Here is a 144,179-nt window from a genome sequence, read left to right as displayed (position 1 = left end):
ACATTGTTCTGCATTCTGTCCATCAACTGTTGTTTTTGCATTTGTCATCCCGAGTGGGATGGGTATGCTCAGACGTGAGTCCCATGCTCTCCAAACCACTGGAGACAAGGTATCCTGGCTGAAGATGGCTGATAGTCAGAAACCGGTCCTAGGGTGCTTGATTCCGGTCCAGGAAAGACATGGCTTGGCAGTTGGGCGAGACTGTTCCCATGAGGCACAGGGTCAAGGCTGATTTGCACATGGCCATGTCTGAACTGGGGTGGTGTGGAGTGCAAAAAAACGATAGATTTAGGCCCAGATCTCTGTACAGGGGTGAATGTATGACATTGTTCTGCATTCTGTGGATCAACTAATGTTTTTGCATTTGTCACCCCGAATGGGACGGGTATGCTCAGACGTGAGTCCCATGCTCTCCACACCACTGGAGTCAAGCTATCCTGGCTGAAGACGGCTGATAGCCAGAAACCAGGCCTAGGATGCTTTATTCCGGGCCAGGTAAAGACATGGCATGGCAGTTCGGGCTGGACTGTTCCCATGAGGCATAAGGTCAAGGCTGATTTGCATATGGCCATGTCTGAACTGGGGTGGTGTGGAGTGCAAAAAAAGGAATGATTTAGGCCCAGAGCTCTGTACTGGGGTGAATGTATGACATTGTTCTGCATTCTGTCCATCAACTGTTGTTTTTGCATTTGTCACCCCGAGTGGGATGGGTATGCTCAGACGTGAGTCCCATGCTCTCCACACCACTGGAGTCAAGCTATCCTGGCTGAAGACGGCTGATAGCCAGAAACCAGTCTTAGGATGCTTGATTCCGGTCAAGGAAAGACATGGCTTGGCAGTTCGGGCTGGACTGTTCCCATGAGGCACGGGGTCAAAGCTGATTTTCATATGGCCATGTCTGAACTGGGGTGGTGTGGAGTGCAAAAAACAATGGATTTAGGACCAGATCTCTGTACTGGGGTGAATGTATGACATTGTTCTGCATTCTGTGGATCAACTAATGTTTTTGCATTTGTCACCCCGAATGGGACGGGTATGCTCAGACGTGAGTCCCATGCTCTCCACACAACTGGAGTCAAGCTATCCTGGCTGAAGACGGCTGATAGCCAGAAACCAGGCCTAGGATGCTTTATTCCGGGCCAGGTAAAGACATGGCAGGGCAGTTCGGGCTGGACTGTTCCCATGAGGCATAGGGTCAAGGCTGATTTGCATATAGCCATGTCTGAACTGTGGTGGTGTGGAGTGCAAAAAAAGGAATGATTTAGGCCCAGAGCTCTGTACTGGGGTGAATGTATGACATTGTTCTGCATTCTGTCCATCAACTGTTGTTTTTGCATTTGTCACCCCGAGTGGGATGGGTATGCTCAGACGTGAGTCCCATGCTCTCCACACCACTGGAGTCAAGCTATCCTGGCTGGAGACGGCTGATAGCCAGAAACCAGTCTTAGGATGCTTGATTCCGGTCCAGGAAAGACATGGCTTGGCAGTTCGGGCTGGACTGTTCCCATGAGGCACGGGGTCAAAGCTGATTTTCATATGGCCAAGTCTGAACTGGGGTGGTGTGGAGTGCAAAAAAACACTGGATTTAGGACCAGATCTCTGTACTGGGGTGAATGTATGACATTGTTTTGCATTCTGTCCATGAACTGTTGTTTTTGCATTTGTCACCCCGAGTGGGATGGGTATGCTCAGACGTGAGTCCCATGCTCTCCACACCACTGGAGACAAGGTATCCTGGCTGAAGACGGCTGATAGTCAGAAACCGGTCCTAGGGTGCTTGATTCCGGTCCAGGAAAGACATGGCTTGGCAGTTGGGCGAGACTGTTCCCATGAGGCACAGGGTCAAGGCTGATTTGCATATGGCCATGTCTGAACTGGGGTGGTTTGGAGTGCAAAAAAACGGTGAATTTAGGCCCAGATCTCTGTACTGGGGTGAATGTATAACATTGCTCTGCATTCTGTCCATCAACTGTTGTTTTTGCATTTGTCACCCCGAGTGGAATGGGTATGCTCAGACGTGAGTCCCATGCTCTCCACACCACTGGAGTCAAGCTATCCTGGCTGAAGACGGCTGATAGCCAGAAACCGGTCCTCGGAAGCTTGATTCCGGTCCAGGACAGACATGGCTTGGCAGTCCGGGCTGGACTGTTCCCATGAAGCACAGGGTGAAGGCTGATTTGCATATGGCCATGTCTGAACTGGGGGGGGTGGAGTGCAAAAAAACGTTGGATTTAGGCCCAGATCTCTGTACTGGGGTGAATGTATGACATTGTTCTGCATTCTGTCCATCAACTGTTGTTTTTGAATTTGTCAGCCCGATTGGGGTGGGTATGCTCAGACGTGGGTCCCATGCTCGCCACACCACTGGAGTTAAGCTATCCTGGCTGAAGACGGCTGATAGCCAGAAACCGGTCCTAGGATGCTTGATTCTGGTCCAGGAAAGACATGGCTTGGCAGTTCGGGCTGGACTGTTCCCATGAGGCACAGGGTCAAGGCTGATTGGCATATGGCCATGTCTGAACTGGGGTGGTGTTGAGTGCAAAAAAACGATGGATTCAGGCCCAGATCTCTGTACTGGGGTGAATGTATGACATTGTTCTGCATTCTGTCCATCAACTGTTGTTTTTGCATTTGTCACCCCGAGTGGAATGGGTATGCTCAGACGTGAGTCCCATGCTCTCCACACCACTGGAGACAAGCTATCCTGGCTGTGAGGTTCCGTGACGGTTCCGTGACGACTTGAACCCGTGTTTTTAAGTTTGTCGGAAATACCTAATATTGGTATCAGTGAACCGCAAATGATCCATTTAGTATATCCTAGTGTTTTCGCTACGCTACGAGCAAGAGCACTCCTTCCATTGACATATTTCTGATATACCCACGGCATCCATCTTAGATCATGACCGCCATTTTGTGTTTCCTTGCCCTCACATATGCAATAGCCTCTGATCACTTCATTCACTCCACTTTGATTAAGGACACGTAGCCTTAGCCGGAGATTCACCTCTTACATGACACGTGCACCTTAAACCAGATCACGCTGTAGCTGCATGACTCGACAAAGGCTGCCTCCTCTGCCCGAGGCCAGTCCTGCCAAACTGGTTTTCGTATCCATTGTACCTGATCATGATTAGGCGGCCGAAGTCGGTAGCCTTGCCCATTTACAACCCACAAACATCCCTTATCCCACTTTTCTATCTTCCACACCTGGCTCTGTTTCTTTCTTTCTGAATCTTTATTAGGGGGAGGTAACGAACTTTACGATGAGGCGGTCCGGGTCCTGAATGCAATATTGACAGGGAATTGTGACAAACTAGTGGGAACCCCTCTCTTCGCAATGTTTGGCCTCAGATATTATCGACGGTTCCTGTGTAACGTCAAATATTTATTGTTTTAGACACAAAGGTTTTGGGAATGTATTACATGTAAAGAATTTGCCCCTAGCATAAAAAACCGTATATAAGGAGCAACCCACTTTGTACAAATCGAACAGGCTCCTAGTCTCTGCCCGTGTGTAGATTCTGTGACTTCTGTGTCCCTGCAGTAATAAACCTTTGGTCTTTGACGCCACCATCGAGAAGCCCGTGTTTCTGTTCATTTGTGCACCAAGGCAGGTGGAACTCCGGGGTCTTCGGGTGTTGTACCCTGACACCTCTGGACGGAACCAAAAAGTCCAGAACTCCAATTGGCGCCCAACGTGGGGCGACGTCATTCGGTACCGGTCCAAAAGCCTGAAGAGTTCGAGAAGCTTCGTGTGAAGATTCCTGAGGGAGGCGCCCCACTTCATCGATCCCGGCATATCGCAAAAGTGGCCCGAAGTTCTCTTCCACGAGGGTTTCCCGTTCAGGACGGCTGCAGTGGGCCGTTGCCTTGACCGTCGCCCTGTCTTGGACCCGAAGTGGTGCAGTCCTTAGTACGGCGAAACGTGACGGGTTTCTCCTTGGTGACGTCTTCAGTGACTCAGTTAAGTATTTAGTGATAGCTAGCTGGTTACTCTTTGTGAGGATTGTTAAAAATCCTTGATCGGTTCTTGGTTTGGTTTGGTTTTGTTAGATTATCACTGGTTGTTCTAGTTACGATAATCTATTTGGTTTAGTTTTGGGTATCGATACATCAGTTCGTTTTGGTAGGCCTAAGTTCTTGGTTCGAGTGCACATATTTGTTCCAGGTTTTGTTTGTTTTTGTGTTCCGGACTGAAAATGGTAAGTCGGAAAATGTTGTCTTGTTTTAGTTGCAACAGTGACTCACGATTAGAGGACTCTTGTCTGGTTCCTCCGATTGGGACTCCCCTATATGATTTATATTGTAAGTATGGCGTGGGTCCTATAACTTATAATGAGATATGGGTCCGCTATTGTAAGAAGGATGGTGTCCTTAGTTGGCCACTGCATGGTAGTTTTGAGCAAGAGATTCTCGATAACTTAGAAGCGAAATTGTTCAAGAAGAAAGCCCGGCCGGCAATGTTTGATTCCTTCCGTTATTGGCGGAAGGAATCCAAACAGAGAGAAATGAGAAGGTTGAAGAAAGAGCAGAAAGAACAAGAAGAGTTAACTCTAGAGCAAGCGACTAAACAGTTGCAGGCTAACGAGTGTGAGAAGGTCATAGATGTAGCCATTAGAGAGCATAACTTAGCGATTGACAAGTGCTATCCTGCCTTGCCATCGAAAATGGCTAAGATACTGGAGGACTCCGAAAACGATCCTCTGCTATCTTATCTGTTACGGTCACCTCCACCGTATGCACAAGGTGCTACGACTCCACTCGTCCCGAATGTTCAATTGCCGGTTGCTGGACAACCTGGTGCTCCTGCTCCTATCCCTCAGAATCAAGTTCCTGTACTTCCTGTGATGAATGTAAATGTTCCTACAGCTCCTCCTCTTCCTACACTGCCAACCCCTATACCTACCTCTGTACCTACTGCTCCAGAAATTATTTTTCTCGATACTCCTACTGCTTCCTCATCTATTCCTACCTCTACTGCAGTTTCTATGTCTGCGAGTGTACTAACTCCACTTTCTGTTCGTCGAAGAATCACTGATTCGGTTACTAATATGCTGTCTCCTATATATAAAACTTTGATTAAGACTCCTACTCCTGACTCTGTACAGAGACGGAGTCAGCTTCCGAGTACTGAGGAACGGGGAGTTTTAGATTCCACGGCTCTCAGATGGATTTCGAAGGGTAGAAGATATAGTACACGAGATGTGCTAGACACATTTATGCAGTGGGGAGAACCAACGCAACGATACGTCTTTGATGAGATGTGCTCGTTGTTACGTGAAGAGATAGAAGAAGACGATGTCGAATCAGATTTGGAAGATTTAATTAGGGTTCAAAAGGAGTTTGCTGCTGGAATGATAGTGGGTGAGAAAATAAAACAAGCGATGGAACTCATTTTAAGTTTTAGGAATGATCCATCTCTTCGTTCGCCGAGAGATTTAGAGAAAGGTAAAATGAAGCTAAGTCGCCAATATCCTATGAGGGAGGTTCCTCCAATTTGGCGCGAAGCTGTGCAAGCTGACGCACCGAATGGTGTTGTAGCTGCTCCAGCACAGTTCCAACGAGTGTGGATACACATTCCATGGAAGCGAGCAGAAGTATTAGCAGTGAAACAGGCCTTGCCAGATCCGCGTAAGAATCCAGCCGGATATTACAAGGAATTAACACAGACAGTTGAGGCTTGTATAATGAACTTAGCCGACATTGATATGTTATTTGGTAATGTAGTTCCGCAACCAGTGTGGGCTAAAATTCGTAGAGAAGATCATCAGGCTGCTTTAGGTGGTGATTGGGCAGCTATCACTGCAGCAGATAATCAACAAATAGGTGGTGCGAAACCCGAACCTTTGATTGCTAATCTGCCAGGTAGAATAATTGATCTAATGAAGACTCTGATGCCAGCATTGCGTGTTAATTGGGACAAGTTGTCAGCATGTAGGCAAAAGAAAGACGAAAGTGTCTCGGACTTCTTCACGAGGTTCGAAGAGACTTTTGTGGATCATAGTGGTCAGGACATGAGTACAGAAGGAGGGCAGAGATTGTTTGTAGATAAATTTGTGCATAATTTGTTTCCTGAATTATGCAATAAATTAAAAGACTCAGAGAGTGCGTGGGCTGTATCTACGACAGCGCAAATACTTGCGACTGCGCAGTACTACGAAAATAGAGATAAAGAGGAGAAGGAAAAATCAGAAAAGAAAACAAAAGATTTAAAAACTAAAGTTCTTTTGCAGCAGGCGTATCCGCCTCGCGCGAATCAGACTAATACGCAGCAAAACTCATACCAAAGGGCAGATTATAGTACATCAAGACCTCAATATCAATGGAATCAATGCGCGTACTGCAAGAAAGAGGGTCACTATAAAAATGAATGTCCGATCTTAGCGCAAAATAATGCAGCAGCAGCTCAAAGAGGTCGTGGTGGTTTTGTGCAGAATTCTAGAGGACGAGGACGAGGTGCTATGCCTCCCCAAACGAATGATCGTCCCTCGAATCACTTTGATCAGAGAAATGGACAATCTGTCCAGCAAAATAGATCTCAGCAATATCTTGTTGAAGATTATTGTGAAGTAGATGAGGGTTTTCAACAAAATGTGTACTAGGACAGCCATGGACAGAGAGAGGGAGTAGTATCAGTTCCAGTGGATCAGAGTGGGCCTTATGTCGCAGTAGCAACATCAGGTGTAGTCGAACCGTTTCTGTTGGATACTGGTGCCGCAAAAAGTTCTATCATTCATGCGAAACTCCCTGGCGCACCTTTGTCTGGCTCAACAAATGTTTCCGTAGGTTTTTCAGGCGCCCCTGTTTACAACCCGATATCTGGTCCTTTGTCTATTTCTGTTGGACCGTGCCAATTGAAAGCACCCCTGATTTTGACGACAGGTTGTAATGAAAATCTGCTTGGTTTAGATTTGTTAAAACGACTATATGCGACATTGTACTGTTCTCCGGAAGGAGTACAGCTTACATTGGGTAAAAATATCACCTCTCCGATGTACTTGTCAATGGACGCACTCCCGCCGGAGCTACGTTCACTCCCTGATTCTCTTTGGGCGACTGGTCCTAATGATGTAGGTCTCCTAGAAATTCCACCGTATGTAGTAACTTTGAAAGCAAATGTTAAATTTCCAAGAATTCCCCAGTATAAAATATCGAGTGAAGGTGAGCGTGCACTATTGTTGATTGTGCAAGACTTGATTAAGAAGGGTGTAGTTGAAGAAACTAGAGGAAATGTCTATAACAGTCCTGTATTACCGATTCTGAAGCGAACTGACCCTACAAAACCTCCAGTTTATAGGTTTGTCATAGACCTTAGAGAAGTTAATAAGATTGTAATTCCGCAGTTTCCTGTAGTACCAGACATTACTGCCTTGTTAACATTGATTCCTGCTACAGCTACATGGTTCTCAGTTATTGACCTAAAGAATGCTTTCTTTAGCATTCCGATAGCCGAAGAAAGTAGGGATATTTTCGGCTTCTGTTTAGGAGGTCGAAGTTTCAGATTTAAACGCGCTCCACAAGGCTATTGTGAAAGTCCATCCATTTATAGTCAAGCTTTAAAAAGCCAGTTAGATTCTTTTGTCCTTCCTCCAGGTTCTGCTTTAGTACAGTACGTAGACGATCTTTTAGTGGCTGCAAATGACAAGGAAACTTGCAAAGCAGCTACAATTTCCCTATTGCATCATTTGTCTAATTTGAATCATAAGGTGTCTCCTTCCAAGATGCAATACTGCTGCCAAGAAGTGACCTACCTAGGTCATCTCTTGTCAAAGGAGGGAAGGAAGTTGACCCCAGAAAGAATAAAAGCAATTACGCAGATGAGTGTTCCGCACACACAGAGAGAGGTACGTGCCTTCCTAGGTATTACCTCTTACTGTAGGCAGTGGATCCCAAATTTTTCTCTTTTAGCAAAACCATTGGTAGCTTTGACTGGGAAAAATGTTCCGAGTCCGGTGCCATGGTCTGATGAATGTCAAGAGAGTTTTACTGAATTACGAAAAGCATTGTGTTCAGCTCCTGTATTGGGTACACCTGATTACAGCAAGCCATTCACGCTCTACGTTCACGAAAGAGAAGGTTGCGCGTTGAGTGTTCTGACACAGAAATTTGGTGATAAACAACGCCCTTGTGCGTATTTTTCATCAACATTAGATCCGGTAGCCAGAGCGTTACCTAGTTGTTTGAGGGCTACAGCGGCAGCTGCGGCTTCCATTCGACAATCTGCTGGTTTGGTGATGAATAATATGCTAGTGGTCATGGTTCCTCATGCAGTGGATACACTCATGAACCGAACGAAGACACAACACCTTACTAGTGCGAGATTATCTGGTTACGAGCTGACATTATTAGCGAGTCATATTCAGATCAAAAGATGCAATGTATTGAATCCAGCAACATTGTTGCCGACTGATCAAGAGTCGAGTGATTCTGAGCCACATGACTGTTATTTCAAAACGGAGGAAGAGACAAAAGGACGTATCGATTTAAAAGATACTCCCCTATCCAACCCAGATGGTACGCTATATGTGGACGGGTCATGTTTTAAATTGGAGAATGGTGATGTGACTGCTGCCTACGCGGTAACGACTTTGAAGACGATTGTGGAGACTGCAAGAGTGAGTCAGAATTCTGCCCAAGCTGCAGAATTAATAGCTCTAACGAGAGCGTGTGTTTTAGCTAAGGGAAAGAGAGTGAATGTGTTTACAGATAGTCAGTACGCATTTGGCGTGGCCCATAGTTTTGGCCGGTTGTGGAGAGAAAGAGGTTTCATTACGTCCCATGGGACTAAGATCCAACATGGTCAGCTAGTTAACGACTTGTTGGAATCTCTAACCTTGCCGACTGAAGTTGCGATTGTGAAGTGCAGTGCTCATAAAGCAATCACGGATGATGTTGGTCATGGGAATGCCTTTGCTGATGAAACTGCTAAACAGACAGCTAGAGACACGATGAGTAGAATGTACGTTGCTACGTCCGCAAGATGGATTGCTGAGTCTGGAATGTGTGAGGACACTATGGAAAGTGTGAAAGAGATTCAGAAAGAAGCGACTGAGGAAGAGAAACGTGTATGGAGAGAAAGTACGGGCAAGTTGGACTCGAATGGATGTTGGATTGATTTGACAGAACAGCAGCGTTGGATGTTGCCTGATGCGTATGTGCTTGCAGTAGTGACGATGGCGCATGGAGCAGCGCATATAAGTTCTAAAGGGATATGTAAGATGTTGGCTCCGGTCTGGAAGAATGAGGGAATCAGTAAGTGTGCAGAGAGAGTGGTGAAAAATTGCATGGTGTGCTTGATGCATAATCCTGGCAAGGGAACTCCAACTCCAGCTGGTCATTTCGCTCCTCCTTCCTGCCCCTTTGAAGTGATTCAGTTAGACTTCATTCACATGGAACGCTGCAACAATTTAAAGTACGTCCTGGTGGTAGTTTGTGCTTTTTCCAGGTGGATAGAAGCATACCCACTAAAAGACAACACTGCCTTATCAACTGCTAAAATTCTTCTCAAGGAATTTTTCCCTAGGTATGGAATGCCACGGATTGTATGGTCAGATAACGGAAGTGAGTTTATAGGGAAAGTTATGCAGAGTGTGTGTGCTGGTCTAGGATTGAAACAAAAATTCCATAGTGCAAACCATCCCCAATCTGCTGGTTTAGTCGAGGGTTACAATGGCACTCTGAAGCTTAAGATAGCCAAAATACAAGCATCCACAGGTTTAGCCTGGCCAGACGCACTTCCTTTGGCCTTGTTATCAACGAGAGCAACAGTGCATTCTAGAATAGGGCTTTCTCCATATGAGATTGTGTTTGGCCGCCCGGCAAATATCTGGGGTGTGCCAAGGCCTAAACAATTTTGCTCCATTGAATATCCTATGTTGATAGACTACCTTTACGACTTGACTGCTAAATTAAGTCTTATTCATCAACAGGTCTTCGATGCCTTGCCAAAACCTCCGGAGAGTCCAGGGCATCAGCTGAAACCCGGCGACCACGTGGTGGTCAGAAACTTCGCGAGGACAAAGAATCTTCAGCCTCGCTACATCGGCCCCTTCCAGGTCCTACTGGCTACGAGGACAGCCGTACGTGTCGCTGGCCGTAAGCACTGGATTCACGCTTCTCACGTAAAGCGTGTTCCTTTGCCGCTGCCTTACGACGACTGGGTGAAGAAGGGAATTGGTGCCTCCGAATCTGAAATCACTCCGAAGTTTATCCCTTTCAGCGATGCCGATTTGATTACTGACACTTTGAAACTTGACTCTCCTCCTGAAAAGACTCCTTTGAACACTGAACATTTGTCTCCAGCATCAGAAGAAACTTTGCTATCTGCGAACTTAAACTCTGCAACAGCTGCTAGTGATACACTATTTTCCGATCAGACAGTACCAGCGAAGAAGAAATACAACCTTAGAAGCCATAAAAAGGACAAATAAAGCAGGCAACTGCATATTGTGATTTTGATATATTGAACCTTTTGCCTTCAGCCAGGAAGTTTGCTATTGTTTATTGTTTTTAAAATTGCCTTGCCGTCTGGGTAGCCGTAGGGTCGTGGCTGTGTGCCTAGTTTGAATTTGCAGGGGTCTGACACAAGGTCGATCTTTCTGTTGGTTCTGGGAACTCCCAGGGCTGATAGAGGCATTTTCATCTACGTACACATCATCAGTGGTCGCGAGCGGATTGTAGAAGATGGAGCTTCCTGCGCTGCAACGAAAGAATGTGATTTACGTTCGCAGAAACAGACTTAATAGAATTCTTCACAGCAAATGTTTCTTGATGCAATGTGCCGTTACATTTTCGATTGTTTTAGCAACATTGGTGGGTGGAATCGTCTTTAGCATAAATTTGATTTTTGTGCCAGTTTCTACAGTACCTCCCCTTGATCCTGCTATTTCTACTGTTTCTTCTATACACTCTTTTCACTCGTTTCCGGAACATGAGCAAGCCAGACGCTCAGAATTCACCAACAACACTTTTGTACAGCTCTTGCACCAACACCAACTGGTAGTTAACACTACAGACTGCTGGGTATGTGGCTTGATACCTCACACTATGGATAAAGGTATTCCGTATTTGGTTTTGCCTTACAGCTATAATGGATCATTTCAGGCCTTCCAAACCATCTTTGCTTATGCCCTTGAAACTTATCCTCCACGTCCACCACGTTCCACTAAATATAACTCTGCTAACAAAGCTTTAGTCCAGGGAATTATTGACATGGTCAAGGACGTCAATAATACTCCATCATACCCTAGAGACGAATTGCGAGTATATTTAAGTTGGAATACTTCAGAGTATCGCCTTAGTTTAGGAGAAAGCAAGCGTAAAAGCTCAACTCCAATCTGGGTCGTACCTCACCGAGGTCAGGTCTGTTTGCAAGGTAATGGGAGAAATCCGAGAGCTCAGCTAGGGAGGAGTGAGTGCGTAGAGACTTATGTGTTTCCGGCTAACTCTTCCCCTGCTTTTCTTACTGCTAGGGGTACCTATTTCATTTGTCGAGACAGAGCTTATACATGGTTGCCTGCCGACTTCTCAGGATCATGTTATATTGCTCGATTATTGCCTCCGACATACACTGCTTCACCTGATTACCACCGAACAAGAGTAGCGAGAGGTGTCTTCAGCAAGGAAGATACCGCTGGTCAGGAAGCTGGAGACTTCTTCAAAGGCTTCCTTCCGTTCTGGGGACCTATGGCCAATAGTAGAAACATACGTCAGCTAACACGGGTAGTTGAATCTACTATTACTGAAACTGCTGGTGCCCTTAGCAATCTGACAGCTGAGCTTCAGGCGGATAGGCTCATGACGTTGCAGAACCGTATGGTTCTAGACGTTATACTTGCAGATCGAGGTGGGGTATGCAGAATGATCCAATCGAGCTGCTGTGTCTTTATTCCTAATAATGCTCCAACAGTCTATGAGGCGATCTCTAAGTTGCACAAGATTTCAGACTCCATACATGTAGACAAGGGAAACTGGTCCTTCATGGAGTGGTTTTGGACTCTGATCTCAGCGTGGGGATGGAAGGTTCTAATGGTCATTGGTGTCATCCTAGTATTCCTATTCTCATGTTGTCTGATTATCCAGTGTGGTCCTGCTCTGTGTAGTCTTTGTGCTGCGACTTGTCTCAGAAAACCACCTGCGTTTGGAGAAAAGACACGAGAAAGGATGATGATACAGCAACATGTCACTGACCTGATGAGCATAGAACTAGATTCTGACATAGACTGAGTAATTGCCTATGTAAGGGCAAAAGGAGGGTCTGAGGTTCCGTGACGGTTCCGTGACGACTTGAACCCGTGTTTTTAAGTTTGTCGGAAATACCTAATATTGGTATCAGTGAACCGCAAATGATCCATTTAGTATATCCTAGTGTTTTCGCTACGCTACGAGCAAGAGCACTCCTTCCATTGACATATTTCTGATATACCCACGGCATCCATCTTAGATCATGACCGCCATTTTGTGTTTCCTTGCCCTCACATATGCAATAGCCTCTGATCACTTCATTCACTCCACTTTGATTAAGGACACGTAGCCTTAGCCGGAGATTCACCTCTTACATGACACGTGCACCTTAAACCAGATCACGCTGTAGCTGCATGACTCGACAAAGGCTGCCTCCTCTGCCCGAGGCCAGTCCTGCCAAACTGGTTTTCGTATCCATTGTACCTGATCATGATTAGGCGGCCGAAGTCGGTAGCCTTGCCCATTTACAACCCACAAACATCCCTTATCCCACTTTTCTATCTTCCACACCTGGCTCTGTTTCTTTCTTTCTGAATCTTTATTAGGGGGAGGTAACGAACTTTACGATGAGGCGGTCCGGGTCCTGAATGCAATATTGACAGGGAATTGTGACAAACTAGTGGGAACCCCTCTCTTCGCAATGTTTGGCCTCAGATATTATCGACGGTTCCTGTGTAACGTCAAATATTTATTGTTTTAGACACAAAGGTTTTGGGAATGTATTACATGTAAAGAATTTGCCCCTAGCATAAAAAACCGTATATAAGGAGCAACCCACTTTGTACAAATCGAACAGGCTCCTAGTCTCTGCCCGTGTGTAGATTCTGTGACTTCTGTGTCCCTGCAGTAATAAACCTTTGGTCTTTGACGCCACCATCGAGAAGCCCGTGTTTCTGTTCATTTGTGCACCAAGGCAGGTGGAACTCCGGGGTCTTCGGGTGTTGTACCCTGACACCTCTGGACGGAACCAAAAAGTCCAGAACTCCAGCTGAAGACGGCTGATAGCCAGAAACCGGTCCTAGGGTGCGTGACTCTGGTCCAGGAAAAACATGGCTTGGCAGTTCGGGCGAGACTGTTCCCATGAGGCACAGGGTCAAGGCTGATTTGCATATGGCCATGTCTGAACTGGGGTGGTGTGGAGTGCAAAAAAACGATGGATTTAGGCTCTGATCTCTGTACTGGGGTGAATGTATGACATTGTTCTGCATTCTGACCATCAACTGTTGTTTTTGCATTTGTCACCTCAAGTGGGATAGGTATGCTCAGACGTGAGTCCCATGCTCTCCACACCACTGGAGTCAAGCTATCCTTTCTGAAGACGGCTGATAGCCAGAAACCGGTCCTAGAATGCTTGATTCTGGTCCAGGAAAGACATGGCTTGGCAGATCGGGCTGGACTGTTCCCATGCGGCACAGGGTCAAGGCTGATTTGCATGTGGCCATGTCTGAACTGGGGTGGTGTGGAGTGTAAAAAAACAATGGATTTAGGCCCAGATCTCTGTACTGGGGTGAATGTATGACAATTTTCTGCATACTGTCCATCAACTGTTGTTTTTGCATTCGTCACCCCGAGTGGGATGGGTATGCTCAGGCGTGAGTCCCATGCTCTCCACACCACTGGAGTCAAGCTATCCTGGCTGAAGATGGCTGATAGCCAGAAACTGGTCCTAGGATGCTTGATTCCGGTCCAGGAAAGACATGGCTTGGCAGTTCGGGCTGCACTGTTCCCATAAGTCACAGGGTCATGGCTGATTTGAATATGGCCATGTCTGAGCTGAGGTGGTGTGGAGTGCAAAAAAACAATGGATTTAGTCCCAGATCTCTGTACTGGGGTGAATGGATGACATTGTTCGGCATTCTGTCCATCAGCTGTTGTTTTGGCATTTGTCACCCCGAGTGGGATGGGTATGCTCAGACGTGAGTCCCATGCTATCCACACCACTGGAGTCAAGCTATACTGGCTGAAGACGGCTGACAGACAGAAACAGGTCCTAGGATGCTTGATTCCGGTCCAGGCAAAGACATTGCTTGGCAGTTCGGGCTGGACTGTTCCCATGAGGCACGGGGTCAAGGCTGATTTGCATATGGCCATGTCTGAACTGGGGTGGTGTGGAGTGCAAAAAAAACGATGGATTTAGGCACAGATATCTGTACTGGGGTGAATGTATGACATTGTTCTGCATTCTGTCCATCAACTGTTGTTTTTGCATTAGTCACCTTGAGTGGAATGGGTATGCTCAGACGTGAGTCCCATGCTCTCCACACCACTGGAGACAAGCTATCCTGGCTGAAGACGGCAGATAGCCAGAAACCGGTCCTAGGGTGCTTGATTCCGGTCCAGCAAAGACATGGCTTGGCAGTTCGGGCGAGACTGTTCCCATGAGGCACAGGGTCAAAGCTGATTTTCATATGACCATGTCTGAACTGGGGTGGTGTGGAGTGCAAAAAAACGATGGATTTAGGCCCAGATCTCTGTACTTGGGTGAATGTATGACATTGTTCTGGATTCTGTCCATCAACTGTTGTTTTTTTATTTGTCACCCCGAGTGGGATGGGTATGCTCAGATGTGAGTCCCATGCTCTCCACACCACAGGAGTCAAGCTATCCTGGCTGAAGACGGCTGATAGCCAGAAACCGGTCCTAGGATGCTTGATTCCGGTCCAGGAAAGACATGGCTTGGCAGTTCATGCTGGACTGTTGCCATAAGTCACAGGGTCGAGGCTGATTTGTATATGTCCATGTCTGAACTTGGGTGGTGTTGAGTGCAAAAAAACGATGGATTTAGGCCCAGATCTCTGTATTTGGGTGAATGTATGACATTGTTCTGCATTCTCTTCATCAACTGTTGTTTTTGCATTTGTCACCCCAAGTGGAATGGGTATGCTCAGACGTGAGTGCCATGCTCTCCACACCACTGGAGTCAAGCTATCCTGGCTGAAGACGGCTGATAGCCAGAAACCAGTCCTAGGATGCTTGATTCCGGTCCAGGAAAGACATGGCTTGGCAGTTCGGGCTGGACTGTTCCCATGAGGCACAGGGTCAAGGCTGATTTGCATATGGCCATGTCTGAACTGGGGTGGTTTGGAGTGCAAAGAAACAATGAATTTAGGCCCAGATCTCTGTACTGAGGTGAATGTATAACATTGTTCTGCATTCTGTCCATCAACTGTTGTTTTTGCATTTGTCACCCCAAGTGGAATGGGTATGCTCAGACGTGAGTCCCATGCTCTCCACACCACTGGAGTCAAGCTATCCTGGCTGAAAACAGCTGATAGCCAGAAACCGGTCCTAGGGTGCTTGATACCGATCCAGGAAAGACATGGCTTGGCAGTTCGGGCTGGACTGTTCCCATGAGGCACAGGGTCAACACTGATTTGCATATGCCCATGTCTGAGCTGAGGTGGTGTGGAGTGCAAAAAAACATGGATTTAAGCCCAGATCCTGGGGTGAATGTATGACATTGTTGTGCATTCTGTCCATCAACTGTTGTTTTTGAATTTGTCAGCCCGATTGGGGTGGGTATGCTCAGACGTGGGTCCCATGCTCGCCACACCACTGGAGTTAAGCTATCCTGGCTGAAGACGGCTGATAGCCAGAAACCGGTCCTAGGATGCTTGATTCCGGTCCAGGAAAGACATGGCTTGGCAGTTCGGGCTGGACTGTTCCCATGAGGCACAGGGTCAAGGCTGATTGGCATATGGCCATGTCTGAACTGGGGTGGTGTTGAGTGCAAAAAAACGATGGATTCAGGCCCAGATCTCTGTACTGGGGTGAATGTATGACATTGTTCTGCATTCTGTCCATCAACTGTTGTTTTTGCATTTGTCACCCCGAGTGGAATGGGTATGCTCAGACGTGAGTCCCATGCTCTCCACACCACTGGAGACAAGCTATCCTGGCTGAAGACGGCTGATAGCCAGAAACCGGTCCTAGGGTGCGTGACTCTGGTCCAGGAAAGACATGGCTTGGCAGTTCGGGCGAGACTGTTCCCATGAGGCACAGGGTCAAGGCTGATTTGCATATGGCCATGTCTGAACTGGGGTGGTGTGGAGTGCAAAAAAACGATGGATTTAGGCTCTGATCTCTGTACTGGGGTGAATGTATGACATTGTTCTGCATTCTGACCATCAACTGTTGTTTTTGCATTTGTCACCTCAAGTGGGATAGGTATGCTCAGACGTGAGTCCCATGCTCTCCACACCACTGGAGTCAAGCTATCCTTTCTGAAGACGGCTGATAGCCAGAAACCGGTCCTAGAATGCTTGATTCTGGTCCAGGAAAGACATGGCTTGGCAGATCGGGCTGGACTGTTCCCATGCGGCACAGGGTCAAGGCTGATTTGCATATGGCCATGTCTGAACTGGGGTGGTGTGGAGTGTAAAAAAACAATGGATTTAGGCCCAGATCTCTGTACTGGGGTGAAGGTATGACAATTTTCTGCATACTGTCCATCAACTGTTGTTTTTGCATTCGTCACCCCGAGTGGGATGGGTATGCTCAGGCGTGAGTCCCATGCTCTCCACACCACTGGAGTCAAGCTATCCTGGCTGAAGATGGCTGATAGCCAGAAACTGGTCCTAGGATGCTTGATTCCGGTCCAGGAAAGACATGGCTTGGCAGTTCGGGCTGCACTGTTCCCATAAGTCACAGGGTCATGGCTGATTTGAATATGGCCATGTCTGAGCTGAGGTGGTGTGGAGTGCAAAAAAACAATGGATTTAGTCCCAGATCTCTGTACTGGGGTGAATGGATGACATTGTTCGGCATTCTGTCCATCAGCTGTTGTTTTGGCATTTGTCACCCCGAGTGGGATGGGTATGCTCAGACGTGAGTCCCATGCTATCCACACCACTGGAGTCAAGCTATACTGGCTGAAGACGGCTGACAGACAGAAACAGGTCCTAGGATGCTTGATTCCGGTCCAGGCAAAGACATTGCTTGGCAGTTCGGGCTGGACTGTTCCCATGAGGCACGGGGTCAAGGCTGATTTGCATATGGCCATGTCTGAACTGGGGTGGTGTGGAGTGCAAAAAAAACGATGGATTTAGGCACAGATATCTGTACTGGGGTGAATGTATGACATTGTTCTGCATTCTGTCCATCAACTGTTGTTTTTGCATTAGTCACCTTGAGTGGAATGGGTATGCTCAGACGTGAGTCCCATGCTCTCCACACCACTGGAGACAAGCTATCCTGGCTGAAGACGGCAGATAGCCAGAAACCGGTCCTAGGGTGCTTGATTCCGGTCCAGCAAAGACATGGCTTGGCAGTTCGGGCGAGACTGTTCCCATGAGGCACAGGGTCAAAGCTGATTTTCATATGACCATGTCTGAACTGGGGTGGTGTGGAGTGCAAAAAAACGATGGATTTAGGCCCAGATCTCTGTACTTGGGTGAATGTATGACATTGTTCTGGATTCTGTCCATCAACTGTTGTTTTTTTATTTGTCACCCCGAGTGGGATGGGTATGCTCAGATGTGAGTCCCATGCTCTCCACACCACAGGAGTCAAGCTATCCTGGCTGAAGACGGCTGATAGCCAGAAACCGGTCCTAGGATGCTTGATTCCGGTCCAGGAAAGACATGGCTTGGCAGTTCATGCTGGACTGTTGCCATAAGTCACAGGGTCGAGGCTGATTTGTATATGTCCATGTCTGAACTTGGGTGGTGTTGAGTGCAAAAAAACGATGGATTTAGGCCCAGATCTCTGTATTTGGGTGAATGTATGACATTGTTCTGCATTCTCTTCATCAACTGTTGTTTTTGCATTTGTCACCCCAAGTGGAATGGGTATGCTCAGACGTGAGTGCCATGCTCTCCACACCACTGGAGTCAAGCTATCCTGGCTGAAGACGGCTGATAGCCAGAAACCAGTCCTAGGATGCTTGATTCCGGTCCAGGAAAGACATGGCTTGGCAGTTCGGGCTGGACTGTTCCCATGAGGCACAGGGTCAAGGCTGATTTGCATATGGCCATGTCTGAACTGGGGTGGTTTGGAGTGCAAAGAAACAATGAATTTAGGCCCAGATCTCTGTACTGAGGTGAATGTATAACATTGTTCTGCATTCTGTCCATCAACTGTTGTTTTTGCATTTGTCACCCCAAGTGGAATGGGTATGCTCAGACGTGAGTCCCATGCTCTCCACACCACTGGAGTCAAGCTATCCTGGCTGAAAACAGCTGATAGCCAGAAACCGGTCCTAGGGTGCTTGATACCGATCCAGGAAAGACATGGCTTGGCAGTTCGGGCTGGACTGTTCCCATGAGGCACAGGGTCAACACTGATTTGCATATGCCCATGTCTGAGCTGAGGTGGTGTGGAGTGCAAAAAACAATGGATTTAAGCCCAGATCCTGGGGTGAATGTATGACATTGTTGTGCATTCTGTCCATCAACTGTTGTTTTTGAATTTGTCAGCCCGATTGGGGTGGGTATGCTCAGACGTGGGTCCCATGCTCGCCACACCACTGGAGTTAAGCTATCCTGGCTGAAGACGGCTGATAGCCAGAAACCGGTCCTAGGATGCTTGATTCCGGTCCAGGAAAGACATGGCTTGGCAGTTCGGGCTGGACTGTTCCCATGAGGCACAGGGTCAAGGCTGATTGGCATATGGCCATGTCTGAACTGGGGTGGTGTTGAGTGCAAAAAAACGATGGATTCAGGCCCAGATCTCTGTACTGGGGTGAATGTATGACATTGTTCTGCATTCTGTCCATCAACTGTTGTTTTTGCATTTGTCACCCCGAGTGGAATGGGTATGCTCAGACGTGAGTCCCATGCTCTCCACACCACTGGAGACAAGCTATCCTGGCTGAAGACGGCTGATAGCCAGAAACCGGTCCTAGGGTGCGTGACTCTGGTCCAGGAAAGACATGGCTTGGCAGTTCGGGCGAGACTGTTCCCATGAGGCACAGGGTCAAGGCTGATTTGCATATGGCCATGTCTGAACTGGGGTGGTGTGGAGTGCAAAAAAACGATGGATTTAGGCTCTGATCTCTGTACTGGGGTGAATGTATGACATTGTTCTGCATTCTGACCATCAACTGTTGTTTTTGCATTTGTCACCTCAAGTGGGATAGGTATGCTCAGACGTGAGTCCCATGCTCTCCACACCACTGGAGTCAAGCTATCCTTTCTGAAGACGGCTGATAGCCAGAAACCGGTCCTAGAATGCTTGATTCTGGTCCAGGAAAGACATGGCTTGGCAGATCGGGCTGGACTGTTCCCATGCGGCACAGGGTCAAGGCTGATTTGCATATGGCCATGTCTGAACTGGGGTGGTGTGGAGTGTAAAAAAACAATGGATTTAGGCCCAGATCTCTGTACTGGGGTGAAGGTATGACAATTTTCTGCATACTGTCCATCAACTGTTGTTTTTGCATTCGTCACCCCGAGTGGGATGGGTATGCTCAGGCGTGAGTCCCATGCTCTCCACACCACTGGAGTCAAGCTATCCTGGCTGAAGATGGCTGATAGCCAGAAACTGGTCCTAGGATGCTTGATTCCGGTCCAGGAAAGACATGGCTTGGCAGTTCGGGCTGCACTGTTCCCATAAGTCACAGGGTCATGGCTGATTTGAATATGGCCATGTCTGAGCTGAGGTGGTGTGGAGTGCAAAAAAACAATGGATTTAGTCCCAGATCTCTGTACTGGGGTGAATGGATGACATTGTTCGGCATTCTGTCCATCAGCTGTTGTTTTGGCATTTGTCACCCCGAGTGGGATGGGTATGCTCAGACGTGAGTCCCATGCTATCCACACCACTGGAGTCAAGCTATACTGGCTGAAGACGGCTGACAGACAGAAACAGGTCCTAGGATGCTTGATTCCGGTCCAGGCAAAGACATTGCTTGGCAGTTCGGGCTGGACTGTTCCCATGAGGCACGGGGTCAAGGCTGATTTGCATATGGCCATGTCTGAACTGGGGTGGTGTGGAGTGCAAAAAAAACGATGGATTTAGGCACAGATATCTGTACTGGGGTGAATGTATGACATTGTTCTGCATTCTGTCCATCAACTGTTGTTTTTGCATTAGTCACCTTGAGTGGAATGGGTATGCTCAGACGTGAGTCCCATGCTCTCCACACCACTGGAGACAAGCTATCCTGGCTGAAGACGGCAGATAGCCAGAAACCGGTCCTAGGGTGCTTGATTCCGGTCCAGCAAAGACATGGCTTGGCAGTTCGGGCGAGACTGTTCCCATGAGGCACAGGGTCAAAGCTGATTTTCATATGACCATGTCTGAACTGGGGTGGTGTGGAGTGCAAAAAAACGATGGATTTAGGCCCAGATCTCTGTACTTGGGTGAATGTATGACATTGTTCTGGATTCTGTCCATCAACTGTTGTTTTTTTATTTGTCACCCCGAGTGGGATGGGTATGCTCAAATGTGAGTCCCATGCTCTCCACACCACAGGAGTCAAGCTATCCTGGCTGAAGACGGCTGATAGCCAGAAACCGGTCCTAGGATGCTTGATTCCGGTCCAGGAAAGACATGGCTTGGCAGTTCATGCTGGACTGTTGCCATAAGTCACAGGGTCGAGGCTGATTTGTATATGTCCATGTCTGAACTTGGGTGGTGTTGAGTGCAAAAAAACGATGGATTTAGGCCCAGATCTCTGTATTTGGGTGAATGTATGACATTGTTCTGCATTCTCTTCATCAACTGTTGTTTTTGCATTTGTCACCCCAAGTGGAATGGGTATGCTCAGACGTGAGTGCCATGCTCTCCACACCACTGGAGTCAAGCTATCCTGGCTGAAGACGGCTGATAGCCACAAACCAGTCCTAGGATGCTTGATTCCGGTCCAGGAAAGACATGGCTTGGCAGTTCGGGCTGGACTGTTCCCATGAGGCACAGGGTCAAGGCTGATTTGCATATGGCCATGTCTGAACTGGGGTGGTTTGGAGTGCAAAGAAACAATGAATTTAGGCCCAGATCTCTGTACTGAGGTGAATGTATAACATTGTTCTGCATTCTGTCCATCAACTGTTGTTTTTGCATTTGTCACCCCAAGTGGAATGGGTATGCTCAGACGTGAGTCCCATGCTCTCCACACCACTGGAGTCAAGCTATCCTGGCTGAAGACAGCTGATAGCCAGAAACCGGTCCTAGGGTGCTTGATACCGATCCAGGAAAGACATGGCTTGGCAGTTCGGGCTGGACTGTTCCCATGAGGCACAGGGTCAACACTGATTTGCATATGCCCATGTCTGAGCTGAGGTGGTGTGGAGTGCAAAAAACAATGGATTTAAGCCCAGATCTCTGTACTGGGGTGAATGTATGACATTGTTGTGCATTCTGTTTATCAACTGTTGTTTTTGAATTTGTCACCGCGAGTGGGATGGGTATGCTCAGACGTGAGTCCCATGCTCTCCACACCACTGGAGTCAAGCTATCCTGCGTGAAGACGGCTGATAGCCAGAAACCGGTCCTGGGATGCTTGATTCCGGTCCAGGAAAGACATGGCTTGGCAGTTCGGGCTGGACTGTGTCCATGAGGCACAGGGTTGAGGCTTATTTGCATATGTTCATGTCTGAACTTAGGTGGTGTTGAGTGCAAAAAAGCGATGGATTTAGGCCCAGTTCTCAGTATTTGGGTGAATTTATGACATTGTTCTGCATTCTCTCCATCAACTGTTGTTTTTGCATTTGTCACTCCCAGTGGGATAGGTATGCTCAGACGTGAGTCCCATGCTCTCCACACCACCGGAGTCAAGCTATCCTGGCTGAAGACGGCTGATAGCCAGAAACCGGTCCTAGGATGCTTGATTCCGGTCCAGGAAAGACATGGCTTGGCAGTTCGGGCTGGACTGTTCCCATGAGGCACAGGGCCAAGGCTGATTTGCATATGGCCATGTCTGAACTGGGGTGGTTTGGAGTGCAAAAAAACGATGGATTTGGGCCCAGATCTCTGTACTGGGGTGAATGTATGACATTGTTCTGCATTCTGTCCAACAACTGTTGTTTTTGCATTTGTCATGCCAAGTGGAATGGGTATGGTCAGACGTGAGTCCCATGCTCTCCACACCACTGGAGACAAGCTATCCTGGCTGAAGACAGCTGATAGCCAGAAACCGGTCCTAGGGTTCTTGATGCCGGTCCAGGAAAGACATGGCTTGGCAGTTCGGGTGAGACTGTTCCCATGAGGCACAGGGTCAAGGCTGATTTGCATATGACCATGTCTGAACTGGGGTGGTGTGGAGTGCAAAAAAACGATGGAGTTATGCCCAGATCTCTGTACTGGGGTGAATGTATGACATTGTTCTGCATTCTGTCTATCAACTGTTGTTTTTGCATTTGTCATGCCGAGTGGAATGGGTATGGTCAGACGTGAGTCCCATGCTCTCCACACCACTGGAGTCAAGCTATCCTGGCTGAAGATGGCTGATAGCCAGAAACCGGTCCTTGGATGCTTGATTCCGGTCCAGGAGAGACATGGCTTGGCAGTTCGGTCTGCACTGTTCCCATGAGTCACAGGGTCAGGGCTGATTTGCATATGGCCATGTCTGAGCTGAGGTGGTGTGGAGTGCAAAAAAACAAAGGATTTAGGCCCAGATCTCTGTACTAGGGTGAATGTATGACATTGTTCTGCATTCTGTCCATCAACTGTTGATTTTGCATTTGTCACCCCGAGTGGGATGGGTATGCTCAGACGTGAGTCCCATGCTCTCCACACCACTGGAGCCAAGCTATCCTGGCTGAAGATAGCTGATAGTCAGAAACTGGTCCTAGGATCCTTTATTCGGTCCAGGAAAGACATGGCTTGGCGGTTCGGGCTGGACTGTTCCCATGAGGCACAGGGTCAAGGCTGATTTGCATATTGCCATGTCTGAACTGGGGTGGTGTGGGGTGCAAAAAAACAATGGACTTAGGCCCAGATCTCTGTACTGGGGTGAATGTATGACATTGTTCTGCATTCTGTCCATCAACTGTTGTTTTTGCACTTGTTACCCCGAGTGGGATGGGTATGCTCAGAGTGAGTCCCATGCTCTCCACACCACTGGAGTCAAACTATCCTGGCTGAAGAGGGCTGATAGCCAGAAACCGGTCCTAGGATGCTTGATTCCGGTCCAGGGAAGACATGGCTTGGCAGTTCAGGCTGGACTGTTCCCATGAGGCAAAGGGTCAAGGCTGATTTGCATATGGTCAATGTCTGAACTGGGGTGGTTTGGAGTGCAAAAAAACGATGGATTTGGGCCCAGATCTAGGTACTGGGGTGAATGTATGACATTGTTCTGCATTCTGTCCATCAACTGTTGTTTTTGCATTAGTCATGCCGAGTGGAAAGGGTATGTCAGGCGTGAGTCCCATGCTCTCCACCCACTGGAGACAAGCTATCCTGGCTGAAGACGGCTGATAGCCAGAAACCGGTCCTAGGGTTCTTGATTCCGGTCAAGGAAAGACATAGCTTGGCAGTTCGGTGAGACTGTTCCCATGAGGCACAGAGTCAAGGCTGATTTGCATATGACCATGTCTGAACTGGGGTGGTGTGGAGTGCAAAAAAACGATGGATTTAGGCCCAGATCTCTGTACTGGGGTGAATGTATGAAATTTGTCTGCATTCTGTCCATCAACTGTTGTTTTTGCATTTGTCACCCCGAGTGGTATAGGTATGCTCAGACGTGATTCCCATTCTCTCCACACCACTGGAGTCAAGCTATCCTGGCTGAAGATGGCTGATAGCCAGAAACCGGTCCTTGGATGCTTGATTCCGGTCCGGGAAAGACATGGCTTGGCAGTTCGGTCTGCACTGTTCCCATGAGTCACAGGGTCAGGGCTGATTTGCATATGGCCATGTCTGAGCTGAGGTGGTGTGGAGTGCAAAAAAACAAAGGATTTAGGCCCAGATCTCTGTACTGGGGTGAATGTCTGACATTGTTCTGCATTCTGTCCATCAACTGTTGTTTTTGCATTTGTTACCCCGAGTGGGATGGGTATGCTCAGAGTGAGTCCCATGCTCTGCACACCACTGGAGTCAAACTATCCTGGCTAAAGACGGCTGATAGCCAGAAACCGGTCCTAGGATGCTTGATTCCGGTCCAGGAAAGACATGGCTTGGCAGTTCAGGCTGGACTGTTCCCATGAGGCAAAGGGTCAAGGCTGATTTGCATATGGCCATGTCTGAACTGGGGTGGTGTGGGGTGCAAAAAAACAATGGATTTAGGCCCAGATCTCTGTACTGGGGTGAATGTATGACATTGTTCTGCATTCTGTCCATCAACTGTTGTTTTTGTATTTGTTACCCCGAGTGGGATGGGTATGCTCAGAGTGAGTCCCATGCTCTGCACACCACTGGAGTCAAACTATCCTGGCTAAAGACGGCTGATAGCCAGAAACCGGTCCTAGGATGCTTGATTCCGGTCCAGGAAAGACATGGCTTGGCAGTTCAGGCTGGACTGTTCCCATGAGGCAAAGGGTCAAGGCTGATTTGCATATGGCCATGTCTGAACTGGGGTGGTGTGGAGTGCAAAAATAAAACGATGGATTTAGGCCCAGATATCTGTACTGGGGTGAATGTATGACATTGTTCTGCATTCTGTCCTTTAACTGTTGTTTTTGCATGAATTTAACCCTGGCACTTCCCTGCAGCCAGTCGAGAGTTTTCTTGGATAGGTAGACACAAGTTGATAATGCTACATTAGTCGAGTCCTTCTGTTCTTAATCTTTTGACTACTGTGGACCCACACTGCATCATGATTGTAAACCAGGGACCACAGCCCAAGCAATTGGTATGCTTCGAACCTCATAACAATACACAAAAATACAGCAAAAAGGACATGAAACAAATTCACAAATTATGATTTTTTTATATTCAGTTTACAAAGGAAAAAATATGCAAGAACGAAAATTTCCATTTTCATGGACAGGTTTGATCATTTCAAAATGTGTTTTTACTTCTAACAAACAATGCGATATCATGTTGAATCCACCACAAATAAACACTGAAACAGGACAGCTAAGCAATATGTTCGACTCTAACATGTCACTTTGCATTGTTTGTTCATAGTGCCTAGTCTCTTTTTATCTACACACTCCACATGTTTGGTGTATCATTCTGTCTCCGATGAAGTGCATGGATTGCAGTGTGCGAGGGACTATTTTACATCTCAGAGGTACACTGAATAAAGACACAATTTTTTATTTTGTTCTTTTCACTGCAGCCTGCTTTAAAATAAAGGGTAAGAACTAAATGCAAGGTAAGTCAAATCTATTTTCTATGCTGGTACTAGTTATTTTGCAGCCTAAATCTAAATATGTACTGCGATTCACCCTAAAGGTGACGAGTTTCCGAACATTTGTGGGCACTATTGCGAAACAATTTTCGAAGACCTATTAGTGAGCAAGTATGCAGCATACCTCACCAATGCAGCACTTGTGTTTTACTCGGCATATTAGTACTGAACTGGACTCCCATAGTCACCCTCAGCTAAATAGCTAATCAGTGAGCATAGCATTCTGGAGCTCGTTTCCTGCTGTGTGGCAAGCGAGAAATAGGGCAAGTGAAAAATAGGGCACAAAACTGGGGTTTGCCCTCTGCGCCCCTTACAGACTGAGCAGAATTATAGCTTATTTGCATGTTTTGTCTCTGTTATTTTCTCGAAACTCTACCTGATGGAAGGCAGGATACCACTAACACTTTGTAAAAAATTGGCTGCAAAAAAATGAAAGTTTTTCACACATTTTTCCCATTCGACACACTATCATGTTCGTGACCAAAAACAGGCTCAATACTCTCTTTTGCAAACCTTAAGACCACCTGACATTATTGGCAGACTATTCCATTGATACAAATCCCTTTATAAGTACACATTTTAAAACGATTATTCAGTTGACTGGATTTGAACTTCTGTATGAAGGTATTTGAAAATCTAAATATCAATTACGTTTTCAAGTCGACCTGAGAATGGATCATTGATGTTTGTCGCTGAAAAAAGCACAATGATGACTGCAAAAGAAGTAACGGTAAATGTCACACCTATGCTATTCATATCAAGGCAATAAATAGCAGTTCGATGCAAATTAACGGCACCTGGGCAGTTCATGATTTTCCATCCTTGATCCTGCAGAAGGAATTACTAGCAAGGTGTCTTGTGGGAAAAAAAAAGCGCAGGCCTCCTCATTTTGTGCGGCCAGGGCAGCAGGGCTGTCCGAATGATAGGGGGAGGGTTGGGGATGCAGGGGTGTCGTTCTTCCACAGGGCACTGCTTTTTCAGGGCCCCGCTCCTACCCTGCCCTGTTTGTTAATGATGATGCAGCTAGCACATCTGCCCCATTGGATAGAGCCAGGCGCCGGAGCTACCGCACTTTCTCTTTCAATGGAGCATAGTTTTATCATGTAAACAGGAGCTGGTGACGTTTGGGGATCCTGCGTCACATTTCTGAACCGAGCACCGCACTGACATTTGACATACCCGCACAACATTGCTATCCTTTTAAACCTTAGTAAGCAATTCATTCAGCTCTGCTAAGCAGCGGTGACATTGCCGTGGCCCTTAGGTTCATCTTGTGTAATCAATGCAGTGATAGCGTGATCTTGTTTTAACCTTAAACGGCTGGGGTGGGCTCTCACTGCAGTGCTTGTTCATATGGACTTTTAGCAATATCTGGGTTAAATTATTTACCAGAAAACGATGCAATATAATGTGCAATCAAATGTAAACATATTATATGTATAAGATGCTTTAATGCTTAATACTGACCTTCACAACATTTGCATGGAATGACAAACCGAATATTATATTATAACACGTAGCAGCTACACGCAGTAATAGCACACTCGCCTACCACATTCCTTGCATTTCTAAATAAAAAAAAAAGACAGTTCTATTCTTAATGCCTGTTAATTCCCTAAAACGCATAACCAAGACACACGAAGAAAAATGATTGGTATTAGGGTTTGCACAAAGACCGATGTTCAAAGATCCTCTTAATCCCATAAGAAGGAATGAGTGTTTTGCCTGTCTTCTAAAGCAATTTAGTCCCTGCGTGTTTTTTTTTTTTATATCAGAGGCGTCTACTTATCCAACGCAGAATGATCCCGTGGGTTCCACCGTGCCCTGCTTCGCCAACAGATGGATTAATCCAAAGTACTTCCTTGTAATGCACATTTCAGAGAGCAAAGCCAGAAAGAGTGATTTGTTTTTAACGCCCCCTGGGGCCCTAAGTGCCTCCGCTGCACTTACCATAAATGCGTCTGAAAACTTTTGATCTGGTTTGCAGAGCTTTCAAGTTTTTTTTTTTTTTACTTTTTAATTGCTTGGTTTAAAAAAAATATTTTCTACCAAAGAATCAAAGTGGGGTTTAATTGCTGAAATCCCCACTGTCCTTTCTTTTAATAAACGGAAGCGATATAAAAAATGGGGCTTATCTGCCTAGTGATTTGATGTAATGTGTTCTGCATACCAATGTTCTTTTCTATCTTCGTCACCGTGCAGCACAAAATCATTTTTCAAGCTTTCCTCATGGCTATCTGCTGCCGTATTCACCTTCACGGGTAGGCACACATATGATCTTTCCTTGGATCATATGCAATGTTAACAATCACAAGATGATATATAATTCAATAAAACGCTGGAAAGTCTGTGATTTTGCTCTCTGGGGGAGCACATGCAATTTGGGATAGCAGCTGGTGGCCCCAAGCACTAGGCCCCGCCTCAGAACCCAAGCATGTTGCAAAAAACGTGGGCATTATTTTTGATGATGCCCTATCTATGCAGGATCAGGTATGCAGGCTGTGCGTAAAAAGTTTTGCTACATTGAAGATTTTCAGGAGACTTTTCCCTGGATCCCCTAGAATTGCAGGAAAACGGTGACAGGCTGGACTATGGAAATGCACTTTATGTTGGCATGGCCGAATACCTTTTTTCCTGACTCCAGGTAGTCCAGGTAGTCCAGAACGCCGCTGCTAAACTGAAACTGATCTGAAATAAAAACAGATACAGCTCAGCTTCTTACTGCGTGAAGGAGCTACACTGGTTACCGGTGTGCCAGAGAGCCAAATGTAAGCTCCTTTGTTACGCAAACAGAACTCTACATAAAAGAGAGGCCCACACATTCTGCAAGATAGAATGGATTTTCACGTCCCATCATGCAACGTGAGATCGAGCCATCAGGCCCTTGCAACTGTCAAACGTACAACCAAGGTCAGGATGGGTGACCCATCCTTCTCCAAGGCAGCTGTGGTCCTCTGGAACAACCTCCCACTTGATTTACGCCTGACAGATGACTATCTGCTTTTTAGAAAGACGCTACAAATGTTCCTGTTCCCCAGATACTGCCCCCCTCTTCAGTAACCCAGATTGACCCACATCTCTACTCATGGCATTGCATTTGGTACTAGCGATGTGATGTCCTTTGGGATGAATGCTGCGCTCTACAAATACCTTAAAATACAAATACAAATATGAATGATGACTTTCTGATGGGGAAAGGAAATTATTAATTATATCATCTATGCGTGGGTATAAGGCCCCTTAGGCTTAAAGGGAAGGTTTTAACAGTAAGTAAAATCTCATTCTTGCTGAGAGGCACGTGATGATTTTTTTAAATAATTTTTTTTTTTAAAGCAGTACTGGTTTCTTTGGTTCCCTGTTTTATTCATAAGACTGACCATTTTGTGATCCTCGGCGAATAGTGATTTCGTTAATCGCTTTAACAATGTAATGGCAGGTTTAGTGGAGCTACATATTTATAGAAACATCACACTTCGGAAATAACTACTCTATCTTGCATAAGAAGTTAAGGTTTGACGGGTGAGAATTAACACGAGTAAAGGGGGGCGGGCAGAGATTGTAGGATTTTTTTCCTGGAGTATGCTTTTCAATTTATCAGAAAGGATGGTCAGGAAATGTCTTATGGCAAATACCTCTTAGTTAAAGCATTCAACAGAGAGAAAATATTCATCTTACATTAATGTTATTTTTTTTCAACAAAAATAGGGTTTGGGAGGAAGCTATGGGAAAGTTAGAAATGTTCCAGAGAGTGAATCTTTGATGGACTTGGAATATATTATGATCTGTCATCTCAAGATCAACAGGCTGGTAGTGGAAGGAATGAGTTGAAACACAGCATGGATGGGTGTGTTCACTTTGAGCAATCAAAGAAAAAATCCAACTGATTTATTGAAAAAGTGAATTATTAGTTGGGGTGGATGGTAGTCCACCACAAGTAATATTATCATCATTTTGGAAGGTCAAGTTAAATGTTACTGTAATTTAAACCAGCGCTCATCCCCTGGTAGCTATGGCAAAAAACAATTGTGTGAGGCATTCAGAAAAACTGTTACAAATGCAGAAATGGAACACAATAAAAATCCCACTCCAATTTATAAAAATGGAGAATAATTCAATAAACAAAATTACACAAAAATGACATAAATCCAACAAGGTGAACCAGATATTTGAATTTTAGAAAATTCAAGTAAAAATAGAGCAAAGAAGCATTGCAGGTCAACTTATCGCAGCAGACCGGGACCTAGTTGCGATTTCAAACCAACTACGAAGGAGCCATGTTGGATACACCAACAAGGTTTGACCCAGTCAAGTTTGCTTTTTACATTGTGACATAGGGGCATATTTACTAACCCTCACCATCACCACAGAGTCACTTTTTTGACTCTCCGATGGCTGCATGCCCTGCATCATATTTACAAAGTGGCTTTAAGCCATGAATGCTTCTTAACAGCACTTTCTGAATATGCTACCCTTTCACGCAGGTATCTGTGTGAAAGGGGCATGCAATGGGTATTGCTATGGGTATTTAACCCCAACACCAATTGCTTTTTGCCGCTGCTCCAGATTTACAAGGAGGTGTAAATCTAAGGCAGCAACAAAAACTAACGCCATACAAGAGCAGGCGTTAGAATGATGTGTAAGGAGAAATGCTCTTATTTCTCCTCATTTTTGCTCTTCTATGTGTGCTGCATTGACCACGCACATAGAAACAGCAAAAATCCATCAATTATTGCTAATGTGCAGGATACTGTTAATGATTGTTTATTAATATTATTGTTACTATTAGAAGCATTTCTAGAGTGCATAGCTACCCTAAGGCATCCCAGTGCTAAGAGCGGCAATAGATTGTTCACAGCATATTATTGGATGGGATTTTTGAAAAAATAGGTTTTAAGAAGCTTTTAAAAGGCCAGAAGGTTGGATTCTAGGTGATTGGATTGTTAATGTACAGGAAGGTGTCCCATCCTGCACATAAACACTCATTAAATAATGTTGATTTGCTACTTCTAATTGTCCTGCACAATGCAACATACATAGAAGTAACAAAAAACCATTGTGCAGGAAGGGACACCTTCCAGTACATCAACAATCATTCCCTACAAACCAGGCACCCTTGCACCGTTGTTGGAGCTAGGCAGCTAAATTTAGTGCAAACGCTAGGGAAAACACAGGGGTGCACCATATTGTAGTTAATATGGCGCATCCTTGCGTTTTGAAAATGTCAGAGAGTGGCGCTGCCAAATTTAGCGCAGCTCTGCGTTTTGACATTTTCTGGTAAATATACCCTGTAGTCTCAAAATGAAAGTCATTTCGCAAAGCAAGGCAGCTGACTGTATCTGTGGATGGCTACACAGTGGTGGAAAGGCATTGGGCAAGGTCTTGGTGAATGTGCTGGTTTTGGTGGGAAAAGCTCAAAGTGCGAAAATTCGAATTTCATGCCCAGGGAAGTCCTCTAGCTGGTTGGATGCTTTTGGTGTCTTCGCTTGGTCAACATTTTTACTTTAAGACTTAGGGGCCCATTAGGATGTCGTGCAGATTGCCCCCGCCAGGCTGGCCGTAGCCACCGCCGGCCTGGCGGGGGCAATCCGCCTGACATCCACTCCTGAATTCCCCCCCACCATATTAGAATGGCGGGGGACCACTGCGGACGGAAAGACCGTCCGCCGCTTTTCCGCCCCGGTCGCCTTGCGGCCGGGGCTGAAAAGGATTAATATGAGAGAACATTCTGGACATTTTGCAGGACCGCCTACTGCCCTTAAAACACCATTAGTTTTAATCAGTAAGAACCACTCTATGTTCCTAACTTTGATTCCCCACGTGTATCTGTGTAGTTAGGTAAAGTGATGCGAACTTTATTCCAGACCGAGTGTACGACTGCTTACACCAATACCGTCCCGAAACTACTGCATGAAATAGTAGCGGTAAGAACCACTCCTTGTTTCGAACTTTGATTCTTCAAGGCGCATCTGTCCAGTTAGATGACATGATGTTTATCTTATTCCAGACCGAGTGTTAAAACTGTATGACTGTTTACATCAATACCGGTCCCGAAACGACCACATAAAATAGTAGTGGTAAGACACGCTTCGCTGGTGTGGATATATATGAAATCGTAAAGATTCCTCCTATCACGTTTAATATTTTGGCCATGTATTTCAATCCTCAGGCCGTGTCACCACATATCGCTTTGAGTAATAGCATCGGGAAATAGAAGATATGAGGAACACAGGACTTGGTAAGAGAGTACCGCAATAAATCTTTCTCATCCCCTGCTATGGAGCATCGCCCCTGGCTAACGCTTACTTTAATGTTAAACCTCTGCAGGTAAAAACGTTTACCGAGTTCGTCCTTCGTACGTCAAAGAACACTGTACAGATGGTGAGTATACTATTATGTACAAACATCGTTGATGTTTGTCAACTTTATACTAAACCCTGACGTAATGGAGTCTCATAATGCGTATCTTTCAGGCCACTCGACTGTCGTCGTAACCCCCTCCTTGTATTTTCAAACGCGAAACCATTGATGTTATCGCAGGTAAGCTTACATCTTTTCCCGTTTTTCTATAACGCAACCCAGCATGTAATTAAACATCTCATGCAGAATTATAATAAAAGATACCCTTTCTTTTTAGGCTCAAAATTAGTCCTTCGAGGCTCCCTTTCCACCAGTTTGGGTACATACCAAGGAACGCCCTATGCTCCTAGTAACTCGGGTAAGCTGATTGCGGAGGCTGGTGTAGTAGTCCAATGTAGTGTTCTTGCTGTGTCTTTTGGTTTTATTTATTTTTTCCAAACACTTCCTCTCTAACATTGCTTTTTGTATATTTTTAATTTTTTCTCACAGATATGTCGAGGCCATGAGGAGAATCCCTCATGAATGATATGGGATTCGAAACGCATATGACTGTGGCTTAGTAGTCTCTCCAATGTGTGTGAATATTTCTGTACGAGTGTGTTGATTCGTTTGACTGTAATATGCCTGAGTTTTTGAATGGATGTTTTTAAGTGATGAAAGTGTGGTGTGTCCTATACATTTTTCAATGAACCTTGTTTACTATGTAATGAATTAAGAAATGAGTGTTTTGTATTAACATTGAAATAAACTGCTATTAAATAGCGATTCCCATTCTTGAATTGCTTTTCTTGATTTGGACGACCAGTTGTGATTTGAATTATTGATATCAGTATTGGCACCTTGTTCTTGTTATTTGATAAATGCATTTATAGCATTGTGGCGGGCGGTGCAGAGAGCACCGCCCATCACAATGCTATAAATGCAGGGTGTGCCCGCCACTGTGGCAGGCACATCCTAATACCCCCACGGGACCCCCGCCCTATTGGCAGGCGGTCCCGAATCCCGACAGGATGGCGGGCGGACAAAGTCCGCCCATCATCCTAATGAGCCCCTTAGTGTTTTTTTCAGAGCTCAGAATCCTGCAGTGGGGAAAGGCTGTAAGTTGTGTCCGACGAGGGATCCAAGCGGCCTGATAACTTCCTGCTGAAATGGAATTGCTGGCATTGGGGATGCTCTGAACAGTAAAAACATGTATCTTCAGCCTAGTGAGTTTGCACCTTGGCAGGTTGGGTTGTCATGTTTTTCTCCGTCCTCAAGAGGTCTTGAAGTCCAAAGATTTTGTAAATAATAAAATTTCAGAGATGATTGGAGAAATCAAGGTAGACACAGCAAAGGAGCTCAGGACATTAGGAATAGAATTTGGGGATCAAGATGCACTCCAGCAGAGGTCACCATCAGGGTCCAGATCAGACCCAATTGATAATGGCCACATCTTGTAGCTTGTTGTGTTCCAGTAGCCACAAAAAAGGCCACCCAACTGACGCGAGGAGTCCCCTTCATGTCCTAGGTGCAAGTGGGATCTAATTCAGCTTTTCAGTTCTCGTCTCTGATCTCAGACAGCCTGTGCAGTCCCTCATCTGTTTTTCTACAGGTTCAGAGTGCTCTCAAGAAAGTGTCTTGGGTGCCAAATTTATGTCTGCCACTAATGTGTAGGTGGGATGACTCCTGACACATTCCTAACTGATGTGGTTAAGTTCCCAGGGGTAACCCCACCCACTTCCGAAGAAGTACCAGTGTAACCTACTGCAAACAATCCAGCAGAGCCACAATTTCACTAAATCCATGATGGAGAAACCATTCGCATTTGTACATAGTGTCTGTGCCCACCCAGAGGTGTGGTATGGGTAATAGACAGCCTCACATCTGTTGCCATTTGAAACTAAATCTTGAAGCAGCTTTCAGCCCACTGGGTTTGGTGCCGATCTGACTGGGAGGACAAAGAAAGTCCCTGTTTAGATTGCATCTGAAACCTGCTTTTGAAAGGAGAGGCCTTTTTAAAGTGAACGAAGCTCTTGTACATAGCCCAATTGGTCTTTCTGCCAGGGGAACAAAAACACCAACCCACACCCAGGTCCTTTTCTTTGCTCTGGGAGCAATTTTCCCACGTCATCAATGCTATTAACCAATGGGGTGACATTTGGTGGGCTGATGCACATTAGTCTCCAGGAGCTGCAAGCTGTGAAGAGGTACATTTATAAAACTCCCTTTTCTGTAATATTTATAAAAAATCCGAATTCATCACTAAATTGGGTTCTTAATAAATTTCAATCAATCAATCAATATATACTTTATTCGGCATAAAATACAATACCATAAAAGTACAATTTAAAAAACAGACAAATGTCACAGTATCAGAGGCCGAGCTAAAAAATACATATGCAAACTGATTCCTGATAAAGCCCCTTCTCCTGTAACATTCTTGTGCAGGTCCTTAATAAGTAATCCTGGGTTCAAAAGGATCGACGCAAGTTGATAAGGGGATAACACATGTAAAAACAACCTCTTAAAAAGATACATAATTAAATAATCCCTTATATAAGGAAATACCCTCCCCTGCCGATTTCATTGCTGTAGCCTTTAACATGCCAAAACTACAACCCTATATATTCACCCCTCTCCTCTTGTGTTTCTAAGTCTCAGTGCCGACCCTAAAAAATGTACGGTACAACAAAGTGTTAAAACCTCTGTGGACAGCTTCAGAATCAGTAGGGCCACCTTACCCTGTTCAAAACCAGCATTTTTTAGATGTTTTTTAAAATAGCTTCCAAGGGCGCACATAGTAGGGACACAGTAAAACAAAGTGAAGGGTATCCTGCAGAGACCGGTGGTCGCAGCCGCACAGGCCCTTCAACTCTGTAGATGTTGTGTAGCCTGCCGGCACCGCTAAACTGTGATGTACTAGGTTTAGCCTGAAGCTTGTCATTAAAAATCTGTCATGGGCATTGTGGATAAAAGACAAACAAGGCTCAATGCCCAGGCAGGTTTTGGTCAAAAGGTGTGCTCTCACTGAGGGGTTGATCAACTCCCTATCTTCCCTATGGGAGGCCAGGAACTTCTGGAATTTCACCATAACCTAAGCCTTATCCTGGTATGACCGTTTTGTGGGATGGATAAAATAGTCTACGCAGCCCATGTCTATCAAAGATTCCCTGGCATACTTCAGCCATGGGATGTTACTGCCCCGGTCACGGGCCATACAATCCATTATAATCTGCTTGGTTAATGTGGCCTCAGGGTATGTCCAGATTTTAATCCAGCATATAATAGGTTTTATTTCCAACCTGTCTGTGATGTAACTGACACCCAATTCCTCATGGAGAATATGGGACGAAGTACTTTGCAGGACTTTCAACAGCCGCCGCAGATATTTATTCTCTTCGATTTGGAGATGATGCGAGTCAATAAAACCCAAAACTTCATTACCGTAAAGTGTTTTGGCACAGCACATCGAATTGTACAGTCTCAAAATTTGTTCCGGTGACCAGCGACCCAACCTGCGCGTAAAATTCATAATTGCACCGGAGCAGATAACCAAAGTATGGCATTTCTCATCTAACAGGGCTTTAAAACTAAGAAGGGTATCAAATAGTATCCCCAGATATGAGAACATCTGTACTTTTTCCAGGCAGTGTGAGCCAAATATGTATTTATATTTCCTTTTTGGGGTTTTTACCACCTCCATGATATATGATTTTGAGAGGTTTGCAGACAGGTCTAAACTCTCCATAAAATGGACAAAGCTGTCTATCAGGCATTGTAACCCTCAAGGGGTCCGCACGAGAAGCACTGCTTCATCAGCATAAAGCAGAACGGGGATCCCTCTTGTTCCTATCCTTGGTGAGTCCACCCCGAGAGCGTCTAGCGCCTGCTCCAGGCCGTTTATATACAGGATGAATATGAACAAGGCCAGGATGCAACCCTGTCTCACCCCCCGTGAGCAAGGAAATTGATCAGTATTACTCCCCACCTCATTATATCTAACTTGGGCGAAAGTGTTCCGATGTAATGCTCTTAGTATGTTTACTAGACCAGGGTCCACTCCAAGAGCCCCCATGAGTTCTCATAGTTTCTTACGGTTCACCCGATTAAAAGCTGTCGTCAAGTCCCTGAAAGCCAAGTACACAGTCTCATCACCGGCAATAGTGTACTTGGCTACCAGTAGATATAAGTTGAAAAATTGGTCGGCAGTTGATCGTCCTGACCTAAACCCATACCGCATATTGGTAATTATGTGGTGTGGTGTTCCCCGCCCAGTCTAATAGTCGGTTGAGGATAACCCTGCTTAAGACTTTAACAGTCACATCAATGAGAGAAATGGGACGATAACACAGTGGGCTGTCCCTATTTCCCTTTTTAAAGATGGGGACAATTGTAGCTGTGGACCATGATGCAGGCATACCCAATTCCACTGCAGCATTGATCACCCTAGTCAATATGGGCGCCCAGAGTTCTACCTGGCACAGGAAAAGGTCCGGGGGGAACCCCATCGGGCCCTGGAGCCTTTTTCCTTGTCAGACCCACGATACCCATCTTTATCTCGGTGCAGTCTCATACCCTTCCTCAACTACTGATGTATCCTCTGTCATGCCATGATTGTATAGACCGTTGAAGTGCCCATACCAGGATTCTGGCAGGATGTGATTTGCTACCCTTGGTTTATTAGCATCTTGAAAGCAGGGGTCATTAATAACCTTCCAAAAAGCGGTTGTGTTCTTAAACTCGACTGATTTCCTCAAATTCTCCCATGCCTGCTGTTGCAGGGAGGTTTCACGTTGCTTTACTGCCTGTTTGTAGAGAGCCCTACATGTGGACACCCTTATCTTGTCCTTAGGGACAGCTTCAAGTGCTAACTTCAGCTCCTTCAGGGCGCAGGAGCAATGAAGGTCAAACCACCTATGATCCTCGTTTCCCTTTTGTTAAATTTACTCCTAAGTAAACCATCAATATGCTGGGTGACACCCTCAAAGGCTTTGACCAGTTCTGCCCCATCTACTGTTGGGTTTAAGTACTTCCACACATACTGATCTTTGTCCGTCATCAAGGCTCTATCAATGGCTTCACCATCCACCTGAGACACGGTCTCATCACTGGCAATAGTGTACTTGGCTACCAGTAGACCAAGGCCTCCTGCCTTGGTCAGTGGCATTTATCTTGCCGCTCTCCCCCAGATGGGCTAAGTGCTTGTTTAAATTTGGGCCCCTAATTGACATGAACAAAGGATTGTGATCACTAAAAATACATAAATGTATCTCAAAACTTAAAACCCATCCTCCCTTACATTAGTCAGGTCCATGGTGTGTGTGAGGGAATGAGTGCCTAACACCTTATTTAACTCCTTTCCCTCCCTTGTGTGCGCTAGGTGTGGACCCTCTTCAAGTGGGCATGAAGACCAATCCCCCCTTCTAAATTTCACATTTGGGCACCAGTGGCAGTTAAAGTCACCAAGTAACACCAGCTGGGACATCCGTACCCCATGATCTTGTATGCCTGCCAACCTGCTCTCCAGCTCATTTAATCTTATTTTGAACTGTCCCGTTAAAATAGCATTATAAAAATGAATACAAATTAACTTATATCCCTTACAACACAGTCTAATCCCCTGCATGAAATCTGAGTCCCAACCCAAATCGTCCCACCTCCCCTGTAGTCTCAGATCCACATATGTGATCAGACCTCCCCTTGCTCTTCCTGGAGCTACCTTACGTGCTGGTACAAAATACATTTTGTATCCTTAGAGAGAGAACGCACTACTGTCCGTCTCCCAAGTTTCCTGGAGGCAGATAACCTGGATTTTTTTTATATAATGTAGCCATTCATTGTTAGATATTTTAGATGAGAGACCAGCTATATTCCATGAAATTATCTCAATGTTACCCTGTCTGAGGACATCTGGGCTGTCTAGTGTCGGCAGCTATTAGGACTGGACGATACAGTAGCTAATTGGGTATTTCCTTCAGTGGCGGGCCCGCTAGGATCTCCCGATAAAAAGAGAAAAATAAGCTCCTTTACCTTTGACGTGGATGTCCCTCCCATGTGTCCAATGAGAGACCGCATTCCAATCCTTGTCCATCCCTAGTTGACGTACTCCCATTCCATCAATGTATGTCGTCTAGGGCTAAAACATTAATGAGAGGGGTATACCAGTGGGTTAGCAAAACCGGTGGACTCCCTCTAGCAAATACTTCTAGATCTCTACGCTGATTATCAGGATTGTTTGCTCCCATCATATCCCTATAAAAGAACCCCAATGGGAGCATTCTGATGGTCGATCCGCCCTCCTCCTGGAAGGACCCCTTGCACTGTGTAAGGAGATCGTGTACCAGCCCTGGAAACCTTAGATTTAAGATCACAGTGTCTCCCGGAAAGCTCTTCCAAGGGCATCCAATCCAGGAGACCCTTCTTGCCATTAATATATGGCTATGGTTTAAAATGTTCAAATCTACATTCCTATTCAGCCAATGAGCCGCCTTGTTAATCAACATTTGCTGCGTTTCCTCTCTATTTCCACTGAAGGTCAGAACCCCTTTCAGGACTACTGTGTACGGGCTGGATGCCGGCGGTAAATCTACAACCGCCGTACACCTAACAAAGTCACCCGAAGAGAGCGCGGTTTCATGAGGTGTTGGGGCTCTACCTGCTATGCCCTCACTATTTATGGGGCCTAAATTAGGCCTCAAGTTTTGTGCTGCGTTACCCCCCTCCTATCCCTAGAATTTCCCCCAGTGGCTCTTGGTCTCGAGGCATTTACGTCCATGGACCCCACCATTTGGTCTTTATTTACACCCTCCTTTGTTCCCTCCAACTGTTCACCTACATGCGTCCCACCCTCTTTTCTCTTTATGGTCATTCCAACCCTTGGAGGAATGGGATCATCTAATACCCCCAGGCTGTTCACTGTGTGCCCCATAGTGGAATTTGTTGGGATGCTATTCTGGGCGATCAGCAGGGACACTTTCCCTTCTATCACTTTAATTTTCTAGTGCATGGGCCATAAGTGGGTAGTAAACATTGTTTCCAACCTAGACCACAATTCCAGGACCCTCCCCTGAGCCTTTTCTGCCTCTCCGCAGTTTGAACACTGTTGTCTACCTGTGGAACCTTCTGTATCTTTAGGCCTGGACGCTTTTGGAGCACCCTTCTGCTTGGATATACCATTAACAGTGTAACGCCCCAACCCCGGGGTTCGCTTTACTGCAGCTGTGGGACCAGCTGAAGAGGTGACAGCGCTGTTTGGAATGCTTCTGTCTAATAAAGCCCTTTTGGATCGGGTAACCACCTCACTACCTTCCCTCAGGGCAATTATGCCACTAGTCGGAGCCGTGGCCGGTGCGGAGACTCCCTCCACCTGTCCTGCCCCGCAAGCTAATACAGTGTTTGAATCACAGATCTCCTCCCTCTCATGTACATGAATCACTGGCTGGCTCAAATCATCGAGTGATAGCTCGAGTGTTTGGATTGATGGTCCCGCCAACTGTGTTGATAAGGCTGCTGGTATCAAACTAATTACAATGTGGCCACTTTTTGGTTTATCTTGGCCAGCTGCGTTGCCGCCATTGGGTGACTTAATTGTAGCTAAACTACCCAATGAGGACCGCTTTTGCTACACAATTGAGTCCAATGAGAGTCTCTTCTCAGCCAACTAGATTTCATGAACTAATAAAGACTCTGTCTTCAATAGGAAGGCACCAAGGGTCCCCTTTACACTCCCCCCACCATGGAATCCTTTGCCTTCCGCTTACTCATCCTGCCAAATAAGCGTTGTGTACAGCCCTAATAGATAAGGGACATTCAAGAGCCTTGGAATTAACTAGATGAGTTCAGACCCGAGACCATCTGTATTTTTCCCGAGCCTGAAAAGTCCGCAACTGGTTTTTTTTGCCACCTCCCAATGTTTGTTGTTAAAACAAGAGACTTCAATTAGACACCAATGCCTTGTCCTCACCTCCGCTTCCACTAGGTAGCAAGTAAGTAGCCGTTTCAGCAGGGCAGTCATTTGGCGTTCTGGTGTTGTTAAGGGGGTGGCCCAGCCCGGCCTCTACCGGACCCTGACGGGCGCGGACGGGCCCGCCCTTGGTCCGGCTTCGCCCTGGCAGCACCCGGGCACGCCCGCGCGCGTCCCGTGGGGCATAGCTTGGGCGGCATTTCCTGCCGCTGACGCTTGGAATGCTGGGATTTGTGTCCCGGCTGGCGCTCCCTGCTCCCAACCGGGACCGGCACAACAGGACTGCCCAGGTGACTCATGCGGCGGTGGGCGGCAAAAGCAGCGGCGTCTCCTTTGGTAAAGTGTAGCAGCGATAGAAGGGTTAGACGGGAATACATTTCAAACATAGCCGTTATCTTGTCACACTTGTGGATGGCAGGGTATTGCCATACTTCATAGGTGACCTTTAAATTTCCATGCCATAGGTGTATTCTAGGACACCATATACTATGGCTTTATAGACAGGTTATCTATACACCAAGTAGTAGTAAGCCAATTTCAACATGTTTCAGGGGTTAGAACACATACACTGGGGCCTAGTTAGCAATGTTCCAGTGCACAGAGTAAAAAAACAGCAGCATCAATGCACAAAATTGGGGGTCAGAACATAAAACGAGGCACTTTCATACATCTAATATTCTTTATATTGCATCAAAATTGATATCCAGGGTGGGGTATAAATATTGGTCTATGACAATATATAGTTCAAAATATTTCTTTTTTGTCTTCACATTAAAATATTTATATGCAATAAATACAAAATTCATCCAATGATCAATTCATGACAATTCATTTTAAGTTATTAACTGTGCAACATTAGTTTTATATAAAAACAATGATTCACTATTCATTCTTTTTACATACCTAGGAGCTGAAACATCAAACTTATGCATACCATACATACCCACAAATTCTAATCAAACCATACCAATACGTGCTTTCTAATTATAACCCCAAAAGCACTGAAGGATCAAACAACACTGAAGTGCACTAATGTAAACCCCCTATGTCTTTCTTATGGTTAGCCCACTGCTTTTTTCGTTTCAATGGGCTGATTCAGTGTGCCTGTGGATGTGTGTTATGCATCTAATACTGTACCAGTGATCACCTTTATTAGAACACACATATTACGACTATTCTATACGGATTGATACATAAGAACTTTTTGGGATTCTAGTGACCTATATTCTATTCAACAAATCATCCATGTTGTTTCCATTCATGAAAATTGTGTCAAAGCAGTGCCCACACTCCATACCCATCTTTATCATATAGAGTTGCATGTCATTTCCCTACGATCATTTCATGGAAACAGCACATATGCTGGAGAGGAAGGAGGTGAGGATATTTGAGACTCTTTAAGAGAGCCAAACATTTGGCAGAAGAAATATTCTGGTTAAGGAATATTTTGTTTAAACGTATTTTTATGAAGTGACACTAGTCTACCAACTGTGCCATTTGGGAAATGAACTAAAAGTGGTGGTGGCAGCATATCCGTTTTGTATCCATAGCTTTGGAGTGGACTTTCACCTGTTCAAAGTGAGAGTTCACTCCCTACAAGCACACTCATGTAAAATCTAATTACATGTCATGCTTAGACCATGCTGTGAAATCCACGAGTGTATGTTGAGTGTGTGTATATATGCAATGAATAGTAGAAAGACTGCATGCTGGTTGTGAGTGTGTCTAAGCTGGAGTCAGGTGGATCCATTTTGGGCCACCCTTGTTTGATATGACACCAGAGAGAGGTTATGATACATTCTCCCCAGGCATTTCTGCATTCTAGGCATAAACCTAGATATGGAAGTGTGCAGGGATGGAGACAGGACTGTCTTTAGAAGGTATATGGTAACCTTTTTAGCAGGGGCCTGCTTATGAGTACTTCCCAAGTTGTGCCGTTTGGTTGATGGTAAAGGAATGAGGAGAGTCATTAGAAGAAGAGAATTGGAAGGGCTTGTCCTTTAACGCTCCCCTGCAATAGCCCATCCAAGAAGCCTGATGACAGCCAGTTGCAGATGTTCACATTCAATGTGATAGTTACTCCTACTTGAAGCCACCCTCATCAGTATACTCATAACCCCAATATGAAAAGTGCGCATGAAAGTAAGACCCAAACTGCCCAATGTTGTACCAGTTCTAAAGTTTTTTACCATACAAGGATGGGCATCTCCACAGAGAACTCGACAAGTTACTATAATCTATAATCTAGGACTGGTAGAACATATGACCAGTTTCTTGGAGATGAGAGGGACATCTCTGTGAGCTTGCCTGCCTACTGAAAGTGGAGAAGGAGAGAATGTCCTGCAGGTGCATTCTGCCTGAGGAAGAGAAACTCAGATGATACGTCTGCGGACAGCATTTCCGGTATAGTGAACGTTTGTAGTAGTGTGCTTGGAGTGTGGCCGAGGGTCTCCTGGCCTCACTGCAACCACCAAACAAAGTATCAAGAACATGCAGCTCACCAGTGTACCTGTTACAGTGACCACCATCAAGCAAGACAAGAGACCTGTGCTGACTCTGCCTTTGCTGCGCCCCGAGAACTGCAACCCTGCACCATGTACAGGCGGAAGTTATCACCCAGATGAAGCAGTGAGACTTCCCTCACAAAGTGGTTTCACCCATGCTGCTATTGCTTCCATCCAAGCAGACAGGGCCACATGAGCCCCTCCTTGGTCAGCATTGGCACGGGGGATGGCTACAGAGTAACACGCCTCCGTGTAGCCTCACGTGACCCATGACCTGTGACCCCGCTCCTGGAATGGTGGCAGTGAAGCGCTAGTGGACTGGTTCTCTGCTGGGAGCTGCTGCGACCTGGAGTTACGGCGTTGTGCGGGTCTTCGTGGTGCCGGTGATGGTATCCAGCGAACCGTGAGGAGATACTGGAGGCGATTGAACTGACCGGAGAGGCTGCTCTTGATTAGATTACACAGCTTCCACAGCTTTGAGTGTTTTTTTGCGGCACCAAAGCAACGATGTCCCGCATTGTGCGGGGGTGTTTGAAGGCGCTAAACTGACCGGTGAAACTGCTGGTGCCTGGAGGGGTGAACTGAGCGTTGAGCACTGGGTCTTGAAGAGCAGGGGTGCCAATTCGAGCACTTCTGCCTGTGTGCCTATGGCCTCAATCGACCAGCTCTGCTCACGCGGACAGTGGAAGTTGTTTGAGCCGAGGGAGGCACTGATTTTCTAAAACTCTGAAGACGCTGTTGCTGGAAAAGGAATCCAGGAGCATATGTGGACTGCTGTCTGTGAGTAACGTATGACAGAATTTAAAAAGGAAAATAGTGAGGAGGGGAAGATTGCTTTTCCTGCTAAATTAAGGGGCACAATTGGCAAGCCTCAGAAGGAGGGAGAAGGGACTGAAAAACCTAGTAAAGCTGAAACAGCCCGCCAGAAAACAAAGACCCGTTTTGTCTTAGCCAGGAAGGCTTCACGCAAGGTGGCCAATGATAAAGGTAAAAATAAAAATAGGGAAGAGACTCGGCTGAAGATACTACGCTGGAGACCTCTGAAGATGAGTTACTCATTCCCTCTACCTCCCCAAAATTTCTAGAGTCTGAAAATGCAGCTGTGGATGGTGAAACATTTCAAATATACCTGCACCATCTGAATTAGAAGCAAAAGTGCCAACACCTACCTTAGTAACGACCGTAGTAACTCCAAAAAAATGATGATGGGAAATAAAAGAGTGGTACTGGAGGGAAGGAGATGAGAGACTTCCCACTATTTGCAAAGACAACCACTCCAAAATCTCTGCCTACACAATCCCCTATAGCTCTAATTCCTGCTGCCATGCCAGCTAACAATTCACTGGCCAAAGATACAGATGTTCATAGTCGGACAAGCATGACTAAGACAGATTGCCATGAACAAGGACCAGAACTTCTGCACTCATCCCTACCGAAATTACGCCTAATATCTTTAAATGAGGTCGGAGATGAGTGTGAGACGGTGCAAGATTCCTCCCAAATATTGAGTGTACAAAGCGGAACTACACTTGGAGTAGAAGAAGGAGGAGATATACAGCTGAGTCCTAATGGGAGAAACATAAATACCAACGTTGACTCCATGGTAGAAAAAGTCAGTCTCCTGGAAACTGAGGCTAGATATCAACTAGATGTACGTGAAATGCTGAACTTGATTCTCGATGAAATCAGTGAAGTAAAGAATAACCAGCAAGTGTAGATAGCTGCCTTACATTCAAGGATGGATAAATTCGAGGAATCAATGCTGGCGTTCCTTAGTAGATTACAGGAGGCGGAGGCAAGGATTTCTGTTCTTGAAGATCAAATGAACCTGGTTATGGGTGAAGCTAAGGAGGCAGCAAAGAAGAAGAGCTCTCTAGAAAACAAGCTGGAGGAGCTCGAGAACCACTCTAGAAGATCAAATCTAAGGATCGTCGGGGTTCCGGACGGAATAGAAGGCCCCAATATGCTGCAGTGGTTGAATTCTTTTATTCAGCAAACAGTTCTACCTGATTTCGAGGGGGATTCGACCATAATGAGAGCTCATCGGGTCCCGGCACAACGCTTTGTGAATTCAACATTTCCAAGAACTATTCTATTGAATTTCGCCGATTTCCGGAGTAATGAGAGGATTCTTTCTAGAGCCAATCAACAATGGCAGTTCTTGGTGTCTGAAACATCAAAATGCCGGATATTTTCTGACATGACAGCAGCCGCTGCAAGAAGGAGAAAAGAATTTGTTAAAATCTTGCATCTATTAAAAGCAAATGGTGCTCAAGCCTCGATTACACAGCAATCTAAGGTTAAGGTTCTGGTCGAGGGAAAGTTTTATATGTTTACCGACTTAGAAGAGGCACAATCTCTTCTTAAGGAGATTTCTACAGGGGCCAGTGTTTGAAAAATTAAGCCTTGGTTTGCAATGCTTTATCTTTTTTGAGGTTTTTTTTTCTCTCCCTTTTTGGGGGAAAAAGCAAAGTGTTTCTCAGCGCCAATCGAATATATTATTTAGAATGGGGCGGTCCCAGGTTAATGGGCCACTCAGGGTGTAGCAAGATGACACCCAGAACAGAAGAACAGGGTGGAATGTGGACAGCGTGGAAGGGAAGTGAGTTTCCACGTTCCAGGGCAGGGTGGGGGGGAGGGGTAAATGCAGGAAAAAGGAACATGTGCAGTAGGTATAGCTTTTTTTAAATGTTTAATGGTAGGTACTCAACAAGGAAAATCTATTTGGTAGATGAAATTTAATACATGCAATATCCTGTCAATTAATGCTAATGGAATGCTAAACAAACAGAAGTATGGGGCCCTTTTGAAGTGGGTAATTTCTTTTAACCTCAGGTGGTCTATTTCCAGAAGACACATCTCAAGTCTAATGCCCCTAAGTTGTTTATACCAAGATACTTCTCACATGGTTTTTTTTCATCAGCAGGGGTTGCCCAGAGAGGAGTCACTATTTACTTTCCGAGAAATTTGGCCTGGGAAATTTTACATATTCAAAGAGATTCCAAGGGGATGTGGTTATGGGTAGCAGCAAAACTGCAAGGGAAAGTAGTGAATTTTGTGAACTATTACGGCCCCGTCCTTGATGACATTTCAGGCTTGACAGAAATTTATGAAGTTTTAAGGGGGGCCCCAGGACAGATTATTTTAGGAGGAGACTTTAATTATATTCAAAACCTGAAAAGGGATACTTCTAATAAAAAAAAAGAAGCAACTAAAGCCTAAAACAAAAAGTTTTTTTGAAGCGCTCTTACTTGAATACCAATTAAGAGACCCCTGGCGCTGCAGGAAGGCAGATAAAGAATTTTTTTACATGCTATTCCCACCGGTTTCGGACAGCATCCAGAATAGATTTTTTTGTGATATCTAGATCTCTTCAGATCTCTTAAACTTAGATTGGATGCAATCCGTTTTCCGACCATGGCAGAATTGAACTTGAGCTAGTATTTGGAGTAGTGGATGGGGAGCGTCCCAGGTGGCAGCTGGATAGTACCCTGCTCCAAAATCGGGACTGGGTTTCAGGCTTCAGAAAGTGGATCAAGGAATATTTTTAAATGAATGATAATACAGCTGAACTCTTTTCAATATGGGGCAGATTTAAAGCAGCAGTCCGCGGCCAGATTATCGCTTATACTAGCACACAGGCGAATGAAAGAAAGCTAAAAATATCTAAGCTGCAATCTGCCGTAGAGAAGGAATATGCCCTACAGTTCCAACAGCGCCCGAATCAACTGGAACAGGCCAAAGCACTTCTAAGGGATTTTATTATTCTGGAGGAGATAAATAGTTCGAAAGCCTACCAGCAAAAGGTATACGAAGATAGCCAGCTGGTAGGGAAATTACTGGCCAACTCCGTGAAAAAGAGGCAGGAGTCATTAAAGATAGTTAAAATTCGAGACCCCCAGAGCGGACAGGAGGAGGTAGAAGGAGATAAGATCTCAAGGATCTACTTGGACCATTTCAAGAACATCTACTCTACGGAATACCAGGTAGAGGAAGAAATGATCCAGGAATATTTTGCAAATATAGAGATCCCCAGAATCCCGGAAAATAGGTTTAATCAAATTGGGCTCGAAATAGGCACTGCTGAAATACTAGACTGTATAAAAGCAACATCTTTTAATTCGACTCCAGCTTGTATTTTAATGGCCGACACGGAAAAGGCTTTCGACCTGGCCAACTGGGCAGCACTGTTCTACTCTCTCGGTCAATTTGGATTCCCGGCCTTAATCATTGAGATGTTACATAATATCTATCAAGGAGCCTCGGCTCAGGTAATAATTAACGCTAAACAGGCTGGGAAGATAAAAGTAAATTGGGGGACTAGGCAGGGCTGCCCGTTGTCCCCTTTGCTTTTCACCTTTTTCACCTTTTTTATTGAACCTTTAGTGGTAAGGATTAGGGATAATGCGGCTATTCAGCCACCTATCATCGGCATGTCAAAGCTAAAGTTGTTTGCTGATGACATTATCTTATATTTAACACTTAAAAAAGAGAACTTCGAGAGTCTAATGAGCGAGCTCAAATAATATGAAAAGTTAGGGGGCTATAAAATCAATGCAAAAAAAACTGAGGTCCTTGCTTTGAATACCGATCTACACTTTCTTTCTATTTATTTGCAGGCCCAAGCCGCAAGAAGGGACCCAATTAGATATTTGGGTATCTTCGTGACCTGCGAATACCATAAACTTTTTGTCCTTAATTATACTAGAATGGAGAATAAAATTTAAAAAAACTTTTAGATCAATGGTTTTTACTTCCTCTTTCATTAATAGGCAGGGTATCATTGATGGAAATGTCAGTTTTGCCGCTGCTTATATTTCTGTTTAGTAACATTCCCATTAAAATTAATTTATGTTTCTTTAAAGAGCTGGAAACAATGCTGAGAGGATTTATCTGGGGCAATAAAGCATCGAGAGTCAAGCTACCTGTGGTACAACTTTCAGTAGATCAAGGAGGTTTGGCTCTACCTCATTTAAAGACCTACTATGAAGCAGCTTTTTTTATATAGTGGCAGGATTATTGAGGGTTAATCAGTCTAGAGATAACTTTTTTCTTGAAAAGATGATACAAGAGCCAGGTTCTCGAATTCCAATTTTTTTGAAAACTGCAACATTTCCAAAGAGGGCTAGATATAAGACACTAAGAGAATATGCGTCAAGACTGCTGCTCCTCGTTAAAAAATATGGCTCCGATGGTTCCCAATATCTGAGCTTAAATGAATGTACTCAAATAGGTCTCCAAGTAAATTTAACCCATATAAAAAATTGGGAACTTTGCGGGCTTCGTGAGTTGAGCCCCTCCGATCATGAGTATGATTGCTAACACTGTGCAGTTGAAGACTACTAACCCATACTTGGAGATACTAAGTGCACTCCACCTCATCCATCCCCAGCCGCTGAACAGGCTACTGAATGAGAATTTTACTAACATAATTTGGTTGATTGCTTCTGAGAATACGCCAACCTGTTTAAGAGAACTGCGTATTCAAAGCAAAAGAGCTAGCTACTTGTCCCAGAACTCAGGAAAATTGTGCCATTTCACAATTGTGAGCCTGCACCTCTGACTAAATCTAAAGCTTCTGTTTCTCTAATTACCCACATACCTTCCATAAAATACATTCCTTGCAGTGCTGCACGTTCCATCTATGTAATATTGAGTTGTGATATGAATAAAGTAATTCTCTTTTTCTTGTATGAAAAACACTGGGCTGGGCTTTCATTTACTGTGTCTATTGTTTGACTGCTCAAGCTTTGAGTCTCTAACCCCCTCCGCCACCCACCAACCCACAGTACATCCTTGAGATGCCTTGAACTTCTTATCCCCACTGCCCTTAGAGTCAAGTATGGAAGTGGTGTACATGACACACACGAGTATTTACAGATGCAGCTTATTTTTGACCTAAGGAAAGTAGGTTTATCCAGAGTCTCAAACTCCTTCATTTAACTTTCATGAGATGTAGTGGAGTTCCATTCCAATTCATAAAACTTAATTGGGCCCTCAAGGGCAAATATTTGAATATTTCTGGGAATGGGCAAAGGTACACTATTCACCCGCAAAGTTAGTCAGATTTGTAAATGTTGCAATGGAAACATTTGGACGAAGTATTCTGACCCTGGCGTTTTTATGCATGGGAGCAAGTGGGGCAGGGAAAGAGATCAAACTAGGGCAAGACCTGTGCCGGGCTCTCACAGCAAAGATCTATCAAGTGGTACCAGTACATCCACTACCCGAAGGAACCCATCACAGCAGGAGGCATAGTGTCCCCCTGCAGGAAATAGCCACTGACACTGACAATCTTTTAAAAAAAATCTTTGCAAGCTTTAGAAGTTAAAGCACAAATGTGTGAGCCCTTGGACTTTGCACATTTGCATAACTTTAGGGCTGGGATTCCAGATAGTGGCGTGCATGGTGTCATATTTAAAACATCTGTTAAATACTTTTACCCTGTTGTTGGGTAATAAATACCTTATAATATAGTTTTTAGATGGTGGAAATTAGGCTTAACATATGTAATCAAACTTTACTGGACGGGGTTCAGACAGTTTTGCCTTTTTCTAACAGTTTTCCCCAAATAAATGTTGCCCAGTTTTTGCTGGCAGAATCTGTCTTGGTAATAGTATAGGTTTGTGATATATACATGTTAGCACAAACTATGATCCCTGCTCAAACCTATGTGTGTACAGACATTACACTTTATACTGCAGTGCAGTCTTAGGTCTATGTGTTTCCATGGTGTTATGGTCTCTGTAAGAAAATGGGAAATCAGAAAGGAATTCCCTTTTCTAAGCTGTTGTTTTTAATGTATATACAATGATGTAGATTAGACAGATTCCTGGGGGGTGTGGGGGGGGGGGGGTGGAACAGAGATTTCCAAACCATCACTGCCATCGAAATGGCAAAATGGATGAAAATAATCTTAACTCTAAAAGTCTTCCTCGCACCACATAAGAACAATCCAGTCCCTTATTTATTCTTGACTTGTTTTGTGTGAGAGAAAGAGGTGGGGGTGGGGGTGGGTGTACGCAAGCTGGGCAAATGATCATAGAAACAGGTTTCTGTGCTATGAGGACTGCTAATACGAGTGGAAACTCAACCACAGACACTTCTAGCACGACTGGAGTCCCCTGGGCCCAACTACAAACACCAGATTCGATTTATTAGGGCGTGTCACACCCCAAACACCCCCTTGGAGCTACTCCTCTGGGTTTCTATGATCCATTTAGGTGCAGAAAAAAGTTGTGACTATCTCCACTTTTTTAAGAAGTATTGAAAGGACCAGTGGTCGATGTGGGGGAAAAAAAGTAGGGGAACTGTGGGTGGAGAATCAGGGGGCGTAAATAACGGAAGATTGAATCAGTGGGCGGAGTCAGGGGTGTGGCTATAAATAGCAAAACATACCAATTTTTATTATGTTTAGCAATTCACTGACCAGTTACAGCTTGTAACGTTATTTAATTAAAACAATGGATAAACATGTTTATTTGAGATTTAATTCAGGAAAAAGCAAATACTCATAGGGAATACAGGTTTATGTAAAGCGTGTGAAATATAAGCAGGAACAACATGTTACCTTAATGCTTTTACTCTCATTGTTCAGAAATCCATGATTATTTTTTGTCTCAAATATAGAGGTCATGAATACAGGGCTCCTCCTGTACACATGTGTTAAGCAGGACTCAGAAGAGCAAAGGACGCTTCAAGAGAATCTAGACTCATGGAAACCCACAAAGGCTCCTTCATATTCCTGTCAGCCAACTAGCTGCTCAATCATAATTTAGCAAAAAGAACAACTGGTGGACAGAATGCAGACCAATATCATACATTCACCCCAGTACAGAGATCTGGGCTTAAATCCATTGTTTCTTTGCTCACCATGCCATTTCAGTTTGGACCCAGCCATATGCAAATCAGTCTTGACCCTGCCCCCAATGGGAACAGTCCAGCCCGAACTGCCAAGCCAGGTCCTCCCTGGACTGGAAACAAGCATCCTAGGACCGGTGTTGGGCTTTCAGCCCTCATCAGCCAGGATAGCTTGATTCCAGTGGCATGGAGAGCATGGGACTCATGCCTGAGCATACCTGTCCCACTCGGGTGACAAATGCAACAAGCATTGGAAATGCAATAGGTCTCGCATTAGAAAAGTTGGAGCTATTGGTCTTGTAAATGACAAATATTTTATTCATTTGTTGGTTTTCCAAATAGCTAAATTGATAGCTTTGTCATTTACAACGCCAATAGTTATAACTTTCGCGAATGTGACACCTATAGCATTTTGAATGCAACATGTTTTGTATTTACGTGACATAGATGGCAGCTCTGGTCGTTAGGCCACATCTCTAGAGAGCAGGAGAGTGCAGCAGGTGTGAGAGGGTGAGTGGGTGTGTGAGGGTGTGTGAGGGTGAGGGTGTGGGTGTGTGAGGGTGAGTGAGGGTGTTTGAGGGTGTGTGAGGGTGAGTGAGGGTGTGTGAGGTGGTGAGGGTGAGGGTTAGGGGGTGTGAGGGGGTGGTTGATGTAGGACAGTGGAAAAATGTCCGCTATATAAACTAGTGCAGCTTAACGTTGATTCGGAAGAGGGCACGAGTTGATCACGACGCCCCCCCATGGTAATAAATAATATCCCTCTCTGCGGACCTGCACACATGCTTTACGCCGTGCCGATAATTCTTCATCTTAATCCTCATTTAACATAAGCAAAAGATGCACTCTAGGGGGCAATTCGGTCAGAATAATGGAGAGGGCCTGCTGAGTAGTGTAAAAGATGCAACAATGCGATTTCATACACCGGTGGTGTAGTTCAGCGGCAACCAATGGAGCCAAGTGGACAAACACAGCATGCAATTCTCGCAATTACCTTTATGTAATAGTCACAGGATCAGTAGGGATGGTGGGGGGGGGGGTGAGAATGATCGGGTTGCTTTAACGTGTGGTAGGGTTGGCGGTATCAGTGTAATGCAGGGGGCGGAGCTCCCAAATACCAGAGATAGCACAGCGGGGATTCAAGTGCCCTCCAGGGGCGTTTGAAAGTGTGCAGGTTCAGGCCACACACATGGCACGACCCGAGAGCTTTGAGGTGCAGGTAGAAGGGACCAGTCCAGTGAAGTTGAAATGCGCACGGACAGCACGTGGGGCGTAGGCAGGTCCGGGTACAATTTTGGGGGAGAGGGGTGAATAATAGTAAAATAATGCATATGCGGGGCACATGAAGGCTGGGGTGCAGGGATACCGCTCATGAGGGGCAGTTTCTCGGATGGCCGGATGCTCAGTTTAGGAGTTACGAAGCAGCCAAGGTAATTGGGCTCAGGAGCACAATGTTACAGAAGAAAACAGTAGACAATAGCAGAGACTAAGGGGGAAGGGAGGTGGCCCTTATGCTCGGGCTGCCAATTTTGGATTGGGAGAATAAGGATCGAATCTCAGCGTGGCTCAACATGCTATGATCCTGGGCAAATTATTTAATCTCCCCGTGAGTACCACAAAAATGAATTTGTCCAGGTGTGATGCAACTGGTGCTCATGTATAGGCTCATATACGGTTGAGTCGGGAACAGACGGCGAGGGGAGGAGAGTAGGAGGAGGAGAGTAGGGGAGTAGGGGTGAGGAGTGTGGAATTTTATAAAATGTCTGCTTGTCGAAGGGAAGGAATTCTTCACAAATCTACTTGCCCTGTGGAGAAATCCGCAAGTCCCATTTGATGCCAGGCAGTGAGGTGGCTAAAAGTCAAAGTGGAACACAACCTTACAGAGTTCAAACGAAACCATGTTTTATACAGACCCTTCATGCCTGAATGTCTTTGCTAGCGGTAGGCACGGCAGCGAGTTGATGGGGGCAGAGCTAAGAGTCAGGCGAGGGGAGGAGAGTAGGAGGAGGAGAGTAGGGGAGCTGTGGGGAGGGGGGAGGAGAAATGCGACGCGACATGGCAGGCAGGGGAGGGGGCGGAGCGGGGGTGTGGGAGGAGTGCAGGAACAGACGGCGAGGGGAGGAGAGTAGGAGGAGGAGAGTGGGGGAGTAGGGGTGAGGAGTGTGGAATTTTATAAAATGTCTGCTTGTCGAAGGGAAGGAATTCTTCACAAATCTACTTGCCCTGTGGAGAAATCCGCAAGTCCCATTTGATGCCAGGCAGTGAGGTGGCCTTATGCCAGCATTCTCGTTTCCGGCTCTACTGAGCATCCTCCTGTGCCAAGTTAGGCCGCATGTTCTGTCAGTTATAGCAAGACTACAACTGTCACATCGCTGCGTAAACTAAACCTACCCGGGTTCCACAATCAAAAAGAGAAAAGAATCTCAGCTAATGTTTGTGATAACGTTTTGTATCCAAAAAAAATGAAGGCTACGTATTGGTGTCTAAAAGTCAAAGTGGAACACAACCTTACAGAGTTCAAACGAAACCATGTTTTATACAGACCCTTCATGCCTGAATGTCTTTGCGAGCGGTAGGCACGGCAGCGAGTTGATGGGGGCAGAGCTAAGAGTCAGGCGAGGGGAGGAGAGTAGGAGGAGGAGAGTAGGGGAGCTGTGGGGAGGGGGGAGGAGAAATGCGACGCGACATGGCAGGCAGGGGAGGGGGCGGAGCGGGAGTGTGGGAGGAGTGCAGGAACAGACGGCGAGGGGAGGAGAGTAGGAGGAGGAGAGTAGGGGAGGCACGGCCTAGCGGCCGTGCAATCAAGAAGTGAGGGGGCGGGAGAGTAGGCAAGGCAGGCGGCTGGGGGCATGTGCATGCGCTTTTAAGCTCAATGCGCATGCGCATTGAGCTTAAAAGTCACGGGCACTGCAAGGAATCGCCACGATTCCTTGCAAGTTGGATAAAGAGTGGATAAGCCCCCATAGTCTCGCTTGCTCGATGCGCATGTGCATCGACAGGCGAGACCTAAAGAACAATTGATGGGCAGAATGCAGAACAATGTCATACATTCACCCCAGTTCAGAGATCTGGGCTTAAATCCATAGTTTTTTGCTCATCAAGCCATTCCAGTTTGGACCCAGCCATATGCAAATCAGTCTAGATTCTGTGCCCAATAGGAACAGTCCAGCCCGAACTGCCAGGCGATATGCATTCAAGTGTCCTTTCATTCAGGAAGTGAACACAAAGCAGTACCCACTGAACTATGCACATAACATATTGCTCTTTGATATGCATGGTACATGTTCTTTGCAGCAGGCATATTACCCCTCTGCACTACCTTAGATGAGTAAAACAGCCACTAGACAAAACATGCACCGATCTCTCTCCAGCTGGTACATTGATCACCAAAGTTATCTTGGCACCTGTATTGTTGACCGAAACCTGCTGAATATACAAAGAACTTTGCAGTGTTTTTAAAACTCCTGCACTTGTACAAAACCGGTCCCTCCAAACTAAACTGGCCCCCTACCCTTCAAGTCGCCCTGTGAAAAGCCTGCTCCTGCCCTTTCACTGCTCCTGTCCAGTCAGTACTGCTGCTCATGCTCGATCAACACTCCTGCTTCACCAATTCCCCTGCCCCCTCCCTTCTCCTGGCCCATCACTTCTCCTGCCCTGTTCACTGCTCCTGCCCTGTTCACTGCTCCTGCCCTGTTCACTGCTCCTGACCTGTTAACCGCTCCTGCCCTGTTAACCGCTCCTGCCCTGTTAACCGCTCCTGCTCTGTTCACCGCTCCTGCCCGGTTCACCGCTCCTGCCCTGTTCACTGCTCCTGCCCCATTCACTGCTCCTGCCCCGTTCACCGCTCCTGCCCCGTTCACCGCTCCTGTCCGTTCTCCGCTCCTGTCCGTTCACCGCTCCTGTCCAGTCACTGCTCCTGCTCATGCCTAATCACTGCTTCTGCCCAGCCACCTCTCCTGCCCCATCACCACTCCTGCCCCGTCACCTCTCCTGACCCGTCACGTCACCTGCCCGTCACTTCTCCTGCCGGGTCACCTCTCCTCTCCTGCCCTGTCACGTCACCTGCCCATCACATCACCTGCCTGTCACTTCTCCTGCCCGATCACTTCTCCTGCCCGGTTGCCTCTCCTGCCCTGTTGCCTCTTCTGTCCCAGTCACTTTTCCTGTCCCATTCACTTCTCCTGTCCCAATCACTTCTCCTGTCCCAGTCACTTCTCCTGTCCTGTCACTTCTCCTGTGCCGTCACTTCTCCTTCTCCTGTCCCATCACTTCTCCTGTCCCGTCACTTTTCCTGCACCGTCACTTCTGCCCCATTCACTGCTCCTGCCCCCTTCACTGCTCCTGCCTGGTTCACCGCTCCTGCCCCGTTCACTGCTCCTTTCCCGGTTACCACTCCTGCTCATGCCTAATCACGGCTCCTGCCCCTTCACTTGTCCTGCCCCATCACTTCTCCTTCTCCTGTCCCATCACTTCTCCTGTCCCGTCACTTCTCCTGTCCCGTTACTTTTCCTGCACCGTCACTTCTGCCCCGTTCACTTCTCCCGCCCGGTTCACTGCTCCTGCCCGGTTCCCTGCTCCTGCCCAGTTACCGCTCCTGCTCATGCCTAATCACCGCTCCTGCCCCATTACTTCTACTGCTTCGTCACTTCTCCTGCCTCATCACATCTCTTGCCCCATCACCTCTCCTACCCCATCACCTCTCCTGTCCCGTCACCTCTCCTGCTCCGTCACCTCTCCTGCCCCGTCACCCCTCCTGCCCTGTCAACTCTCCTGCCCAGTCACTTCTCCTGCCCGTCACTTCTCCTGCCTGGTCACCTCTCCTTTCCTGTTGCCTCTCCTGCCCCGTCACTGCTCCTGACCCGTCACTTTTCTTGCCTCGTCACATTTCCTACCCCATCACATTTCCTGCCCGTCACTTTTCCTGCCCGTTCAATGCTCCTGCCCGTTCAATGCTCCTGCCCGTTCAGCACTCCTGCCCGATCACCGCTCCTGTCCATCACTTCTCCTGCCCCATTCACTGCTCTTATCTGTTCACTGCCCCTATCCGTTCACTGCTCCTGCCGGTTACCGCTCCTGCCTATGCCTAATCACGCTCCTGCCCCTTCACTTCTCCTGCCCCATCACTTCTTCTAGCCCCTGTCACCTCTCCTGCCCCATCACCTCTCCTTTCCTGTCGCCTCTTCAGTCCTGTCACTGCGCCTGACACGTCAACTCTCCTGCCCCGGCACTTTTCCTGCCCCGTCAGCACTCCTGCCCGATCACCGCTCCTGTCCCATCACTTCTACGGCGCCGTTCACTGCTCTTATCTGTTCACTGCCCCTATCCGTTCACTGCTCCTGCCGGTTACCGCTCCTGCCTTATGCCTAATCACCGCTCCTGCCTCTTCTCTTCTCCTGCCCCTCACTTTTCCTTCTCCTGTCCCGTCACTTCTCCTGCCCCTGTCACCTCTCATTTCCTGTCACCTCTCCTGTCCCGTCACTGCTCCTGACACGTCAACTCTCCTGCCCCGGCACTTTTCCTGCCCTGTCAAGGCTCCTGCCCGTTCACTGCTCCTGTCCGGTCAGCACTCCTGCCCGATCACTTCTCCTGCCCGTTCACTGCTCTTATCTGTTCACTGCCCCTATCTGTTCACTGCTCCTGCTGGTTACCGCTCCGGCCTATGCCTAATCACAGCTCCTGCCCCTTCACTTATCCTGCCCATCCCTTCTCCTGCCCCCGTCACCTCTCCTTTCCTGTCACTGGTGAGTTTGTCCTTATTTGCGCAACGGTGTGATCCTGAACAGGCCGGCTTCCCCCCTCCCTCCACCCGCAGCTCTTCTCAGGCCGGCTCCCCCCCACTCCCTCCCTCCGCCCGCAGCTCTTCTCAGGCCGGCTCCCCCCCCCTCCCTCCGCCCGCAGCTCTTCTCTGTCCGGCTCCCCCCCCCTCCCTCCACCCGCAGCTCTCAAATATATTGTAACACAACTTAAGCGCATCCGATTGTGCTCAACACGATAAAGTTTCCATCGTTGGGCCTCACATTAGTAGCTGCCCTGTAACAGCTGGTCTTACCTCTCGGAGATCTTTATAAACCGTTCTTCCTGGAGTGTGTTCTAGTGACGCTGCAGAGTATTAGACCGCCATCCTCTTGTCAACATGGAAGGACCAGCGCTTGCTGTACGACCTTACCAGCAACCCGTGAACTAATCGACTGCATCTGTCAAGTGTCTCTGAAAGGGACGGCCATAAGCACATTTCTATGGAAATTAGGTATATGCTTTGAATACAAGCGTCTCGAGCGGGTGTTCGAACCCGGGCATAGAGCGAAGATTAGGGGAAGCAGTGCTTAATTTGTGCCGGTGCTTAACACCGGCACTTATTTATCAGGCCCGGGTCTACAAGCATCTGCTGCAGGACACATATTGCATTGATATATTTACCTCACTACCGACCGGACTCGGAGCAGAGTGTCTCCCCAGGTGAAGAGTGTTGCAGCTGTGAGACTGAGCGTGAGTCAAGAGGAGATTCTAATGATATGTTGATGGCAGAAGTGTTGCCGGTGTGCGGGAACTGATTGTGCTTGATTTTAGTTCTGCGGGGGTAGGGGCAGAGCAGCAGCAGGATGTGTGTGGTTTCTTTTTAGATTTCCAAGCCCCAGCACACCCTCAGACCACGCCCCATTAGTCATTATTCAAGTCAGCCTGACGATGTTGAATAGTTGAGGGCAGGCAGCAGCCACACCACCACCAGGCCTAATCAGTTAATAAAGGCAGTGGAGTTTCCCAGCCCACCACGAGTAACGGCAAGGAAGTACTACGAAGTAGCAGTAACTATGCCATTGCCAAACTAATGCTGCCTTTTTTGGGAGCGGGGTGGCGTGAAGATCACCGTGGTGGAGGCTTTGGTGGCGGCTCCACAAGAGTAGATGGTGGTGATGTACTGCCTGGCCTAGTAGCTGCCGCTGGCCGCGCATGTATCACGATAGTGCCCACCCGGCACCTGCCCTTGAGGTATTCTTCCTTGCTTCAGAGTGGCTAACTCCGTGCGGAGGCTGCCAAAACACGGGCGGGCTCGTCTCTTTGCTTTTGTTGATTTAAATGCCCACTATTGGGGATCGCACTGTGAGTGTACACTTAATTTATATATTCTTAAACAGGGCTCGGCCAGAATTAATTTGAAAAGGCCCTGCCCGGCCCCTGCCCTGAAAGTATCGTCTCCTGCCCCGAGTGGCTTAATCAGTGCAGGCTGCCAAAAAAGAGCTTGCAACACATTGTCTATGTTTGCTGCCTTTACATTTGAATGTATTCTGGCACCTAGGATATCAATCCAACAAAAGATATTACTAGATTGTCCTTGAAGAAAGGGAAAGAGGGGACAAGCCTTTATTCCTTTCAAATCCTCCATGTCAGTGCTAAATTTGGGCCTTAATTGGGCGGCCGTGAGGTGGGAATAAAAGCAGACTCGATATGCGTGAGGTTTTTTGCTTTCCCAAACCAATCGTAAGACGGGACGCCATATTATCAGCAATTGATACGGATTCAGGTGAGGCAGTATACGCAATGCGGGAAGCTAGATTGAATTGAAACGTGTGGGTGTGTATGTGGGAATTATTAACTTTCAGTGGAATGATTAATGTGAGTCAAATTGTTGTTCAACAAAACATTAGTGTTTGCACATATTGAGCATTTTCTTGTGTTCCGATCATTGGCAGGATGATGTTTTAAGGCTCAAAATCTTGATTGTATCTGGTGGAGTCACGATGTAGTGGGGCATGCATTGTACACGTTTGGCTCATTATGAAGGAAATAAGCCTAGTTGCTTTATAGTCAAACATGCGGGACAGGTACACATGATTGTTACTATAAAAGGTAGCCTGGTTTTATTGTATAATGCACCAATTAAAAAAACAAATCCCCAATGTGGCATTATATAGCATTGTTGTCAGCAAAGTGCTTACACATTCCCTTACTTTTTATGAAAAAACAACCTCCCCGGGACGGTTAATTCCAAAAGTTGAAATGCTAAATTTGAGCCAGTGGTAGGCCTGGGGAGTTTATGTGATTTGCACAGAATCACAGGATGTTGAGCCGAAGCCGAGATTCGAACCTGATTCTCCAGTTCTGGCCATTATGCCGCTTCCTCTCCCCAGTTTCATGCTTAGTAGTTGGTTCAGTTTTAGGCCGTGCTACCAGGAGAAATTGGCTGGTGAAAGCTGCCTCCTGGCGAGAGCACTGGCACTTATTTTTTTACAAATTAACCACTGTATCCGTGTGGCTTCTCCGAAGCTGGTGATGGAGGAGGTAAGTGGGGGGCTACTCTCAGAAGTTTATTCTCTCTTTTCGAGATTCAACATGGCCCGTGGCGATTCCCTTCAGCGATGTGCACCGCTGTGCACGAAGTTGTTCAGGCAGGTATGTATGTTGATTTTAGTTTGTTAGAGGTAAGGCATATTTTTATTTTTACACTGCACTGTCCTTTTACTGCTGCACTCTCTCCTCAGCCTCTCCCTTCGCCATCGCTTCACTGCTGCACTCTCTGCTCAGCCCCCCCCCCATTCTGGCTGCAGCCCTCACTCCTCCACTGCACCATCACTCACTGCTGCACTCTCTCCTCAGCCTCTCACGGTACCATCGCTTCACTGATGCACTCTCCTCAGCCTCTTACTGCACCATCCCTTCACTCTCGCCTCAGCTCCACTATACCGTCTCTTCATGGTTGCACTCTCCTCAGCCTCTCCCTGCTCTGTCCCTTCACTGATGCACTCTGCTCAGCCTCTCCCTGCACTGTCCCTTCACTGATGCACTCTCTCTCCTCAGCCTCTACCTGCACTGTCCCTTCACTGATGCACTCTACTCAGCCTCTCCTTGCACCGTCCCTTCACTGATGCACTCTGCTCAGCCCCCCATTGCTTTGTCCCTTCACTGCTGCACTCTCCTCAACTTCTCACTGCACCATCCCTTCACTGCTGCACTCTCTGCTCAGCCCCCCCCATCCAGGCTGCAGCCCTCACTCCTCCACTGCACCATCACTCACTGCTGCACTCTCTCTCAGCCTCTCACGGTACTATCCTTTCACTGCTGCACTCTCCTCAGCCTCTCACTGCACCATCCCTTCACTGCTGCACTCTCTTCAGTCTCTCACTGCACCATCCCTTCACTGCTGCACTCTCTGCTCAGCCTCTCCCTGCACCATCCCTTCACTGATGCACTCTCTCCACAGTCTCTCCCTGCACCGTCCATTCACTGATGCACTCTGCTCAGCCTCCCATTGCATCGTCCCTTCACTGGTGCACTCTCCTCAGCCTCTTCCTGCACCGTCCCTTCACTGGTGCACTCTCCTCAGTCTCTCACTGCACCATCCCTTCACTGCTGCACTCTCTCCTCAGACTCTCCCTGCACCATCCCTTCACTGATGCACTCTCTCCTCAGCCTCTCCCTGCACCGGCCCTTCAATGATGCACTCTCTCCTCAGCCTCTCCCAGCACCGTCCCTTTATTGCTGCACTCTCTCCTTAGCCTCTCCTTGCACCGTCCCTTCACTGCTGCACTCTCCTCAGCCTCTCACTGCATTATCCCTTCAATGCTACACTCTCTCCTAAGTCCCACTGCACCGTCCCTTCACTGCTGCACTCTCTGCTCAGCCCCCCATTGTATCGTCCCCTCACTGACGCACTCTCTGCTCAGCCCCCCATTGCATCGTCCCTTCATTGCTGCACTCTCTGCTCAGCCCCACCCCCCATCCAGGCTGCAGCCCTCACTCCTCCACTGCACCATCACTCACTGCTGCACTCTCTCCTCAGCTTCTTACGGTACCGTCCCTTCACTGATGCACTCTCCTCAGCCTCTCACTGCACCATCCCTTCACTCTCTCCTCAGCTCCACTATACCGTCCCTTCGAACTCTCTCTTTCTCTCTCACTACCTCACTCTCTCTCACTACCTCACTCTCTCTTTCACTAACTCACTATCTCTCTCACTACCTCACACACTACTACACTATCTCTCATTCACTCTCTCTCTCTACCTCAATCTCTACCTCACTACTCAACTCTCTCTTTCTCACAGCATCACACTATCACTACCACAGTAACTATCTCTCTAACACACTACTTCACAACTTCACCCTCTCTATCTCACTACCTCACTCTCTCTACATCACTACCTCACTCTATCTATTACTATCTCACTATCTCACTCTCACTGCCTCACTATATCACAACACGCTCTCAAAAATTCACTACAACACTCTCTCACTACCTCACAACTTCACTCTCTCTCTCTAACTCACTGCTTCACTCTCTTATCTCACTACCTCACACACTCTCTATATACTACCTCACTCTATTTCTATCTCACTATCTCTCTCTCACTATATCACGACACACTCTCTCTAAAGTTCACTACATCACTCTCTCACTACCTCACAACTTCACCCTCTCTCTAACTCACTACTTCACTCTCTCTATCTCACTACCGCACTCTCTCTCTCTCTCAAATACACTAACTCACTTTCACTCTCTCATATACTACCTCGCTCTCTCTCTAGCTCACTACTTCACAACATCGCTCTGTTTCTATATCAATACAGCACAACAACTCTCACCCTCACTAGCTCATTCTTTCACTACCTCACTCTCTCTATCTCTCACTACCTCACTCTATATCTACTTCACTCTCTCACAAAACAAAAATAACTACATCACTACTCAAATTATATCTATAAAAATATCTCACTCTCTCTCACTAACTCTCTCCATAACATCACTCTATTTCGATATCACTCTGACTACCTAACTCTAACACAAGTCACTCACTCAAAAAATAACTACAACACTCTCTCGCTGACTCACTCTCTATATCACTAGCTCACAAGTTCACTCTCTCCAACTCACTACGTCACTCTCTATCTCAGTAACTCTCTATCTTTCTATCTCACTAAGTCACTTTCACTCTCTCTTACACTACCTCAATCCTTCTCTATTTCACTACGTCACAACATCACTCATTGTTTCTATCTCCCTACCACCAAAAATCACTCTCCATCACTAACTCACTCTTTCACTACCTCACTCTCTCTGTCTCACTACCTCACTCTCTCTCTTTCTATCTCACTAAGTCACTTTCACTCTCTTTCACTACCTCACTCTCTCTCTATCTCACTACCTCACAAACTCACTCACTGTTTCTATCTCACTACCTCAGAACATCCCTCTACCTCACTCTTTCACTACGTCACTTTCTCTGTTTCTCACTACCTCACTCTCTATCTACCTATCTCTCACTACATAACTCTCTACCTCACTACTCCACTCTCTCACTACCTCACTACCTCACAACTTCTCTCTCTCAAAACATCACTACCTCACTCTCTCACTACCTCACTCTCTAGCTCACAACCTCACAACGCCACTCTCTTTCTCTAACTCACTACCTCAATCACTCTCTATCTCACTACCTCACTCTTTCTATCTCACTAACTCACTTTCACTCTCTTTCACTACCTCTTTCTCTATCTCACTACATCACGACATCACTCTATGCTTATATCTCACTACCTCACAACATCCCTCTCCCTCACTACCTCACTCTTTACTACCTCACTCTCTATCTCACTACCTCACTCTCTCTCTGCTAATGCAATAGGTATCACATATGCAAAAAACAAAGCTAATGCCAATACAAATGACAATGCCATTTATTTAGGGGTACAAAAAAGATAAAAAAATAATGAGCAATTCCAATAGCTCTACCTATAATATTGCAGAGACCATTGCATTGTAAATGCTTGTTCAATATGTCTCTAGAGCCACTGGCTCAGGTGTTTGAGGCAACAGAAATGCTGTTGCACCAATATGCTGATGACACCCAAATTTACCTTCAGACTACATCAATTGCTTACATATTCATACTGTAGTTATAGTTAAATGCACTGTAAAACAAGATATCTGACAAATCCTAATCCCAGCAAAACACCTCCTCCCAACCAGAAAATAAATCTCAACATGATTCTACCAGAGCCTTTGAAACATAATAACTACATTCCCTCATCTGTTTAATTACCTGGCTTTACTATGGATTCCTTTCTATTTGGGATGCTTCAAATCGATTCTATAACTAAAGAGGACAATTTCTCTCCTTCCTTCCTTCCTTCCTCAAAAACATAAAGTTACTCTTCTCTAAGGAAAACCTAAAAGTAACAGCTCAACTTTGTAATCACCATACTCAATTTTGGAAACTCTATCCTAGCCTCTAGCTCACATTACAGGATAGCTGCCCCTTCAAGGAAATTGAACCACATCCCCCTATTCTCATTAAACCTCACTGTCTATCTTTGAATGTCATTGCTTTTGAAGCAATTCATCTGAAAAATTAATCCTGATCTCACTTCTCTTCCTCCTGTCTCTAGGGAACAAAAGAGCCTAACTAGTCATTATGCACTTAATATAGGGGTTAAGAACAGCATTCACCCAAGCCGTTCTTACAAAGGGCGCTACCTCAACGTGGACAACTCTTCTGCTATGGCCCCAATTTTGAGCACCACATAAAATACCTATCTGTACACAAGTCCTTCTTTAAGCAGGGATCACCACTTACAGGTAGTGCAATATTTACCACATTCGGTAATTAACAAGTGTAATAAAGATCACACCTTCAGAATAGTCCCTCATTACATTTCTGTAGGTTAAAGGGGATTGTCAATTGTGGTGCTGTAAACCCATAATCCCCACGTACTGCACCATCATTTTTTTTTAAGTCTGAGTTTGGAATAGGCGATAAAAATCTCACCCAGTAATTTCAGAATCCCAGGGTATTGAATTTTATCAGGTATGATAATTATTGAATCGCCTACTTGAGTACTGATAGTCATCTTCAGAATCAGTATCAGATTCTCTCAGTTCTCCTCCTTTCCTTTCAGGAAGCGATTAAAGACATAGGGGCAGATGTAAGAGGGGCTAATGCCGCAAAACCAAAGGAGATGATGGACGGAGTGTTGAACGTTGCAAGCACTTACCCCCAGTCAACTGATCTGGGTTTAATTCATCATAATTCTTTAGCTTACTCCGCTACCCCAGTTCACGCTGCTTAGTGGGATTTTTCTGACGGTTTTGCAGTGATATTTTTATCGCGATATATAGAGCTGTCGCTAACCCCTGGTAGCTGCAGTTTTTTTGCAAAAACGTCCATGATGAAAATCACCACTTCTGTTAGCGATAATGACATGCAAGGGAGGTGTTCCAGTGCAAAAACCGCCACTAACGCCACTTCGCGATATTTACAAGGGGATTCTGTAAGTTTGGAGGACCAAAAAACTGCCTCTAACTGCAGTTAGAGGCAGTTTTTTAAGACCAGAAAATAGCTGGTCTTAAAAATAGAGATAACCCTTGGGGCCTCATTTCAGCACTTTTTGTTGCTGAACTGCGCTGTAAGCAATGTTGCTGCGCTGCCGTGCGACAATACTACAGGTCAGGACTGCGTACCATCAATAAGATAGTGCACATTCCTGGGCTTCACTCATGAAAAGTATAGCAGTGCTGCGACAAGATACCATTGCAGCACTTTTCAATACCCCCTTCTTGTGACACCACAGATGTGCTGCATTCACTGGGCAGCGCTCCGTGACGCAAGTAAAGACAGATACATCTGGAATCCTGATATATCTCTCTGTGTTAAAGTCACACATTACTGCGGTCATGTCACAGTCAATACACAATTCCAGCAAAGCATGGGGCTAGCCTATCCATGTGGCACTGTGTCACCCTTACGCCTGCCATCATGCAGGCATAAGGTACTGATGCAGTGCAGTTCTTGAGTGGTGCCTGGAGATCCATTGGTGGCGTCTGCGGGCTGCGGTGTCATCGTCTGTAAGCGTTGGCGGAGTGGTGGCGCTCAGGGAGTTGACAAGACATACTTTGGTGGCCTTGATCCAGCTGCGACAGGAGTGATGATGGCAGTTGTGTATGATGGGATGGTAAAGACATGATGTATCCAATGATTGTCGGTCCGGGAGAGTTCGGTGGTGTGGCTGTAGTTGAGGGTCCCGCTGGCGGAGAAGACATGCTGAACCATGTGTCCTGCTATGTGGCTTGCTGCGGTGACTAGCTGCTTGAGTCTCATTTTAGGGAGCTACCCCAGGAGGGGGGTGGTGTTCTGGTCACTGGTGTTGTCCAGGTGGAACTTGAGTTTGCTGAGAAGGATGTTTTTAGTGGATGGGAGAGTCTGGGCTGCAATGAGGTCCCCAATGGTATGGGAGAATGGGTGTCCATGGCCCGGGGGGCGTCCAGATGAGGGTGCCACAGAGGATGGGGCTGGTGTTAGTCCGGATCTGGAAGTTACGGTGTTCCATGGTCACTGTTGGGTCATTAGAGTGCATGGTCAGTCGGAGTGTGCTTCTGTAGGAGATGGCAATGCCTCCTCCTAGATGGTCGAGGTGGTCCTAGCAGGTGATTTAGTAGCCATCATTGATGGGGATGGCAATGTACGGTCTGGAGCAGATATTGGTTTTGGCAGGTGATGTGGCATCCAGGGTTGATGGCGAGGAGGCTGGGGCCGTAGGGGTGGAGTGTCCGAGAGGAAGGGTCCTTGGTGCTGAGCGCTGTCCAGTAGCAGATGGATGCAGATGAGCTTGCCTATGACTTGCCTTTGGCTCGAAAGACGTCCATTACAATGCAGGCATTACATTGTAATGCCTTTACAGCACACATTCAACAAAGCAGGTGCCTTTACATTGCATTCCATTACAATGCATTGTGAGGTCAGTTATGGGGTATTTTACATTTTTAGGATGGGTATGTGTTTCGTGTGTCGGAGATGAAATGTGGGATGTATTATGGGGTAATATTTGAAATGTAGGGTATGTTTTGGGGTCAATCATAAAAATTGGGGTCTGCATTTGGATCAGATATGAAAATTGGGGCATGCATTTGGGTCAAATATGATTTTTAGGGTGTGCTTTGGGGGCTCACAGATGAATTTTAGGGTTCAGGGTTTTCTTTGGGGTGCAAGGGTTCATGGTGAGGAGGCTGGTGCCGTAGGGTAGGGGTGGAGTGTCTGAGAGGAAGGGTCCTTGGTGCTGAGCGTGGTCCAGTGGCAGATGGACTCAAATGGGCTTGCCTATGACTTGCCTTTGGCATGGAAGAAGTCCTTTACAATACAGGCAATACTTTGTAATGCCTTTACAGCGCTAATCCAACAAAGCAGGTGCCTTTACAATGCATTCTATTACAACGCATTGTGAGGTCAGTAATTTTTTGGATGGGTATGGGTTTCATGTGTTGGAGATGAAATGTGGAGTGTATTATCGGGTAAAATTTGAAATTTAGGGTATGTTTTGGGGTCAATCATAAAAATCAGGGTCTGCATTTGGAACAGATATGAAAATTGGGGCGTGCATTTGGGTCAAATATTATTTTTAGGGTGTGTTTTGGGGGTTCACAGATGAATTTTAGGGTTCAGGGTTTTCTTTGGAGTGCAAGGGTTTGTTTTAGATTTGCACTCACTGAAGTGGGAATAGTCATTTTTACTTCTCCGCAATACAACACCTTCCCTACTGTTACAATATGCCTAGCATTAGTATGCATTGTAATGGAATGCATAATAATGGTATGCGTCGTAACTCCATACATAGGGGGACTGGACAGTTGGGTGTTGGTGAACACTGGAAAGAACACTGGATGGGGCATTGATGTGGGTGTGTGTGTGTGAGAGTGTTGTAAATATTTAAATGAGAGAAATCTTACCTCAAGGCCGGGTCCCATGTCTTCGTTACTCCTGCTCTACTGAGTCTGCTTCCAGGAACAGGAAGTAGGCAGCCAGGCTCCCTCCACAGAGCCAATCACAATTCTGCAGTGCGGTGTTGGGATTGGTCATTGGCGCCAGACAAGGCGTTCAGCCAGGGGCTGGAGGTATGTTCTCCATGCAGGCTGTAATGCAGCCTGCATTGTGAACAGGACAGTGTGCATGACTGCTGTGGGCCGCCTGAGTGGGCAGACCAAACAGTCACTGCACACTTGAGTGGGCATGCCACTCCGCCCCTGCCCTACTCGCCCTCCCGCCCGCAAAGGAAACAAGGCACGATTACATCAGGAAGTTATGATCATGTGATGATTGTTCCACTTGTTGCACTGCTTGAAAGCAGTGGGACAACACTCTTCCGCCATAGTGGATGAGCTGACACTGGGGTGCTTCATCTACAGGTGCCAGGCCTGGGCGACACGACCCTTGGGCCTCCTCCGCTATGTGTCCCACCTTCTCTGCACCTGGACATTGACACTGTGGTGCAATCCACTGAACTCTCTCCAAATCTGTGACTCAGCCAGCATGAGCCTCAGCCAGGTGGGATTGCACAGGCCTGGGCACAGCAGTCGCCGCAAAGTCCACTGATGAACCTCCCAATGCAGTTGAGGCAGCAGGGCCTCTTTAGGTGTGAACTTGCAGTGGTCCCGCAACAAAAGTTTGGCGCAGCTCAGGTGCCTCACCCTACACAGTGTCCAGCCAGCGCAACCTCATCAGGCCTGTGACAGCTTCAACACCACGACCACCCCAACTAAGGCAGACTCCACATCCCCAGTGAACACTACCAGCGCCACCCGCCAGACCTCCTGGTCCAACGCTAACGACGACGAGACACGCAAGGTCATGAACTCCATCTACTCAGTATCTCCATCAGACCCGTGCCCACACCACGTATTCAACAAAGCAAACGCAGCCATCGCACCCCAAATGCGGAAGGTCATCAACATCTCCACCGAAACTGCGACATTCCAGGAAAGCTGGAAGCATGCCGAAATCAATGCCCTCCTCAAGAAGCCCAAGGCGGACCCCAAGGACCTCAAGAACTTCCGGCCCATCTCCCTGCTCCTGTTGCCGGCAAAGGTCATCGACAAAATAGTCAACATTCAATTGGCCCGCCACCTGGAAGACAACAACATCTTGGACCCGTCCCAGTCTGGATTCAGATGAAACCACAGCACAGAGACAGGCCTCATCGCCGCCACAGACGACATCAGGCGCCAACTAGACAACGGCGAAACATCAGCCCTCATCCTCCTGGACCTTTCAGCCGCCTTCGATACGGTCTGCCATCGCACTCAAAAGACAAGCCTCCTAGAAGCCGGAATCCAAGAGAAGGCCCTTGACTGGACCACGTCCTTCTTCTCCGGCAGAACCCATAGCGTCCGCCTCCCACCCTTCCGATCCGAAGCCACCAACATCATCTGCGGCGTCCCCCAGAGCTCATCTCTCAGCCCGACGCTGTTCAACGTCTACATGGCCTCCCTCGCACAAGTGGCCCGCCATCACAACCTCAACATCATCTCCTGCGCCGACGACACCCAGCTCATCCTCTCTCTCACCAAGGACACACACACCACCAAAACCAACCTCCATGAGGGAATGAAGGCCGTCACCGACTGGATGAGGGGCAGCCGTCTGAAGCTGAACTCGGACAAGATGGAGGTCTTCATCCTCTGACCCACCTCCTCAGCCTGAGATGACTACTGGTGGCCGACCACACTGGGAACAGCACCAACACCCACTGACCATGCACGAAACCTAGGATTTATCCTCGACTCCTCCCTCTCCATGTCTAAGCATGTCAACGCCGTCGCCTCCTCCTGCTACAACACCCTCCACATGCTCCGCAGGAACTACAAGTGGATCCCGACCGAAACAAGAAGAATGGTGACACAGGCCCTCGTCAGCACAAGACTGAACTATGACATCGCACTCTACGCAGGAATCCCAGCCAAACACCTACCACGACTACAACGCATCCAAAACGCATCCGCCCGACTGATCGTCAATGTCCCCCTCCACAGCCACATCACCCCCCAACTGAGAGACCTACACTGGCTCCCAGCCGACAAGAGGATCACCTTCAAGCTCCTCACCTATGCACGCAAAGCATTCCACAATGCTGGACCAGCCTACCTGAACAGCAGACAGCTTCTACACCCCCACCCGCCAGCTCCGCTCCGCCAGCCTCGCCCTCGCCGCTGTCCCCCGCATCCAACGACCGACCTCCGGTGGCAGATCCTTCTCCTACCTCGCTGCCAAGACCTGGGACACCCTCCCTACCCACATACGGCAGACACAAGACCTACTCGCCTTCAGAAGGCTCCTCAAGACCTGGCTCTTCGAGCAGTAGCAGCACCCCCCTCCCCATAGCGCCTTGAGACCCTCACGGGTAAGTAGCGTGCTTTACAAGTATTCTGATTGATTGATCGATTGATTTTGATGCAGAGAGGTGCCGTCCACCACTGGTAATCCCCTCTGTGCACCCCGGTGTAGTGGTGGATTTTATAATGTGATGCAGACCTCCCTACGTTGGTGCACAGGAGCGCCCCTAACATTCACAGCTCCAAGAGGTGACAGGCGGTCTTCTCACACAGGTCAGCAAAGTGTCTCCATGCGACCGGCCAGACTTCACCACCAGGTACGGGCAATCGCTGTGCCTCAATGTCTACCGCCACAGGTCATCGACTCCACAGCACCTCCACATCCCACTGCATGCTCCAGGTACAGGGCCAGCGAAGCATCCATGTCCCTGGCACAGGTCCAGTGAGGCACCCAGGCTACAGATGCAGGTCCAGCGAGACATGCAGGCTCCAGACACAGGTCCAGCGGGGCACCCAGGCTACAGACACTGGTCCTGCAATGCATTCAGGCTATCATCCTGGTCATCCTGGATGTTGGGTGGCTTGAGGGGTTTTTTAATGGGTTCTGCACTTGGCCCTGGCTGCTCCATTCTGCATTTCATTGTTTTGCCTCTTTTCCTATTGGAGGTCGACTGATAGGCAATTGATTCCATTAGAGGCAAGAAAACTCAGGTTGGGCTGATTAAAGTGCGTTTTTTTTTACTGCTAATGGGATTTTCATTGGTTTTCACCCGCTAATGCTGGAATTCCTATCGCCATCATGCTAGTGTTAGCAGCAGTTTCTACAGCTGATCCCTGAAGCTATTGCCATGTAGCGACGTCTTGTACATACGTTGCTAACAAGGCATTCATTTTCAGTTGTACACAGCGGTAAGAAAACTGCCTCTAACTAGCATTAGCACTAGTTTTTGCCACTCCTTGTACATTTGTCCCATACTTTTTAACACCTTTCGTGGGATGAATAATATTCCTTCCTACTTGGCGTTGTCCTCCTCCTGCTCAGCTCCAGAACCTTACAACCCTGGTTATGCAAAATGGTGCCTGATGTCTGCTATCTGTGAACTTCCATTCCTGCTGTTTTTTTTAAATATTCATTGTAACTGTTATTATTTTTAAAGTGCCTAGATGAATCTTCACAAAGAAATAATTAAGTAAAGAAATACTGTGCACCTCTTAAGAAAGAGTTGTTGCGGCTCAAATGTATCCCACCCATCAAATAATCCTGGATAGCTAAGATCTCATAGTGTTGAATTTATTGTCTGGTTATGTAAAGAGAAAATAGATAATGTAGATTTTAAGTCACAGGAGTAGGTCTATGTATTCACTGCGTTGACAGAGCACCTGCAACAGATTCACACAGATTGAATTACCATTATGCTACCTTTGAATTTACCAAGAACAGAGTAAACAGATGCAGACCTTTCTTTCTTGCAGGCGTCATCACCTTTGAATGACCTTCATTCTCTTTTAAGAACATTTGAGGGTAAACATGTGTTTTGTAGTTTTTAAAGAAATGCCAGACCAGTTTTACAAATAATTAGGTGGTTCATATAAAAGATTTTCATGTTGGGCTGGTTACACAATAATAGGTTTATATTTTCAGGAGGGATTTCTTGAAGGATGCAGAAACCTTCCTGCCACCCGTAGGATCTAATCTGAGAATATAGTGAGATTATCGCCTACTTCTAGCATATACATAACATATAACTAAACATTTGTTGAGAAAATGGTGTTGAATGAATGCTATTTTAACCAAGACTGGAGTTTCAATTCGTTTGGAGTTCAGCTTGCTTGCTAAGTCTGGGCTAAGCAGATAAAAAAGGCATGCAACATTGTAACTCTAACCATTGGTGGACTTCCATCTTTTAACTGGACGATTGGCAGCTATGCTTTCTCAGGCTTAGGTACTAAGAGTCTCATTAGTGCATTATACAGTGCTGAACTATGGGGTCAATATGAAGTAGGTTGCTTGTCCTCTATAGAAGATAGATTCTTTAAATTCGTATTGATTCACCACAATCAACTGACGATGCCCGACTGTCATTTTAGGTGTCAGGGATTCACAACCCTGAAATCACACTTGCAAATCCCATGCCTTTTTGTCCTTTTGTTTTCCAAAACATAACATAATGGACAGGCCTTTTGAGAACCCCCCCCCCCCACTGGGAATCTTGTGCACCTGCACTCTTTTAGTTTTTTATTTTTAAATATTACAGACAAGGGGACTTTGCCCCATGTCCTGTGATGGGTTTTTCGAAAGAAATTTTTGGTATTTCTAGTGTCTTGTGAAATTTTATGGCAGAATACTGTCTTGGTAGAGCTGTGACATAGGAGTCAGAGTGCAATGCGTAAGCTTGCTTTAGAATGTTGAGTTCGCAGTTACATGCAGCAGAATAAAGATATGTAATACTACACTTGGGTACCTGTCTGGACATAGTCATAGACGGGTACCCAGGTTGGGAAGATGCTACCAATGGTGATGAAACAGAGGACCAGTAACCCAAATAGTGACCATGCTCTCCCTGAGAGTTTGCTGTGGTCCAAGCAAACTGTTCGTCTGTGCCACAACACACAAGCAACCCAGGACTGGATTCTCCTACTTAGGGCTCATCAGCCAGGAATAGCTTGGTTCCAGGTACACTGTCCACCGGAGCGACATCTGGCCATACCTGTCCCACTTAGGGAGACACACTAAAGTATAAAAAATGACAGATGAAATGCTTGAATTAATCTCAGTCACTGGTCATTAGTCAGGGCCACATCCCAATCCATTGTTATTTTGCACACCTTGCCCCCTCAGTTTGGACCCAGCTATATGCAAATCAGTCTTGACCCTGCTACATTGAGAACAGTCCAGCCCAATCTGCTGAGTCAGGTCCTTCAAGGGACCAGAACACAAATAACCCATACACAGTTTCACCCTACTTAAGGCTCATCAGCCAGGCATAACGTGAGTCCAGTGACACAGTGTGCAATGGACCCTTGTCTGAACATACCATCACACTTAGGGTGATACACTAAAGAATAATAAAAAATGATGGATGTAATGCTTAAATTAATCTCAGCAGCTGGTAATTACTCAGGCCTCATACCAATCCATCATTCAATCAGCTCTGGTGAGGGGGTTTCCTAGTGAGGTTTTTTGTCTGCCACTTCTCCATTAGCGCGGGGACACGGCGTTACTGATTGCTCTACAAAACCCTTTATTATTATTATTAGTTTACACACTATACCACCTCAGTTTCCCCCCAGCTATATGAAAATCAGTCTTGGCCATATTCCAATTAGAACAGTCCATCTTGATCTGCCAACCCAGGTCCTCTCCAAACCAGAACACATGCTACCCAGTACTAGTTTTGCCCTACTTATGGCTCATCATTTAGATGTATCTTGGTTCCATTGAGACTGTGTGCACAGGACCCACGCCTGGGCATAGCTGTTCCACTTAGGGTGACACACTAAAGTATACACGGTCACACAGCACACCATTCTCACAATCTGCACAACTGATTCTCCATTAAGGTGTAGGCAGTCTGTGATGCCAAAGAAACCACAAGCCATATTAAATTGACCAGGTACTAGAAGTCTTTCTAGGATGCATTAATATCTAGGAGGTTCTTACACCTTTTTAGCTTAACCTGGTTCCCAAAGTAGCCTTGAGGCCAGTCGGACCCTTCCTGCTACTTTGTCCTGCTCACTTGTTGTGAGACATTCAAAGATCTTAAAGCATTTGTTACCTTTGTATTAAGGGGAAATCCAATGAGATGGAAAAGCCAGAGACAGCAGCAGAACCTTCTTATGACTTGAGAGTATGTGTCACAATAAATGTGTATATCTATCTGCAAGAGGAGTGAATAAAACACTTGTGTTGCCTGCTAATGCTGTATGGCTGATTGCTCATTTGGTAACCAGCCCCAAATTTCCTGAAGAAATCTAAAGGGTCAAGTGCTATCCACCCCTTCTGTACCAAGAACATATGTGCATTACACTTCCAGATATTCGGCCATATTCCTCAACCTACACTGCCATTCAGCTGACCTGCAGCCAAAGAGCCTGAATTCGGAATGCGGTGCTCTGCACATCTAAAGTGAAATGTTAACCTGGGCACAAAAATGAACCACTAGATGACCAGGAGCAGGTTCTGTTTGAAGATTACAGAGACCTCATGTTTAAAGTGCATCGATTGAGATGATAGCTGACTTTTCTCTAGCCCTGGTAATATACATGTTAGGCAGCCTGGGCCTGTTTAAAGAACACCTTTTGTAAAAGTATATGTTAGGTGCTGAGTCTTCCTACATTTTACTTTCGGACATCTCAGTAAATGGTAATGAAATGTGTTGCACAAACCAACCGATTAATTTTTATTTTTTAGAAAGCTGGTATTTATTCAATTTCTAGGCAATTGGTTTAAGGTATAATCATATTACAAAATAATAATTTGTCTGATCTCCATTTATTGTTTTTCATGAATTGTTTCTCGGCAATAACTACTATGGGGCATATTATCAAGCCTCAGCGATGATTATTGCTGAATGCCCTTACCACGCTTATTATTATCGCCGGTTATCACTGGAATGTATCACCAAGCTGGCACTGTATTATCAACGCTTAGCGCTATGGCAATAAATATTCCAGCGATAGCGGGAAAATGGCCAAACATCGCTGAAAAACCAGTGATGTCCCTTTTAACGGTGATAAGCTTGGTGATAAGGCCCTGTAGCCTTAACCCCATAATCCACCTCCCATGTTAGGTATGCCTCAGGCAGGAATTTAGCAGACATTAAATTCCTGTGTTAAGGCAGAGTTAGCGCGATTATGATTATCGCCACACCTCGTTGTTAATATCGCAAAGCTGCTTTAGCAATATTTTCCTGTGTTGTTTTGACAGCCATGCCTACTTTGCATCTCATTATCGATGCGATGCGAGTCGTGACAAAAACAGGAGATAAATCAAGGAATCACGCGCTAGCGTGTCCTTGTTAATAATGTGATAAAATTATCCCTGCTTTTTGCCCGAAAACGGACGCTAAAGGGGCGATAATTCAATCGCCGGCTCTTGATAATAAGCCCCTGTTTGTCTGATTTTAGTAATGTTGTCTAGGCTCTAAGTTTTCAGTTCTTTCAATGATATTGTTAAATGCTTCATGACAGTAGGGCCTCATTTAAAATATGGTGGACCAACAATAAAGAGGTTGTTGTATTAGCTCACAAGTTAGAGTCACCCGACTGTGTTGGTGAATTTTTGCGGTTAGAGCACTTTCAACCACAAAATTACTTGGCGGCTGATCAGCAAATTTTCCTTTTGAAATGACAAACTCCCAAATCGTAGATATATTTATTTTTTAATGTGCAATCAAAATTCATTACCTGTTGGGAAGTATATAGCAATCTGTAGGGGGCATTGATTGTCTTCCCTGGACATGACTGTTATGGTAATCACAGTAAGAAATACAATGGGATGGGCATGTTATAAGAAGTCGTGCCTGAAATTTTGTGGGCATTCCTATGCATTTCATCCTTCAGATCCTACCATGCAGGATGCTTTTTAATGGGAAAGCCAGCAGTTAATCTGTATTGAGAAATAGAGCATTCACCTCAACTCTAAATGAAGCAAAGTAAGACTCAGGTGGACAGAAAATGTGATTTTTGGCAGCTGTAAAATTCCTGCTGAACACTTACAGGCATAATATGAGTTTGGTGGTCCACAGGAATGCCCTACTCGTGGTGGCAGTCCGACCACCGCCACACTGTGGGACCGCCCACAGTATTATGAGTGTGGTGGTCAGACCACCACAGAATCTTTGTGACCACTGAGGATCCAGGATCCGTCAGTGGCCCCGAAGTGGCCAGGAGCCACAACATGCTGGGCGTACCGTGGCAGCACTGCTGAGCATATTCTGAGTCAGCTTTCCACCCCCCCTTTCATGACGGTGAGCCTGCCATGAAAAGGGTGGCAAAGAGGCAACTAAGGAAGCCCTAACAGAGCCCCCTGCAGCTCCTGGCTATGGGGGTGCATGCAGGGGGGCATATGTTGTGCCCACCTGGTATTGCAGCCCCAGTTCCTGCATGGTGTGGCATGCATGCTATACCGTGCAGGAATGGCAGTCCACGCTATGACAGTGGCGGTCTGCATGATAGGCTCTCCTATGAGCCTAAAAGACCACCTTCATCAGACCACTCCTGCAACGCCTGTCCGACCAGAATTACACTTGTAATCTGGCAGCCGGGCAAATCATGGCTTTGCCTGTACCCCGGCAAGCAGCACAGTGATGCTAATGCTGGAGTACCACAAAACTTGGAATAAGGCTCTCAATCTCTAAGCTTAACCCCACCTAAAAAGGGGAAATAAGGATACTCTTAGGAATGATTTTGCATGCACCTAGAGGTCCGTCTAATGAGGTTGCAGCTATGTGTCAATGCATGTAAATGTAATTGTCATCTCTTCTAAGCCACTTTGGAACATTTCTATACCTGGTTTACCATTCAAAGTGGCAATCTTGACTAAAGGTTTGTGGAAGGTGCTGTGATGCCAATGGGCACAAGTGGCAGGGGACATACAGGCGACAGATAGAGAGTGAGGACAACAGGGAGGCCCCACTTGGCATCACCAGATACACTTAGCCAATAGCTTAGAAGTGGTAAAATAGGGTTGAATCACTTTTTATTTCAAGACTACTGAGTAGCAATTTTATTCCCGATGTGAAGTGTTTTGTTTAGTCAAATATTGTGTGTGGGTTTGTATCCGTGTAGTTGTCAGCTGCGGCCACAATCACCCCAGAGTCCTTTAGAGCATGACGACAGCAACACCACCACCCTTCTGGACAACCTAGCCAATCTCGGACTTAAACAACTTGTCGACACCCCCACCCACCTAGCCGGACACATGCTCGACCCTATCTTCACCTCCAGCAAACACATCTCCTTCGATCACACAACAACTCTCCATTGGACAGACCACAGGTGCGGTCACTTCAGCTACAAAAAGACCACAGCCCACATCCCACCACAACCTATCCCTCGAAGAAACTGGAACAAAATCACCACCGACCAACTCTTCACATCGCTTAACCAAAACCCCCCCGCCATATCATCGGACCCAAACCAAGCTGCCACCAAACTCACACAATGGATCACCCACAGCGCTAAAGAATTAGCACCCTTGAAAAACCACCAGATCAAACAAGGTGGTAAAAAGGCCCCCTGATTCAATGAGGAACTTAAGAAATCCAAGAAGTTATGTCGTACCCTCGAGAAAACCTGGAGAAAAAACCCAACCACTGACAACCTGACCCCCTTCAAGAACGCCACCCGCAAACACCACCAATTGATCCAATCCACCAAGAAATCAGCATTCAAGGATCGACTCGACAACAACGCTCAAAACAGCAAGGAACTATTCAACATCGTCAAAGAATTTCCCAACCCCACCGCCGGCACAAACGACATCACGCCCTCCCAAGACCTCTGCGACTCTCTATCCTCTTTCTTCCACACCAAAATTGCCGACATTCATAACAGCTTTGAAAACCTGTCCGTAGAACAACCCACTCCAACCACCTCCGAACCAAAACAGCACTCTCATAACCTTTGCGCCTAGAACCCAATCACTACTGAAGACACCATCCGTCTAATGAACTCCATCCACTCAGGTTCACCAACCGACCCCTGCCCCCCCAACATCTTCAACAAAGCAGACTCCATCATCGCACCCCACCTCCGCGATGTCATCAACTGCTCCCTCAACTGCGCTACCTTCCCAGAAAGCTGGAAACATGCCGAACTCAGCGCCCTTCTGAAGAAACCCACAGCGGACCCCTCTGAAATTAAAAACTACCGCCCCATCTCACTCCTCCCCTTCCCGGCGAAAGTCATCGAGAAAGCCGTCAATTGCCAGCTCGCCGCCTTCCTTGAATCCAACAATTCACTCGACCCCTCACAGTCCGGCTTTCGAGCCAAACACAGCACCGAAACCGCCCTCATCGCTGCTATGGATGACATCAGAACGCTACTGGACAACGGAGAATCAGTTGCCCTCATCCTACTCGACCTATCCGCCGCCTTCGACACAGTCTGTCACAACACCCTCATACAACGCCTCAGCAACGTCGGAATACAAGGAAAAGCGCTGGACTGGATCATCTCATTCCTCGCAGGAAGAACACAGAGAGTCCGCCTCCCCCCATTCAAATCAGAGGCCACCGAAGTCATCTGCGGCGTACGACAAGGATCATCACTCAGTCCCACCCTCTTCAACGTGTACATGAGCCCCCTCGCAACCATCGCGCGACAACACAACCTCAACATCCTCTCCTATGCTGACGACACCCAGCTAATCCTCTCCCTCACCAAAGACCCCAACACCGCCAAAACCAATCTACACGAAGGAATGAAAGAAGTAGCCGAATGGATGAAGAACAGCCGTTTAAAACTAAACTCAGACAAAACGGAAGTCCTCATCTTAGGATCGTCCCCCTCCGCATGGGACGACTCATGGTGGCCACCGGCTCTGGGCACAGCACCCATACCTACAGATCATGCGCGGAACCTGGGCTTCATCCTAGACTCCTCCCTCTCGATGACCAGACAAGTCAACGCCGTTTCATCATCATGCTTCAACATCCTACGCACTCAAAAAAATCTTCCGCTGGATCCCCATCGAAACAAGAAAAACAGTCACCCACGCACTAGTCACTAGCCGACTAGATCATGGAAACACCCTTAACGCCGGAACCACTGCCAAACTACAGAAAAAACTCCAATGCATCCAAAACGCCTCAGCCAGACTCATATTGGACATCCCCCGTCAAGCCCACATTTCCGGTCACCTGAAAGATCTCCACTGGCTTCCCGTCAACAAGAGAGTAACGTTCTGTCTCCTCACCCACGCACACAAGGCCCTCCACGACCTAAGACCCGAATGCCTCAACAAACGACTATCCTTCTACACACCCTCCCGCCAACTTCGTTCATCCAATCAAGCCCTCGCCGCAATCCCGCGCATCAATAGATCCACCATGGGAGGAAGATCTTTCTCCTACCTAGCGGCCAAAACCTGGAATTCTCTCCCCACCCACCTCCGCCTTACACAGAACCACCTCTCCTTTAGAAAGCAGCTAAAACCGTGGCTATTCGATAAGTAATGCACCCACCCTCCCCAAGCGCCTTGAGACCCTCTGGGTGAGTAGTGCGCTATACAAATTACGGAACTTGAACTGTTGACATCCAATCACATTTAATTTAATGCTCTTAAATTTGTAAGGGACTGTTTTAGTAACACAGTGTGGTTACTGTGATTTGTAGTATTGTATCATTTTGGATTTAGCATTGTGTGTTTGTGTACTTTATGCATAATTTTCATTCACACTGATACCATTATCTAACATCTATATTGAATTTTCTTGCTGGTGTTTCGATTACATTTTGATATTGGTTTGTAAAATTACTTTTGACTTGTGAATTGTTTATGATCAAATATGATCTGAATTGTAAGTGAGACTTATTCTACACCTCACTGTATGGTCTACATTCTGAGGGGTACTCTCCTAGATACTCTTGAGTTCCATTGTTTTTTTTTGGTTTAGTTTCACTTTTTGGTGTGCAAACACCTGTTGTCTTAGTTCTTCTAAAGTTTGCTGAATTCAGATTTTAGAATAAAGTCATCGTTGCTCCATGTCAATCTGTTTCTAAGCATATGGCAAACTTAAACCATTCTATTTAGATTGATGTGGTAAAACAATTCCAAACACTGTATTTATGCAATTTTTGGCATTTTTGATCCACATTTGAATCAGGAAATTAAATATGACTCTGAATGACAATAATGATTAGGTCATGGAATAAACCTTTTCATCCATTAATTTAGTGCTCAATTTGTAAAAGAAAAAGTATTGAACCCTGCAGCTGGTACTATCGAGGGTCGGGTTGCTGAATTCTAAGAATGCATAGTCTTGATTCTTTTATCCAGTCCTCAGACACTTCCCGCATCTTTACCTCCCTCCTGCATGCTCCTGCATGCTCTTTCTCATTAATGCTTTCTGGCTTTGGCACTGTTTTTGTTAATCTTTTTCTCTATCTTTGTGTTTCTTTCTCTCTTGCTCAGAGTCATAGTCAGAACAGGAAAGGTAACTGATGCCCCTTCTGCAACCAATGGCTCAAATTATACACTGGATCAAATTAAACACTGTATTAATTATACATGCCTGCACTCGTGTTCTCATTTTGCATCTATGTAATATTTGTATGTAAGTGATATTTGTACAAAGTGAACTCAGGAGGAAGACAGCGGTTATGTTCTTGTAGCTTTACAGCATGCAAGAAGCCATAAATGCTTTGAATGGAGAAGGGGTAAGAACATCTTTCTCAACAAGCTCACTCCTTAACCAGGTTATTGTGTGAGAAATCATGGTCCCTCCCAGTGGGTGGAAAATGCACTTATATATTGTGGCTTACTTTATCAGAGTGTTTACATAGCAGCCCCTCTATGTCAAGGCTCCAAAGGGCTTCAGATAAACACATATACCAGTGCATGGAATGGAATCGAAGTGAAGCATGCTATTCAATGCATTAAAGATATCGTAGTGCTGTCGGTTTCCATTTAATGTAAATGGAACCTTCTCTACAGGATGCATGTTCCCGCCAACATTCGTGCCTTAGGTTTCATGTAAGGTATTTCATACCAAAATCGTATTTTAGTTTAAAAGGTGTAGCCCACCAGTCATTTGAACCCCCTTGGGAAAATGTGTTAGTCCGATTGTGCCTAATGTAAGCAGAGGCTTACTTTTAAAGTTATTTAATGGCGTTTTGAAATCTTTTTTTTGTATTATTTCAATGTAATCCTAAGAAACGTGGAAGAGCAGGTGTGTTTGGCTCACAGCAGCTGAACAGATTTACAACGCAGGAGGTTGCCTTGTATCCCGAGGTTTGATCGTATGAAGAAACGAGTACAATATATTCCGTTCTAGGCTTCGCTCTCAGCACTTATCCATAAAAAAATGTTTATTTATGAAACACTCCACCAACACTTCATACCTCGGATCTACTTTGAAATCTGTTTGCAGATGCAAGCTGTGAAATGGAATTCCCAAGTAAGGAAAAAAGCATATATACATTGATGTACATATAAAATAGGGTTAAAGATTAAAATAATTTCAACGTTGAAATCGGGTTAATAAAAACAATGATATGAATTATTCAGACATTAGTAAAGTAGGAAAACCCAATTCAAAAGAAGCAACTCCCCCAAAACATTTTGAATGAAATCGATTCAAACATGGGAGTATCTGTCTATTGGTGACATAAATGTAGAGAGGTTTAAGGGGTGGCAGGGGCATAACACAGGCCCCCGCAGCCCCCGCGGTGCAGGGCCCCCTGCTCCTGGGGCCCCCTCACTCAGTGGAGCCAGCAAGCAAGCCTCTTCAAGTCTTCATGAACGCCCAGCGACCTTCCCCATAAATTAAATGGTGTGTGCAGCGGCGCACTCCACGGCCAGGCGGCCTCTTCGTTAATTAAATGATGCCCTGCGCACACCCTGCTAGCCTCTTAATTAATTAAATGGTTGGTGCGCAGGCCTGGGCCCCTGCCGGGCCTCTGAGACTCTTCATAATTAAATGGTGCATGGCGGCATGCACACGGTTCTTTCTGGCCGCATCTGCGCAGTCTTCAGGGTGAGGAATAGGGTGGGGCAGGTGACCTGTGACCACACGTGACTTGTGAGGTATCCTATCCCAGGACCCAGCCAGAGACAGGCCTCTGCTGCTAACTGGCTCGCCTGCTTGGCCCGCCAGCTATTTTATTTCAGAGCAGCCTGGGCCGGCCGACTCGAGGGCAATGGGTGAGGGAGAGGGCCCTGCTGCATCATGCAGTCAGGAGACAGTGGTCCGGAGAAAGGGCCGGTCCTCACTGGTAGACAGAGTCACGCCGGCTCAGTAAGCCTGGGGGCAGAAGACGAACAGAACAAACTGAGAGTATTGTGGTTGTGGCTTCCGAGAATTATGCTTCTAGGGATTCTGGGAGGAGAGACGATATGTAAGTTATCAGGTAACGGGAAAGTGGTGAATTTTCCAGTAAGGGCATATCAGTGCCACCTGATGTGAAATGCTGTTACTGTATTTGTAGCAACAGTTGTAGAAGGGCCATCTTCACCAGTAGTGAGAGCTGTGTCTGGAAGAACCCGCGCTATGTGACTGCGCTGCATCGGGGTTTCGCGCACTTTCGCCCACATTGATGTCTGCTGTTGAGATTATGTCACTGTCTGTTTCGCACCTGAGCATTACGTGACCATTATAGTGGTTCTAGCGATTACCCGTGCCAGACTGGGTGGCTTTTAATTGCAAGCAGACACCTACCCAGTTTCTCTGCAGATGGGGCACTGAGTATACAGCCTTATTTCCAGGTAGGGGTGAGCTGTACGCATCGTGTGAACATGCACTTATCTGAAGGTGGGCATTATGTATCCATAGGTGGCGCATGTGCACGAGCAGCTGAGATATGCACACATCATCTCTGTATGCATGTTTTTTTTCAGATTGAGAGCTTGTGTATAGAGAACGCTCCTCTGTTGATGGACACTGTGTGTCCGCAGCACCCTCTGTAAAGGGAAAGTGGGGTGCATCCTCTTCCTATCGAGCTCCCAGGGACATTTTGTTATTCATAGGTGGGCACACATTCTACAAATCGTATTTCCAGATGGGAGCCTTCAGCATTGCAGTTATCTGCATATAAGCATGCTGCGTACACAGCACTTATTCACAGGTGTCGCACCATCTGTGCACAGCACCTCTCTACAGCCAGGGCACCTCTACTACAGAAGGTGCATTCTATGTACACCGCAACTCCCCACAAAACAGAACCTGCACCGAGAGGGCTCTAGAAAGATGGGGCACTGTTCACAGTTCTTCACTAACTCAGAAAACCTTTCCAAGGTGAAGGAGGGCCTAATATGAAGGATGGGCTCTCCATGTGCCAAGGAGGGGTGAATAGAGAGTGAGAGTGGATATGCCAACAAAGTGATGGCAGCTCCAATTATTTGATCAGCAGTCAGGCTTCCCACCCTTGGTGGCAACTACAGAGACTGGAAGGAGGGTGGTGGCAGAGGAAAGGCAGAATGGGCATTGCCCAAGAGGAGGATGTATCCCTATATCAGTCACTGGTATGGGGATACCAGTGACTGGCATTGGGATTGGGAAGAGTGACAGGTGAGGTCTAGGCCATGCTTGCATGCAGTATGGCAATCCATGCTGGTGTGAGTGCAGGCATGGTTAGTGCATAGTGATGGCACACCAGATGCTGCCGGCAGTGAGTTTCTAAATGTACAAATGTAAAAAGTCATGGGTAAAGAAAAACGGAATTTCGTAAGGTATGGAACTCGTACAAAGCTACATGAGGTAGGGTAGTTTGACTAAAGACTAAGGGCCTTATTTATGAAGGCCTTGCGCCGCCGGTGCGTCACTTTTAACATGGGAAAAAGTGGCGCACTGGCGGCGCAAGGCCTTCATAAATTTGGCCCTAAGTCTAATGAGGGTCTCTTTGTGCAACATACATAGGGATACGTGCACATTTGTAGGCCTGGGGGTCTTTTTAGTTTGCAATGGACGTTTGACATGCCTGTTTGAATTAAAACATCAGTTTATAAAGCTAACAGTGGTACCCAAAAATTATGTGTAGCTCTCCAATAAAATATACTTACTTCATTGAATGTCTGTTGTGGGAGAAACATTGCACAAGAGACCGCTATATATTCATTGTCGGTTATGAGTGTTTCACCCTGACTTTGAATTTTCTTTGCATTGTGATGTTTGTCATTATTCTCACCAAAATGCAAAAAAGTAAAAAAAAAAGACCAAGCGGGACACAGTGAATAAGCAGAAAACACTTTAGCCCCCACCCATTACACGGTCAGTAGGGTAGTGGCCTTTCATTTCTGCTGCTTTGCGGATGTTTTAAGATCTTCTTAGAGTTTCTCTATGCTCAAATGATTGCAATTTCTGATGCTTATATGTTTACCATGTCTGCATTGTTTGATTTTGCTCGGGAGAATGTGGCACTCATGATTGTTGAAATGTCACTCATAATTACAATGAAATTTTGACAATGTCACACATAGCAATCTGAAACCTTGGCAGCTATGCAGCAGTGACAGGGAATCCTAGAGCTGGCACTGTGCTGATGTCCCCGCTGGGCCAAAGCAGCTGACCCAGTGGTGGTGAGTGCAAAGATGCTGCACCTGTGATCCTCTGCACCTGCGCGGGGTCGTACATCGCGAAAGCCCGGTCCCACCTTGCAAGAGTTTTGAAGCCTGCTCTGGTAGTTAAATGAGATTTGTGACTTCTAGGTGCTCACACGCCTCCCCCTGTGGCGAGGTCACTTGTCCTTAAAAATGAAATTGGTGTGCAGTCATCGACTCTTACAAAACAAGCAGTTCGTTTCAAACCAGCCCTGGATCTCGACTGTCACCCACGTTGGACATGCAAACCAAAGTCATCATGCCAAACTGTAAGGTGGCCCGCCCATATTTCCCATGTATGGAATCCTTTGTTGTACTTTCCTGGAGACCAAAAACTCTCCAGAATCGAAGGGGTGGGGGGGGGGGGTGCGCAGACTGTGTCCTAAGCTTCATACTAACAGTTCAAGTTCTTTGCTGAGTGAGTGGGAATAAAAGTAGAAGCTAATATTATATAGTAGGCCCAGGGTGTAATACAGGCTCTTGCATTGTGGGGGTGGGGTGCTACAGGGATTCCCTCACTAAGCGGAGTCAGGCCTATTCATTAATTAAATGATACATGGTGCGCAGATGTCTCTGGCTGTGGGCTACAGATTAGCAAGAAGGTGAGAATTGGGTATGTAGTGAAAAACATGTTAGTGTGAAGGTGAGGATTCGATTAGGATCAGGGTCAGTTTACATATTAGAGTCAGAGATAGAATTCGGGCAAGGTTCAGGCAGGGTTGGAAAAGCAGAAAAAGAAAATCTGAAACAAATGATTCAAACTACTGCTCAAATGGACACACAAGGACATTTTCAAACTATTTACAATATAAAATTTTGTTTTGAATGAGAAGCTGTTCAAACTAATTGCTTCTACTACTCAAAAAATCATAAATGCACCAGAAACTTTCGATCTTTTAAGTCTTTTTGTTGATGCAACTCAAATTAACTAACATTGTATATACACTATCAAGAGGTGCTTTGCAAATAACATGTATACAGACAGGCAGTAAGCGCAATGTAAATACCAACATGCAGATGCACAATTGAGGAGTACGTCTGCAATAACTGAAAAGGCTCTAAAAGGCTTTTTTGTTTGTTTTATAAAGCACAAACTTGAGACGAAGGTATCAGAGCGCTTTACATAAGCACCGGTAGCGTCATAGCTGGACACAATAATTTTTTGTTAGGCACAGGGAAATTAATTGATTTACCCAGAACGGGATGTTGAGCGTCCCTGCCGAGACTCGAATCCGGTTCCCCAGTTTCGAGGTCGACCGCTCACTTTGATAACAATGCACATACCTGAAAACAATGATCACCAACCCTGCATACACTCTAGCACGAAGGCTCTATACCAACAATGCATGGACACTCTGCCAACAATGCATATACAAGCATGAAAACCCATCTAACAATGCAAAGCAAGCACATAGAATATATTTACTAAGGATGCTTATGCCCATGAACACTAGAATAGTAAACCTATATAGGAAAACACTAGGAACATCTCTGCAAACACTGTATACATGAAAAGCTGTCCCTAAATAGTTACTAAATTCTCTGTCCGCCAGTAACGTGGATGCCAAAATGTAGACCTTTGCTTATAGCGCTGTAGGTAGCGTAGAATGGATATTTTTCTTTAGCAGTGTATCTGTTTGAATGCGAAAGTCTATTCCTTCTTACGCTCATGGTACATACAGAGGCCAGCTTTTCCTAAACACCACCTTCAAGGGACAATAGGGTTTTACACACTGCACAATATCACACACTAGAGACTCTTTCACTGAACAAAAACTATCACTGGGGGGAGGGAGGGTCATAACTGAAAACACCATGGGTTCTCACTGCACACAAATAAACATATGGCATACAGCAAGGAGGGAGTAACAGGACAGATGTCAAGGATTAGCTTTTAGCAGTTAAAGTTGGAAAAAAAGTGGTAAAATTCAGATGAATGGATGGTTTCGGGATGTTGTGTTTTTAGCCAGCCAATGCCCATAAATCAAATTTGTTAATGGTAAAAGGTTGCAACAACGTCCAATATGTTATGGGTTTGGGAGTCATACTTGTATTAGCGTAAAATACTTTAAGTAATGCATAAAAATGCCTGTGTGTATAACTCACACACTGATATGTCACCAGATAACTATTACGCCATTGCTGTAACTCAGCACAACTTTGCTTCTTGCAATATGTTTTCCAGCCTATATTTAACTGGCAAATAAAAGTGACTTGTACATTTTAGTTAATCTTATAAACTAGAGGTCCAGTTAGCGACTTCACTATGGCTGTCATTCTGAAAATGTTATACTATTTCAAACCCTAAAATCCCTTTTTGCCAGCATTCCTCCCCCGCCCTACATCCTTTCTGACTAACAATCTACTCCTGTGTTGCTGGGCCTCTTCTCTCAGCCCTGCATACAAGATGCTCATGAATAATACTGTTAGGCAATATCATGAGAGAGGGGTGTAGGTGGTAGGCTGACATGGAACAAGGAAATAGAGAAAAAGAAATGAGGGGAAACACCTTGATAAAGGGACAAATGGAAAAAGTGATTATTAGCGAAAGAAAAATTAAGGATGTGAACTAGCTAATGGGTATATAAAGGAAAGACGGAAAGAGACTGGAAGAAAAGAAACATGCAAGTAAATAAGGGAGACGAGGCAGGATGGAAGGATGAAAGGAATGATGATAGAATTAATGAACAGAGTAGTGGAGGAATTGATAGAGGGAATGTTGAAATGAAGGATGGAAGAATGAAAGATCAATAGTTTAAAGGGTGAATGAATTGAAGGGCGAAGAATAGATGGATTGGGAAGAGTGAAGGATTAATTGAATAAATAATGTGTAGATTGATCCATGGATATAATTATTGATGGATGCATGAAAGAAATGCTATAAATGTGTGAATATGAAAGGACTACAGTCTTCCAATCATATCCACCTGTCAGGGTTGGTGCACAGCAGTGGCATCATGTCCACTATAAAAATGCAAACAGCCCTGCATCGTGGTCATGCACAGAGGAAAGCTTGCACTCTGAGATATAGTTGCTGTAGAAGTTGATTTAAAAGTTTATTCAAAAGACTGACATGTTTCTGCCAGAATGGTCTTTGTGGTGTTATTTCTGTTGATCTTCTTCATTGCTTAATTTTGCTTTCAAGAAAGTGTCACTAATAGTCGTTGAAATATCACTCATAATTACACTAAAAATATGAAAATGTTACACATGGCATTCTGAAACCTTGGCAACTATGTCCCCAGCAGCCCCCGTTTTCCAGCCTCCATGGCCCCATCAGTGCTGTAGCGCACACAGACAGCACTACACTCTCTCAACAGCGTTGGTTGCACCAGTGAGTTGCCTCATGACAGTCCTGCCTCATAGATTAAATGGTGCGTGCCACATGCTGTGGGTGCAGCTGACCTGAGCTTCCAGGCCCAGAATCAAGGATTATTGAAGGCAACTGCCTCGGGGCCAGAGACCATTTGCATTTTTACAGACCTTTGTAAACTGGTTACAGAGGTTTCGTTTTTTCTGGTTCCAGTACCTCCTGGGCCCCCCCTCTACCTATTCCTTGCATTTGAAATATACATTAACTGCTGTAGTGTGGGAATGCATTTCGTGGAAAGGAATATAAAGTAGGTTTGCCCAAAAATCAATTCCAGCCATGTTTTTAAAGAGCCTGGAAGACCTTGTCTTGGCACTAAAAAGGGTTATAAAAAAAAAGTATGTATTCATTTGTAATGTGACTTTCCAGTCTTTGTTTCCTTTAATTATCAGTCATGGATCTCATCATTCAGGCAGCCCTAGAAGACAATTAAAGTGCATTCTATTTATATTTGCTGTTCGAAGTATGCACAGATAATGCTTATTTTTTTCGGTGGGGCAAAAAAAGTGGTAGGTGGTGAGCCTCTGTAGTATACTGATCTTTAATGTAATGCATCCTTCCTGCTTCTCTGCCTTGCTGCTCAGCCAGTGCAGATATTCTGTGGAATGTTGGTATGTGTGGTGAGGTAATAGAATGCTGGTATGTCTGTGTAGGGAGTGTCAGTTGAGACGATGGGCTGAGCAGCAAGGAATCTGCTCCTGGTGGGGCTCGATCTGTGATTCTTTATCCTGTACTACTTAATGCTTGATACTTACCTACAACTAAGAATTGTATCAAGAAAGCATTCATATTAATACTACACCTCGACCACTTGGACTTTTTACATCTGGCAACGATCTGGAAAGAATCTAAGTGATGAACTTTGGTAACTTCAAAGGTAAAGGAACTTATTTCAATGTGAATTCAAAATCCTAGGCCATCCACAAAATAAGTGACCATACAGGCTGGGACCAGTGGAGAAAAAGAATTGTCGGGAGATAATGTGTATATTAAAAAATATATATATTTAATTAGACATAGATAAAAATCATATAGAGACTCAAACGATAAGCCAAACTATATGATACAATAAAACAGTAACATATTCAATTCTTGGACAAAATACATCAAATACATTCATTAAAAAGCAAATACATCATAGTAACGGTGTAAATCCTGGCTAATTTGAACACTTATATACAAAAAAAGGTGTTTACTGAAACAACGATTGCACTTATTAGAGAATTATTAAATGGACTCGACGCGCGTTTCGGCAGTAGAAGAACTGCCTTCTTCAGGAGTCGTTGATGGAACTATGACAGAAGTATTGATGATAACGTCTTTGATATTTTAGAAGAGAATGCCAAAACATAACATAGGGCCACTTGATAAAGCTGATACCTATTGTTATCACTGCGAGGATAAGGTGGCTCACTGTGATGAGATGATTCCCTTCATGGTAGTGTTCAGTTGGTGGTAAGTGGCAATCACTCAGAATTTGCAGTTGCCGATATTCCAATTGTGCTTCACATTAGTTACTGGATGTCGTAACGAATTAAAAATGCTCAGGGCATTGGAAAGGCTTTAAAAGAGGTATCTCATTACCGGCAGCAAGATGGTGCTGTTCCACTTTATAAAAACGAGTCAGAATATTCGCCGGTTGTTAAACGGATCCATTTACCCCGGCAAAGCTGTCCCGCTTCTGGCCGCTTGGAACTGCACCATCCTGCAGCCCGTGATACTTCTCTTTCATCAAGATATCCTCCAACCTACGGAACTAAGCCGTTTAACAACCGGCGAATATTCTGACTCGTTTTTATAAAGTGGAACAGCACCATCTTGCTGCCGGTAATGAGATACCTCTTTTAAAGCCTTTCCAATGCCCTGAGCATTTTTAATTCGTTACGACATCCAGTAACTAATGTGAAGCACAATTGGAATATCGGCAACTGCAAATTCTGAGTGATTGCCACTTACCACCAACTGAACACTACCATGAAGGGAATCATCTCATCACAGTGAGCCACCTTATCCTCGCAGTGACAACAATAGGTATCAGCTTTATCAAGTGGCCCTATGTTATGTTTTGGCATTCTCTTCTAAAATATCAAAGACGTTATCATCAATACTTCTGTCATAGTTCCATCAACGACTCCTGAAGAAGGCAGTTCTTCTACTGCCGAAACGCGCGTCGAGTCCATTTAATAATTCTCTAATAAGTGCAATCGTTGTTTCAGTAAACACCTTTTTTTGTATATAAGTGTTCAAATTAGCCAGGATTTACACCGTTACTATGATGTATTTGCTTTTTAATGAATGTATTTGATGTATTTTGTCCAAGAATTGCATATGTTAATGTTTATTGTATCATATAGTTTGGCTTATCGTTTGAGTCTCTATATGATTTTTATCTATGTCTAATTAAATATATATATTTTTTAATATACACATTATCTCCCGACAATTCTTTTTCTCCACTGGTCCCAGCCTGTTTGGTCACTTATTTTGTGGATGGCCTAGGATTTTGAATTCACATTGGTCTTTACCCTGCCCTAGGAATCTGTGTATTATTGATACCCAGGGGGTCCTTGTTTTTCTCTCAAAAGGAACTTATTTCTACATTTTTTAAAAGCATACTGGCACCCCTGAGCCCCATCAGTGACTCTGCTATCGGCCGCCCACAACTGAAGTGTGCCAGTTCCTGCCTGCACAGATCTGTAGTGTGCCAGTTCTTGCACACATCTGAAGTCTGCCAGTTTCTGCCTGCACACAACTGAAGTGTGCCAGTTCTTGTCTGCAAACAACTGAAGTGTGCCAGTTCTGGCCTGAACACAACTGAAGTGTGCCAGTTCCTGCCTGCACTCAACTGAAGTGTGCCAGTTCCTCCCTGCACACAACTGAAGTGTGCCAGTTCCTGCCTGCACACAACTGAAGTGTGCCAGATCCTGCTTGCTCACAACGGAAGTGTGCCAGTTTCTGCTTCGACACAACTTACAGTGAATCCTGAACGGGTAAAGAAAACCAGTACCGGGACAAGAAATGTCAACTGGGTCAAGTCAAGTCAAGTCAAGTCATAACATTTATATAGCGCACTACATACCCAGAGGGTTTCAAGGCGCTTAGGAAGGGGAGGAGGATTATTTGTCAAATATCCACGTTTTAAGCTGCTTTCTGAAGGCTAGGTGATTCTGGTTGAGGCGAAGGTAAGCGGGGAGTGTGTTCCATGTTTTGGCAGCCAGGTATGAGAAGGATCTGCCTCCCATGGTGGTCTTGTTGATGCGAGGTACAGTGGCGAAGGCTTGGCTGGAGGAGCGAAGTTGGCGGGAGGGGGTGTAGAAGGACAGTCGGGAGTTGAGGCAATCTGGTCCGATGTCGTAGAGTGATTTGTGTGCGTGGGTAAGTAGTCGGAAAGTAATCCTTTTATTAACGGGTAGCCAGTGGAGGTCTTTAAGGTGGCCAGAGATGTGTTCGTTGCGTGGGATGTCTAATATGAGTCTGGCTGAGGCGTTTTGGATTCGTTGTAGTTTCTTCTGGAGTTTAGCGGTGGTACCTGCGTAGAGGGTGTTTCCGTAGTCCAGTCGGCTCGTGACTAGAGCGTGGGTGACTGTTTTCCTTGTTTCGGTGGGGATCCAGTGAAATGTTTTTCTGAGCATGCGAAGGATGTTAAAGCAGGAGGAGGATACGGCGCTGACTTGTCTGTTCATGGAGAGTGAAGAATCCAGGATGACGCCGAGGTTCCGTGCGTGGTCTGTCGGGATGGGTGCATTTCCGAGGGCTTCCGGCCACCAGGAGTCGTCCCATGCAGAGGGGGATTTACCTAAGATGAGGACTTCTGTTTTGTCTGAGTTCAGTTTCAGACGGCTTTGTTTCATCCATTCGGCGACTTCTTTCATTCCTTCGTGTAGGTTAGTTTTGGCGGTGCTGGGGTCCTTGGTGAGAGATAGGATCAATTGAGTGTCATCCGCGTAAGAGATGATGTTGAGGTTGTGTTGGCGGGCAATGGCCGCGAGGGGGCTCATGTATACGTTGAAGAGGGTGGGACTGAGTGAGGATCCTTGTGGAACGCCGCAGATGATTTCAGAGGCCTCGGACTTGAATGGTGGGAGGCGGACTCTCTGGGTTCTTCCGGTGAGGAACGAGGTGATCCATTCCAGTGCCTTTTCTTGGATTCCGATGTTTCTAAGGCGTTGTAGAAGGGTGCTGTGGCAGACTGTGTCGAAGGCTGCAGAGAGGTCGAGGAGGATGAGGGCGATTGTGTCTCCATTGTCCAGTAGTGTTCGAATGTCGTCTGTTGCTGCGATGAGGGCGGTCTCAGTGCTGTGTTTGGCTCGGAAGCCAGATTGTGAGGGGTCGAGTGATTTGTTGGCTTCGAGGAAGGCGGCGAGCTGGTTGTTGACGGCTTTCTCGATGACTTTGGCCGGGAATGGAAGAAGCGAGATGGGGCGGTAGTTTTTGAGTTCGGTGGGGTCTGCTGTTGGTTTTTTCAGAAGGGCGGTGAGTTCGGCGTGTTTCCAGTCTTCTGGGAAGGTAGCGGAGTTGAAGGAGCAGTTGATGACGTCTCGGAGGTGCGGAGCTATGACGGAGTCTGCTTTGTTGAAGATGTAAATAGCCAAAGTGATGTGGATGGGGGTCTGATTTTATTCATTTTACCAGCGGAAGCAAGTGGTTACAAGCTGCCATCTACTGGAGGTCAGTTGGACTTTTGTTTTAATTTTGGAAAATGTTTCCCCAAGCACCATTTCAGCCCTTTCAGTTACTGTTGTATTTCAGACAAACTTTGCCAAGTTTGCCACTGTTCTTTTTTGGGCACTTCTCCTATTTTTGGAGGAAGAATCACTGTGGGGGGTAATTTCTGTTGTTTTTATTCAAAAAATAAAAAACCTGTAAAAACCGTCACATACCTGCAGCATTCTTTGGTGCCAGCGCGAGCTGTCTCTTCGCCTCACACATTGTCCTGCTGTTTCTGCTCTGATCTGCATAGACGTGCCTGCAGACATCCGGTACAGCGTAAAGTATGTGTCGCCATCTTGTGCTTGATATTAGCATGGTAGTTTGCTGGGTATTCTCCGGTTGTATTCATGTTTGCCAACCACGCTTTTCTTCGTGTCAATTTCAATAAAGTTATTTAGAAAGGCTTCACTCCGTCCTGTCATCAGCACCTCGTGAAATCTTCACACTTCTTGATTATTTGTGCTGACACCGTGGATTCTTTGGTTTTCGCTGTCCTTCGAGGTCTGTTGGTATTTCAGTGAGTCAGACTTTCTTGAGCTAATATTGCTCCGTACAATGTCTTCATGCACATTTTCTTCCCAACTGTTTTCACCTAGATTTGCAGCAGTACATAGTAATGTGGGGATAACATCAGACATTTAATTTTGCTGCAGCTTTCAGTTATGATTTCAACACTTTAATAATGTGAAATATGTAAACGTTTCTGCAAAGTGGTTTCTCACTCATCTGATGTGAGAGTTTTTCATATTGGTTGCCAATTACTTTTTACTGTTCGTGGATGTTAGACCTGGCATCATTGGCATGAGTCTCTCCTCCATTTTTTTCTGTTTGCCTCCTCTGTTTACGATGTTTTGCTGGAATATTGCTTTGGGCACTGTGCCACTGCTGATCAGTGCCACAGTGCAAGTGCTCCCTATGTTAAATGGGTACATTAATGGGATTCCATGTTTGGCTTATTTGGTTTACTGTCAGTCCCTAGTATAGTGCACCTTCCAGAGGTTGGTCAACCAGGTATTGGCTGGACTGGAGGATTTCAGCGCCGCCTACCTGGACGACATAGCAGTGTTCAGCGCCAGCTGGGAGGAACACTTGCGCCACCTCCAGGAAGTGTGTTGGCCCTGCGCAGAGCAGGCCTCACAAACAAAGCCAGCAAATGCCAGATTGGGCAGGGTTCAGTGGTGTACTTGGGGCACCAAGTAGGGAGCGTCAAAGTGGCCCCCCTGCAACCCAAGATAGATACCATCCTGGCTAGGGCACCCCCCAAAACCCAGACTCAGGTGAGAGCCTTCTTAGGTCTCACGGGTTACTACAAGAGATTTGTCAAGGGGTATGGCAACATTGTGCACCCCTTGACTTCGCTGACTTCCAGGAAGCAGCCAAGACTTGTGATCTGGACTGACGCCTGTCAGACGGCCTTTCACACCCTGAAGACTGCAATGTGTACAGCACCAATACTCCAGGCCCCAAACTTTTCCAAGGAATTTATTGTCTAGACGGACGCTTCAGAGCATTGCGTGGGGGATGTTCTAGCAGAGATGAATGAGGAGGGCCGAGACTTACCTGTAGCCTTTATCAGTAGGAGGTTACTGCCCAGGGAACAGAGGTGGAGTGCGATAGAGCGAGAAGCATTTGCTGTGGTCTGGGCGCTGAAGAAGCTAAGACCCTACATGTTTGGGACTCACTTCCGAGTTCAGACAGACCACAGGCCCCTCAGATGGTTGATGCAGATGAGGGGTGAGAACCCAAAGCTGTTGAGGTGGTCCATTTCCCTACAGGGGATGGACTTCACAGTGGAACACCGCCCTGGTACAGATCACGTCAATGCTGATGGTCTGTCCAGATTTTTCCGCCTTAGTGATGTGGACTCCCTAGATGAAGTTTAGTTCTCCCCACATTTCAGCTAGAGGGGACACGTGTTAGACCTGGTATCATTAGCATGAGCCTCTCCTCCATTTTTTTCTGTTTGCCTCCTCTGTTTACAATGTTTTGCTGGAATATTGCTGTGGGCACTGTACCACTGCTGATCAGTGCCACAGTGCAAGTGCTCCCTATGTTAAATTGGTACATTAATGGGATTCCATTTTTGGCTTATTTGGTTTACTGTCAGTCCCTAGTATAGTGCACCAGGAGTGTCAGGGCTTGTAAATAAAAATGCTGCTCGTGGGCTTGCAGCACTGGTTGTGCCACCCACAGAAGTGGCCTAGTAAAATATGTCTAAGGTCTGCCATTGCAGAACCTGCGTGCAGTCTGGTACTGCCATGCTGACTGCGCAAGTGCACCTACTTGCCAGTCCCTAAAACCTTCCCTTAACTTCATGTTAGTCACCCCTATGGTAGGCCCAAGGGCAGGATGAATTGTAAGCATAAGGTAGGACAAGCCCTGATGTGTGTGGCATGTCCTAATAGTGAATTACAGCCATCTCCGTTTTTCACTATTGTAAGCCTACCTGCTCTCTTTAGGCCAGAATGGGCTGCTGGAATTATTACACTATATAATCCCAACAGACTCAGTTCTCAGTTTATAACTTTATTCGAATGTTTAAAAAACATCATAAAAGTGTACAATTTAAAACATTTCATATACATATACAAAAAAAAGCAGAAACAAGATAACATTGTCACATGCTGCGTGGATTGCTGCACATAAAATTACGGGAAAACCATACTATGTCTAGCTCTGATAGATTTCAATATAAAAGTGGCAGTATAAAAACATATATCTGGGCTTGAAAGTGAGAAGAGAAGCCTCAGAGCGCTATCAGTGGTACGCATAGAATATTTAAGGAACATAGGCTTGAGGAAACAGGTGCGTTGCGCTTTATACAAAGGACAGAGTAATAAAAAGTGCATTGTGCTTTGGTTGGAAGAGCCGTCACATGGACATGGGGTAACTGGGTGTGATTTCGTAATCGGGAAAGCAACCAAGTTATGGACTATACCTAATCTTAACCTTGAAAGAACAAACTGATGGGACTGTCTGTAGATAACACTAAGGTACATGGGAATACCCCGGCTATCATCTTTCAAGGACAGATGGAAAATATGGGTAGAATATTCTCTAGTAACATAACTTCGCACATCCGATTTCGCCCTAAGATAGACATTTTTAAGTTCCTGTTTGTCTAAAGTGTTCAGACAGGTAGGGTCATTTCCTAGGTCCATGTCAAACAGGTCTTTAACGGTCGAAACTACATATTTTAACCATGGAATACTCGAAACTTTGTCCAAGAGTAGGCAGTCTTTGATAATTTCTTTTGTAAATGCTGTTTCCATCTTGGTAAAAATGGATTTCCAAACCATCAGTGGTCTCAGTCCGGTGAGGTCAGACAGGTAATCCAGGTCTAGTTCCGAATGAGTTAAAACAGTAGATGCCGAGGAGGGGAGACAAAGTAGCCGTTTAATAAACTTGCTTTCTTCAATTTGTAGGGCCTTGGCATTACAATGTCCCCATACCCCCGAACCGTACAATGCTATCGAAGTACATCTGTGCTTGTATATGGTCAGCATGTCAACAATACGACGGCTTCCAACTTTGGAGGCAAAGCGGAAGACTCCTAAGGATGCTTTCCCCATTCTTGCTTTAACATTTGATTCCTCTAGAGCCCATGATCCTCTATCATTAAATGTAACTCCCAAATAGCAGAAATGTGTGACAATTGAAATATGGTTTTCCTTAAAAGAAAAGGGTTTAAACAGTTTCAGCTTTTTCCCACACACCATGACAAACGTTTTAGTATTGTTAATTTTGAGTTTTCTTTTCAGTATAAACTCATAAAAACCATCCATCAATTTTTGTAGGCCTATAGGGGTCCTGGAAAGAAGAACTGTATCATCGGCATAAAGCAATACCGGTATTGGGGTGCCTCCTACATGGGGGGCATCGGCATGGATTTGCTTTAATTCTTGTTCCACCGAATTAATAAAGAGTGAGAAAAGCAACGGGGCTAAAACACAGCCCTGTCGAATGCCAGATCTTACTCTGATCTTCCGTGTACACTCACCCTCAGGACCGTAACGAATTTGGGCGGATAAGTTAGAATAGAGTGTGGCTAAGAAATAGATGATATCAGGGGGGGCTCCCATCTCCAGCAGGGTTGTCCATAACAGGGCATGATCGACCAGATCAAATGCGCTTGAGAGATCTGCAAAGTACAAAAATAATGATCCCGGCTTGGCCTTGGTATACTTCCCTATTAAAAGGTTCAAATTAATACATTGGTCAATTGTACCAAGGCCCTTTCTGAAGCCATATTGCGACGGGGCAAGAATGTTATTATCAGAAGCCCAATCTTCCAAGCGCGCTAACAGGACCCTACTCAAAACTTTTAGTGAGGAATCCAGCAGGGAGATAGGGCGGTAGTTCTTAGCCTCTCCTCTATCCCCCTTTTTGTAGATTGGAATGATGATGGATTCACCCCAGGTGGAAGGGGTCCTGTTGTCCATAGCAGCATTAAAGGCTATGGTTAGTAATGGACTCCAGAGTGCTGGATCATATTTGTATAGGTCGATTGGTACCCCGTCTGGGCCTGGGGCTTTCCCCCCTTTGCTGTTCCTTATCGCCAAATCCACCTCGTGGATCGTAATTCTCGGGGATTCAGCTGGAGTATAGCTAGTGATGTTAAAATTTGCAAAGGCCCCTCCAGTTGGATCGAAAATCCCTGAGAAGTGGGCCACCCATCCCTCTTCGTTAACTTGGGCAGTGAGGACAGGGAATTCCTCTTTTTGCAGGAATGGGCTATTGATGGTACTCCAAAATAGTTTACTATCCCGGAGGGCTGCTGCTTTGCTCAGGTCTTCCCAGGCTATTTCTCTAAGTTCTTGTTTCCTGATTTTAAGTTCTTTATTGTAATTAGCCCTCAGTGATTTAACCGCTTCCCTGTCTCTCGGGGTGGTTGAGAGGGCAAGTTTAAGGGATTTTAAAGCCTTTGTACATGCTTGACTAAACCAACCCTGTGTGGCCTGTCTGGTTTTAGCCTTCTTTGAGGTAAGAATTTGCTTAATTGTGGCACCCAACTTCTCAAAGTTATTTACAGATTGTTCAGGCGGGACTTCCGTATCAAGGCAGCTAAGTATCGTATTAAGTCCAGCTTTCACCACCCTGCGATGTAAATTCTCTGCTTTTTCCCCACTCCACTTTATGCGAGTCCCATTTGGTCTGCATGGGGTAATATCATCGACAACCCTACCGGAGAATACATCCCTATAGAGCTCACAATATAGGACCATGGTAAGTGCATTGTGGTCACTCAGGTCATGGTCTAAGATCTGGGGGACCGAGCAGTGAGAGGCTACCCGGTTAGAAATAATCAGAAAATCTAATATGGAGGTGGTGTTTCTCCCCTTAAAGGTTGGCGCCAGATTACCCTCGTTATCAGGGGCATGTTGGTGGATTAATATATCAATTTTTAACATCAGACTGTTAAGGGAGGTGCCATATGGAGAGTGTAAAAAGTGGAGTAAATTTTCCCCATTTTCCCCATCATGACCACAGGTAGTTGAGTATGAGAGAGGGCAAGTTCTGATATTAAAATCTCCTCCCCAAACAATATCATAAGATACAGTTGTATTACAGAGAATGGAATCCAGGGCCGATTCAAGTTCATCTACTACAGTGGTACTGGTGGGGTCAAAGGTGTTATTGTAATGGTTAATCAGTAATAAATTTCTATCCTTGCCTACCGATATTTCCAAAATTTGCGAATGGGACCCCACAATATGGCTTTTCCTTACACATAAAGGTAGGTGTACAGAAAGTAAAATCAACAAACCCCCTTTGGCCCTCCCCATTGCAGATTCCACCGCATTACAGTTATAGGAAACAAAACCATCAAAAGCAATATCCTCCACTGACCACGTTTCCTGCAGACATAAAATATCAAAATCCACAATTTGTTCCCTCCAGCCCAATACTGAAACCTTTTGCCGCCACCCAGCAATGTTCCAGCTCATCAATGAATAGCCCTTGGCCCTTTGATCCATTGCTGTATTAGTGTGGTTGGTTGGGACAGAGGATATAATGCGGGTCATATCTATGTAGACTGGGTCCACTACAGTAGGGGTAGCTGGGACAGGTGTAATGGGAGTAAAGTTGGGGCTTTGAGTGATGGGTGTCATAACAGGTGAAATCTGGGCCTGGTTAATGGGGATAACTACGGTAGGAGTGGGTAAGTGAACCATAGACGGGGCATCATGTTTAGTCGAGATGATGGTCGGGTTCAGAGGGCGAGAGACGGGATGTAGTCAGTCTACTCCCTCTAGGCCGTCTAAGCAAGCAAAGCGGTTTTGATCCATAAAGGAATGGAATTGAGGTGCGTGTAGAGGTTGTCTAGGTGGTCTAGCATCAAATGCTCGTTGTCTGCCCCTCCGTTCCACAACAGACCAGTCCCCTCTTCTTTGTTGGAAACGGATATTGGGAGGTGGGAAGAAATAGGAGACAGGAAGTGTTTGGATCGTAGAGTCAAAAGATCTATTGAAACCTGCGCATATATGGGATACTGTGCGTGGGTCTCTAAAGCTAACGGTTAGGCAGTCCCCGTTGATGTTTTTAGGGGTCTTGCCTATCCAAGGGACCCTCCTTACCATTATAATTTCGTTGTGCAGGTGGCTCGGGAGTGGTCTATTCCAGTTGAGCCATTTTATGACTTTGTTCTTCAGGGAACTAAAGGTTTCTGATTCCCCAGATTCTAGAGGTGGTACTCCGGCTAAGATGACAGTAAACCGATTTGCCTCCGGGGGTAAATCGGGCCGTCTAGGTCTAGGGGTATTTAGTGCCTCACTTGGTGCGCCCTGGGCCGAATGATCTATTGGGTTAATTTGGCTTGGTTGCTGACTCGCCACATTGTTAGTTGTTGGATTAGTGGACTGAGATTGGATAAGGGGTGGTATGCAGGTATTAGGTGGGGGGATGTTGGGTTGGTTCAAAACCGGATTGGTGGCAGGGATCGTAGGGGTTATGGTAGTCATGGGGATGTGTTGGTTCTGAAGGTTACCAAGGGTGGCTAAAATGGAGGCAGATGTTTTCTCTACATTGGATATTCTGGAGCAGAGCCTATCCAGTTTAGCCTCTAATGGGGATATGATTGATTTAAGTAGAGCCACGGCCCATTCCATGGATATTTCTGTATTCAAAGGTTGGGCATCACAGGGGGTAAAAGTAGTCTGGGATGGTGGTATCTCCCGTACCTTGGCTGACTTAGCAGCCCTCCCCAATTTGACTTCTTTTTTGTTGTACACTCTTTTCCGTTTCCTCACCGCACCCTCTCTTTCCCCACGGCTCTTGGACTCAGTAATACTCACATCAGGGTGGGATAAAATGGAAACATTATTGCTTACAGATACACAGTTAGGGTCAGCAGCAATGTCAGTTGGTATAACCGGGTTAACTAAATGGCTAGGGTCTTCTGTGGGTGGAGATAGTATAACCGCAGTAGCAGACTGCTCGCTGTCTCTAATGGGCGTTTTAACGTTGGCAAGGGGTCCTATAGATGATCGTTTAAGAGACATAAGTTCTGTGGACAAACGTTTTTCCAATATAACAATCTCCTTGTCTATAATGTTATTAGCCCTTATGAGGAATTTCTCCATACCTCCAGCGGTTGACAGGCTGCCAGTTAGAGAGGATTTAATCCTATTATCTCTGCCGGCCATAGTCCTTCCGGATGAGGACGCGCACAAGTTAGAGGGGTGGCCCGGTCCGGTCACTCCGGGTCACTAACGGTCAAAAACGGTCCCGCCCTTGTCCCGGGCTTCTCCCGGTCGCTCCCGCTCGCTCCCGCGAAGCGGAAATACTACACTCGTAATATACTGCTGCTGAGATTTCAATTGGTGATAGGCGGGGGGGCGTGGCCAGCGGGGAGAGCAGCCCAGGTGTTACTGGTTGGGCGCGCAGGGGCTCCTGGTCACTGGAGTCCCCTGCCTTGCTCGCAGCCCCGCCGGTTCACTTGCCTGACCCCGCGCTCCTCCTCAGCTCCCGGTGCAGACCACGGATGGACGACGCGCTGCGGGACCCGCGAAGCGGGTCCGGCGAGTCGTAGGTTAAGATGAGGAGGGAAAGGTCCACAAAGCAGCTGGTCCGCCGCACTCCACAGGCAGGTAGCAACAATCCGTTAAGGGTGTCCCACGGGCGTTGGTGTAAAGGCAGCTTATGACTCCGTTGGCGGGGGGGCGTGGCCAGCGGGGAGAGCAGCCCAGGTGTTACTGGTTGGGCGCGCAGGGGCTCCTGGTCACTGGAGTCCCCTGCCTTGCTCGCAGCCCCGCCGGTTCACTTGCCTGACCCCGCGCTCCTCCTCAGCTCCCGGTGCAGACCACGGATGGACGACGCGCTGCGGGACCCGCGAAGCGGGTCCGGCGAGTCGTAGGTTAAGATGAGGAGGGAAAGGTCCACAAAGCAGCTGGTCCGCCGCACTCCACAGGCAGGTATTAACAATCCGTTAAGGGTGTCCCAACAGACTCAGAGAGCATGGTGGAAAGTCGAGTTTAGTATCCCTGAACTCAGAATTTGATAACGCATCCTTTAGGATGGATGGTTTTTAGATTCTGGGTTTGAAACTAGCACTTTTAGAAAGTGACTAGTTTCTTGTCTAACTATCTACCGGTCTCTGCTGGTTTGGTGTGTGTGACAGGGGCTGGGTGGCTCCAGAAGTCTGAATGAGTCAGTGTGGGGTGAATGAGGCATTTGCGTTTAGAGTGGGGGAAGAGTAGTTCCCGATAGCCTGCCCTGCCTGACACAATGCTGGCTCCACCTCCTACTGGGCGACTGATGGCCCTGCCCCTGCCAGTGACAATGCTGGCTCCACCTCCTGCCGGGTGGCTGATGACCCTGCCCTGCACAGTAAATAGGCCAGGTGCCTCGGCCCGGCAACACCCACAACAAACCTGGGATGGGGGAAATCTCCCTGCATGGACAAAGGGATCAAAGCGAAAAAGGGGTATAAGAAAAAGGACCCCTGAACCAAAGAATTTAGATCACTTCTGACAAGGAAACTTCTACCAAGGACAAGAAGGCTGCTGATCCAAGGACTTGCCTGCCCCTTTTGCCAGTGTGCTGTTTGCTGGGGGGAATCCTGCAGTTGCTTCTTTATTTTTTGCCAAGGAACAAGGAGAGAGGAACTACGTGTATACTCTCAAGCTTTGCCAAGAAAATCTCCAAGGGCTGGAAGCGTGCCAGCCTCCTGTTGAAGTCACAGGGCTAAAAGACTTCACTATCTGCTAAAATTGCCTGCTGCTGGAACGTGGGAGTCCAGCACACCTAAAGACACCAGCAATCTCGACGTCGACGGACGCCGCCGAATCCAGCTCGACATCGTGAGTACTGCTCCAGTGTCCCGCACCTTTGACGCCAGCCGCTGGGCCCGATCGACGCCAGTAGCAACGCCGCTACCGATCGCCTCGACACCTCAGCCCCTCTCGACGCCATGAGCGCTGCTCACTCTTGCAACGACAACATCGACAACGACGCCATATCCTGCTTCGCCACCGGGTGCGCTGCTCCGGCCCGACATCTCTCGGCGCCGCTGCGGATCGCCATGACTCTGAGGCTTGATCGACGCCGACGCCTCGACGCAGACACTTGTCGATGCCGGGGATCATTGTTTTCTTCATTCTAAAAGGTACTGTGTTGTTGGAGTCTGTTTCAACTCCGGGCTCGACGTAGCACTCCTCGCGGTCGGCGCCGAACCTTTGGAATAGCTTTGCCTCGACGTCGTGTGACTCCTGAGGGGGTTACATTGTTGCCATTGCCAAGAACTGTGCAATAAAGAACAAGAGTTACTTTTGTTGCTAGAGAACTATTTACTAAGAAGAAACTTTACCTGAACTATTATTTTTCCTTCCAAAGAGTATTTATTGAAATTGTGGTATATTTTTGTCATTATTTGGTCTTGTGCTAAGCCTTATATAAACATCCATATTTTTATAATACCTTCTGTGTTGTGTCCATTTGTGGTGTATTCACTTTATTACTATATGTGGTCATAAATGCTTAACACACTGCCTCTGAGATAAGCCTGTCTGCTCTGCCAAGCTACCAAGGGGGTGAGCAGGGGTTATCTGAGTGTGTGATCCCCTTGCCCTGACTAGAGGAGGTCAAGTCAAGTCAAGTCAAGTCAAAGAATTTATATAGCGCACTACATACCCAGAGGGTCTCAAGGCGCTTAGGTAGGGGAGGACGGTTACTTGTCAAATATCCACGTTTTAAGTTGCTTTCTGAATGCTAGGTGGTTCTGGGTAAGGCGAAGGTAAGTGGGGAGTGAGTTCCATGTTTTAGCTGCCAGGTATGAGAAGGATCTACCTCCCATGGTGGTCTTGTTGATGCGAGGTACAGTGGCGAGGGCTTGGCTGGAAGAACGTAGTTGGCGGGAGGGGGTGTAGAAGGACAGTCGTGAGTTGAGGCATTCTGGTCCGATATCGTAGAGTGATTTGTGTGCGTGGGTTAGAAGTCGGAAAGTGATCCTCTTATTGACGGGTAGCCAGTGGAGGTTTTTCAGGTGACCAGAGATGTGTTCGTTACGCGGGATGTCTAATATGATCCTGGCTGAGGCGTTTTGGATTCGTTGGAGTTTTTTCTGGAGTTTAGCGGTAGTACCTGCGTAGAGGGTGTTTCCGTAGTCCAGTCGGCTCGTGACCAGAGCATGGGTGACTGTTTTTCTGGTTTCGGTGGGGATCCAGCGAAATGTTTTTTTGAGCATGCGAAGAATGTTGAAGCAGGATGAGGAGACGGCGCTGACTTGTCTGTTCATTGAAAGTGAGGAATCCAGGATAACGCCTAGGTTCCGTGCGTGGTCTGTCGGGATGGGTGCTTTTCCAAGGGCTTCCGGCCACCAAGAGTCGTCCCAAGCAGAGGGGGATGTACCTAAGATGAGGACTTCTGTTTTATCTGAGTTCAGTTTCAGACGGCTGTGTTTCATCCATTCGGCAACTTCTTTCATTCCTTCGTGTAGGTTAGTTTTGGCGGTGCTGGGGTCATTGGTGAGAGAAAGGATCAGTTGAGTGTCATCCGCGTAAGAGATGATGTTGAGGTTGTGTTGGCGGGCGATGGCCGCGAGGGGGCTCATGTATACGTTGAAGAGGGTGGGACTGAGTGAGGATCCTTGTGGTACGCCACAGATGACTTCAGTGGCCTCGGACTTGAATGGTGGAAGGCGGACTCTCTGGGTTCTTCCGGTGAGGAACGAGGTGATCCATTCAAGTGCTTTTCCTTGTATTCCGATGTTTCTGAGGCGTTGTAAAAGGGTGTTGTGGCAGACTGTGTCAAAGGCTGCAGAGAGGTCGAGGAGGATGAGGGCGACTGTGTCTCCATTGTCCAGTAGAGTTCGAATGTCGTCTGTTGCTGCGATGAGGGCGGTCTCAGTGCTGTGTTTTGCTCGGAAGCCAGACTGTGAGGAGTCGAGGGATTTGTTGGCTTCGAGGAAGGCGGCGAGCTGGTTGTTGACAGCTTTCTCAATGACTTTGGCCGGGAAAGGAATGAGCGAGATGGGGCGGTAATTTTTGAGTTCGGTGGGGTCCGCTGTGGGTTTTTTCAGAAGGGCGGTGAGTTCAGCGTGTTTCCAGCTTTCCGGGAAGGTGGCGGAGTTGAAGGAGCAGTTGATGACGTCTCGGAGGTGCGGTGCTATGACGGAGTCTGCTTTGTTGAAGATGTGGTGAGGGCATGGGTCTGTGGGGGATCCTGAGTGGATGGAGTTCATCAGGCGGATGGTGTCCTCAGTGGAGATTGGGTTCCAGTCATTAAGGGTGTTCAAGGGGGGAGAATGTTCATCATATGGTTGGGTGGGTTGGTTTCCGGGTTGGTTGTCGAAGCTGTTGTGGATGTCTGCAATTTTGTTGTGGAAGAATAAAGCCAGGGAGTCGCAGAGGGCTTGAGAGGGGGTGATGTCGTTGGAGTTGGCTGAGGGATTGGTAAATTCCTTGACGATGTTGAAAAGTTCCTTGCTGTTGTGGGCGTTGTTGTCTAGTCGATCCTTGAAAGCTGTTTTCTTGGCCTTTCGGATTAGTTGGTGGTGTGTGCGGGTGGCGTTTTTGAAGGCGTCCTTGGTGCTAGTGGTTGGGTCTTTTTTCCAGGCTTTTTCAAGGGAGCGGCAGAGTTTCTTGGACTTCTTAAGATCATCGTTGAACCATGAGGCCTTCTTGCTGCCAGGTTTGCTTTGATGTTTTTTCAGTGGTGCTAGGATGTCGGCGCTATTGGATAGCCAAAGGGTGAAGTTGGTGGCGGCTTGGTCTGGGTTAGAAGAGTGGGCTGGGGTGTTTAGACGGAGCGATGAGGAGATCTGGTAGATGGTGATTTTGTTCCAGTTTCGTTGCAGAGTTGGTTGGGGTGGTTGATGGGTTTCGGCTTGTTGTAGGTGAAGTGAACGCAGCTGTGGTCAGTCCAGAGGAGATCCGTAGTGTGGCTGAAGGAGACATGATTGCTGGAGGTGAAGATAGGGTCGAGTGTGTGACCTGCGATGTGGGTGGGGGAAGTGACCAGTTGTTTAAGTCCGAGGTTGGCGAGGTTGTCCAAGAGGGCGGTGGTGTTGCGGTCGTTGTTCTTTTCAAGGTGAAAGTTCAGGTCTCCCAGAAGGATGTAGTCTTTGGAGGGGAACGCGTGTGGAGTGATGAAGTCCGTGATGTCTTCACTGAATTTTGCGCGGGGTCCTGGTGGTCTGTAGAGGAGGGTGCCTCTGGGGTCGATGTGGATCTGGAAGTGAAGGTGTTCAGAGTTGGCGAGATTGACGTGAGAGCTAGTTGAGATGTGGATGGATTTCTTATGGACGATAGCGATTCCTCCTCCTGTGTGGCCGGTACGGTCCTTGCGTATCATCTTATAATGTTCTGGGATGGCAATGGTGATGTCCGGGGCGGAGGAGGCGTTCATCCATGTTTCTGTTAAGAAGGCGATGTCCGGAGAGATGGTGTCAAGTAGATTCCAAAGGTCAATGGCATGTCTGTGGACCGATCGGGTGTTGAGCAAGATGCATTGTAGGTAGTTGGGGTCGGAAATCTGTGGTGTGATCGTAGCGGAGTTGTATAGGTGTAATAGGTGGGTCCCTATTTGTCAGAAGTGTATACCTCTGCTAACTAGAGACCAGCCGATTCTAACAGTGGATTAGTTAAAGGTTTATGTTGTAATAGCCTCCTGGCTTTGTGACTTTCCACCTGTATGTGGATTTGTCACCTATTTTGTTTTTACATGATTCCTTACATCGCTTTGTTAGCAAGTGTTAGTAAGGGGACTTTCAGTGATTAGTATGCATTATGATAGCCTACTGGCTATATAATATTCCACTTGTGCGTGGATATATAACTAAGAGGTAAACATTTTGATAGCCTACTGGCTATGTGATATTCCACTTGTATTTTGATATGTCACTTTGAGGTATACATTTTGATAGCCTACTGGCTATGTGATATTCACTTGTGCGTGGAAATATCACCTGCATTGTTTCTACTTGTTATTTTACTTTACGGTGCGAGATTTACAAATCCACTGTGTTTTGTTTTAGTCCTGCTGCACGTATAGTTGGAAATATCCTTTTTCTCACATTCTTTTCTTTATTTTTGTGAATTACTTGATCTATTCTGTTTCTTTTTTACACCTTTGTTGCAAGATCTATCTTTTATAGAAATTATTGTTTAGTGTCATGCATTTACTTTTACTTTTCTTCAGTTTCTCCGTAAAAAGGGGAAGAGGCGTGTTATGTCATTTTTGTTAATTAATGCAATGTCTTTTCTCTTATGGAATATTGTATGTCTTTTCTATGAATGCTTTGAATCATTGTCATACCTTCGTTTATTTATGAATTTACTATGTTTACTCCTTTCATAATTCTTTTGTTACTGTTTATTAAAAGGGGAAGGTGTGTAGTATACTGATCTTTAATGTAATGCAACCTTCCTGCTTCTCTGCCTTGCTGCTCAGCCAGTGTGGATGTTCTGGTATGCCTGTGTGTAGAGTGTCACTTGAGAGGATGGGCTAAGCAGCAAGGCAGCTGCTCCTGGTGGCGCTCTCTCTGTGATTTTTTATCCTGTACTACTTAATGCTTGATACTTACCTACAACTAGGAATTATATCAATAAAGCATTCATCTTAATACTACACCTCAACTACTTGGACTTATTACAGCCGCTGGGGGGCCTTATTGTGGTTTGCAGGGGGCCCCTCAAGTTTTGTCACCCCACTGAGGGGTGGGTGAGGATTGTGAGACTCTGGCATGCTAAGGACTCTGGTTGAGGGTATTTTGGGATATTCTGTGTTCTACTGTACTTTAGATTCTCATCCTAAGTTTCATAGAGATGTCTCAATCAGTGCAAATCCTGAGGGAAAGAGTGAGGAAAGATGACTGTTCAAACATGTGCCACTTTCGCTCCTTAAAAAAATTACAACAATGGCATAGGAACCCATAGTAGTCACTTAGCAACTGCTACAATCAGAAAGTATACTTTCAGAACACAGAGTAAACCTCACAGTACTTAATAATCTTATTGAGAGCTCAGGAGGTACCCCATAGTTCGGCATACCCTCTACACTCAACTTCTTTAACAATTCACTCCAACAGACTGGCAGTGGAACTCAGAGCATAGTCAGAGAGCTCACAGCACCCACATCACACTCATATAGATTGCCAATGCACTCACACACCATCCCACACTACCCACACAATACACAATGCAGCCCACATAACTACAGATGAGTCACATAGTGCTATTGATCTACTTATTTATCCATACGTTATATTTACACTTGGAGTGGCTCACCCTAGTGGGCATTGGAGTAGTGCCTCATTTGTTTTGTTATAGTTTCCTGTGCTGAGTTGCACAAAAACACCTAATGGGGTTAAACACAAAAAAATCACATACAGACACATTCATTCAGTGTCATTCATGGCCTCAGTGACTAGTAGCCACTTCTCTCTCTCCCACTCACCATCTGTTCCAGTTCCTTAAATCAATGGATGGCACACATGTGTATAGTCTGCCAGCAATCGAAATTCAGGGTTCATGATCTCACAGCGCTTAGAATTGTGAGGTCATACGTCCAGCTAAGCTCCAGCCTCCTGAGCTGGGTTCCACTTCTTGATTATGTTTTGTTAAAGTTTGTCCCTGAGCGCTTCAGGCTAGAACCCTGTAGCACCAGGGGCTTCACGTCAGTTAAGAACTGGAGCAATGCCACACCCACCCTTTTCTAACATGTCACAGAATGGAATGGGGTCAGGGAGCCTCACTGACCCCACCCCACTCTTTGACGAGATGTGCAAGGGTTGGGTTAGAGGCTGAAGGCAGGAAGCTGAGCACTGAATTCTGCACAGTGTCAGCTTGAGTTTCATCATCAGTTTCCACGCTCCTAATGCAGCAGGCTTGACTCTGCAGGAAAAGTTGCACTGCTGAGCAGTTTTGGCTTTCATTCCCACATTGCGTGACCATTTCGAGACACCAGGAGGAAAGGCACAAAGTGCAGGGTAGGGGTGGGTGTGCTTGAAATGAACAGTAAGAGCAAAGGATGACTATCGGCACTGGCTCTGAAAGATCGTGTATGACCCCAGCCCTGAAAGTATTTGCCAAGCAAGATACACAACAAAAATCTTGTTAGCCCACATTCCCCCATGGAAAGGATCCTTGATGTAGCATGACCCACGATCCAGGGATTTTCATTTCAAAGTTGCTTCAAAAGGAATTACTGTCTGCAACCTTTGAATAGAAGCACCATGGAAAATGCCCAAGGCTCCAGTTTAATGCTCATATTGTTATTTTAGATCCACCTGTTACATAAACCACAGGTCAAGATGACACCCCCTCATAAGAGCTGCAGGGGGGGTGAGAGGAACAGGGAGGCAAGCAGACTGATTTATCAATCCATATGGAAACATTATCTGATTTGTAGGGGTGGGTAGAATTCTGAATTTTGCTGGCGACTTGGGAGAATTTAGTAAGTCTGCATTACTATTGAAATGCAGAATTACTAATAAAATTCCGCCAGCTGAATAAATTAAAAGTATAAACATGAAAAACATGTGTTTGCTCTGATGGGAAACCTTTCGAGTTGAGAGCTAAAAAATATTTGCTAATTTCTGGGGGGTATGAGTTGGAGGATTGCTTCCTGCATGAAAGACATCATGGCCTGGGCCATCCCCATCGTTCTCACAGCTATTGGCTCAGTGATGGAGCTGCCATCTACCTGGACATCCTCCTGGGAAATTCAAGGCTACGGAGCATGGCTTGAGTTTGCAGGAGTGCTCCACAAAATGTGACCGTGGGGTCCCTGTGCTTCCTGCTTCCCGGTTCTTGTGAAGAAGGTGAGCGTGTTTCTTTGTTCTGTGACCTGTATGCATATTGCAGGAATGTGTGGTTCTGGCCTGGGGCATTCCGCCATCAAATGTTTCCAATCGTGCCTACCTATTGTGTCTCTAATGTTTAAAATGCGCTTTATCTACTCTTAGGCCCTCATTATGATGTCAGTAGGACCGCAACTGACGGCTTGTCAGTAGCAGTCCAACTGACATCTAGTGAAGCGGTCTGAACGCCCGCATTATGATGAGCGGAGGTCGTAGACAGAGTGTGGCGGGACCAATGAATGATTCCGAAGGGCTGAAGGAGCCCTTCTGACTGTTGGACAGAAAGTAATTCACTACAATGGGGTGGTGCCTGCTCAGGCACACCTTAGGGATTGCACCCACATTGTCTGCAAACAATATACCACAAAAAATGGTTTTCAACTCTGGCATTATGCACTAGGCTTTTGCTTCTCATTTGCATATTAAAGTGTTTGCCTGAAATGGGGTTTTGAAGTTAATTTAGGAATAAGTCTTGTCTTTATATCATAAATGTTATTGTTTTACATGGCTGGTAGGTAATTACTGTACCTACTACACACCAAATGGGTGAGCCTTCTTCCGAGGCACAGTAAAAGATTTGGGGCCATATTATCAACAACAGCGATAACATTATCGCAGCTTTAGCGCCAGGAAACTGCTGCTAAAACGGCAATAAGGGCTTGATAATATACCCTTGAGAATTCCCATAGAAGCCCAGGTTCCGGGGTGAAGGACATCACACCTGGGCTTCTATGGGAATTCTCAAGGGCATATTATCAAGCCCCTTATCAACATTTTCGAGGCAGTTTCCTGCCGCTAAAATGACGTAATGTTATCGTCATTCTTGATAATATGGCCCACAGTGCGCGGCCCCTGAAATGATGCTTTAGCACTGGAAGTTGCACTAGATCAAAGAAATCATTCAGCACTGTATTGCAGGCTGTTGAAATGGCCCTGCCTTTGGGCGTGTTGTTCTCCATGGATGAATAAATGGACTAACAAGGGCCCCCATTTATGGGATCTATTGTGCACACTCAAGGCTCCCATCCATTACATGCATACGTTTGTGCTACAAGAATGTGCTTCTCTTGAAGCTTCCAATATGTGTGTGCAATGGTGCCTGCTTGATGTAATGAGACATAAGGAAAGCAAAGCAAGGGAATTTCCCTATGATGGACATCATTGTGCTTCTTACTATCTCCATGAAGCCCTCATGATTGCCTCCCTAGGTGTAAAATAAATCATAAAAGATTTTCAACTTTTTTCGTCAGATATCAAAAGCTCAGCAAAAATAGGCTGAGATGTCTTTGTCTTACGTATGTTACACACAATTTTCAAAAGTAAATAGATACGCGATCTATGCATACACGAAACAATTTGTGGCGACTTAAAGTCAAATAATAACAAGAGTAACAGTGCTCACCAACATAGAAAACACTGCTATTGAGTCACTAAGTGTAATTTAAATTGCTTTCCGACATGTGTCGCTCATGAATCTCAAGTCACCAAAGTCCCTGGGGTAGTTGAAGTGACATCACACACCCTTTGACCTTCAATTTTACCATACACATGTGCTTACACATACACACACACTCTCTCTCTCTCATGTAAACAAACACTCACCCGGAAGCACGCACAACATAAATTTAAAAGCATTTTTTACTTCCATCAGCTGCCTCAGAAGGCCATATTCCACCTAATTGTACTCAATATTTATTAGACTTATAATGAATAATCAAACATTATGCACTATTAGAGTAAGTTTGTCCTTTCTGGGGCCAGGGGTTGCAAGGGACAAGCCAGGGGGTCGCAGCTGTGACCCCTGGCGACCCCTAAAGGATGTCCTTGGTGCCGTAATGAATCCTGCAATGGAGCTCATGAAAACTGAAATCAGTCGTCCCTCTCTGAAAATTAGGACATATGCCAAATTTACAGAAATTTACCGGGACAGATGGTGAAAAACCTGGGGCTGTCCCAGCAAATCCTGGACGTCCAACCACCCTACAATGGAGGGGTAAATTGTGATTGGCATTGGAAAGGTATGGTTACTCATAGGGCCATTGTAAGAGTGGCTTAGGACACATAAACAATATTTATTACTACGAAAACGTTTTTATCAGGAACAAACATAAAGCAGTGCATGGTGTGGAGATGGATTTCGCGATAATGAAGAGGCCGCACTCCGGTTAAAGTAGTTCGTGCTTTATTTATTATGGAGAGCGCCAGGGGTCACTCTCGCACGGAGGCTGTCCCGGGCAGAAGATGGCCACGGCCCGTCCCGGCAAGCATTAGTTTGTCACTTGGGTAAACCACTAGAGCTCTACACCACATATCTCCCTTCTTTAATAACCATAACAAGAACTGTAACAACCAGATGTGCCGAGGGAATGATCCCTGACACAGATACTTTAATCGGTTTACTCGACTGATGATAAGGAAGGAGGGGGGAGGGAAAGGGAAAGACAAGGAAAGAAGGCATGCATAACTTTCTACAAGCTTACATATCATATTCTCAGTGTCTTTTTGGTAACACTACTGCCCTGCCTGTACGTGTACGTGTAGTGGGTGCCTGTGTCATGTGTCTCTCCCTCGTGTGTGTCCGAGTTTCCGTAGAACTCCCTTGCTGGTTTCCGTTGGTAGCTATGGAGGGTTGACACCTGATGTCTGATTTGCTGATACTTAGGTCTTCTTGTTGCCTAAGTTGTCGTGTAGTTTCTAGGCTCCTCTGTCCTTGTATGTTTTCGCTTCTGTCTTCATTGTCTCTTGTCGTTCCATTTCTCTGTGTGTCTGTCTCTGGACCATACTTTTCATATCCAAGTCCCAACTGATGTTACTAGTGCTTGCCGAGGTCTCACCCATTGTCCCATCCAATCACTTTATTGCACTTGGCCATTCTGTTGTGGGACCATACTTTTCAGTCAGTCAAGGCCGACCGTGCGTAGGCTTCTTTGACTTGCAGAGGTTCACTGAACTTGTTGTCGCTTTTCCTTCGTAGTTAAGTCAGCTTTACTCGGGCCCACTCCCACTTTTCTAATTAGACATCTTTAAGCCTATGCGTCTTGTTGTAGTGGTCCGTGTACATTTTCTGGGCTTTCTCCAAATTGCTCCGAACTACCACTGGGGACCACTTGCTCTGAAGTCTCACGTTCATCCACACTGTGTTGTCTCGTGTGAACTGGTCTCAGCCAGTAGGATCTTAAACAGACTGTATCCCATAGCTATGGGAGTAATGCGATAAGCCCATATGGTGTGTCTAATTTCCGTCTCCCAATCCTTTTGTGTGCTGATGGCTGCTTGCACTGACCCCATGATCACGCGGTTAAACCTCTCTGCAAGGCCATTTCCAGCCGAATGGTACACGGGGGTGTGTCTGGTCACAATACCATTCCTTTTCATGAATGCAGTCCACTTGTCAGAGGTGAACTGGTGGCCATTGTCGCACGTGATGATTTTTGGAATCCCCTTTTTAAAAAATGAGGTTGTGAGGAAGGCTAGGATTCTGTTCTTGCCCTCTTTTTCGCGTATTTTTTCTACTTCCAGTCACTTGGAGTATCGGTCCATTAACACAATGGCGTACTTGGGGACACCGCACTTGTCGATAATAGGTAACAGTATGTCGACCGACAATTCTTCCCATGGGTTGGTGGGAGTGGTGAACTTCCCCAGGGGTGGTCAGAGCATGGTTTGTGCCTTGTCTGTGTTGCTGCACTGTTTGCAGGCCCTTATATGCTTCTCCACTTGGCTGTCAACATCAGGCCACCAATACGATAGTTTAACTCAATTCTTTGTCTTAACGATTCCTAAATGGCCTTCATGCAAGATTGTGAGCAGGCGTTCCACTAATTGTTGTGGCAGATTCACTTTGTCCCCTCGTATAAGGAATATAGCATTCTCACTAATGGACAACTCCTTCAGCACTTCCCAGAATTTCCAGAGGTCAGTGTCCAAGTGCTTTTTCCTTGGCCACCCTTGCGTGACAAATCTTTTCACACTCTTGAGATGGGGGTCTTCCTCATACGCTGCCTTCCATTCGTCCATGCTTATGACTTCCTCCTGATCACTGGTGAAGGTGATCATGTACTCATCCCATTCTGATTGTGCGGGTGCACCTTCCATCGCTGCCGATATGCTGAGGTAGTCCGCTACTTTGTTCTTGTTGCCTGAAATGTATTCCACATCATACACAAAGTCCAACAACCTGAGAGTCATTTTTGCCATGCGTGGAGGTGCGCTGGTGTATCCGCTGGATGTAAGAACCTTAACAAGCGGCTTTTTGTCCGTCGGAGGGGGAACCTGGAGCCCCGGAGAAACTATCAGAATTTCTCAATCGCCCAGATGGCTGCTAGCATCTCCTTCTCAACCACGCTGAACTTCTCCTCGTTGGGCCCAACGAGCGAGACGCGAAGCTGGTGGTGGTCATAGTGCCATCCTTGGACATTTGCAATAGGACAGCTCCCAGTCCTTGGATGGAGAGTGCAGATTGATCAAATCCTTGTAGGGGCATGGCATCGCAAATGTCATTTCTGATTTGTAGAAATTCAGCGTTTGCGTCGGTTGGCCAGGCAAAGGCATTCTTTTCTTTGTGGAGCTGACGTAGATAGTGTGTCTTGGTGGCAAAGTTTTGTACGAATTTGCTATAGAATTTGTCCAACCCGAGGAAATAATGTACTTCTTCCTTAAGGTGTAGGTGCTGACTTGATTGCTTCCATGTTTTTCTCTCTTGGGAGAGATGCCTTTGTCGCTAATTTCGTGTCCCAAATATGTGACAGTGCGGAGGCCAATCCTGCACTTGTCCCACTCTGTTGTGAGGCCGTTTTGTGATAGAATTCGCAATACCGAAGAGAGCTTTGTATTGTGATCTTGTTTGGTCTTCCCCATGATCAGGATGTCATCCTGGAAGTATTGCACTCCACTGATCTCTTTAAACAACGTGTGCATCAGCTTCTGGAACACTGCTGCAGCAGATGCCAGACCAAAGGGCATCCGCCGGAACCTGTAGCAGCCAAATGGTGTGCTAAACGATGTTAGTTCCCTGCAGGAGGGGTGCAGCGAGATTTGATGGTACGCCGCAGGGAGGTCAATGGTCGAAAAACATCTGATTCCTTTGGTCAAGGCCAACATCTCATTGATTTTTGGCAACAAGAATTTGTCCACTATGATGTTCTTGTTGAGTTTCCTCAAATCTATACAGAGGCCCACCTTGCCATTTGGCTTACGTGCGACTACCAAAGGCGCCAACCATTCTGTGCTCTCTATTGGCTCGATCACCCCGTTGTCTTCCAAGCACTGTAGTTCCATCTGCACAGCCTCCCTGCAGTTGAAAGGGATGTTAAGTACTCTGTGGCATACAGGTGTGACTCCGTCTTTGAGGCAAATTCTGCGTGTGAATTTGGTGAGTTTTCCTATTGTGCCTCCAAAGACCGTCAGAAAGTCTTCCTTCCATGCTCCAACCTCGCCTGTCTTTGGTTCGTCCGCCATGAGTACTTGTGTAGTCCCACCTGGATTCAGTTGAATCCCTAATGCCCCTTGGTCTGCCCACCCCAAGACAGAGGGACCTGTTTCCAACACATACAGTTTACCTTCCGAGGTCCTGTCCTTGAACTCGAATTGGAGTCAGCGGAAACCTACCATGGGGATTCTTTCTCCCGTGAATGTGACTGGGGGCACATCTGTGGGGTGTAGGTGAGTGCCTAAGGTGTGTATGAAGTCCCTCTCCCAGATTTTGCGCAAAATGCTGGGCATCTTCTGTAATTAGCTGCGTGCGTATGACTGCCGCACCTGTAGCAGCTTCCCTTGTGGTCACCGGGTGTCTTGTGGGGTCCGGCTGCTTTGGATAGTGCCTTCCTGTTGTACCTTGCCCCGGCTGTGGGTGGAGGTTTGCTATTGTGGGATTTGGTATCAGTCACTTTGCACACTGTAGCCTTACTGGCACTGTCCTTTTTGGCAGCTACAGCACACCGTTTAGAGAGTTCCGCTTTCTTGACCATGCTATGATCTCGTTGAGGGGTGCGTCACCACTAACCCACAGCATCTCCTGTATATTAGTACTGACCTTGTGCATTAATATCTGGTCCTGTATTACCATATTCTCAAAAGTAAAACAAAGAGTTTTCCCTATGGGAGGTATTATTTCCTGCTCCTAAATCAGGACTCAAACTGACAAACACCAATCACACCATTCATTTAGTGGAGCGGGAGAACACTTACCAGAAAGGACACACCTAGTCTAATTAAAATATATATATATACGATTTATTGTAAATAATAATACAAAGGCATCAATGAATCATTGATGCCTTTGTATTATTATTTACAATAAATCCTGATTTAGGAGCAGGAAATAATACCTTCCATAGGGAAAACTCTTTGTTTTACTTTTCAGTATATTGGTGCTCTATTTCCCTATGGGTTATTAAGAGCCCCTCTCTTCCTTTTATACTTACCATATTCTCATACACTCTAAGTCCTTCTGGCTCCAGATTGGGCAAAATAATTTTCTTCCTGTGTTCCTGTTTTTGCTGGAAAACGCTTCTTCTCCCTCATCATCCAGAGTTGACAAATAATCTAGAAAATATCCCTTCCAGTTCTCTCACTTCATGGCAGGTTCTCCCGGTTTTGGCAGGAAGGGGACTGGATTGGTGAAGGAAAATATTTGTGCACACATCCTGACTGGGGGTGTGACTGTGCTTTTGCCAGGCGTAGGTTAGTGACAGCTGGGATGGTTGGCTGAAGCAATGTTGGGCACGTGGCCTTAGGCTGTGTGGTCGCGACTCTTGTACGCAATGGCCGGGTATGATTTGTGAACACACTTCACTTGTGTATCAACTGCAGGTGTGGAGACCCTTCAGGGAAGTGTCTAGTTGGACCGCAAGCTGGCTGGACCCTATGGATATTCTCTCTTTAGTCCTGCCTTAAGGAACGCCTTCAGGGACTGCTGGAGGCAGCTGGGTGGAACAGCGCAAGGGTAATGTCCAGGGGGGAGCGCTCCTGTAGGTGTAGACCAGCTGACACACAGGCACTTACTTGGCTCTGTAGCACGTTGTGCGGCACTGCAGGGCCCTGGGCTGCTATGCCCTGCTCCGTGGTTGAAGGCTGAGTCCTTGTGGTCATGGGCAGCTGAGTGGCACCTCTAGGTGCAGGGCAGCAGGCACCACAGGCACCTGCTTAGGACGTGCTGGTAGTCTGACGCACTTTGTGTAGGACTGTAGGGCTCTGGGAATCTGAGCACAGCTCCGTGATTTGAGGCTGTGTCTTCACGGTCTTGGCCTTTGATGACTATTCCACATGTGAGGGTAGAGTCTCCCCCCGTGACAGCACTGAATTCCTGGTGGGGGGACTGCACTCGCCCCACGACCCTCTGCCAGGCTCTCCTACTGCAAAGTGCACCGCACCGGGTGCGGCGGGCCGGTCTTCTGTGTGCGCGGTTACCGCGCGGTGGCGGTGCTGTGCACAATCCAGCCTCCTCGCCAATTTGTAGAGATGGTTTTCGTGATAATGAAGAGGCCGCACTCTAGTTAAAGTACTTGGTACTTTATTTAATATGGAGAGCGCCGGGGTCACTCCTGCACGTAGGCTGTCCCGGGCAGAAGATGGCCACAGCCCATCCCAACATGCATTAGCGCGTCACATGGGTAAACCACTAGAGTGCTACACCACACATGGATCTGCACAAACTCCTTCAGAATCATTTTTTTCAGGAATTGTGTAGGGCAGTGAAGGACCGGGTTTTAGAACCCAGCGGCGTCAGGGAAAACGCCCGATGCCTTCGAGTTCCCCTGCCTTGGCAAACAGAGACAGGGGATACTTCTTTGTGACGAGAAGACCAAAGTTTATTGGCTGCAACCAGGAACAGAGATCTATGAAGCAAACACGGGTGGTTCGCTAGAGACTGCACAAATTTAATGAGCAGAGCATGGTCTTTTATGCCAAAAATCAAGCCTCAGGCAACATTCCAAATTAACATTGGGTTCATACAAACTGACCAATGACAGTGTGACATTTCAAAAGTAACGTATGATGACAATCCCACTTTCCGTTGTCCAGCCCACCAGAAATGACCAAGCACATTCCAGTATTCTTGTTCGCTCAGGCCGGACAAACCCATCATAAAACCCTCAACCCAAATCAGTGATTATATCGTAAAGGAAGGAACAGAAACAGATTGGAAGCAAGATAGAAAGGTGGGAGCAGTGTACCATAAACTCGGGCATGTCCTACCCTTTGATCTTTATCTGACCAGCTGCTTGACAAGGAACTGGCTCAGCGAGGTCATCCTCGGGCAAGGGAGTCAGTTCGGCCAGGTCACTCAGAAGTCAGCTAAGGTGTACGTGTCCCAAGGACTCGTTCGGCCGCAGTCATCGGCCTATGTGAGGGCAACCACACAAAATGGCTGCCGTACACAAAATGGAACTCGAAGGTTCAAACGAAATCCTCAAATACATAGTGTTCTCCTCGATCGATTCATGCAAAAACACTCGTACACACTACACTCGTGATTTGCGGTCTGCTGACACCAAAATCGTCTATTTCCGACAACCTTTATTGAACGGGTTTCGGAACCACCGAACCAGACCCACAAACTCACGGAACTACAGCAGGGCATGTATGTTGAAAGCCCTGAATAGTGCTTAGATGGAAACATTAAAAGATGCCAAAAAGTCAATGATTTTGCAACCATCGGAAGAAAGTAGAGCTAGAATAATTGGTGTAAATCATCAGTACATGAAAATGCTGTGCATTTATGTGCATAATGGGTGGCACAAGCACCGTATAAATCTATGTAGCTATTGTAATTGTATTGTAATTGCATTTATATAGCACTTACTACCCCTGACGAAGCGTCAAAGCGCTTTTTCGGCGGGTAGCACGCTACTCCGGGACCCACAGAGGATTAGTTTTGAATTAGTATAGTGAAACATGCAAGTACATTTTAAGTGGTGGATAGGTTAGTCAGTTATTTGGATTTGGAATGATACCAGAAGGATAGAGTAGGACAAAGGTTTGTATTTATTTATCGCTCGCTTGTTGACGTGTGCTATTCAGGGAGCCTATAAAGGATTAGTGGTGAATTAATATGGTGAAATATGAGGTAATTTCAGTGGTGGATATTAGTGTGTTACTTGGCGTGAGAAGGATAGCGGATGGATAAAAGGGGAAGAAAGATTTGCATTCATATAGCACTTGTTACCCCTGAAGGGTGTTGAAGCGCTTTTTTGGCGAGTAGCACGTCACTCCGGAACCCATAAAGGATTAGTGTTGAAAATTAGTATAGTATAAATATGAAGTAATTTGAGTAGTAGATATGTTATTCAGTTATTTGGGCAGTATATTAATATAGTTGAATATAGAACATGGAATTTGAGACGTGAACATGTTAGTCTGTTAATTTTGATAGAAAAAGGATAGTGGAGAGATAAAAGAGTGAAGATTATTTTTTTTTAAAGAGAAAAAGGGCAGCATTTCAGGCCCTAGTCCCGACCAGTCTCGAACAGACCCAAAAAGGCAACTACCCTTGTCCTCTCCACCCTTAGCCTCGACCCCCGGGTTGAGGCGCCCTAAGCCTGGCCCTTTTTGTAGCTTTGTAGCCCTAGTAATCAGGTAACCCCTTCAGCCAATGGGAACCCTAGCCCTAACACTATCCAATCACAACACTAGCCCTAACATCTTGAACCAATAGGAGACCAGGACCTTGCAGCCAATCTTAACCCTAGTCCAAGCACCCAATCTGTTCAAAAACCCTGATCTCGACATCCAATAAAGGCCGTAGTCCTACCACTAGTCCCAACCCAAGTCCAAGCAGCCAATGGCACAAGTAGCCCTAGTCCCTACTTCCAATAGAAAGCCTAACCCTACTCTTAGTCCCACAACTGGTCCAACAACCAATCACACCAGAAGCACTAAATCGCTACTTCCAATTAAAGGTCTAACCGTAGCCTTAGTCCCACCCTACTCCCAACAACCAATAACATAGGAAGCCCTTGTCCCTACTTTCTATAGAAATCCGAACCCTAGCCCTAGTCCCAACCCTGCAATGATTGAATCACAGACCGAGAAACCAATCAGAACCCTCAAATACCCAGCCAATGAGGACATTAACCCTAACCCAATAGAAACACCAGATACAACCACCAATCAGTGTACACATGTGCCAACCATCAGCACACCATATAAGGTCCCAGCAACCTCAGACAAGGTTTGCTGGCCAGGGAGTTGGAAGCTGCTTGCTCCTGTTCAGAATCTCCTAGGAGACAGACAGGCTCAATCCACAACTTTGGACTTCAGCAGGTAAAGGCTTCACTAACTCGAAATCTAACAATACTGTTTGAATAAAGCTTTACTCCCCCTGCTGGCCAAAAAACGAAGTGCACAGGCCCCAGTAAATACAGTTTCAACAGCTCACAGAAGCACCCTCTGATGTAGAAAAATCCCTGTTGCTGGGGGTGGGGGGGGGGGGCAGGGGGGCTGGCCTCACTGGCTTGTGGACACAAAATGGTGGCTGGGAGTGCACTGTTTCAGCACACAGGCCTAAGCACAGAGCAAAGGAGAAATTTGGAGGGAAAACAGATTTGTCACCAAGGAATGAGAGGGACAAACTACAGAAGTTGGACTGCAAATCCCACAATTCAACACACTAAATGAAGGCAATCATGGGCAGGGAAAACCACACATTTAAAACACAACACAGGTGATAGAATATGCAATTACAGGCAGGCTAAAACTACAATTTTTAACTGTTACAACCACAGGCATAGACAGTAAACACAGAAAGGGAAAATCCTTTTTTAAATAACTTTTTGTCTTGGGAAGAGGCAGCACTAGTCTGTCTCCTTACCCCTTCCTGGACTCTGCTCAAAGCAATCTGGGGCACATATGGGCTGCAACTCACAAGATGGAGGAGACTGATTTGGGGTGCACCCAGCAAGGCCTTCAGGGGCCTGGGCAGGTGTGAGAGGAGGGCTCAGGCTTGCCTGGTAGCTAAATAGCCAATGGTCTGCTGGCCTGGGGGTGGGGTCTGGGCAGCTGCTTGCTCCTGTTCAGAATCTCCTAGGAGACAGACAGGCTCAATCCACAACTTTGGACTTCGGCAGGTAAAGGCTTCACTAACTCGAAATCTAACAATACTGTTTGAATAAAGCTTTACTCCCCCTGCTGGCCAAAAAACGATGTGCACAGGCCCCAGTAAATACAGTTTCAACAGCTCACAGAAGCACCCTCTGATTTAGAAAAATCCCTGGTGCTGGGGGGTGGAGGGGCAGGAGGGGTGGCCTCACTGGCTTGTGGACACAAAATGGTGGCTGGGAGTGCACTGTTTCAGCACACAGGCCTAAGCACAGAGCAAAGGAGAAATTTGGAGGGAAAACAGATTTGTCACCAAGGAATGAGAGGGACAAACTACAGAAGTTGGACTGCAAATCCCACAATTCAACACACTAAATGAAGGCAATCATGGGCAGGGAAAACCACACATTTAAAACACAACACAGGTGATAAAATATGCAATTACAGGCAGGCTAAAACTACAATTTTTAACTGTTACAACCACAGGCATAGACAGTAAACACAGAAAGTGAAAATCGTTTTTTAAATAACTTTTTGTCTTGGGAAGAGACAGCACTAGTCTGTCTCCTTACCCCTTCCTGGACTCTGCTCAAAGCAATCTGGGGCACATATGGGCTGCAACTCACAAGATGGAGGAGACTTATTTGGGGTGCACCCAGCAAGGCCTTCAGTGGCCTGGGCAGGTGTGAGAAGAGGGCTCAGGTTTGCCTGGTAGCTAAATAGCCAATGGTCTGCTGGCCGGGGGGTGGGGTCTGGGCAGCTGCTTGCTCCTGTTCAGAATCTCCTAGGAGACAGACAGGCTCAATCCACAACTTTGGACTTCAGAAGGTAAAGGCTTCACTAACTCAAAATCTAACAATACTGTTTGAATAAAGCTTTACTCCCCCTGCTGGCCAAAAAACGAAGTGCACAGGCCCCAGTAAATACAGTTTCAACAGCTCACAGAAGCACCCTCTGATGTAGAAAAATCCCTGTTGCTGGGGGGTGGGGGAGGGGGGCAGGGGGACTGGCCTCACTGGCTTGTGGACACAAAATGGTGGCTGGGAGTGCACTGTTTCAGCACACAGGCCTAAGCACAGAGCAAAGGAGAAATTCATCAGCTGCCACCGATTTAAACAGCAGTCCAGACAACCTTGTGTTTACTTCAAAGCCATAAATAATTAAGCTGCCCCTTACATTCCATGCTACTCCACTCACACTACAGATAGTCATTCATGCTGCATTGCTGCACTGCCCTGAGACCATAAGTGCAATATGTACAAGCCCCTATTGCCAAGGGAACAGCCCTTTTGCGATGTTCCCGTGGTGATAGGGGCCTTGCTTTCTGTACAAGGCAGCGTTATGCCACTTAATGTGTCTTAATGCGGCCTTGTACATAAGGGACCCTTTCACGCAATGTTTAGCGTGAAAGGAGCATGTAGTGGCAGGTACGGTCGACGTTCCACAGCAACACCCATTGTATTTGATGCTACCCCTATGTACAAGGGTAGTGTACATAGGATGCAGTGTCAAAATTAAGACAAGGAAACTCCTGGTCTTACATTGGCGTAACAAGGAGAAATGTATTATTTCTCCTCGTTTTTGCTTTTTCCATGTGTGCTGCCTTGTTCAGCACACATGGAAAAATCAAAATGTCATGGTTTGTTTATGTACAAGAAGGTGTCCCTCCCTGTACAGAAGCAAACCTTTTCAAAAAATTCCATTTTGTAACTTTCATGTGTGCTGCATGAAGCAGCACACATGAAAGTTACAAAATGGCATTTTAGGATTGGTTATGGGCAGGAAGGGACACCTTCCTACACATAACCAATCCTCCCCTGCATGCAGACACCCCAGTTCTCTGGTGCAAGGGTGCCTGCGTTGGCGCTAAGTTGTTAAACTTAGCGCCATCCCTGAGGAAAACGCAAGCTGCACCACATTCTTGTAAATATGGTGGAGCGTGTCATTAAGCCCAGGAGGCTAACGACACGCTATGCCACTTCAGTCTTGTTTCTTCATTCCCAGCTCGCTCTTTTTTATTTTCTTCTGGTATATCTGGACAACAAAACATGCGGGCCCTTATTTATGAGGCCTTGTGTCAGTTTTGCGCCGCCGGTGCGTCACTTTTTGTGACGCACCAGCGGCGTAAAATATGCGCCTTGTTGCGCCATATTTAAAAAGTGACGCATCTAGGTAGGTGCATCACTTATTAAACCCCTGCGCCACATTATACCCGCGTCAGGTATAATGTATGCAGAGGGGGCGTTCCCCCGCAAAAAGCCTCGTAATAGTGACGCAGTGAAATCTATGAGATTTCACTGCGTCACTTTTAGGATGCTGTTGCGTCAAAATCTTGCGCCTGGCTCACAGCAGGCGTAAGACTGACGCAAGCCCTTTCACATGGGGCTTTCCCCATGTGAAAGGACGCATTGCTGGAGTTGCGTCAATTTTGCGACACACTCCAGCAATGCGTCACTTTGCACTTACAGATACGCCAGAAATACTGACGTATCTGTAAGTCCTTGCGACATGATGCGTCATACATTAAATATGACGCATCATTGGTGTCGCAAGGAGTGCGCAGTGAAAAGTGACGCATTGCTGTTTTCACGCAGCGATGCGTCACTTTTCATAAATGAGGCCCGCGGTCTTTTTTGCACTGTTTCCCACTTGGTGGCTAAACCGATCTAACAAGCTAAGAGAACTCTGGGTGCATTTGCTGTAGTCCTTGAATATAACATTGTTGGAAATTGCAATGCATGCACCAAGCCGTGTTTGAACAGGGGCGCAAATATGAGTGGTGCCATAAGGTCCACAAACTTTTTTTCCTCGATACATAGTGGCAGGTCAAACTAGCTGACATATACTAGTGCAAACTGGACGTCTAATACTTGGACATGCAGAATGCGGTGTGACTATCGCCAGCATCCATTTTAAACCCGGGGTGTTTTGGTTTTTAATGGGTCTGTTAAATAGCACAGCACCCCTCTGGGGCGTTACTAATCAGACTTGAGTAGATAAGCAATTCAGCACTGCCTTTTCGCTTTTGTATCTACATTTTTACACGTTGCTATTAATGATGGCTGTGGATATAATGATTACTCTGAAACCGACCATTAAAATGTATAAGAACATTGACTTGACTTACCTAGGATTTCCTATTGGATAATTGAAAACTCTGCAGCATTAAGCACGAGGCAATCCTGCTTCAAATAAATAAGGGCGGCCGCATGGCCTCATCTGTACTACTGCAATAAAAATAAGCCCTTGAGTTCGCAATAAGATCTGGCTTTAAATAAAAACAGTTTCGCTGCAAGGCCATGGAGTGTTAAACTTTAATGCTAATTTGAAATAAAAGTCTATAAAAAAAGTAGAAAAAAATCCCCGAAAAGACATCACCACAGTAGCAACACAGTGGTACAGATATGTTGTCTGCTCCACTGAACTGATGAGGAGGGGTTACTCAAAAAACAAAATGACACATTTAGGTGTTTGATGAGGGCACGCTAGATACAGAGAATAACATTACATTGAGAGAGCTTTTACACCGGAGCTAACGCTGGGGGGCACTAATTGCAACCAGCATCATCATTTCTGCGTTTTATCTAATTTAAAAAGGTAAATGTGTCATGGGTTAGAATGGCAGTGCTGTGCTGTGGTAGAGGAATGCGGTTGATTGTGCAGCAAGGGCCCTGGGCTGTAACTGGGTCATGAAATAAGACACAAGCATAGCCAGCACATTAAAGATTGTGGCGCGGAATAACTGAAAACATTTGTTTTGTGGCACAATAAACGGGAGCACGTGATCCACTCAAAGATGGTAAATGCTCTTCTTTGCAACATTCCGCTATTCGGCGGGAAAAGATGTTTCTAGTAATACGATGAGACATGCACATAAAAAAGGGCATAGGGAATTATTTCCAGCTTATGCTACAGTGCCTTTGGTGATTGAATAGGCCCTACATTATGCCTGCAGACGTGCAGTGAAGAAGTGAACAAAACACTAAACTCTGCCATTCCAGAGAGACGTTTCTGTGCACTGTAGAGAGCCACTCGGGCTCTCCACTACAATGTTGCCTTTTCCCCCACGCACGCACGCACAACCCCGGGGCGGGCTCGCGCCGGGGTATAAATAAACAAGCGGAAGACCGCTCGTGGTCTTTCCGGCTAACTTCCATCCAGTGTCCGAGTGTCATCATTACTGTAGTATACCAGCACGTGGCAGGCCTCACCTACCTCACTACACTGGCGACGAGGCGGTCGTATGCCACGTGTGCCCACCGCCTTTTGCTCCTCCTGCTGCGTGTGCCCTGGCTACGGTACACAGCCGATCCGGCTCGCCGTGCCCTGAAGCCGAGACCCGCCCACGCGTCACCCGTGAGGGTGCGCCTTCAGCTGGCGGGACTCGCGGCGACGGTGCGCAGCCTTCGCCTCCTGCGGGTGAGTGTTCCTTCTGCCCCGCCTGCGCGCGCTCACCGCGCCCCTTCATCTTGCCGGCCGGCGAGAGTCAAGACACCGGCAGAACCACGTGTTCGCGGCCCGGAGCAGGCCCGCCCCTCCCCCTTCAGGCTGCTGCAGGGAGACGCCTCTGCTGCTTGTGCGCGCGGGGCTCCGCGCTGCTCTCTCTCTCTTTCCCCTCGTCCAGCTGCCCGCAATACAAACAAGCATTGGCAACCACAATTCAGGCCGCCTGCACCCGGGGACGGAGAACACTACGAGGCCCAACAAGCATTGGTCAAGGCAATCCAGTCCTCGCTCCTGCCTGTACTGCTTGTCATTTGGAAAGCCTGCGACCCTGTGGTCTCATCAGGTCAAGGCATAAGGGGAACACTAATCTCGGTCACTGCCCCCAAGGACAACTGACAGCAGCAGTCCCCCGCCACGGCCCCGGAAAGCACCATACCTCCTCACACACAGCGTCACCATGAGTCAGGACGCCGGCGCAGCACAAGACGGCGTTGTCCAGCCACCGCCACCTGCAGTCGTCCCACAGGCCAACGCCCAGGCGGGAAACCAGGCCCCTGCCGGGCCCACTACCTCTGCTCAGTCTGCCCACCTGCACGCGGGCGCAGCGCCCATCCCGCCATTCAGCGAAACGTCGGACCCGGCAACGGCCGCTCTCCGTTGGAGGGCGTGGGTCGGACGCCTCAATCTTTACTTCAAGGGGACTAGAGAAACTGATGGAACGGTGAAGAGATCCCTACTCATCCTCTACGGGGGACAAGAAATCTACGACCTCTTCGAGTCACTCCCGAACACTGGTGCCGAGGACGACTACGACGCCGCAGTCGCGGCCCTAAACGCCCACTTTGATCCACAGCTAAACAACGACTTCGAGAAATTCAAGTTTAAGCGCGCATGGCAGACTGAATCTGAGTCCGTCGACATGTATTATGCTCGACTCCGTCGACTTGCGAGCACGTGCCCGTTCACGGACCCCAGGGAAGAAATAAGGGATCAAATAATTGTCGGATGCAAGTCGAAGCTGCTAAGAAAATTGATCCTCAGGCAACCAGGGATTTCACTTGACGAGATCCTCGTCCTGGCCAGGTCGCATGAACTATCGGATGCAAGGGCTGAAGAGATGGAGGTGGCGTTGCGCACTCCAGTCATTGCCCCAACGATGGCGCGAACCCCGACCATCAAGGAAGAGCGAGTAGACGCCATCCACAGGCGATTCCCACCGGCAAGGCAGCGACAAGGCCCTCCACGAACCAACCGCTGTGGGTATTGCGGAGAAGATCACCCGACCGCTGCCACGTGCAGCGCAAGAGGCAAGACGTGCCTCAAGTGTGGGCGCCTCAACCATTTTGCCGCCGTATGCCGAGGTGGCAAATTCAAATCAGCAGGGCCACGTGCCCGGGCGGTGACGCAGCGGATTCACCAGCTATCGGTCGACCAGGAGCGACCCCCGCCGGACACCGAAGCACAAGACCGTCGGCCCAGGTACGAGGACGATGAAGATGACGAGGTATACATCGTCTCCTACGTCAGCCGGGCATCTACAAGACGAAGGCCACCGCCCATGTGCTCCATCACTGTGGACGGGACGGATGTCAACGCATTGATTGATACTGGAGCGTCTGTCAACGTCATGGACTCAGAGCAATACGACAGCATGTCCCCCAAGCCGACGCTAACACCGACCACGGCAAGGATATAAACATATGGAAGCACGGAACCGCTCCCTCTCCGAGGGGTAATACAGACCACAGTCGTCAATGGGGAATACTCCACCGAGACCAAATTCCACATCACCGAAGGCAAGAAAGGCACCCTCCTGAGTTGTCACACCGCGGAGGATCTCGGCCTGGTATTCTTCGCCAACCAGGTGCATCAAGCACACGCGGACTTCATGCTCAAAGACTTCCCCGAACTGTTTAAAGGACTCGGCAAACTCAAAGGGCGGAAGTTCAAACTTCACATAGACCCCACCGTGAGGCCCGTCGCACTCAGGCATAGGCGGGTGCCCTTCAACCTACGACCACAAGTAGAGGAGGAGCTGCGGAAGCTTGAAGAGCTGGGGGTGATTGAGAAAGTGTCGGGACCGACACCCTGGGTCTCCCCGTTGGTCGTCGCCCCCAAACCAAAGCAACCAGGAGCCATTCGCTTATGCGTGGACATGAGACTGCCGAACACAGCCGTTAAGCGGGAGAGGCACATCACTCCCACCATGGAGGACATCAAAGCGGACCTCAACGGGGCAAAGTGGTTTTCGAAGCTGGACCTTAACTCCGGATATCACCAGCTAGAGTTGGAGCCCGCCAGCCGGTACATTACCACCTTTTCGACGCACGTGCGGCTGCGTCGCTACACGAGGCTCAGCTTCGGCGTATCCTCGGCAGCCGAGGTTTCCCAAAACACTATTCGGGAGGTGCTGTCAGGACTGACGGGTGTCATCAACCTGAGCGATGACATCCTTGTCTATTCTTCAACCCTAGAAGAGCATCACACCAACCTGAGGGCGACTCTGCAGAGGCTTGCCGACAGCGGGTTGACCTTGCATCGAGCCAAATGTGCCTTCTACCAGGAAGCAGTGGACTTCTTCGGTTACACATTCACCAGGGAAGGCCTCAAGGTGGACCCAAAAAAAGCGGAGGCGATTAAAGCGGCCAGCACACCTCGAAACCCAACGGAAGTACGCAGCTTTCTGGGCATGGCCACGTACTGCGGCCGGTTCATTCCGAACCTGGCTGCCATCGCGGAACCTCTTCGGGCTCTCACCCGCACCGATCAGAAGTGGGACTGGACCTCGGCTGCACACAAAGCGTTCCAAGACGTCAAAGCTGGCCTTCTAGACAATACCACCATGGCCTACTTTCAGCCAAGACGGAAAACTGAACTGATTGTGGACGCCAGTCCCGTGGGACTGGGAGCCGTCCTTTTGCAAGAGTACGGTCCGGAGGAATGGAGGCCAGTCGCCTATGCCAGCAAGGCGCTGACAGACACGGAAACCAGGTACGCACAGATAGAAAGGGAGGCCCTGGCAATCAAATGGGCCTGCCAGCACTTCCATCTCTACCTCTGTGGACAGGAATTCACCGTGGTCACAGACCACAAGCCTCTCCTACCCCTTTTTGCAGGAACCTCAAGACTAGCTCCTCCACGGATCGAGCGGTGGGCCGTCCAGCTACAGGGCTATCGTTTCAAAGTGGTGTTCCGGCCTGGCGCTCACAATCCTGCCGACTACCTGTCGCGGCACCCGGACGTTGCCTCGCGACCGCCACCCACCGAGGACGGAGAGGAAGTAGAAGAGATCGTGCACATGGTCACGCAGGCCTCGTGCCCTGACAACATGACCCTCAAGGAGATCGGAGAAGCCACGGCGGGTGATGAAACCCTCACGAGAGTCCGCCGGGCCCTGGAGGAGAACCAATGGGCCCGCTTCCTTGATAGCGCCGCAAGCCTCCGTCCGGAGGTCAGCCATGCGAGACAGCAGCTATGGCACATTCGCAGTGAACTCAGCGTGGGAGATGAAGGAGTGATTCTGCGAGGACACCTCCTTGTCATGCCAGAAAGCCTCCAACAACGCGCATTAAGTTTAGCTCATGTGGGACACCAAGGCATGGCGAAGACGAAAGCGCGTCTACGAAGCAAGGTGTGGTTCCCAGCGATGGACACCCAAGTAGAGGCAATGATAAGGTCCTGCCATGCCTGCACGATCACCGGGGGCGAACCCCTTCCAGCTCCTGTAATCACGGAAGATGCGCCCAGGGCTCCATGGACCCAATTGAGTATTGACTTTGGAAGCTTCCCGGATGGGAGGCAGATGTTGGTGCTGGTAGATTCTTTTTCGAAGTTCCCCATCGTGGAAGTCATAGCATCCACCGCCTTCCCACACGTCAGAAAGGTACTCAACCGAGTGTTCGCAACCATGGGACTCCCCGAGGAAATTAAGTCAGACAACGGCCCTCCCTTTCAAGGGCGAGAGTTCCAATCGTACCTAGAATCCCTTCGAATCAACCATAGAAGGATCACTCCGCTGTGGCCTCAAGCCAACGGAGAAGTGGAAAGACTGATGCGGACCATAAACAGAGCACTTCGGATTGCTGTGGACAACGGGGAAGATCCGGAGACGGCACTAGACCAGTTTCTAGGAGCCTATCGGCAGACGCCGCACTCGACGACAAAGTGCGCCCCAGCCCACGTGCTATTCAAGCGGGCCCCCAGAGACGGCATACCCACGGTGAGCGAGTGGATGCCGGCGGAGAGAGACGCAGAGGCTACGCAAGCCAGGAGACAGGTCACCAATGCCAAGGCGAGCCTGCACCGCCGTGCCAGAGAACCGGACATCCGAGAAGGTGACGCAGTGGTCGTCAAGGATCGCTACCCAGGATGGAAGTTTCGAACACCGTTTGAACCAGAGGTGTGGAGAGTCGAAAAAGTACAAGGGACAATGATCACGGCCAGGAGAAATGGGCAAACTGTCACACGGAACGTATCCTGCTTCAGAAAGGCAACCGAAGCAGCCATGGGACACCAGCGAGCGGAGGAAGCGGCAGAGGAAGAGCCGATGCTGGAAGAGCCAAGCGGCCCTAGGTCCCCGAGTCCTCTGCCAAGATCGGTACGCGGAGAGAGTCAACCGAGGCCAATGTCACCAGGCCTCAGCACCGAGAGGAGTCAGCCAAGGGCCTCAGAGTCGAGCAACGATCCGAGTGCAACCCCGGCTGGGGCTGCCGAACCATCAGGGATCAGGAGTCATCGTTACAGCCTGAGGCCTAATCCGGTGCCCAGCCAACGGCTGAGGGACTTTGCATGGACATCTCCCTAGACTGTCAGTCGAATGCCTGAGGGCAGAACGAACTAAAACAAAGGAGGGATGTAGAGAGCCACTCGGGCTCTCCACTACAATGTTGCCTTTTCCCCCACGCACGCACGCACAACCCCGGGGCGGGCTCGCGCCGGGGTATAAATAAACAAGCGGAAGACCGCTCGTGGTCTTTCCGGCTAACTTCCATCCAGTGTCCGAGTGTCATCATTACTGTAGTATACCAGCACGTGGCAGGCCTCACCTACCTCACTACATGCACGTGGTGACATTTCAGTCAAAAGTTTATAAACCGGCAAGTAAGCTCATCAAGTTGAATTCCACCGATGTCATTGAAGTAATCTAGGCGTCACTGGTTAGAAATACGGCGAAGTCAGGCTAGGCCCTGAAAAAGGGAAAAGGGTGGTATTTACCACACCTGCTAAATGGTTACACCTCAAGTTAAAGAAGGATACAAACTTAACAATGTAGTAAAATCCAATTTGCCAGGATACTTCTAGAGGTAAAATAGCAAATTAACTGTGAATATGTTACTCACTACTGCAGCTGTATCAGTGCCAGCCATCTATATAACATTACAACAGTGCTGTCCTAGATTGATGGAATATATATATATATATATATATAATATAATACAATGTATATGTATATATTTGTGTGTGTGTGTATGTGTGTACATATAAATGTGTGTGTGTGTATATATACATATACACACATATATATATATATATATATATATATATATATATATATATATATATATATATATATATATATATATATATATATACATTATTTAATATTTAATATAAAATAAAATCAGCACTGAGATATTCTTAACATGGGTCAATGGTATTACCAGCTTTCACAAATCAGATTTAATGCTCAATTATAGAAAAACGAACATGTTAATTTTGACCTTGGTGTGAAGCCCTGCCTGCAAACCAGGTCAAATTCAAAATCCTTTATTCGGTTTCCAAAATTTCATCGAATACCATAAAATTACACATAAAAACACGTGCAATCAATATGTTTAAATCATCACACTACAATGTTCCAGCAATATTTTAAAATAGACGACATTAAAAGGCAATAAAAATCTAGACAGATCAGGTTATAAAATGATACACAGTTGTTTAAACGAATTTGACCAAGCATGAGTATAGCCAAGATTTGGTCTATGGTTAACACAAGACTTTAGGAAACAGGCAATATTTTCTGCATAAGTTTCTACTTCCAAAAATTGGAGGACAAGAAAAGCAGGGTGACAACTACGCAATCCTAACTTTTTTAGAATTGGTATTATCCAATATTTTCTAGGCTCTTTGTAAAATTTACAAAAGAAAACTGTGTGAATCAGAGATTGAAAAGATACATTGTCACAGGGGCAAACAGAAAGGTTCTTGGACCAATCATTTGCTTGTGGAAGGTCACCAAACGATGGAAGATATTGAACTTAAAACGGGTCAGTAAAAATTTCTCGTAAGAGCTCAGCTTATAAATTAGATAAGACTGCATAGCAAAGGTGGTCTGAATGTATATAATATGCTGCACTGAGCATTTTCCGACCTCAGTGGTTAGTCGTAGCTGCTCTAGATGAGACATGCATAGCTTTTTTAATCCCTTTCTTGATATCTCCGATATAGTTAACGGAGAGTGATAATATTTTTTCAGCCCTAGGTCATAGAGAATTTTTTTTACATAAGCAAGCCAACTAATCTTATGCACATTCTCAAGCAAAAGGGAATCGCGCAGAAGGCTTCAGGATAATTCATTCTGTTAGGTCGACCAAACACGGTGCCATAAAAGAATTGGTTGGAATTTAAAAGTGTCTGATATGCATACCATCCCCAGCTCTAAATGGCAGCTATAGGTCGAGGAGCTCTGCGGGACAGCAAGCAAATATTTCAAGAAACTATTCTCGACTTTCTAAAAGACGTCCTTTCCATGTCCCCAAACCCCAGCTCCATAGCATGCTACGCTAATGCATTTTGCTTAATATATCTTGATCATTCAGTTGATGGCCTTTTACCTAGCCTTTGTGCAAATGCTACAAGGGCAGCAGTTGCCCTAAGAAATAATAATTTTTTCGCCTCAATAGCCTGTTTCCATGAAGATTTATTGTCTATTAGAATCCCTACATAGGGATGTGTTTGTTCTCTCGAAGTTTGTATTGTCAGTAAAAATACCCCTTATTTTCTTGGATCTTGTTCAGGAGTGCATTACAAACTTTTGTGATATTAATTCTAAGATCCAAGCTAGCCATAAAACTGCGGTATCTCTCTACAACACGTTGGAGCTCAAGAGGAGTTCTGGCTAAAATCACGGCACCGTCGGCGTACAGGAGGGCCGGTATTGGATGAGAATCGATGAAGGGCAGGTCCTGGCCCCCTTCCAGCACAGCTGTTTCCAACCCGTTGGTATACAGGGTAAAAAGGAAAGGAGCCAGGACACAGCCCTGCCTAACCCCCCTCTCCACTCCAAATGATGCCTTGAATTCTCCCCTCAGACCATACCTCACTCTTGCCGTTGCGCCAGTGTAGAGTTCATGAAGAAAGTTGACCAGGGGTAAGTCTACACCCATTTCCAAGAGGATGGACCATAATTTGGAATGACTTACACAGTCGAAGGCCGCTGTCAAATCGACATAAGCCATGTGTAAATGCCCACCCTTTGCTCCAACGTATTTCTGCATTAAAAGAGACAGGTTAAGGGATAGCTCCACGGTGCCTAATCACTCTCTAAACCCATACTGCAGGTCAGAGACTATATTGTGATCATCTGCCCAGCTCTGGAGACGTTCCAGAAGAATACGACCAGCCACCTTACCAAGGGAGTCTAGGAGGGAAATAGGATGATAGCACGATGGACTGTGGCAGTCGCCCTTTTAAAAAATAGGAACAAGAATTGAAGCTGACCATGATTCGACTAGTCCTACTGCACAAGCAGCTTCAAGTATTTTTGGCAAAATGGGGGACCATAGTTCCAAATTATGTTTAAAAAGGTCAACCAGGACCCCGTCGGGGCCCGGTGCTTTCCCTCCCTTGCTAGCTAATAAGGCAATTTCCACTTCCAAATGCGTAAATATAAGTGGAATTGGATAGACTGTTTGCGTTGAAGGTGATGCCCGCCCATCTATTTCAATTTGCTCTGAATGTTCCTGTGAATCGGAGCTAAATATCTGGGTATAGTGCCTAACCCATGTCGTGTCGTCAACGGCAACGTCTATTTTGGGATACACCTCACCTAAGAGGAAAGGAGATTTAACAACTCTCCAAAAGTTAACACTGTCTTTCATAGAGCAACGTTTGTGAAGTTGATCACATAGATCGTTTTTTAGCTCTACTTTGCGGGCTTTTAAGGCCTTATTATAGGCCTTTCTCAGTTTGACAATTTCCTCTTTGTCGATATGCCATTCATGAAGTGCAGCTTTCAAACTAGAATAGGCTTTTGTGCACTCTTTATTGAACCACCCTTTGGTGGAATTCCCTTTCGATTTCAGTTTTTGGCGAAGGACATCTTGTACTATTGTGGTAATGCTTATATAACTAGCCAGTGTCTCTTCGTGCGGGGTGTCAGGATTTCAACATTTTTCAATTAAAAGCAAGGCTTTCTTCACTACTTTAGATGTAGTTTCAACTGGGTCAATTTTCGCCCATTTTTGGGAGAAACCATTTAATCTATCCAGATTTAAGGTTTGTTGCCCTAAAATGCTTGTTATGTTAGACTTTGCTAAGGTAGTTGGTAATGGTAATGAGAGCCTGTTAGGAAAATGATAGCTTACAGCGTTGTTAGTGGTTGAAAAGTCCCGGATAGTGGGCTCCATATTGCGTGACGCGAAAATATAATCAATAATGTTAGAAAGCCCCCTACCATTAAATGCAAACCAGGTCAACAGAGGCCGTTTTCATTGGCAGCAAATTACCCTCCTTATCATTGAACCGGTGCGTGGGGCGTAAACAGGGAAAGTGCATCCTATTATACTATATGTGCTGCCCCAAAGGCAGCCACAAATTCGTGCTGGCCGGGGACTGCGCATTCAATTAAAAAATACAGCGGCTTTGAAGCAGCTGATCACTTGTTTCACTGTGCAGACAGCAACCCACCTGCACTTTTAAGAGGGGAGAGAGATCCCCTTGCAGGCGGATGCAGTGAGTGGCTTCACCTGGCTGCATGGGGATGTCAGGGGCATCCATAGGACCTCATTCCTCCCTTAGAGGGCTGCCATCAAGAGGCGCCCTGACAATGTCAACCTTTTGGATGGCTCACAGTCAGTGAGCCTCCTGACAGATTCTTTGCTTTTGCATCTATGTCTATAATAAGGTGCAGACACAGAGGGAAGTGGATTCCCACATTTGCATTGGAACACACTCTCTTGCTGGTGCTATATGTGCGTCAGCCCTATCTGTATCACAGAAAGAGCCGCACAAGCATCTGCAGCACTTTCTGTAATTGCAAAGTGTCCCAGGGGCTCGCAAAGTAGACGCACATGTTCATTGCACCCCCGGGGCACTTTCCATAATATGGCCCCTGGTAGGAATCTCCATGCCTCCTTTCTAGTGTAGTGTTTATGCAGAAGGTAAAGAAGATTGCTATGCGGGCACTATATTGTATTCAGACTGCGCAGCAAACTTTTTTTCAGAAGCAAATCCCTGCTTCAAGAGTTTCTTTCTGATGCATTGGAAGTTTTCTTTCAGCAACTGGTGGTCATTTCAATTTGAGACCGACAGATATTCCCTGGTAGTCCTGAAATGGAAATAATCATATGAATAATCACAGCTATGATGAAGATTTATATTGGCCAATGGCCAATTGGCAATGGGCTGTTAGGCAGAGATTTCCAATAGCAGAACCAGCTGAGGCTCAACTGCAGTAAGTTTGGCACTCATCCCTTCTTTAAATGCATGAGGTTAACCAAGGGTTTGGTGGTGCGAAAGCCCCTCAAATTTATGGTGAGACTCCTACTAAATGAATGTGGAAGGGTGCTGCACTCAGCTTCAACTAGTTTAGATCGTTAATCCGATATGTGTGCTGTACTAGATTAGTGCCTGCTAACTAGATCAAAGGAATGTATGTGGCCTGGTGCTACAAGTCACCAGGACTCCAGTACGCACTACTACAATACAAATTCTCCTTTAGTACATTCTATTTATTTTTTATCCAAAATTGAGAAAAACATCACATTTAATTTTTCTTTCTTACGTAATAGCTTGTAATATCAGCATTTATCTCATCATAGTAACATTTGTAAATACAAACAGATTTAATTTTCCAAACAAAAATGATTGATCAAAACCCAATGCATTTCGGGGCTGAGGCCCCTTCGTCGGGGGTCTGCGTTGAAGGAAAAGAAGAACAAGGAAATATGATTACTCCTGATGCAAAGTGGAGGTATTTTTACTTGTATTGAATTTGTACGATCAGAGACTTCTTACCACGAATGTAGGAAAATAGTAAAATCCAATATTAAATCGTCATAACCGGGTGGTTGTGTTTTCTCTAAGGGAAAGATGTTGCACAATTTAGAAAGCGGGAATCTATTTAATTTAGAGCGACACTATGTATTTCATGTCTATGAGTGGGTTTACCTGAATGTTTTTTCGTAATGAATTATCTGTGAAAAAAAGTAAATGGGGTAGTTCAAAATGAATGAATTGACAAAAAAAGTAAGAATATGCTCTACACACATATATGCTTATATTTAGAGCTCACCAGTGTTATATCTGTGTCACGTGAACACGAGACAACCGAAATGAAAGAAGAATTGCAATTGCCCGTCAGTATGCTATATCGTGTCATAAAGTCCATAGGTTGCTAACAGTTCAATCAAAGGGGATTTACCTGCGAGCCTTGGCACTTTTGCTGCAGTCTCGCCGGAGTCTCGAAAAGAGATACACTGTAAATATAAAAATAAGTGTCCGTTGAGGAGCCTGACTTCCAAGTGAGGGAAGTTTCTGGCATACGAAGACGTGTTCTCCTATTCAGGCTTACCGTTAGCAAAAAATGCTGCTGCCGCTCGGAGTGGCGTCCTGCTCCTAGTTTGCCGACTGGAAACTGGGTAACTGGCATGAGTCCCTTCTCTATTATTTCTACCTAGTCACACAACGTGTAAAAATAAACGAAGGACTCGAGAGTAATCTCCATTAGATAGTCTCGGAGAGTATTTCGTATCGCTTTTTCGAAAAACCGCGTTAGAACAACATTTAGTGAACGGGTCTAATCATAAACGAAATTTAACTGCGACCAGGAGGGGGTCTAAAATTTTTTCTTAGCCCTGACAGGAGCAGTTTAGCGTGATTATAAACGCGAGGTTGGCCGCCATTTTTGAATAGTGGAAAAAGTTTATCTTATCCATTATGGATCATGCGCTTAGAAAGTTTATATGTGCACATTAATCCCTTTGCCAAAGAACCTTTAGGGGAGAGAAACGATATTAAATGAGAAAGTTTGAAAAAAGGAAAAAAAGGATAAAAATGTAAACACATAATTTTTCAGACAATTATTACAACAACATTGCAGATTCCTGCCTATTTACATTCTAGTGAAGTGAGAAGTAACCTTATTAGAAAACAGCCTACTTATCGAATTTACAACTCCTATTCCCCTAAGCTTACGTGTAATCATGTGTATAAGTATCACTGTGTGTTGGGCACCCTAAGGATTCAGATGCTAGTGATTCACAGAAAACATATCATCTCCATTTTGTCATTAAGACCGTACGGAATGAGCGTTTGTAATTTGCGGATCTAAAATGCTTCTCTCTGGAGAAGCATTCTCGCATTGTTCATACCTAATCTCTGCGGAACCAGTTCAATGATTTGAAATCGTAGCTGAGCAATGGAGTGCCCTGCTTCAGTCCAATGTTTAGCCAGCGGAGAGGTGTGGTTTTTGTTGCGGATACGACTTTTGTGCTCAGACAGTCTTAGTTTGAGTTTCCTGTCTGTCTTCCCAATGTACAGTAGTCCACACGGACATTTGATGGAGTAAACCACATGTTCAGAATTGCAATTAGTTGTGTGTCTCAGTGGTATTTTTTCACCAGTACGTGGATGTAGTAAGGTATTTCCTAGTATTGCATTGTTGCAATTTTTGCAGTTAAAGCATCGTGTTGTGTCTTTATAAATCACTGCTTGTTGTGTGATCTCCTTTGTAGGTTTACTTAAAAGATCCTTCAAGTTCTGGGCTCTTTTGTAGGAAAATAACGGCCTATCCGTGAACATTGTTCCGAAGTCCTTTTTAGCTAGTACGATCTCCCATCTTTTTAGAATTATTTTCTTTATGTCCCTTGAAGGTGATGAATATTTAGATACGAAAACCATCCTTTTGTTGATCGCCTTAGGTTTCTTTTGCAATAACTCCGTCCTAGGTATTGTTTTTATCTTATCCAAATGTGCCTCCAGCAATTTCTTGGGGTAACCCCTATCCAAGTATCTCTGTTTTTGTGCAATCAAACATTTCCCACATTCTTCTTCATTTGAAGATATTCTTTTAATTCTCATAAACTGAGACACAGGAAGATTAATAATGAGGTTTGCCGGGTGGAAACTTCCGTATGCTAATGCTGTATTTCTGTCGGTCACTTTTTTAAAGAATTTTGTTTGAATAGATCCATCTTTAAGTTCAACCAGAAAGTCCAAAAAGGGTAATGACATCATACTCACATTATGCGTGAATTGTATTCTAGGATTGGCCAAATTCAGGCTGTTAATATTTTGAAGTAGTTCTGTAGTAGGACGCTTCCATATTATAAATATGTCATCAATATAGCGCCTGAAATATACAATTCCTTGTTTCCAGGTGGGATCTTCAAGTATGTAATCCAGCTCAAATTTTGCCATGAAGATATTGGCATAAATACATGCCCCCGGAAATCCCATTGCAGTACCTGTAACTTGGGTATAAAATTCCTCTTGCCAAAGAAAATAACTATTTTCAAGACAAAACTCCAGTAACTGTAGTATCAGATATTTGAGCTCTTCTGGTTTGTCTGATCTTAGCAAAGCCCATTCCATGGCTTCCAATCCTTGTTTATGAGGAATTGACGTATACAAGGAAGTGACATCAATAGTACAAAGTGTCCAATCAGTGCTTGCATCAGTTGTGATGGTTGCAAGACTTCTTAAAAAGTGTCCTCCAAGTATGTTGACCAATTTCGGATGAAAGATTGCATATGTGCATCAATAAAGACACCAAGATTCTCAAAGATTGATGAACACCCAGACACAATGGGCCTGAATGGAGGGTTATTCAAGTTCTTATGTACTTTCGGCAGAAAGTAAATTTTCTGTCTTCTGGGGTAAATCTGCTTCAAATACCGTTTGGTTGTGTTGTCAATCCAATTTAATTCTTCAGCTTTATTCAAGATGTTGTCCAATTCCTGAGAGATATTTGTCGTTGGATCATATTCAAGCTATGCATTTGTATTGTAGTAGTGCGTACTGGAGTCCTGGTGACTTGTAGCACAAGACTCCTACTAAGGCAAACTCTAAATGAGATACTGAGCTTCTTGTATTTGAAGACTCCTGACTGCTTATTTAAAAGTCTCTGAGACACAAGCTGTCTCTTCAATTTTACTGCAGGGTATTTGGGCAAAAAAACTGAGTTGTAAATATCAGGAAACACAAATATCAGAAAAAATATATCATGACGCCCTTAGTATCCAGCTGCAATGACGCTAGCTTCATGACGCATGCGCGCATGCGTTATACTCGTGTGCCTGACGGAATACGCATGCGCAGCCGGTATTGCATTTCTGCTATACGTATGACGACCCCAACGGCGCATGAGCGCCATAGTGACAGCGTCTTCCCTTATGATTCAGCGCAAACGTCCACAAACTAATCCTGACCAGCTGCAATAGATTTCTCAATCAGTACAGGTATAAAAGGACACGCGCGTTCACCAGCCAGCTACCTCCACTCCCTCTCGGATGCTGGTGTAGAGGTACCGACGGACAGGTAGGGGATTACATTGTGCTGCTATGCATTATGACCCCAGTTACTTTTTATTCTTTAATTATTCTTCAACTATACCATTTTTAATGGTACTCTTTTCCTGCCATCAAATTGCCATGCATGCAAGCCAATCCTGTATCCAGCTTACTCAGTCTTGGCTTTTCCCATGAATTTCTCTGCATAGTCATAGTCAGCTGTTCAAATGAGGTTGAATCTCTTCCTTAGACAACTAGTTTTTGTTAGTAGATTATTGGAAATGCGTGATTATATGTATCCTCGCACCTCTGATATTGTTCTGAGGTTCTCATTCCATTTCCACTCTAACAGAGCGGGGCCTCCTTCTTCCCGAGTGGGTGTTGGGTGAGGTGAGGCATACTCCCACAGAATGCTGGGTGAGTCACATGTTCAAGATTTTACTGTTTGTGATTTAGACATGTTAATACCAGTAGAACCTTATGTCTTCTGTGTGGCGGAGAGACTTTCTCTTCCGCACTGTTTGTGTGCTTAGTGTTTGTTTCTTGTATCCTTGATACCATCATACACGTTTTTTTTGACTACTGTTGTACACTCTTCTTTGTTCTTAGGAGAGACCGCATGATTGGATTGCCACCAGAGAACATATGGGCTAAGAGTATCTGGTAGGATCAATCCGCTATATAAGTACACAGTCACTACTTTGTATTTGCTCACTTCAATTTGCAGTCGCTATTTTCACCTGGTCCTGAAGAAAGCTTGGACCAATTGTCCATCTAGCTGAAACATTTCGACCTTGATATACCATGCCACTATATAGTTATTATTTAAAACTATCTGGCGTTGTTTTTAAGCTTGACCCTAGGACCATATCAATTAAACTCATTTTTGGTCCTATGAGTCAATTTTATCCTAACCTTTCTCTCACATAATTTCTCACCTGCACTGCACTCCATTAGCACTACCTGTGAAGCACTGTGGTCTAAGAATATATCTTCAAAATCCATCTCCGCATCATCATTAGGTGCATTGATTGAGATTTGGATTTATGATACATCTCCCACGTGACGATACTCCACCAGATGCGTGGGCTGATGGGAATTTTTTCTAGCCCAGTACTATCACAATAGTGTTATTGATGGACTCATGGTTCCGGATTCAATACGGCACACAAACAGTATTCTGGACCGGGCTACTCCTTTCTGTTCTGCTGGTACCCAAGGGACCCCCTTTAAAACTATGCACAGTGTGGCAGGCACCATGGAGTGCCTGCGACAGTGTGCACGGTTTTCCGCAGCCGGCCCTTTTTTCAATGGGAGCCTGTGTTGTCGGTCCGAACACAGGCTCCTATGTTCTATCGGGCTGTTCAATTGCAATGCGGTCCTCTGGGTCAGGTATATCAATTATATATTCTGCATTTGGAAAGGGACAAAAGAAGAGGCTAATATGACGGTTAATCTACTGAATATCAATGACTTGAATTTACAGTTCATTGGTTAGATGAGTCCCACAGAGATAGAATTTCTTGATATCAAACTGAAAGTGGGCAGGGATAAATTAGAAAGTGAATTGTATCGTAAAAAAACAGCAGGTAACACTATCCTGCACGCAGCAAGCTGTCATATTAAGAATCTGATTGAAAGCATTCCTTCTGGGGAGTTACTTCGAGCAAGAAGGAATTGCAGCTCAGGTGACAGTTTTAGGAAAAAATGCCAGAAATTAGGAGAAGATTCGCTGAAAGAGGATATCCTAGAAAGGTGATTGAACAGGCATGTAATAAACTAAGTGATATTCAAAGATAAGATGTGTTGAGAAAAAAAGGCGACAGGATGGAAGACCAACCAGTCAGGTTTATAACATATTTCAGTACCGAAGCTTGGGACATCAAAAACAGTCTCAATACATTTTGGAATGTCCTACAAACAGATGAGACATTGGTCAAATTGGTGGATGATCATGCACAAGTCACCTTTAAAATGTGTGCATCACTCAATGATGTCTTATGCAGTAGTACTTTACAGGAAAATCAAATGAAGAATATTGTGCAAGGGTTTTCTACCTGTAACATATGCAAGACCTGCCGATATAGCACTAAGCGTAAAGAGGTCAATTTGTCTCGAAATAAGACAGCATATAGAAAAAGTAAACATCTAACTTGTAACACAGACCATTGTGTTTACTGTCTAGAATGCCATGTTCAAAGTACTACATTGGCAGAATTATACATAATGCAGAAAAGCCAATATTGGAGCATTTACGTGCCATCACCAATGAAAACAAACAATATCCAGTGGCGAGGCACTTTAAAGAGCACCATAGCAACAATGCATGTTTTCTGAAATTTTGTGTGCTAGACAGAATTCCAGCACTAGAGAGAAGGGGCAACAGGGTACAACGGTTATGCAGATTGGAGTCTAAAGTGATTATCAAATATGACACTAGAAATTAAGTTTACTATTTTAAATTAAGAAGTATAAGGACCTAATATTTGGTTGTTATTTTTATGTAGGTGACACAGGGCATAAAGAAATGCAAAAGTGCCTCTATCTTGTAGCAGCTACCGAATAACGGAACTGCAGTGTTTGCCTGCTGTAAGAAGGTGATGAATCGTCACTGTTTATCAGTATGTAGCCCACTGGGGCGGAATTGGAATATCATTGTCGAATACAAAAGTTGATGAAAAGTCCACTGGGGCATAACTTTGTGAAAATTGTATAATGATTAAGAAATGCTTAAAGTTTATGGCATTTATCAACGGTTTATTGGCTTGAGGATTGGTGGATTATCAGTAGTGAAATATTGTTTTACATGTTATTTCCCATGTTAAAAGAAGGCTGCCAAAATGAAGTACAAATACGTTGCCCTGTGAAGTCCTACCTTTATGGTGATGGAAGATAAATATATATAGTAGAACTGCATAGAAAAAGTGGTAGAAGTATCTGCCTGCACATGTTATTTTTGCAGTCAACCTATTTCTTTGTATGATCACACAATCACGTTGCAAAAATGTATGAACTTTTAACTGGAACAGAAGCTCTTCTTATTCAAAGAAATTTGGTATCATCAATGTTCTGGAACTGCGATGAGCACCTGCTTTGCCCCCACTTTTGAGAATTCTTTCGTAGGCTGGTCGGAGGAGAACATGGTCTGGACAGATATTTATAGATACACATATAAATTTACACATTTTTTCAAATTATGCAAAACAGTTTTGTATAACTTCTGACTATTATAGCCAGAAGTTATACAAAACTGTTTTGCATAATTTGAAAAAATGTATATATGGCTTTCTGTGAATAGTGTTGCTTGATAGGTAGGATGATTGAGTTATGAATGAATTTTGATTGCAAATGTATATAATATTTGTGGCTTGTTATGTTGTAACTAATGTAAATGTTGTGTATATAAGGTCTCATAAATTGTAAATTTGGTGAAATCACAAACCAAACTTATGAAAAATCATTTACAAAAAAAAAGGATTACATCTATTCATAGATGTGAGATCAAAACATTTTGTTTAGTTCGGATGTTTTCAGAACATTGAGCCTTAAATTATCTACAGTATTGGCACATCTTGTTGGTATTCACTTCTAGAAGTTGGCATCCCTGTGTAATTTATGTCTGGCGTGTGATTGGCTGGGGCTGGCTGGTGAACCTGGCTCCAGGAGTCAGGATGGGTCTGCACCGGTGGTGAGTGGAGAAATTAGCATACTGATGTGAGGGAGGGGTGCACCTGGGACCTGAATAGGGCTGGGCTTTCCCCACACAATACTGGCTCCGCCCCCTGTGGTGTGACTGATGACCCTAGCCCGGAAGGGTGGCTGAGCACATCACAGTGCTCCAAAACCAGCTGCGACTGGTTTTTCCCCCACCCTGCACACAGACAAAGGATTTACCAGTATAAAAAGGGGCTATGTCCCCATAAAGGTGGTTCTGTTCCTGATCCTGACTTTAAGGGGGGGGCCTGCTGCTGCTGGGCACCAGGAGGAACCGCCACTGGGTGCTGCCTCCCTACCTGGAGGGCCCAGTGAGCTGGCCCCTGGGCCCAGCCCTTGCCCCTTGCCTGCTAGTAGGAACTTTTGCTGATTTTAAGGCCTCCCTGGAGTTTTCTTTGGCCTCCGAGCACCTAGGAAAGCTCTGGATCTTCCCTGCGAGGGGGGCACTTTATTTGGAGTGCCTGAGGACTATGACTCTGCCTTGAGGGGCAGCGCTCCTAATTCCTCGCAAGTTTGGTGATTTGTGAGTGACTTCTAGCGGGTGCCCACCCCGCTTACAATGTTGATTTACCTAGGGGCTGACCCCGTGATTGTGCTCTTCTCGAGGGAGCCTACCCCTCCTCTTGCTAAAGTGCCACCTGTGAGTGCCGGGAAGGGCCGCCGCACTGCCCGCTGCAGTCCAAACCAGAAGTCAACGGGAGCCCACCCCGCGCTCCTGTGGAGGAAGGAGAAGAGCCGGCGAGACCAAGAAGGCCGAGCCTGGCCGCCAGAGTGATGTTGCCGTCCGAGAGCCTCCGTCGAAGAGGTGAGCCCCGAAGCCAGAAGACAGTGGCTGGAAGCGCAGACGGGGCTCCGGTGCTGAAGAAGAGCCCCGCACTGCCTGAAGGAGACCGGCAGTGTTTCCCGCCCCTGCCGAATCAGCGAGGTCCCGGTGAGTGCGGGAGCAGTTTCTTTTTAGTTAGAGCGGCCCTGGTTGACAGCGGGCCGCTCCAATGGTACTGATGCCTTAGTTGCAGTCCGAGTCCCCCGAGAGGGACTCCACCATTGTCTAGCCATTAGTATTGAGAGCCCTGAGAGGCTCCGGGGCCAGTAGTGTTCAAAGGGGCATCGGGGCACATTGCCAGTGCCCACTCCCTCCTGCTGAAGTGCTACCTTCGTCACGGGCCATAATTGGGTATCGAGTCCCCCGAGAGGGACTCCTACATCATGGGGCATATTTGTTATAGAGCCCCAGAGGCTCCCACGTGTCCTTAAGCCCGCATTTTTGTATTCAGAGCCCACGAGAGGCTCTTGGGCATTTTGTAAATTTGAGTCCCTAGAGCAGGACTCCCTACGATCAGGGGCATTCTTTCTTCGAGCCTGAGAGGCTCAGGGGGCATTTGTAAGTCTGAGTCCCCCGGGAAGAACTCCCACGAGAGGGTAGAGCGGCCCCAGTTGGCAGAGGGCTGCTTTCCCAGTGTGGTGGCATTTTGCTGAGAGCCTATGAGGCTCCTGAGGGCTCAGTTATTCAGGCCTCGAGCCCACGAGGCCCCCACGTGTGTTTGGCCCCATTGGTTCTACAGCTGCCCAGCACTTAGTGGGCAGCTGCTACGTTTAGGTTGAGAACTCTTGCACAGTTCTCCTTTGGCTGCCAGCGCAGCCTGCCCTGACTTTGCTGGACAGAGGGCATGTGAGCCTCCGAGAGGCCAGGTTGGCCTGGGGCCATTTTTATATTGCGTGGCCCAGATGGTGTACCTGCCTAATGTGATTGATGCAATGCTTTTGCCCTTGCCTCTAAATATGTGTTTTTATGCCTAGGGGGTTGTTTGCCCTAGAAGAGATTATGCTAGTGAGGTCATGGTGCCCTGCGTGATATTTACCTAAGGTGTTTTAGGATTACGTAGGTGGTGTTTACCTGTTACCAGTGAGTACTGGTTGTGTGCTACATGTGCTAATTTTGGTACTACAGTTATGATATGTTCTACGTGCTAGTTCTAAAAGTGATTACTCCTGACAGCGGTCCAGGTGGCCCTGTCCCCTGTAAATAATCCCCTCTACATTCTGCCTGTGCCCATGGCACTTTGTAATGTATATGTTTATTATCTAATGTTTGTGGTATAATACAAAGAATATTTTTATATATACCCTTGTGTGGAGTTTCCTTTTCGGTGGGCCTTGGGTGTTGTTGCTGGGTGCACGCGCAAATGCTTTACACATCGCCTCTGAGATAAGCCTGACTGCTTGTGCCAAGCTACCAAGGGGTGAGCAGGGGTTATCTTGGTGGGTAACTTCCTTGCCCTGACAGTAGTGGTGGTTTCTGCCTGGCTTTGGCACATACCTCAGCCAACCGGAAATTTCCATTTCTAACAAGGGTAAACATAGTTCTTTGGTCTGACATTGGGCAAATTGGTCATAGGCCCTCTGATGTTGACAAAAGAGACTTATACTATTGATGACAGATGCTAAGTGGCTGATTTGCCGCCATATAGATATACAGAAATGATATAATTGATTGATAACTTTTGTATTCCTTTACATTGTAAATTGATTTTTTCTACTTTCTCCTTCCATGTTTTTATTTAGGGTCATTTTCACCTTAGGATACACCTCATACTGTCCCTTTACAACTTTGCCCTAATTAAACAAATATATACAATAGACCCATATATTGTGAAAACATGTTGATTGAGATGGCTCTTGCTGCAAATGAATGTTTATATTAATCTGTAATAACATATTTCCAGGCTATATGCATTTAGATTTTTCAATTGTGTTAAAATACAAGAATAATTTGATTGTTACAAAACGGGTAGTATGTTTTTCATACTGCTTATTTCTTTGTGTCATAGAGAACATTATCCTTTCTTGACAAAGGTTTTAGTCATTCATCTCTGCACAATAAACTGATGTGCTTGAGCTAGTGTGCCAGTTGTTTTTGCTATTGGGATTTGAATTGCTTTGTATGTATTTTTGTTTGAAAAACCTTTAAAAGCAACTGGAAAAAAACCAAAGGTTAAAGTAATGTTACAGTTAGGGGAATTTCTCAGTGATCACATTATCATTTTAAACTAAGAAAAACACTGAAATTCAGCAGTTATAGTTAGTTACACCAGCTATAACTTGAGCCCCTACCATGCACTACTTATGACCTCACATATGACATCATTCATGACATGCTCTATAACCTCATTCATTACATCACTGATGACATCTAAAATGACATCACTGATAATATAATGCAATGAGTGTGCTAGTTTGTTTAACAGTCAACATAGTGGTAGGTAACTACCATGTTGCTTATGTACCTAATTCTGTTTAGCCTGGGTCCAGCTAGTGTGTGTACGTTTTTACAAAAGACTTGTGCTCCTAATACACCATATCTGTGCTCCTCACAACACTTTGGTTCTGCAGAAAAAGTTTCCAACAGAAGGAATATTCAACAAATTATATGCCAACTTTTCTAAGCAACTATGATTTATAAGTGAGAATCTTTTCAGCATGATCATTTATAACTTAACGTGGAAGACTGTGTGTACCAGGAAGTAAGATGTGATTATGTACTAGTTTTACTGGAATAGATGAGCTATCTGTAATGTTTTCACTTCAGTTTGGATGGTGCAGCTAGTATGTTCATTAGCTCCTTCATATTGTGGTTATTTTTAGAAAAAAAAGATTTTTTTACAACTGTTTCATAGAGTGTATATGGATCTTAGTAGATTTTTTTAATACTATGTGGTGCATTTCTCATTAGAGTTTCACTGTCTAAAAACAGTGTGATACAGAGGCAACACTCTCCATGGAGAAAAACCTGTTTACAGTACCTACTTTTCTGCTCATATCAATTTAATTTCTCAATCTATTTGCAGTGAGTGTCAAGGGTCTGATACAGATAAAAGCTTTTCGTAGAAGGGCATTTGTTTCTGAACTGGTATTCACTATTTTGGCTTTCTGACAACAATTGTATAGATATTGAACACTGAAATCAATAAGTGTTTTTGGTACTTCTGTGGTCGACTGATAATTTGATCTATGCTACCTGTAAAGTATATGTTATAGGATCAATGTTGCATATAATGCTTGCTTTTAACCCTTAACTGGGTTGTTCACGTGATGGCAGTGGTCATGGATGATTACGTCCTAAACTAATTTGTACTTACTGTCAGGCCTCTAATGTTTTACTAATTTATAGAGCAATATGTGTGAAAGTGAAACTTGGATATATCATCAGCAAATTAATCAAAGATTTAATTTGAGATGTTATGAGTAGTGTCATAAATGATGTCATAGAACATGCCAAGAGTGATGGCATATGTTAGGTCCGAAGCAGGGTATGGTGGGACACTGGTTATAGTAAGTGGCACTTACTAAAACTTCTGAATTTCTGATCTGTGTTTAGTTTAAAACAT

This window comes from Lissotriton vulgaris, chromosome 4_1, assembly GCF_964263255.1.
Source record: "Lissotriton vulgaris chromosome 4_1, aLisVul1.2, whole genome shotgun sequence".
In the NCBI taxonomy this organism is placed as follows: Eukaryota; Metazoa; Chordata; class Amphibia; order Caudata; family Salamandridae; genus Lissotriton; species Lissotriton vulgaris.
This window is presented reverse-complemented; position numbering follows the sequence as displayed.